The sequence below is a fragment of the Capricornis sumatraensis genome, chromosome 14 (assembly GCF_032405125.1).
Source record: "Capricornis sumatraensis isolate serow.1 chromosome 14, serow.2, whole genome shotgun sequence".
Lineage (NCBI taxonomy): Eukaryota > Metazoa > Chordata > Mammalia > Artiodactyla > Bovidae > Capricornis > Capricornis sumatraensis.
In genome coordinates, this window is record NC_091082.1 from 66,564,612 (window position 1) to 66,685,014 (window position 120,403).

Below are 120,403 nucleotides of genomic sequence, written 5' to 3' on the forward strand. Positions count from 1 at the left end.
GAAACCATGTCTCATTACATTTGTTACCCCCAAAGCCCAGCACTGTGCCAGGCACAACTTCATTGCATAGTAAATACCCACTGAATGAATGAATCAATCAATGAATGGTACATTTCCTGATCCTGTCATTGTAGGAAAGGCCTCACTCTACACTTAGGCTGCTGCTGCTAAGTCACTTCAATTGTGTCCAACTATGTGCGACCCCACAGACGGCAGCCCACAAGGCTCCCCCGTCCCTGGGATTCTCCAGGCAAGAACACTGGAGTGGGTTGCCATACTTAGGCTACATGAAGTCATTTCTTCCTAATATTAATAGCATCAGGTCACTGATTCATTCAACAAATATTTGTTGATCACTTGCTCTGGGCCAGGTGCTATTCTGGCTGCTGAGACTGTAGCAGGGAAACAGAAATGGAGAGACTGTCAGGCCTTGTGGAACTTGCCTTTCATAAGGGGAAAGAGAAGACAAATGAAAAAAGAAGTAAAATGTATTCTGTTTGATGACTATCTGTGCTATGGAGAAAAGTTGAACAGCAAGAAGTGGGAAACTGCTATACAACCTAGGGAGCCCATTATAGTGTCTGTGATGACCTAGAGAAGTGGTACCAGGGTTTGGAGGAAGGCTAAAGAGGGAGGGGACATATATATATATAATTATGACTGATTTGTGCTGTTGTATGGCAGAAACCAACATAACATGGTAAAGCAATTATCCTCCAATTAAACTTTTTAAAAAGAAAAGATGCCAGGGAGCAGGGTATTTCCCTGGTGGTCCAGTGGTTAAGAATATGCCTTCCAATGAAGAAGATGCAGGTTCTATCCGTGGTCAGGAAACTAAGATCTCACATGCCACAGGGCAACTAAGTCCACGCCCCACAGTTAGAAGTGCCGCTGCACTGCAACTAGGGAAAGTATGCGCGCCACAACGAAGACTCAGCATGGCCAAAAAATTATAATAAAATTAAATTTTAAAAAAGGAATGCCAGGGAGCAGGGGCATTCTGTGTAACAACAGTGCTAAGGGAGATCTGCTGGAGAAGGGGGCCAAGGAGGTGGGGGAGCCAACCACGTGCATGTAGGGGAAGAGATCTCTGGTTAGAGGAAAACAAAGGTGCAAAGATATGTTTATATCTCTGGCCACGCCTTAGTGACAGATTTCGTAACCTTCTTATAATGGAGAAGGTTTCCTTAGATACCTGAGCCATCAAAGTCAGCTTAGGGTACCAAGTTTTCCGCAAAGTCAAACCACAATCAGTGACAGCTCTTTGTTAACTGTGTGATCGTGAAGTGAAACTGGACCTCTCAGTGTGATCAGGAAGGAACACTTCTGACAATTCCAGATCTGTTCCCATCTATAGTTCATAAACCTCATTTCCTTCTAGATAGATCTGTTAAATGAGATATTAGATATAAAATGCCTAAAAGACACTTAGTCCTTGGAAGAAAAGCTACGATGAACCTAGACAGCATATTCAAAAGCAGAGATATAACTTTGCCTACAAAGGTCCCTATGTTCAAAGCTATGGTTTTTCCAGTAGTCATGTACATATGTGAGAGTTGGACCATAAAGAAGGCTGAGTGCCAACGAATTGATGCTTTCAAACCGTGGTGCTGGATAAGACTCTTAAGAGTCCTTTGGACAGCAAGGAGATCAAACCAGTCTATCCTTAAAGGAAATCAATCCTAAATATTCACTGGAAGCACTGGTGCTGAAGCTAAAGCTCCAATACTTTGGCCATCTGATGTGAAGAGTCAACTCATTGGAAAAGACCCTGATGCTTGGGAAAGACTGAAGGCAGGAGGAGAAGGGGATGACAGAGGATGAGATTGTTTGATGGCATCACCGACTCAATTGACATGAGTTTGAGCAAGCTCCGGGAGTGGTGAAAGACAGGGAAGCCGGGCGTGCTGCAGTCTGTGGGGTCACAAAGAGTTGGACATGACTGAGCAACTGAACAACAGCAAGTACTATACTGAGCACACTGCAATTGCTTTAAATGGTTATTCCTATTATTCCAGTCTTATTCCCTTACCCTCCCCAAGTCCCAACCTCCCAAAATGCCACAAAGAAGGAAAAATACTGGAGGAGGTTGTTGTTGTGTTGCTACTTGGGAAGCATGGGTGGGGAGAGTGAAGAACAGGATAACTGATGACGGATGGACATTTTCTGCACCAGACTGTGAGTGAACGGCTTGAGAGAGGCAATCTCCAGCTCTGTAACTCTGCACAATGCCCAGCAGCTGACCTGCCACATAGTAGGTACTCAATGAATGCTTGATGAAAGAATAAATGGAGATAAAGTTCAGCCCTATGCGGTGGGCCTCAGGACTGTAATACACCCATAAGAGTCCTACCGGCGTCTTAGCCAGCCTGAGCTGGTGACACCTACGGAGCGAGGCTGCGCTGAGACCTAACACCTCAGGAGCTTAACTCTCTTGCTGTCCACACGAATACTCCCTCAAATGCCACCTGGTGTTCGGGGTGGTGCATGAGTAGCAACCCACAAAGGGAGTCTGGGCGATTTTACTGCATTTAGCTTTGTTGGCATTTAGATAAATCATTACTTTCTGTAGTTTTAAACTTTAGCTCGGCGTTCTCAGAGAAGATATAAATTATTGAACAAAGGAAAGCAACTCTGGCTTCAGATCAGCTGGAAATTAGCATCACCTAGCACTGAGAAAAAAGTCCCTTCATGTGGTCCACATGTCAGCTTAAGGAGCTCATGTTTTGGCAATGATGCTCAAGTTCTAGCTGATATTAATCTCAGATGTGCCTGGAACCCAGAGAGAATAATTGAAGTGATTTGGGCATTCACCCCTACTATAAGAGAAAAGGAAATTAAAGAGAGAAGGAAAAAGAAAAGGAAATGTAAATCTTGGTATAAGAATAGAGGGAATTTACATGAATTCCCCACTTTCTAGTTACCATATATGGTACATATATGAACTCATTTCAACTTTTACATCATGAAATAGGTGCTACTCTCTCTGTTTGGCAGGCAATCAAACTGAGGTTCAGAGCAGTTGAGTAACTCACCCAAAGGCACACAGCAGCTGGAGAAGCAGAGAGCAGAGCCTGGGTCTGCCTCACACTGAACTGCCTCTTCTCAGAAGCAAGCAGAGGACCCCACAGGCAGCCTCGAAGTCCATCCCAAAGGGGTCGTGGGCCATGAGCATCCGTGCCCTGGGGAGAGTTTAAGTGTGGACCACTCCCTTTGAATGTACATACCCCCAAGGGAAGGATGAATCTTCACACATTTCCATGACATCAGAATTATTCCCTCCCTGAAACAAACTGAGCTAAAGTCATGAGGTCCTATATCATTAGAAAATAATCTATGTCATATGTATATATATAGAGAGAGAGAAACGTATCATATTTATATTCCCCTTCAATGCTAGAACTGGGTCTTGCCCCAACAGACTCTTAGTTAATATTTGCTGAATGAATATTCGTGTGCAAAATCTATCACAGGAAATAAAAGATTATAAGTGATCCAACTAAATAAATAGGGTTCCAAAGAAAGAGAAGACTTAAAGCATTGATTTCTTTTTTTCTGATTTCAAAAGTAAATCGGAATTCAGAAAGTGACCAGCGTTATTGACACTGGAATATGAGGAAAGGCGAGGTTTAATTAACCAGACAGCAAAACAAAAGTCTTTGTTTACCTAAGAGTTCCCTCTGCCACTGCCAGCTACCTCTTACCATGAAGAGTTTTCACTGCTCAAGGATGATCCTCAGAGGAAGGGGGGAAAATGCAGTTTAAAAAGGTAAGTAACAGCATTAAAATGACACCATCAGAAAGGCTTCTGAGGATTCTCAGGTCACAGGTCTAACTGGTTGGACAATATTAATAGGAGGGAGAAAAAGAGCAGAAGGCTGTATTGAAAAGACCCTCAGACTATCAAGACAGAAGTGAAATTCTGAACAATAAAAGCCAGGAAAGCTCGGAAGAAAATATGGCTTCAAAGACTCCTAGTGAGGCCCTTTTTGGACTTTTCCATATAGGAGATGCAAGAGACGCAGATTCAAGCCCTGAGTCAAGAAGATCCCCTGGAATAGGAAATGGCAACCCCTTTCAATGCTCTTGGCTTCCCTTGTGGCTCAGACGGTAAAGCGTCTGCTTACAATGTGGGAGACCCAGATTCGATCCCTGGGTCGGGAAGTTCCAATGTTCTTGCCTGGAAAACTCCATGGGTAGAGGAGCCTGACTGGCTACAATCTGTAAGGTCACAAACAGTCAGACACAACTGAGCATGCATGCAGCAAGACCCTTTTTACCTATCTGGAGAGGACACACGCACACGCACACACGCACACACGCATGCATGCATGCATGGATGCACGCACGCACGCGCACACGCACTGATGAGAATATTCCCAGCCAGTCTTTGGTAACCTTCCAACAACCATTGTTGCCAATTACTGTCTCTTTGGTCTCAGAACACCTGCTTGGGGTAACACAAGCCAGAGAGTCCAGCTGAGCATCCCAGGACCATTGAAGTTCACATTAGTCAGGTGACTTCTGAGCCTGAGGGAAGAACCAGCTCAAACATTTCACTTGGGATTATGCCAAAAAGCAGCTGCCTAAATAACAGTCCCATAACCAGCTCCAGTAAGATTGTCCCTCTGGACAAGAAGAGTCGTTTTTGCTGCCAGGATAAGAACTGCCTATTCAGGTAAAGACTGACAGTGTGATAAAAATATAAACCTTCCTCAAAAATTTTAAACCTTCTTAAAACACAGAACCTAGACATACCCTCTAACATACAACTCTGACATTTTATAATTAACTGACACATAGTATAGCTAAAACATACCCAACATTCACTATGCGCCCAGCTCTAAGTATTAACTTGTTTAACCAATGCAAAAAAAAAAAAAAAAAAATCTATGAGGTGAGAAATATCATTACTTCCACTTTATGGATGAGGAAGTTGAGGCCCTGGAAGATTAACTTGTCCACGATCACACAGTTCCAGAGCCCTCCCTCTCACCCACTACACTATACTATGTCTTATACTAGGATTCCAGGAAAATCTTAGATGTTTATGTCACTTGCTATCACTGACACAGAGTAACCCTTAAGTCTTTCCATTAGGGATACATGTGCATTCCTGAGGATTTCTCCAATTCAGCAAGTTCAGTGAAACCTCATTCAACACCTTCTTGGTGAAAATCAGGGCCAGATGTGGGGGTGGGCTCCATCTGGAGGTGGGCCTCAGGCTTCCTCCCCTTGCAGCTCACTGCCAAGGAGGAGGTGCACCAGTGTGGGAGCCAGAAGAGAAGCCCGAGCATCCTAGAGCCCGTGTTGCACAAGAGAAGCCACCGCAAGGAGCACTGCCGGGCCGTGATGCACGGTGGGGTGGTCTGTGCAATCAACAAGTCAGGGCTTCCCTCGTGGCTCAGCGGTAAAGAATCCACCTTTCAACTCAGGAGACACAGGCTTGATTCCTGATCCGAGAAGATTCCACATAGTGAGGAACAGCTAAGCCTTTGTACCACAACTGCAGAACATGTGCTCTAGAGCCCAGGAGCCACATCTACTGAAGCCCAAGCACCCTAGAGCCCACGTTGCACAAGAGAAGCCACCACAATGAGAAGCCGTGCACAACTAGAGAAAAGGCAACTCAGCAACAAAGACCAGCACAGCCATAGATAAAATAGTCATTATTTGAAAAGTCAAAGGCTGTTAACATCCCTGCCCTGCTCTCTGCTCTCCCTTCGAGGCCCTCATTTAATTTCCAGATTGTGTTCCTGTATTTGGTCAGTTAGAGAAGCTAAGCCTTCAGCTTCCTACGCCCCGGGCCATCTCCCAGTGCCTCAGGGGTTAACTTAGGCCAGTTCTGCTCTAGGCTGTACTCCCCTGGACCATCTCCCTGTTAGACTCAGTTGTCCATGCCCTCCTGCTTTCACACAGTGGTCGAGGCTTGGGTATAAGAAAGGGACCAAGGAAGCCAGTTTTTAGTCTCGTCCTTGCGCTCTTCAGAAGACCAAGAAGAAAGTGTGATGCACACGGGGTGAAGCCAGCTCCCTGGTCTATGGGTTCCATGTGGGGGTTTCAAACAACACTGTGTGGTCATCAATAGTCTACTCTTGTCTGGCCGCGTCCTCCGTGCATGTCTACCCCCAAACCAGCAATGGTAAACTGACGGACTGAGGGTTCTGATTTTTAGAATCTCACCCCTGTCTGTTTCCATCTTGGAGACATCTTAGAGATATAAGGACCAATGAACAATGATCCTTCCCTACCCTCAAGGAACTCACAATCTAGTGGGGATACAAACAAACAAAAGAAGTCAGATATCAGGCAGAGGGAGAATGCACCGTCTGTCTACTTGGGAGCACAGAGAAGGGCGTGATGGATTTCAACTGAAGCAATCAGAAGAGGCTCACAGGACTTGAAGGATGAACAGGATTCTGATAGCAAGGGAAGGGTGCTTTTTCCAGGTCAAAGGAATAACACGAGCCAGAGACTATGAAGCTGGAAAGGGCAAGGAGTTTTGAAAAATATCAATCACTGAAGCATTGGGTATAGGAGCTCAGTGAGAGATGAGGCTGAAATCAACCCATAAAAAACCTTAAATGTCATATTAAAGGGCTTGGCCTTTGTCCTTTAACAAGTAAGCAGACATTGTAGGTTTTGATATTTATTTCCTGAAGACTTCTCCTGCCTCTCCCCTGAACTCTAGACTAGCAAATCCAGCTGCATGGCTTGGCACATCTCCACTTGTGATTCTCAGATCCTAACATGTCCAAACCACACTATCTTCTCCCCACATCTCTCTCTTCCTGCAGTTTTCCCCATCTTTCCGCTGCTAAAACCAAAAACCTATGAGTCAACTTTTACTCCTGTATTTCACTCACACCCCACAGCCAATTCACCAGAAAATTCTAACAGCTCAACCTCGAGAATATATCCAGAATTTCAGCACTTCCCACCACCTGATCCAACCACCATGACCTATTGCCTAGATTATTCCAAGAGCCTCCTGTCTCTCACCCAGTCTTATCTCCTCCCAGGAGCCAGAGTGATCCCTGAAAAATGTAAAGATGATGTCAGTCACTGCTCTGCTCAAAACCCAATAGCAGTCTCCCACTCACTTAAAGACCAAAGTTCTTACCTTGACCCCTACATCCTATGAGATCTGCCTCCCCGCTTCAGGGAGCTCGTCTTCCACTCCCTTTCCTTCCATCACCCACAGCATGCAGGCCTCATGGCTGTTATTACACATCAAGCACGCTGTACCTTGAGACCTGACACTCACTGTTCCCTTGGCCTGGATCTTGAGATGGAGAGATTATCCTGGATTATCCAAGTGGGTCCAGTGTAATCAAAAGACCCTAATGGAGAGGAAGAGGGAGATTACTGCTAGAGAAGAGGGGAAGGCCATGTGATGATGGAAGTGGACACTGTCGTGATGTGGCCACAAGTCAAGAAACGTGGGCAGCCACCAGAGCTGAGAGAGGCAAGGAAGAGTCTTCCCCAGATCCTCCAGAAGGAACCAGCCCTGCTGACGCCTTAAGTTTAGTCCCTAAGACTCTTTTCAGACTTGTGAGCTCCAGAGCTGCAAGATAATAAATTCATGTTGGTTTAAGCCATTAAGTTTGTGGCAACTTGTTACAACAGTGGTAGGAGACATACCACTGGGGATTCACCAGTGCCTGTCGCAAGTGGAAAGGGCACTGGACAAGGATATTGGATCTCCAGGAATCCTTTCTCTCTTGAAATTCTAGAATTAAAATATAACTGGAGGGGCTTTAAAAACTCATTGCAACCTCTCCTGCTCCTGGGTCCTTCCATAGCAAGATGTTTAAGACTGAGTCCAGCTCTGTCTACTCAGTTTGGCCTCTTTTGTAGCAAGAGTTTTAGGAAACACTATTTCCAATCTCTTGAGTTGGAGAAGACTCTTGAGAGTCCCTTGGACTGCAAGGAGATCCAACCACTCCATTCTGAAGGAGTTCAACCCTGGGATTTCTTTGGAAGGAATGATGCTAAAGCTGAAACTCCATTGGAAAAGACTCTGATGCTGGGAGGGATTGGGGGCAGGAGAAGAAGGGGACGACAGAGGATGAGATGGCTGGATGGCATCACCGACTCAATGGATGTAAGTTTGAGTAAACTCCAGGAGTTGGTGATGGACAGGGAGGCCTGGCATGTTGCGATTCATGGGGTGGCAGAGTCGGACATGACTGAGTGACTGAACTGAACTGATTTCCAGACCTGACAAATCATCCTATATTTTAAGAGCATTAGCTTTCCAAGTTTTTTCTTTCTTTTCTTTTTCCCTTGTTGGGAGGAAGAGAAAGAGAAGTCTTCATGCCCTGAAGTAGAAATAATTATCTTGAGTACTTCAAGACCGCATACTCACTGTTTACACTATTCTGATCAAAGTCAGTCATGACTTAAGAACAAACTGTAGCCTTCTATTCAGTACTTCTTTAAATAATCTTTCTGCTTCTCTTTGAGGAAAGAAAAAACTTACAACATGGAGACTAGTATTAACCATAATGACAATGTTTCACATTTACATGCTCAAAGAGCTTTAGCATCATTAGGCTGTTAATGCATATGACACGTCATTGCATGAGGTAGGTCAGTACTGTTCTTCCCTCTTAGTGACAGGGACCCAGGTACTGTGAGTTTCTCACTCATACACTTGTCATCCATCAGTCATAGGGCCAGGGCTGGAAACCAGGTCGACAGAATCTCTGATCTCTCCAACATATGTAGAACTGTGAGCAGCCAACAGCTTCCAAAAAAAAAAAAAGACTGTTGACAAAAAAAAAAAGTTTATCAATGAATAACAGGATTCAAATAGAGTATTTCCATTCTTTAGGAGAGATAAGATTGTGAATAATCCACAGAACAGAAGACAATGTAAAAACGAAGGGCTGTTGTGCTGTGTGGCATAGACAGTATGAGCTTCAGGGACTCAGATAAAGGAGACGTGACTGAGCAGATGCATCTGTGCAGAGCCTTTTTTTTTTTCATACCAACTAGAATTCTTGTAGCTCAGAGAGGAGCTCTGTATTTACATGATTGGAGCACATATATGTTCCACCTAAAGACAGGGCAACTACGTCTGGAGCAGAAGAAAATGTATTAGACATCAGTGTGTTGGCTTCTGTGCTCCTATTACAAGGACTGACCTGGATGTAAAAAGTCTCCTATCGCCTAGTGATGGCATCCCTGAATGACTCATGTGGCCCAGCCTGGGCCCCTGCTCTGAAGAGTCAAGACAGAGAGGAGCCGGCAGGGCTTCAGGCAGCTTATCATTTGCTGAAATGAGCTAATTCTTTTAAGCAGCCCAGTGTCTCACTTAAAATCAATAGGGTGGTTTCACTACCATATGACCCAGCAATCCCACTCTTAGGTATATGCCCTGCTGCTGCTGCTAAGTCGCTTCAGTCGTGTCTGACTCTGTGCGGCCCCATAGACGGCAGCCCACCAGGCTCCTCCGTCCATGGCATTTTCCAGGCAAGAGTACTGGAGTGGGGTGCCATTGCCTTCTCCATATATGCCCTGAGGAAACCAAAATTGAAAATGACACATGAATCCCAATGTTTATTATAGCACTATTTACAATAGCTAGAACAAGGAAGCAGCCTAGATGTCCACTAACAGATGACTAGAAATATAAGTTGTGGTACATATACACAATGGAATATTACTCAGCCATAAAAAGGAACACAACTGAGTCAGTTCTAATGAGGTGGATGAAACTAGAGCCTATTATACAGAGTGAAGTCAGAAAGAGTAAGATAAAGACCATATACTAATGCATATATATATGTAATCTACAAAGATGGTACTGATGAATTTATTTACAGGGCAGCAATTGAGAAATAGACATAGAGAACAGACTTATGGACCTGGGAAGAGGGGAGGAGAGGGTGAGATGTATGGAGAGAGTAACATGGAAACTTATATTACCATATGTAAAATAGATAGCCAATGGAAATTTTCTGTATGTCTCAGGGAACTCAAACAGGGGCTCTGTATCTACCTAGAGGGGTAGGATGGGGAGGGAGATGGGAGGGAGGTTTAAAAGAGAGGGGACATGTGTATACCTATGGCTGATTCATGTTGATGTTTGACAGAAAACAACAAAATTCTGTAAAGCAATTATCTTCAATTAAAAAATAATAAATAAAAAACAATAGGGTTGTTTCAGTGAATTTTTTTTTCAAAAGACAGAGATGAGTTAAACCATGGGTCCAGATTTTGGGATTTCACAGACTAATTAAACTTCCCCTCTTCATCCTCCCAAAATGCAGGGGGCTTAGGATCTTTTTGTTTTGCCGAGTAAAGGCTAACGAAACTGGTGAAAAGTTTGCAGTGTCTGGCTCCAGCTGTGTTTGGAAATCTCCAGGTTAGATGCTCCATAAATTCTCTGATGGCTTTTAGTTCAGAGATCTCATTTGCCACTTTACCATTTGTAGGCAAATTCAAGGAAAACCAAGCCTAATTGTTTTGCTCCTTGAAACCATAATGACAGGTAGGCTGCCTGCAGAGGTTAGTCTCTGAGCAAAGACTTTCATCCATCCACCAACCCACTCATTCATTTATTCATTATTTACGGAGTACTTTGGCCACCTCATGCGAAGAGTTGACTCATTGGAAAAGACTTTGATGCTGGGAGGGATTGGTAGCAGGAGGAGAAGGGGATGACCGAGGATGAGATGGCTGGATGGCATCACAGACTCGATGGACGTGAGTCTGAGTGAACTCCGGGAGATGGTGATGAACAGGGAGGCCTGGCATGCTGCGATTCATGGGGTCACAAAGAGTCGGACATGACTGAGCGACTGATCTGAACTGAACTGAACCTACTAAGCAGGGCTTCCCTGGTGGCTCGGTGATAAAGAATCTGCCGGCAACGCAGGAAGCTGCCTGCAATGCCGGAAATGTGGGTTTGATCCCTGGGTGGGGAAGATCCCCTGGAGAAGGAAATGGCTACCCACTCCAGTATTCTTGCCTGGGAAATCCCATGGACAGAGAAACTGGTGGGCTACAGTTCACGGGGTCACAAAAGTCAGACATGCCTTAGAGACTAAACCACCACCACCACCACTTACTAAACGTTAGGGATTATATTAGAAAATGGAGAAGCAAAGAAGAATTTTCAAGCCGTGTTGACACATGAATCACGAAACAATATTCATCACAGCATTATTTACAATAGCCAGTATTTGAAAGCAACCTAAGTATCAATAGAATGGATAAAGCACATAGGATATAGATATAGTTATGCAATGGAATATTACTCATCATAAAAAAGAATGAAGTCTTGCCATTTGCAAGAGCCTGGATGGACCTAGATGGCCTTTTGCTAAAGTAAATTAAATCACATAGAAAAAGATAAATATTGATACCATCTGATTTCACTTGTATGTGGAATCTAAAAAAAAAAAATTTAACAGGATCAGACTTACAGAGCACAAACCGGTGATTGCTACAGTTGAGGGGGTGTGAAGATGAGTAAAACAGGTGAAAGAGATTAAGAGGTATGGACTTCCAGTTATTAAATAAATAAGTCACAGGGATGTAATGTACTGCATGGGGAATATATTCAATAATATTAAAATAACTTTGTATGGTGACAGGTGGTAACTAGACTGATCATGGTGATCATTTTATAATTATGAAAATATTGAATCTCTGCTTTCTACCTAAAACTAATGTAATAAGACCATTACACTTCAATTAAATTTAAAAAATGAAACAAAAAGATAAAGCTGCAAAGTGCAGCAAGAGCTGAACACACCAGAGCCAGGGCCAATGTAGGTACAATCAGAGAAGAGGGGGTTGGAGGCACAGGGAAGCAGAGGTTACATGCACCTGCTTCATCCCCCGAAACTTCCATCTTCCATGGTACACACCCTGCCAGTGATGCTGACAGCAGGCATATCTTCAGATAAGGCAGACAATGATACATCCCACCGTTCTAATTCTGGAACTGCTATGCCACCTCATTAATATGTGAAAATGTGTTAAAAAGCTGCTGATAAACAGCTGCATAGAGGCAGAAATAGTGGCTCCCATCACATTTGCAAGCTTTACTGGCTCTCGAACATGGCACGAGAAATGAAGCTTCGTCTGCATGTATAAACTGGGTAATTTGCTGTAATCCTCCACTTTATTGGTAGACATTTTGCCATATCATGTCTCCCCAACCACAGTTTAAGGGCACTTCTGATTTACACAGCTCTGTAAACTGCCTCTTCCTTAGAAAGAACTGCCATGCCGTTTGGCAGCATTGTCTCAACATTCTGATTTATCAATAAAACGGAAGATTGCCTTGCTTGCATGCACTGCACAGTTTCTAATAACTGCATTTCCATTCAGTCAGAAAGCATATGATTAAGGAATTAGATACAAGTTGTATATAAATCAGTGCAAGCCCTGAGTTGACTGAAATGTTGGAAAGTGCACTTCTCAGGCAAGGGGAGTAAAATTCTCCCCCAACCCGGGAGCAGATCGGGAGTAAGGAAAGAGGATTGTCTGAAATGTGATGGCAGAGATTTTCATCTCTCCTAGGCACTGTTCCCCAAGGCCAAGGGCAAGAGCCCCGCGTTTACCTTACCTTGGGGATGGCCCTGCTCCATATTTCTCTAGCAACACTTCCCGCTGGAGGAAAAGTCCCCAGCGATTCTCATTTCCAATTGCCTCCTTTCTCCCCTCTCCAATTCCTTTCCGGTGACAGATTGATGGCCTCCCCGGGTGCCGCCTGAATGCACCTTTTGACAGGGGACAGCAACACTGAGCTTAATGACCTGATTCCCAGCGTGTCCCTACTTAGACCCAGACCTTGGAGGTAATTCCCAACCCTGACTTCCCCTCATCTACTCCCACGCCACAGAGGAATTACAGCCGGTTGGGGGACCTTCTCTTCTGTATAAATATTAAGCTGTTTTCTGTTTGGACCAGGTGGCAGCTGCTCCTTCCCTTCTGGGTTGGGGATTATGTATTTGTGTAATTTTTATATTGTGTTTGTTTTCTTGGCAGATGGCTTCCTTCTCATTATTGGGGTGGCGTGGAGGGGAGAGGAAGGGTGTAACTCTAGGGGTGTGTTCTGCTTGATGAAAGGCAGATAATAAAAAGGTGGCTTTTTGTAAAACCCACAGAGAGCAAGACTATATAATTTAACTACACACGAACAGCCTCGGATCCTGCAATTATCCAACCAATCTCCATCCAGGCAGCACTTGGAGCAAGGCAACTTAGAAATGGGCTTTCCTTTCTAGAAGCATTTAGATGATTCTCCTGACACACACAGCTCCTTTGGCCTGGCTCCCGTCCCCACCTCCCCCCTTCTGCCCCCCCTTCCCAACTCCATGCTGCATTTGCATGCAAGAATGCAAAAACAAGCTCCCGGGTCAGGATGTTCAGGATGTTGCCACGTCTAGAGAATGTGAGTGTTTCCTGGCAGTGCCAAGAGTAGGGGTGGGGTCTTAGAATTGCAAATGTAGCGTTAAGGTAAAGCCCTTGGTATAAAATTTGACCTAATTAAGACACTAGCAGAGCAAAGCATTCCAATAGCAATTACACAGGTTGTAAAGGGGGTGAAGTGCCTTCTAAAACCAAAAAATGCTTCTGCCAGAAATAAGCACCCCTGAGGGTCAAATGAGGAGCTGTCATTGCAGAATACCACTCGCCTTGACCTCAAGCAGGTACCTCCCTTCCATCAGCTGCCATGAAGGCTGTCTACTGGGAATCTCTGCAAGGAGCCTGGGCTCCCCCTCCCAGCGATTTCTATCATCTCTTCCATGGACAGTTTCCCAAAAGTTGTGATACTTCTGATTTGCACCCCTTGCCTCCCTTACTAAGCTATCATTTATTTATGGGTTTTTTTTTAGTGTTTCCTATGTACTGAGACCTGTCTCAACTCCTAAAGATGCAGTGAGTGTTAGTTGCTCAGTCGTGTCCAACTCTTTAGACCCTACAGACTGTAGCCTGCCAGGCTCCTCTTTTTGCGGGATTCTCCAGGAAAGAATGTGGTGTGGGTAGCCTTTCTCTTCTCCAGGGGATCTTCTTGGAGATGGATCAAATTCTAACAATAGGATGATTCTTCATGGCAACCTCTAGGCCAGAAATAATTTGTAAACATTTTCTTACAGTTTTCAAGTACTCATAATGAGGAAATAATCATTCAGGTCTACTTTGAATACTGAGCCCTTATTAGACATAGGCACTGTGAAAGGTTCTGGAAATATAAAGGTAAGTTGTATCAGCCCTGTCCCTGTGAAGTCACAAGTCTAAGGGAAAAAACAGACATATGCCTAAACACTTAAGATCATGAGTAGTGTTCCTCAGTTACAGATGGAAAACAGGAACAGAGATTCACCCTAGATGAGACAGAAGTGTCAGACTGGGGATAACGTTCAGTCGATCTGCTCAGGTTTGCAGGACAGTCAACCACTTTAAACTAAGTGAACAGAAGGTAAGGGTCTAGGCTCTGGGGCCAGACTGCATAGGCTCAAATCCCAGCTCCCCACCTCAAAATACTGTGTGATCATGGCAAAGTTACCTAAACTCTCTGTGCCTGCATTTTCTCAATTGTGACATGAGGCTGAATAAAGCCACCTGCTTTGAGTTATCTTAATGATTAAATAAGACAACATACACGAAGCACCCAGCACCTAGCTTTCCGAGCTCCGTTAGCTGTGCTGTGCTGACCAAGTTATTTGAACTCCATGTTTAATTTCTTCCAAATACCTGCTTCATTTATGTTAGGAAAATTTAATGAATGTAAACACGTGAACTCAAGTAACAACACCTAGCACAAAATCTTAGTTATTATTATCGACGTTTTTATTACTACAGACACACTCTCGATGTACTAATAAAACAGCTTTATATTTTAAATTATGTTCTCATAGTCAAAGGAAAAGACCATCAGCCTGGAAATCAAAACTTTAATTAAGGGCTTCCCAGGTGGTGCTAGCGGTAAAGCATCCGCCTGCCAACACAGGTGATGCGAGTTCAATCACTGGAGGAGAAAGTGGCAACCCCACTCCAGCACTCTTGCCTGGAAAATCCCATGGACGGAGGAGCCTGATGGGCCACAGTCCATGGGGTCGCAGAGAGTCGAGCATGACCGAGTGACTGAACACTACACACAGGAAAATTGACTAACCTCTCCCATCCACGGTCTTTTCATCAATAGTTACTCCCTCGAGAACCTTCCAGTCACCTCCTTCCCTAGCAGGCAGTATCAGGGCCCTCTGCAGCACATTGCTAACTCCTGGAGCAATCGCTATCTTGAAATACACTTGTTTACTTGGTTTCCCATCCCGTCCGTGAGCTCTTTGAGCTAGTCCTTTTCTTCACCTATCCATTTCATAAGTGTAAGTACGTGTTAGTCACCCAGTCGTGCCCAAGTCTTTGTGACCTGATGGACTGCAGCCCACCGGGCTCTTCTGTCCATGAGATTTTCCAGGCAAGGATACTGGAGTGGGTTGCCATTTCCTTCTCCAGGGGACCTTCACACCCAGGGATCAAACCCAGGTCTCCTGCACTGCAAGCAGATTATTTACCGACTGAGCTACAAGGGAAGCCCATCCATTCCATGAGAGGTCCTAATTTATTTGTTGAATGAGCAAATCCAAGTCTTTAGCTGAGAAGTTTGAGGACACTGAGAGATTCAATTAATTTACTTAAAATCATCAGTTTAGCTAGTGGGAGATATGAGCCTAGAACTGGAAGTCTTCTCTTACTGTGGTATCTTCCCCCAAGACCAAGTCAGCCTCTATAAACTGAGTGATTCATTTGAAGTGAACATTTTCTTTGCAAACCATTTTTTTATTTTAGGGTTTTAACATCAATTACCTTCAAATAGCAAGCCACTCCAGTACATTTAAAAACTAATTTGATTTAGCAAACGTCAATGTATCTACAGCTTGTTGTTCAAGTACCTGGTGCACAAAGCAAGTAAGTGTAGCTAGATCCCGACTTGAGATATTAACTGAGGTACATTATCAGGATGACTAACACCATCTGTGAGGTCGGGGCTGGTATGTTGTTGTCTTCAAGGAGAAGCAGCTGAAAAATTACATAAAGAAGTCACGAGTATAAGGCTCTGATTTGTTCTCAATTCATGAGTATTCATCCAAATATTCAGAGAAGTATTGGAAATAAATTCTTATGGCCCCCAACTCAGATTATGTCTACTCCAGGACAATGAGATCTTGTGATCTCAAATCATGATTGTAGAACACAAGGACAGTGAAAAATAAACCGTGATCATCATCCTCTATCTTACAAAATGGACTTTTAGAACTCAGAGACAAGTTTTTTAAAAGTCCAGATTTCTAAGAATCAGACTGGGGGAACATAACATTGTAGCTAGTTTTCTAGCCCTAAGTCTGGATTTATTGACCTAGGATCTGTCATACCCTATTCTGGTAAATAGGACTCCATGAATAGCTACATACTATCAGCCACTTGGAAGATGCTTAAAGGAGGGGCTGTCTTCCAGATAGGCAGCAACTGTGACAAGGAAATAAAAGTCTAGAAAAAAAAGGTAAAAAGAGACACACACACAATCACACGCACTCCTCACCTTGGACCCTTCCCTGAGAGAGTTCCAATGCAATAGTCAGTCTGTTTCAGCCTCAGGATCCTGGAAAAGGCAGGAAGAGGCAAGCAGGTATTCTGTGATGGCAGTCTGGCACACCTAAACCAGACCATCCTCCTTTCTGATCCCACTGGTCCCTGCCCTTGTCATCACAGTGCACCACGACCCTTGTTCCTTCAGGCTTCATGCTCGCCTCCTGCAGCTTAATGCCGCTTTACACTTGAGCCCAAAAGTTTGAATTTGCTATTCTACCTACTAGCAATAAACTTCACCCTGATCTTAACCAACAATAGATGGTACCATTTGAACAGTTACATATTATATTAGCTCTTAAATTATATAAATAGATGAAACTCCTTATTATTAAAGATATCAAGGTAATTAAGTTCTTTGAATACATTTTTGAGCACAACTGTTCTGACATTAAGCAGTAATTTCTGTGTTCATGTGTCTGTCTCCCTCACTAGACTATGAGTATTTTTAGGGAGAAGATCTTCTTGATGGAAAAGCAGTGCAATGTCTGACACATCATTCAATTAATATTTGGTGAATAAGTGAACAAATAAATGTACATATGTCCAGGGACAATGTAGCTCAAAGCCCAGATTCTGAGGCCAGACTGCTACTGCTGCTGCTAAGTCGCTTCAGTGCGACCCCATAGACGGCAGCCCACCAGGTTCCTCCTTCCCTGAGATTCTCCAGGCAAGAACACTGGAGTGGGTTGCCATTTCCTTCTCCAATGCATGAAAGTGAAAAGTGAAAGTGAAGTCGCTCAGTCGTGTCTGACTCCTAGCGACCCCATGGACTGTAGCCTACCAGGCTCCTCTGTCCATGGGATTTTCCAGGCAAGAGTACTGGAGTGGGTTGCCATTGCCTTCTCTGCTGAGGCCAGACTACCTGGAGTCTAATTCCAGCTCCATCCTTACGAGCCAAGTGACCTTGGACAAATTCCTTAAACTCTATCTTGAGCTTTCAGATTCCCCGTTAATAAAGTGTTGCAGTACTATTATACAGGACATGACTAAGCACATACTTACACACACACAGAGTATATGGCATAGTGTCTGACACAAAGTGTTATCAAATGCAAGTAACTGTGCCCAACCCACAGTGAGGCCAAACAATATCAAAATGTCAGGGTTTGAGGTCCAGGCCCTAGCTACAAGGAGAGGTCCCTGCATGGGCCGGTTATCCACCCAGGAGAGTTCATCTAGCCCCAGTCTTGGTTCTCCCACCAGTGCCCAGGCCTGGCTGAAGAAGGGTGGTGAACTGGCAGCACCCAGACCCTGCCCAGCTGCCATCACTGCAGGAGCCAGATGCCCAGGGCCCAGCTGGCACCTCAGGCTTTTCATCTGAACTGGAGAGAATCCTTTGTTAGAACCAATAGGAATACACATTGTAGCAAATACCACTCAGGTTAATCCCCAGCTCACAACAATGGCCCCTCTTTGAGAACAGCCCCAACCACAGAGATACTCTGAAGTACAATGTCCTTGCAACTTAACCCTGACCTCTGGCCACTTCCTAGGTGACAACTGATCTAAGCTGGACCAACTTTTGAAACTTGGAGAAAAACTGGTTAAACCTGTTACCTTTAAGGCCATGTCCGTACACTCCAGTTGCTGAGGCCTCCATGGACTGTGGGTTTGCGGGAAAGGTTCGCTGCCGCTTCCAGGCCTGTGTCCGGCCATGGTAAGGACTCTGGAGCTCTTCAGGACCCAGCCCTCAGCCTGTCCTCAGGCTCCCCAGCTCATCCACCGGCCCAGAGGCTGGAAGGCCTAGAGGGCCCCGGGGAGAAGGCTTTAATCTGCACTCTCTGCCGCAAGGACCACTGGGAGGCTGACTGTTGGCCACGCTCAAGGTCTCCTGATAACAATTACAGACTAACGGCTGCATGTTCGCGCCACTCCTGTTACATAAGTACTCAATAAACACATATCTATTGTTATTGCAATGCAGAATGTCTGGTCATCATAGCTACCAAAAGATTCCAAACATTTAGCTGATTTAATCCCCAACTCTGGTCAAGAAAACCCCTTTTTGTAAGCCTTCATTTCACAAGCTGAGACATGATTTAATGGGCTTCCAAAACATGGAAGCGTTCCAAGCACAGGTGGTGGTGAGCAGCTGTTTTCCATCTCGCTGAGGACCAGCTGAGAGTCTTAAAGAGCCACATGAGCAATTTGGGTATAAAGTACTAGGAATACCTTCCTAATGTTTGAGAGTGTGAAACTCTACACTGAAACCTCAAGAGAAGCCATGGAATCCTCCTCTCTAGAGATTCTTTAAAAATGGGACACTGAATCGGCTCTAAGTTGGATAAAGACCAGAAAAGCATCTCACATTAAAATAACAAACAGTTTGCATGGGTCAGTCAAGTTTGAGTTACACTGCTATTGACTTAGTTCCCTTGAAGTACCATTACCTAGAGATATATATAAAAGGAAAGAGTATGGCAAGCAGATTCGTCTACTAAGTGAGACTGCAATGAAAACTGTTGAACATGCTCTAAATCCTCATTCAAAATAACTTTAAATCTCATTAAGAAATCATTTCTGAAGGATCTGAATGAATGGTACCTGGTATAAGTACTTCATGAGAGAAGGCAGTGTTGGGGGTCTTGTTTGAGGCAAACTCAGGAAAGTACCTAACATCCTATTATATTTAGGCCACACCATATGCAATTTCCAGCTTAAGATGGCAAAAACAAGAGGGGAAAAGGCACTTCCATTTCACTCTCTTGGCTGAGAAAGTGACAGAAAAACCCCTGTGAGTGGGGAGACCCAAATTACACACCTATTAGTCTTTCCAAGATCAGGAGTATTTTACATATTTCCTCTTGGGAAGAAAATATTCTGATTTTAGTGAAGAGGTGGAGGCAGTCTTGCTATTCTTGGTGGCTCAGAGGAAGAAATCAAAAAGAAAGGTGATTTCTAGGGTAAAAAAAAAAAAAGCTAGCAGAGGCTTTGATCCTGAGCAACCTGAAGCTTGAGTTAGGACCGAAAGAGGAGGCTGTATAGGTGACTGAGGAAGCAAGGCTTGTTTGCAGTTTTATAGCCACATAAGTGGATTAGACAGAAGGCAGGAATGGTGATATGTGATAAAGACACTTAAATGGAATTTAACGGTTTATTCTCTTCCAAATTACTGAACATTAGGTTTAAATGTTTCCATATAAATATTAAATTATATGTATATAGCAGGATTACAAATTTGCACATTACCACTCTGTTTTTTAAGGAAAATGTAGCTTCTTTATTTCCTATAACTATTCTTCCTCCAAGTTCACACCCTATTGAGGAGTGTGGGGCAAAAACAAACTTGCCAATTAACAATATCTCAGTCTCTTCCCTTTTAAAGAGTGTCTTTGGGTAAGTCTTTTTTTAAAAGAGAGAAAGATCTATTTATTTCTTCTCTCCAAAATGAGAAAGAAGGTCTGTGGCTGACACAGCCAGCCCCTCTCCTTGCAGGTGGCTGATTCAGTCCTGACTTGGCATCTGCTGGGGCACAACGGGTCCCTTGTGACCTTTGGTGCACAATCATTGCCTGCAAGAGTCCCATGTGCACCAGGTTGCAGGGACCCAGAGGCTCTGCCTCAGACCATGGTCATCCCCAAGGGCAGGATGCTACAGCTCCCAAGCCAAAGCCAGCTTCTCCTGGGCCTGCAGAGGCCTGCAGCCCCCCAGGAGCTGTAGATGAGGAAACAGGCCACAAGCCCCAGTGTTCTCAGGCTCCCTGTTCCTGGCAGCATATTTCTAGCACAGCCTGTTCTATATCCCCAAGCTTTTACCTATATAGGAGGGAAAAAATATCTTGTTCTTACAGCTGCATTTGCTTTGTTTCACCAAAACTGGTTTTAACCACTAGAGCTCTAAAACAATCATGACCTTTAGCAACCTCACCACCATCACCACCACTAATAAAAGCTGATAAACGACTATGACCTCCAAGAGACCCCAGTTCATCAGACCCTTACTGCACTCAACTAAGGGGTCCTTCCTGACCAATGAACAGCAGGACTTGTTTTAACCAACCACACACCAATGAATGGATGCATTCTGACTTCGCTGGAGTACAAGCTTCCAAACATGAAATAGCATAAGTGCCACGGCCTTTCCACTGCATAAAACCTTCTGATCTTCCCGTCAGAAAATGTGTCCACTACTCCACGCACTACTTCCTTTGCCTGGAAAGTAACCAAGCTCAAGGCCTACTTTGTTGACACTGTAGTCACTGGTTTTCCATGAATAATCCCAACAGGAGGCGGAAGTGAAAAAACACAGGCATCTTTGCCTTCCTCTTAGGTCCTCACTCTCTTCCTCTAAAGTGCTTCTTTTTATGAGACAGGACTTCCCCTATGTCATTGTTCCTGGGGGCACTAAGCCACGTGGCCTAACATTGGTGGCAGCTGGGATGCATGGGGAGAAACCAGCTTAGTCATAAGATCACCTATCAAAAAGTAATTTTAATTTATTCTTTCCATTACACACCTGCATCAAGAAGGAAAAATCTCATACAGATGGCCTACAGGCACATGAAAGGATTCTCAACATCACTAATTATCAAAGAAATGCAAATCAAAACTGCAATGAGGTATCACCTCATAATGGGTGACCACCATTACATGTCACCATACAGGTCACAGCCACCATTAAAAATCCTACAAACAACCAAAACTAGAGAGGGTGTGGAGAAAAGGGAACCCACCTACACTGTTGATGGGAATGTAAGTTGATGCAACCACTACGGAAAACAGTATAGAGGTTCCTCAAAAAACTAAAAATAGAGTTGCCATATGATCCTGCAATCCTGGGCATATATCCAAAGAAAACTATAATTCAAAAAGATTCCTGCACCCCAGTGTTCACTATTTACAATAGCCAAGACATAGAAACAATGTAAATGAATGAATAAGGAAGACGTGGTACATATATACAATGGAACATGCTTCAGCCATAAAAAGGAACAAAATAATGCCACTTGGAATAACATGGATAGACCTAGAGATTATCATACTAAGTGAAGTAAATCAGAAAAAGAAATACGATAGGATATCACTTATATGTGGAATTTAAAATATAACACAAATGAACTTATCTGTGAAAGAGAAACAGACTCACAAACATAGAGAACAGACTCGTCATTGCCAAGGGGGAAGTGGATTCGAAGTTTGGGATTAGCAGATGCAAGCTATTATACAGAGAATGGATAAACAACACAGGGAATTCAATATCCTGTGATAAACTATACAGAAAAGAATATGAAAAAGAATGAGTGTGTGTAAACACACACACATGTATATAACTGAATCACTCTGCTGTATACTAGAAATTAACACAACATTGTAAATCAACTATTCAGTTCAGTTCAGTCACTCAGTCGTGTCCAACTCTTTGCGACCCCATGAATTGCAGCACGCCAGGCCTCCCTGTCCATCACCATCTCCCGGAGTTCACTCAGACTCACGTCCATCGAGTCTGTGATGCCATCCAGCCATCTTATCCTCTGTCGTCCCCTTCTCCTCCTGCCCCCAATCCCTCCCAGCATCAGAGTCTTTTCCAATGAGTCAACTCTTCGCATCAGGTGGCCAAAGTACTGGAGTTTCAGCTTCAGCATCATTCCCTCCAAAGAAATCCCAGGGTTGATCTCCTTCAGAGTGGACTGGTTGGATCTCCTTGCAGTCCAAGGGACTCTCAAGAGTCTTCTCCAACACCACAGTTCAAAAGCATCAATTCTTCGGTGCTCAGCCTTCTTCACAGTCCAACTCTCACATCCATACATGACTACCGGAAAAACCATAGCCTTGACTAGATGGACCTTAGTTGGCAAAGTAATGTCTCTGCTTTTGAATATACTATCTAGGTTGGTCATAAGTTTTCTTCCAAGGAGTAAGCGTCTTTTAATTTCATGGCTCAGTGGCCACAGGACTGGAAAAGGTCGGTTTTCATTACAGTTCCAAAGAAAGGCAATGCCAAAGAATGCTCAAACTACCGCACAATTGCACTTATCTCACATGCTAGTAAAGTAATGCTCAAAATTCTCCAAGCCAGACTTCAGCAATACGTGAACCATGAACTCCCTGATGTTCAAGCTGGTTTTAGAAAAGGCAGAGGAACCAGAGATCAAATTGCCAACATCCACTGGATCACAGAAAAAGCAAGAGAGTTCCAGAAAAACATCTATTGCTGCTTTATTGACTATGCCAAAGACTTTGACTGTATGGATCACAATAAACTGTGGAAAATTCTGAAAGAGATGGGAATACCAGACCACCTAACCTGCCTCTGGAGAAATCTGTATGCAGGTCAGGAAGCAACAGTTAGAACTGGACATGGAACAACAGACTGGTTCCAAATAGGAAAAGAAGTATGTCAAGGCTGTATATTGTCACCCTGCTTATTTAACTTCTATGCAGAGTACATCATGAGAAATGCTGGACTGGAAGAAGCACAAGCTGGAATCAAGATTGCCGGGAGAAATATCAATAACCTCAGATATGCAGATGACACCACTCTTATGGCAGAAAGTGAAGAGGAGCTAAAAAGCCTCTTAATGAAAGTGAAAGAGGAGAGCAAAAAAGTTGGCTTAAAGCTCAACATTCAGAAAATGAAGATCATGGCATCTGGTCCCATCACTTCATGGGAAATAGATGGGGAAACAGTAAGAAACAGTGTCAGACTTTATTTTTGGGGGCTCCAAAATCACTGCAGATGGTGACTGCAGCCATGAAATCAACTATACTTCAATAAAATTTTTAAGTGAATAAAAATCCAGTTTAGTCTGGTAGGAAACAAGATTAACACAATTTTACTTATTAGATTGTACATTAATAATTGTTTAGAAATACACACATTAAATGTGTAGCATGTACTAGGTACTTTTTCAAGAGTACTCAATCCTTGCACTGCCGTATGTGATGCCTCGTGTGCTGAGTCGTGTCCAGCTCTTTGCAACCCCATGGACTGCAGCTTCTCAGGCTCCTCTCCTGGAGCCTGGAGTCCATGGAGATTCTCCAAGCAAGAATACTGGAGTGGGTTGCCATCCCCTCCTCCAGGGTCCTATCTGGTAGTACTATTATAATTACTATTGTAATTATAATAATTGCAATAGTCATTATTATCCTCATTTTATAGAAGAGGGAATTGAAGACAAGAACAATTAGATAACCCTGTCCAAGATTACAAGGTGAACTGTGGGTGAGCCAGGATTCAAGTCTAAACAATTTGGTGCCTCTGAAACTCACACTACTGACACTGTGCCGCCACTGGGTGTCAGCACATCAAACTGAAGGGGCTGCAGTCTTCAGGAAGCCGAGGAACAGCACTCACCAAGGGCCTTCTAGATGCAAAACACTTACACGTACATTTCCTAATTTAATCTGAGAGATGAATAAACTTCTTAGAGGACAGAATGTGCAACATTTAGTTAATGGAGTAACTAATTTTCATGAGAGGCAGGTTTGTTCATTTTTTTTTAATTGTAAAAATAACGGTAGACAAGTTAAGAGGATCAGTCCCTAGATTCTTCATTAATTAAGGGCTTTTTCCAGCTGTCTGCACCTTATCACCCAATGAAACCATTTTTAGAAAGACCTCAGGGAAGAGACTGAGTACGCAGTCTCAGTACGCAATGTGTACTCTCTCTCTGCAAAAATCAGCCATAGACGAGCATCTGCTATAAAATTATTTGCTTTAATCGCTATCAACATCAGAACTGTAGTACATTAAAGTACAAAACCTGTATGTACAATTACACATACAAAGAAATGTTCTTTGTGAGGAGCAATTTTCAACAAATCTGACAAACAGCAAGAGTCATTCCTACTGGGGGTTTGAAAGGAGAAATGGAAATTTCCGAGATGGCCCCCTCCTCCCTCGGGCTCCTCTGACCCTCTGAACAGCAATTTGCAAAGGCCTGAGGGAGGAAGGGAAGTATTAACAATCTCAGACACTCAATTCTCCTCTTATGGAAGGGGTGAATTTTTAGGGAACATTTTCCGTCCTTTATTACACTGATGTTTCATCCATTTGCATCATTAGGTTCAGTAGTTACCATGACAATATGATGCCTACAGCAATCTAACTTGATAGCCAGATGCCAGAATGTGAAAAAATAGGACCAGCTAAGAAAGTGAGAGAAATATAATTAATCTGAACCACATTAAAAAAAAAAATGTGCACAAACCAAAACCAAGAAGGAAACTGCCGAAATGTCACCCAAGAGAGAATGATGACAGGAAACAACGATTGAGTTTCCAAGATTCAAAACTCCTTCGCTAATGAGAGCCATGAATTGGTCTGTAACTAAGGCTGTGGAAGGAGTCAAGTTAATCTAGAATATTGCTCTGAGTGCCTCTTCCCCAGTAACTGCTGCTGCGGAGTCCCGTGCTGTTATCTTCAATTCCCGCAGAGGAATTCTTACGCCCTGATTTTTCCAAGGATCTACAGCCGCGTCCTTAATGCTGCTACCATGGCATTCCACTCCCCTCCAGACTGATGATATACCCAGCTTTTCCACCTGAAGAAGTCATTTCCACCATCACTGTGAAGCTAATCTTAAGAGATTGAACTGAGCTATGTCCTGGGAGACCCTGTCCCCTTGCTTTCTCCATACCCAGTGGAAGCAACTGGCTAGCACAACCCTCTTTGGGGCCCAAATATGGCAGAGGGGCTGGGAAATTAAGAAACAAGAGCAACATAACAGTTGTGCTTCAGGGAGACCAGCCTGGGATGGGTGGTCCTTCTCATCATGACTGGGTTGGATAGCGGCGCTGAGCTAGGCGATTTGCCCGGTTCAGGCTGGTAACCGTGGAGAGCTGGAAAAAGACAAGCACAGCACGAGGTTATAACCCCAAGCATGACTCCGCCGAGGGCTGACTGGCTGTATTGAGCTTATGCATCCTGAAAGTCTAGAATGCTTCAGGAGCATTTGGCTTCCCATGTGGTATTCTCATTATTCTCTTTCACACAACACCTTTACCTCTTAAATAAGGAGAAAGAAACTTGATTTTATAAAGAAGAGAAGTCAATAACACATCCAAGCAAGCAGTCTGCCTCAGATCATGCAGAAGCAGGGAGTTTAGTTTCAGCCAAAGTTTGCATTGATCCCCTCACCCTCAGGACACTGCTCTGGTGCAGCCACACAATTAACACCAACACAAATTGTCTCTCTTGAGGCTTATGAAAGGTCAAGAGCAATATTAATAATAGTGACACTGACTGAGCATTTTCAGGCTGCCTGATTTAATCCTCTCAACTATCCAGTGAGGTAGTTACAACTAACCCCATTTTACAGATGCAGAAACTGAGGCTTACAGAGGTTAGTCATTGCTGAAGAACTCAGGCATAGTAAGTTGTTATCAGTAAGTTATAAACCAGGGTCTCCTTCACTCAGAACCCATGCTCCAAACCCCTCTCCCTCAGGACCTCCTTACCTGGGGAACCTGAGATGGGTTGTAGAGAGGAACACTCCCTTTCACAGGGGGTGGGGGAGGCAGAACACCAGCGTTGAAGTAGAGCTCAGTGGAAACACCCTGTGATGGAAAATAATAGAAAATCCTCTTAGTCACCTCTTCCTGGATTCTAGACTGTAAGGGCCTTCCCTGAGAATCAACTTTGGTCAAGCGACGCAGTCCCTGGTGATGCAGTGGATGGGAACCCACCTGCCAATGCAGGGGACGCAGGTTCCATCCCTGCTTCAGGGAGACTTCACATGCAGCTAAGCCTGGGCGCCACATCGACTGAGCCTACATGCCTAGAGCGTGTGCTCTGCGAGAAGAGAAGCCACTGCAACCAGAGAGAGACCCACTCACTGCAACCAAAGAAAGCCCACGTAGTAGCAAAGACCCAGCAGAGTCAAAATAAACAAATAATAAATAAAGTTTAAAAACTTTTAAAGAAAGATGCACCTGTGATAGAGCTCAGGGAATCCTGAGCAAACAAACAGTTTGCTCAAACAAACAGTTCCAATGGGGACAGCCACCCTAGGGGCCTGGGGGAGCTTTGCAGAGGCTCAGGTGCTGCTGTGTGAGAAGAAAAGGCCACAAAAAATGTACTAATAGCATCATAAAAAGCAACCTCATATTCCTTGAAAAGCCTAAAATACTACAAGAGTGCCATAACCAGGCCCCAAGAAATAAAATTGTTTTCCTAGCAATTGGCATGAAATCCATACTGGACAATTTGTTAAGGCTTTATCACAATCCTTGCAAGGGTTACTGGTGAACTCTAGCTCCTACTGGAAACAGGGAAAGAGGACATTCCCTTTTTTCATTTCTTCTTTTTTTTTTTTTTTTTTTTGGCTGTGCCTTGTGACATGTGGGATCTGGGTTCCTCAACCAGGGATTGAACCTGTGCCCCCTGCACTGGAAGCACAGAGTCTTAACCACTGGACTCCAGGGAAGTCCCAAGGCCACTCTCTAGACATCACGTAAGGAAGCAGTAGTGGGCTAACTCATGTTCCTGCCCCAGACCTCTTGTCGTGAAGTCCTAACCCAGAACCTCAGAATGTATTCAGAGACAGGGTCTTTCAAGAGGTGATTAACTACTGCACAGCTCAGGGAACTGTATTTGGTGCTCCATGGTGACCTAAATGGGAAGGAAATCCAAAAAAAGAGCAGAGATATGTATACTTATGGCTGATTCACACTGCTGTACAGCAGAAACCAGCACACCACTGTAAAGCTATCCAGGCAAGAATAATGGAATGGCTGGCCATTCCCTTCTCCACGGGATCTTCCTGACCCAGGGACCAAACCCTCATTTCCTGCATTACAGGCAGATTCTTTACAATCTGAGCCATGAGAGAAGCCCCATACTCAATAAAATTAATTTTTTTAAAGTGATTAGAGTGGGCCCTAACCCATTATGACCGGTGTTCTTGTAAGAAGGGGAAATTTGGACATAGACACACACCAGGGAAAGACCACATAAAGACGCAGGGAGAACACGGCCATCTACAAGCCTGGGAGAAACCTCCTCTGCAGACACCTCCATCTCAGCTCTCCAGCCTCCAGAGCTGCGAGGAGATACTCTGGTGTTTAAACGGCACAGTCTACGACACCTTGTTCTGGCAGCCCTAGCAAACTACTACAGAGGCTTTCTCCATACTCTCCACGAGTCAGGCCCTCACAGGGCAGCACCTCCAGCCCCCATGAAAGTTCAGTTCACACACAGGTGGGCTGCTCACCTCAGGTCCCGACAAGCCTCCACTCCCCGGGCCCTCAGCTGTCCCCGCACCAGACGCTGACCCTCGGCCTTCATCTCCACCTAGGAAGCAGTGCATCGGGGGTGTTCCAGCTTCCCAGGACAGAGGAGTCCCCACTCCCAGAAGGCTCCCCCATCCCCCCTGGAAACTGCAGAGAGGACCACAGCGGGCCCAGAGGATAGGAAGCTGGCATACCTGTGTCCCTGGAGAAGGCACTGGCACCCAGCAGAGACTGGGGATCTGGGGCAGGTGTCAGTGAGAGGCTTGGGCTGGGCTGAGGTGGAGACGCTGCCCTGGGCATCTCCTGCTTAGTGGAGAAAGGAGGGTGGCGCTGATGGTCCACACGTCCGTGCCACCTGCTTGCATTCCTGCAGCACCCACACGGTGGCCTCCACCCTCAACCAGGGCTGGCCTCCTCTTCAGCACACTCCATTCTCTTCATACCACTGCTCTGCTCAATAAGCCAAGTCACTGCCGGCTCTCGAAAGTTAAAATTCTACATCCTAACTTTTAAGGCCTTTCATCATCTGCCTCTCCCCTCACTGGACCAATCTGTCTCCCACAACCTCCCATCACAAGACCAGTTTCATCCAGACCAGGGTGGAGAGGCTACCTCCAGGCCCTCCTGGAGCTGAGGAAACTTCCTCAGAAGGGGCCACAGGAGAGGGAGCTTCCCTGCCCAGCCCCCTGCAACCTTCCACCCAAGGTTACCTCAGAATCCGAGCTGTCAGACGAGTCTTCGTCTCCAGAGGGGGATGCGTTGTGGGTGGGCTTCGAGCGGAACCAGCTGAACCAGCCAAACCTTGAGCTCTGGAAGAGAGATGGGGAGTTCTGTGGTCTGCAGGGTGGAGATTAACCCCCCCTCACTGTGACGGTGGTGAGACAGGAGAGGAGGGGACCCCACAAGAGCCCAGCTCCCCAGCTCTGCACCACCAACCGGTAAGAAAAACATCCCTCCACCTTTGCGTTCTCCTTCACGTTTCCGAGCTTTTCTCTCTGGACGGTATTTTGGGAAGATTTTGTATCTGCCTCCTCGGAGGACTCCTCCCCATCCTCCTTGACTGATACAGTGGGACTCTCGGAAATACTTCGAGCTCTGGGAATCAGTGGCACCTGGAATTAGAGAAAAGAGAAGTAACAGCTTTATAGCACTTGACAGGTTACAAAGGCACATTCACGTGAATTCCCTCAGCTGACCTGCTCAATAGATCAGCGGGATAGCCTTACAGGATCTAATATGACTGATGGGGAACCACGATTTAGCCCCAAGGAATAACTTGCTGAAGGTCTCAGGACAAGGGTAGAGCCCAGTCTCAATCTTCAGATCATCCTTAATCCTACAGGGTTTTGGCCACTGTGCTACTAGTCCCTAGGAGCATCAGGTTTCCAGCACTATGCCAAGGCCTGGAGCAGGGGTATGGAATGCTTCCACTGGAGATGAAGAGAGCCAGGAAACACCCTTCAGGGAACCTCTAAATGCAAACATCAGGGAAGGTTGACAACCACCGAATCGAACTCATCCCAGACCTTACTTCCTAGCTGACTTGCTCAAGATGAACTGTGAGCAGCTGTACCGGGGGAAGTAAAATACACCCACATCCCTGTGTATTAATTTTGTGTGTGTGGTAGAATATATCGGGTTGCCCAAAAAGTTCGCTCAGGTTTGTCTGTAACACCTTACGGAAAAATCCAAATAACTTTTTGGCCAACCCAATACATTTCCTACAGTTTACCCATTTAACCACTTAAAGTGTACAGTTCAGTGTATTAGAATATTCATGATGTTGCATAACCATCACCGCTTTCCATTTTCAGAAATTTTCATTAACCTCAACAGAAACTCTGTTCCCATTAAAACTAACTCCCCATTTTTCCTTCTTCCCTCTGGCCCCTGAGAACCTCTACGCTTTCTGTCTCTATGAGTTTGCCTATTCTAGATGGCTTGTATAAGTGGAACCATACAGTATTTGTCCTTTTGTGCTGTATTTACAATTTGTACCCTCAGAAAAAGATAATTGGTATAACCTTTAGAAAAAACACTTTTGCAAATACAGAAAAAGTTTCATTTTTTATTCTAATGAGTATAGAACTTACTGTGTACCAAGTAGTATTCTGAGCATTTTATATACAGTGAGTCATCTAATCCTTACAACTATCCTGTTAGGTAGGTACTGTTATTATCATCCCATTTAACATGAGAGAAAACTAACACACAGAAAAGCAACCTGTATAAGATCACACAGCTAGTTAAGGGCAGAGCAAGGATTCAAACCCAAGCTGTCTGACTTTCCTTCTAGGAATTTCTCTCCTAATTGAGTAATTCAAGAAAAACACAAGGATTATATGTTAGAATGTCCATCACTGTGTTTTACATATGAAGGGAAGGGAAGGGAGGAGTAAGGAGAAAGAGTAGAAAAGAAAAGGAAGAGAGAGACACTTGAAGTGCTTAACAAAGTAGTAAAGACGAATTAAAATCTGAGCTCCTTCCAGGGCCTACCAGGCCCTCTATAATCCTGCCTTTCTCTGTCTCTCTAGTCTGGCTTCTTAGCCCTCTCCTCAATTTTTTTTTTTTTTTCACTTTTTTGACCACACTGAACAGCTTGCAGGATCTTAGTTCTCCAATCAGGGACTGACCCCAAGCCCTCAGTAATGAAAGCACAAGCAAAGTCCTAACCACTGGACCATCACGGAGTTCCCTCGTCCCTCTCTAGATACAGCCCATACTCTCCCTCAGTTGTGCCAGGTCATCTTATTATAGGGTCTTTGCTCTTGCTATGCCCCCTGCCTTGAACACTTCTTCCCTGAATACTTACCTGGCTCATGCCCACCCTCCATGCTGAGCTCAGAGACGCACTGCCTCCCACACCATCTAAAGGAACATCCCTCAAGCGTACAGTGGTTTATTTGCAGTCGCCTCTACTGAACAGAAGCCCCATGAAGGTAGGCTTTGTCTAGTTCCCTATGTATCCCCAGCCTTGATAAGAGGACCAGGGACACTGCAGGATCTCCGTATTTGTGAATGAATAAACTCATGAGCAACGATGTTTCCATACAGTGAATTTATCACACCAAAACTAAAAATCATATTTAAGAATGACATGGAAAATATCATTTTATAGTGTTAAAAATAGAAAATAAAGCTTCATCTACCTATGTTTTCAACCATTTAAAAACACATGTATGTGTATAACAGGCTTCCCTGGTGGCTCAGACGGTAAAGCATCTGCCTGCAATGCGGGAGACCCGGGTTTGATTCCTGGGTCGGGAAGATCCCCTGGAGAAGGAAATGGCAATCCACTCTAGCACTCTTGCCTGGAAAATCCCATGGATGGAGGAGCCTGATAGGCTATAGTCCATGGGGTCGCAAAGACATGTATGTGTATATATATACACACTTATGCATGTGGGCTAAGTCGCTTCAGTCATGCCCGAATTTTTGCAACCCTATGGACTGTAGCCTGCCAGGCTCCTCTGTCCATTGAATTTTCCAGGCAAGAATACTGGAGTGGGTTGCCGTGCCCTCCTCCGGGCATCTTCCCAACCCGGGGATCTTCCCAAGCCAGTGATCAAACACTCATTGCTTAAGTCTCCTGCATGGGCAGGCGCGATCTTTAGCACTAGCACCACTGGGAAGCCCATACACACATCTATATATACACCCATATAGACGGCCTCCTTCACTCTTTGAAAGTTTGTATCATACAACTTTGCTTTTACCAAAGACTGACATTAGTACCTATTTTCACTAACAAACAAACAAACAAAAACCCAAAGAGGACTTTCACTTTTACCAAAAAAGTCAGAAAGCGAAAAAAGCATTCAGCATTTGTTTTGTAGGAGCCATTTTAGAGGCAGCTCGTATCCCAATCAGTGAGACTGGCCCCACCAAGCTCCTTTACCGGAAACTACACTCAGCATCTCACGTGGGTTTGAACCGTATCTGTGAGCATCTGTGCTTCATCTTGATTCATTTTGTGCATTGTGAGCAAGATGTGTACTGAGGTAATTGCTTCTTCCCTTCACTTCATTTAGACTTACAAAAGGTTTCATAGGAAGGCTCTGCTTTCAGATAGCATGAGAAATGTGTACATAGAAAAAATATAAGACGAAAATAAACTATTTGGCTATGAGATTCTGAGTGATGGCTGTTTGACACTTTACATGACATTTTCTGTTTTTCAGATTTTGTATAACAATAAAGCACTAATTTAGGGGGAAAAAACATGTTTTAAGGTCTGTAGCTTAGTTACTACTCAAGACAGTTCTATGACATCACTTCCAACCAGGCAAAGCTAGAGAGTATCTTAAATTTGGACCAGCAATGCCTGTTACTAGTGGAGGGACTCATTCACTCAACAGCTGAATAGACGATTAACTAGACATGGTTACCTCCAAGACCTGAAGAGAAGAGACACAGCTGCCATAGGTCCTTCTCAGAAATAGAGCAAGGTAAAAATGTTAAAGATAGAAATATCAAGAGTCTTCTCTGATGGCGCAGAGCACAGCAAGTGTTCAGTGCATCAGTAAGAAGAGGGCATTGGAGGGGGCTGATGTGCAAGACCAGAGGCAAACCCAGTCCTGCCCCCATGGACACAGGTTGGCAGGAGTGAAATGAACAAGAACGAGCCTCCTCTCCACCTCTCGGGATCCAGTGTAGAAAGAAGCAAGGGGCAATGTGGAAGGAAGGGCTGGTGCAGGGCACAGGAAGGTGCCTGCATGTGGCTCAGCAACTGGGGCAGCTGGAGGGAATCTACAGCTCAGAGTGGGTGCTGTCTTCTGGGGACTCTGTCCTCTCACCTGGGGTCTGGAAACAGCCTTCTGCCCACCAGGATGCTGGAGGGTTTCTGGAGACACTGTGTTCTCTCCTATGGCATAAAACACAACAGAAATCAGGATGTGAAGTTGGGTCTTTCCCTTCTCTCCTGAAGAAGGGTAATGGGAACACAGCCAGCTTTCCTAATTGCCAAGTGGCCAGAGCTCTGGGCACATAGCCCCCAGTGGATCAGAATAAATATGAGGTCCATTTGCACAAGCCTCTCAATTCCGGCCACCCCAGAACATGCCACTCACCCAACCTCCACCCCAAACCAAGATCACTCCACGAGAACCCTGAAATGAGAGCCAAGTCAGGCTGGGTCACAGGGATCCTCCCAGGCATCCCCTCCATGAGAGCCTCCCATCTTGGATGGGCCCTTGTCTTGGAAGGCCTAAGATCTGGCCCTTCCGCTTGGCTTCCTGCACTTCCCTGGCATCACTCGGCACTGCTCACCCACACTCGGCACCTGTTGTCCAAGATCTGACGGGACAAGACAGAAGCACGCGCCTCTGCCTGCAGCCCCTGACACAGATGACTTCAGAAAGAGGCCTTGGCCTAAACTGCAGCTGGAGGCACAAGTGGCCCTGTCTTGCCTTCTATGCCTCTCTCCTGGAAACTACGGAATCCAAAAGGAGGGCCAGAGCAGCTGCTGGAGGCTGTGCTGTGTTTGTCCCAGCAGAGAGCGGGGCTGGAATGGGAGAGAGCCGTCTCCCTCGGATGAACGCGAAGTTACCAGCCCAGGTCTGACACCCGGAAGCCCTCAATCACGTGCACACCCACCACCCAGGGCTTCACAAGCTCCCACCCCACATCCCACACTGGCCCCTGCACCGCCCTCCTCTGCTTGCTCCCCTCCACACCTCCCACCCAAGGCTCGCTGCCTTGCTGGCAGCTCTTACCAGGGGCCAGGTGTATCTGCTGGGCTTCCTCCCAAGCTGTTCCTCCGGGAGCCTCTGTCACTGCCACACTGCCAATGGGCCCCAGCAGATGGGTCTCAGGAACCGAGTAGAGAGGCACTGGGACCCCCATCTGCCCAGAACCGCCACCTGTTGGGTAGGAGCCGGGCTGCTGTGGGCTGAGCTGGGCCGGGCCCGACTGCTCCAGAGTTGGCCACAGAGCTGAGTGGTCACCATTGGCTTCTGAGTTGCCTTGAGGTCCAGAAAGACCCTGATAGAAAGTGTTTTCTAAGGACACAGGACAAAGAAGAAGAGGTGAGACCTGTAATGTGGCCTTTGTGTGGACTAACCAGGAACAAGCCTGCTCTTTGGAAAGCAGTGACGAGGACAGGCCAGTTGATGTGGCCACCATCAATGGGACAAGTATAACACAGCAGCGATTGTAACACCTTCCACCGCTTATGACTTAGAGTTTTCAAAACTATCTCCCTCACAGCTTGTATGATCTCTCAGCCTTTTAAACCAGGGGGTTGGGATGGCAGAAATGACCATTTAGTCTAACTCCACACTTTTTAGCTTTTGGATAAACTTTTTTTTATGGATTTACTAATGGACTGGGGTACTTGACATTTAGAAAGTTTCAATGTAAAACCCAAATCAGACTACAGAAATGATGGCTTTGTTTTGAAAGATAAGAGCTTTGGCCCAGGAAGGGGACTTGGTGACATCCTTTCTGGCTCCACTGTGTTGCTGACGAGACAGACCAAGGTGTGGACTGTGGACGTGGACAATGGTTGGCCCAAATTATGGGACCAGTGAGGTAGGCTGACCTACCCGCTTGATAGGGCAGCAGGAGACACGGCTGTTTGCCAGGGGAAGTGACCACTCAGGAGCACCCAGCCTGCTCTCCTACATCCCTCTCCCCTCACCGATTCTGGGGCACAGCAGCAAAGCCGGGATACAGAGACCAAGGCCTGCCCATCCTTGCTATCCCCTTAATCATCCCTAAAGGAGGTACAAAAGGCTGGGAACCAGCCAGAAGCAAAGCTGTGAGACCCCTGTCCTCACCCCACCAGTGAGTGCTATTTGGGGAAACAGCATGGAGTTAACTGGGATAATAATGTCTGCCCAGCGCAACAACTGAAGCATCCTAAGGGAAAAGGAGGGATCTGCTGAAAACACTTTGAAGCCTATTTCACGTATGCGGCAACTGATGCTCAAACAGCATAGGCGCTTCCGATGTACCCCCCACTAACGTGAAATACAGGTGATCCACCACCTCGGGCGCCAAGAAATGCATCCACCCAGGAGCTGGTACTGACACAAGCGAGGCAACTATGTAACGACTCAGCAACAACAAGATTAAAGCCTGAGTGTGAAACAAAACCTCTAGCAATGCGGAAACAGAAGTGCCAGGGAAGGCTGTGGCCGGCGGGGCTGTGTAGAGAGAAGCCTGGACCACAGGTCAGACTGACACAGGCGAGGAAGGCACTCCAGGCAACGAAGCGGGAAAGTTTTTTGTTAGGTTATCTCCTATAATCAGATCCCAAGAGTCGGTTATTTACACACTCAGTTCATTAGTTTAGGTACCTGGAGTTTTTCCGGCTTCTGAAATAACCACTTGAGCAGACTGAGGACCCCCAACATCTCCTGCTTCCTTTCGCTATTAAGATAAAGTAAAATCCTCTTAGGTGACACAAAGGAAAACAAAAATAGGAAACATGATTTGAAATGAAGTCAAGACACTTCGGCAGTGACGAGGTAAGGGAGCCTCAGGTGAATGTGGGGGCTGTGAGGGGTTGGGGGTGGGGGGCCCACGGGTCTTCCTACCTCCCAGCTCTGCTCGGAGACAGCAGGCAGAGGCCAGGGCATCCTCCTCTCCCAGAGGAAGGGGCAAGAAGAGGGAACTAAACCACGGGCCCCAGGGCCCAAAGCACACGGGGGAAGCAAGGGCCACGTGTGTCTAAAAAAAAAAAAAAAAAATCCACCTGCCCCTTTCTCAGAGACAGAGGAAGAAAGGAGATGGAGGAGGCCTTGTTCCAATTACTGTGACAATTACTACCAGCTGCTTTTGCAATTGTCAGAATAAAAAAAAAAAAAAAAGGAAAGGTCCGGAAGTCTTTTAAGCATTTGCTCTACATTACATGAAAGTGGCACCGGGCCACCGTGAGCCACTGTTCCTCACAGAGACGGAAGCTTTGATGGTCATTCAGAGAAGGGTGGCCGGGTGACTCGGGAGAGGGTCCCACTGTCTCACAGGGGAACACAGGAAAATGTCTCCCCCCGGGAGGGGAGCGCGTTAGCGGAAGCTGAGTGCTACCCCCTCCCCCACCAGGCTGTGCTTCCCTGGGGACAGAGGACACCACGGCCCTCCATGGTTTTGGGGACTTGCTGAGGTCAGTGCCTGCCTACGCTGTGTCTAGAGGACCACCCGCCCCCTCACCTGCAGCTCCCTGTGGTGCCCCCGAAGGTGCACCAGCCAGTCCGGCTCCAGGTCCCTGTCTCCTCGGTGGCGGTGGCGTTCTAAAACCAGAGGATCTGACAGCTTCAGTCTCTCTGCCAGCTGTGCCCAGATGGTAAGAGAGAGAAAAGGAGGGAGAGAAGTAGGAGAAATGGCAGTAAGAAAAAAGGAAGCCTTTGCTCACTTGTAAATCAGATTACAAAGAACTGCCAAATAGCAAATTCAGCAGATACCTTCCTCAAATCGCAACATAAACAGTTAAACCATCCTGGTGTTAGATACTAAATAAAATACGAGGAGAAACTGCTACTCTGCTCTACGTCTCTGCAAAGCTGTTCTCAGGAGCAGTGCTTCTCAAACTTCAGAGCTGGTAGGAACCACCCGGGATTTTGTTAAAATGCTAATTCCGATCCCAGAAGTCTGTGGGGCCTGAGATCAGGCATTGCTAACAAGCCCATGTTGCCGGTCGAAGGACTGCTTATGTTGCAAGATTATTCAGTCATTGCTTTTCTGGTGGCTCAGTGGTAAAGAATCTGCCTGCCAATGCAGGAGGCGCAGGTTTGATCCCTGGGTCAGGAAGATCCCCTGGAGGGGAGAATGGCAACCCACTCCAGTATCCTTGCCTGGGAAATCGCATGGACAGAGGAGCCTTGATGGGGTCGCAAACAGTAGGACACAACTCAGTGACTAAAAAACAACAATAACATCCCATCGTAAAGTCCCCAAACTTTGTGACTCCTCCCTTCTGTCTCCTGAGCTGCCTACAACCATCATCCTGTTGGCAGGAATTTGCCATTAAGGGCACTCAGTAGCACAGATTTTACTGGCTACAGAATCCAACACTTGGGCCTCATTTAAAGCAAAGCAAAAAGTGATGGTAGGCTGCCTTTTTACTCTCAGCTAATGGATTTTTCTTCAATTAATTGGAACAACTATTTGCCTGATTGTTTTCTTTCCCAGGAACTGAAAGTTGATGTTTTTGTTTTCTCTTTTTTGAATGTATCTCACATGTGATAAAATATTCCATGCATTTAAAAGCATTTTAATAAGGATCATTTCCCATTTTAATCACTAAAATATATTTTCTAAGCCCAGCTTTTATAATTAGGATGGTTTGCCATAACATGCATTTTTACTGTACCAAAAAAGCAGATGCAAGAATGACTTCCTTGCACAGCACACGCCTGGTTTCCAGTCCCCCTATTTCAAACCGACTCCCGCCCCCCGCCCCTCCCACCCATAGCATCCTTCTTTATGCAGTGTCAGGCCTCTGCTTATCACATTTGGGCATGCATATGTGGTCAAAGACAGCCAGGGGCTCCAATTTTATAGCATGTTCAAAAAAGATGAAATGGGGCTCTGAGCCGCTTTACAATAGCTTTCTCTGAACACTGAAGATAACACACCTGCAGAGAACCCTTTGAGAAGCTCACCTTGATGAGTTCCACTAATAGCACAGGGTGGCTGCTCTCTCCGTGGCTCAGGAGGGCTGTGCCAATGGCTTCGCAGTAATGCAAGGCCTGGGACGTGAGGCCATAATCTGCCAGACGGGAAGCATAAAGGAGCTTATACACCTGCGAAGAGGAGCAGGGCCAGAAAGAGAGAAGTGGAGATAAGACTTCTTGGAAGTCAGTGGACTGCCAACTTCCTCTAACTCTGGGTCCAAATATTAAAGAGGGCCTTGCAACATTTAGGGCATTCTATCTATGTATAGACACAGTTCCAAACCCAGCCTGCAGTTCCATCATTGCAGAGAATGGGGTGGAAGGCACATCAGCGGAGTCTCCCTAGGCACTGGTCACCATGGAAATGCACCAGCCTCTCCACTTCTTATCAGGCAGCCTGTATCTCTGGGAAGCCTGGTGTCTGGCAGAGGACCAGGTGCCAGGGGCACAGGTAAAAGAAGAAAAAAAATGCCTCTGGTGGAAGGGGCTTCAAGCCTAAGAGGGAGAGTACAGGCAGATACAGGTAAGGGTTCAGAGACACATGAGGGACAGAGCCAGATGGAGAACAGAGGGGCTGAGAATCAGACAGACCCAAGTTCAAACCCCAGCTCTATGCTGGTATGGAGCATGAAACTAGTTCACCCACCTCCTCTCCGCACCTTGGTTTCCTCGCTCTAATAGGGGGATGATACTACGATCTCCCCCTTGGTGGTTTCAAAGATTCAATGAGATAATCCATGTAAAGTCCCTAGAGCAAATGGCACCCAAGAGATGTGAGCCAATAGCATGTAACTCCTTGGAGCCTGCCTCACAGAATTAGAGATCACTCAGTTAGAGGAGCATAGCACAGTGCCCGGTGTGCAAAACTCATTCCCTAAAAACAGCGAATCTCACTGCTATCAGCCCAAAGACAGCTGAGAGGTGGGATGAGTACAGAAGAGACAGACTGAAGACCTGCGCAGACACAGAGGAGCCCGCTGGGCAGGGCTGCGCTGGGAAAGGCGGGCCTCCGGTCAGACCCTCACAGAAGATACCGACTGGGTCACGGCCCTATGGACAGTAATCCACTCATCTCCAGGCTTTGCTTTGTGTTTGGTGGTGGTGTGTGTGTGTGTGTGTGAAACCCTTACAGAAGATACTAACTGGGTCACGGCCCTATAGACAGTAATCCATTCATCTCCAAGGCTTTGTTTTGTGTTTGGTGGTGGTCTGCGTGTCTGTGTGTGTGTGTTGCCACCGGATACATTCTCACTACAATCACTGAAGAAGTCTCTGGGGATCAAAGGGGACACCAGGGCGTCCAGTAGAGAGGTTGACAGGTTAGAACCTGGACATGGATGCTGCCCACATACCTGCAGCCCTGAGAGGAAAAAGGAAGGACAGGGGCCAAAGGACAGAGCAGGGAGGAATTCCAGAGTTAAAGATGGAGGCATCTGAGAGAGATGGGAGCGGCAGGTCAGAGGACAGTAGGAATGTGAACAGCCGGGGGCCGCTCCGGGCAGGATGGCCGTGGAGCCAAGGAGAAGACGGAGCCATCTGGAGACAGAATATCGGAAGGAGCTGCAGACAAGAGCAGGGCCCAGGGGCGCCTGCCTGATTCTCCTTTGTCAGAAGGGAGGCAGGAGCCCGCCGCACAGAGGCTGCTGCCATGTTTTGCTTTCCTGTCTTAAAACGCAGACCTTGAGGGGACCTAGAAAGAAATCCTAACCCTTCCCACACTCCAGCTCATGAGGAAAAGCCCAGTGGATGACCGCCTGCCAGAGAGCAAGGCTGAGAATCCAGCCGCCCACAGCCATCAGATGCTGATAGGGCGTCGTGAGCATTCAGTTACCTGGAAAGAAGGGATGAAGGATCGGGGACGGCCCAGCATCTGACAGTACTCGAAGATTTCCGTCCTCTGGATAGCCTCAGTTGTTGCAAATTTCAAAAACTCTTGACTAAAACCAGGGAATAACAATAAAAGAGTTTGAGGTTGGGGCGGATGGGGGATGGATTTCACTCATAGATAGCCAAACACCAGCTGCATCCATTCAAGGCAGAGTTTCTGTCCTGGGCTGATCCCTGGGGCAGCTCCAAGAGAAGAAGGAGAATCTGTGCCCCCAAAGGCTCTGGGGGAAGGCGGGGCCAAGCGGGGGGCGGGGGGGAGTGGGGGCGGTTCCTGCCATCTTTCCTGAGGGTCACTTAAGGCAAGATGCTCTCATGCCCAGCTCAGAGGGGCACTGCATCCCCCCTGTAAGCATGCTGAGCACCAGCCTGAGTGCCCTGAGAGCCCAGAGGGGGTGTCTGGGAGAGGTCACCCCAGCCTGAGCAGAAGAGCAGGAAAGAGGGAGCCGTGTGATGTTCCAGGAGCACTGAAGACAAAGGCCCTGCAGAGAGAGGGTAGCACCACAGAGCCCAAAGTCAAATGACGGTCCCTACATTGCACGCTCATTCCAGTGAGAAAGCAGATTGAGTGAACGTGATCAGGGGGACCCTCAGAGTCCCCACGGGCCCCAAAACAGCTGCCGTGGGGGCTGAAACCATAATCACCAGGGCTTCCCCTGGGGTCAGGGCTGGATCTCCAGAAACATCCTCATGCAGTAGACAGGAGGGGGACACCTTAACCCAGGGGTCTCCAACCTGCAGGATCTAATGCCTGGAGATCTGAGGTGGAGCTGATGCAATAATAACAGAAATAAAGTGCACAATAAATACAATGCACTTAAATCATACCGAAACCATACGAGGATTTTTTCCTCCCACCAATCCAAATCCGTGGAAAAACTGTCTTCCACAAAACCAATCCCTGGTGCCGAAAGGGTTGGGGACACTGCATAACCCATTTCACTTATTTGGCACATCTGGCCAAGACAGGCGTCTTTGACAAATTAACTATGTGCTATCGGAGACCATGACCTTGACAGACAGGTCATGAGACAATGCATTTCTACAAAGAAAAGCCTGACAGTCTGGATTCCAAGTCCAACCTGACTGCACTTTAGCTATACAATCTTAGACCTGTTACTCCACCTCTCCGTGCCTCAGTTTCCCTCCTCTACAAAGCAAAGCTTAAAAATACACTTTCTTCACAGGGTCCATGTGTAATGATTAAAGGAAACGGTGCAAATAAAACACATGGTACAATGTAAGAGCTTAGGAAATCTTAACTATCAACAGAGAGAGAGAAAGAAAGATCCAGAATGTGGAGGGTGGCTAAGGAGCAGCCTGGTCTTTTCATCCATTTATCCACTGTCTAGGGGCTTATCAAGGTCCTTCTCTGTGAGAAGTCTCATGTTATGCCCAGCAGGGAACAAGCGACAGGCCTAACTTTTGAGTAGCTTTTGAGTAGCTTGTGTGTCAAGTCAGTGTGAGCTGTGGGGGCGAAACACAAACTTCTTCCACTTGCAGGCTTTGCCCAAGGCCAGCTCTGAGAATAGGTCCAGAGCTGCCTAACGCAGAGCCTCAAGCCACCGCGCTATTAGCATTTTCTGAGTCAATCTCTGGTCATGGAGCCAGGGCGCCACCGAGTGGCCAGAGGGGCACACTACAACCCACGGGCACCAGCTCGCAGCTCCCGGGAGCAGGGCCTGGGCCTGAGGACCCCTGGCGGTGTGATGGGGCACTCTTCCCGGCGGCTCTCAGCCCAGAGCCTACCTGTGCTGAAAAACCGTCAGCAGCAGCTGAACATTCACAAACGACAATGGAAAAATGAAGCCACGCCACCCAGCTGGGGCTAACCCAATCCCCTGGAAGACGTCCTCCCCTCTCTCTGCCCCCCAGAAGACTGGCATACCTGTGGCTACTGCCCAGCAAGGCCAAGTAGTCTGTCTTCACGGTGTAGTAGCCGAAGGGCACGTGAGCCATAAGGTAGCAGAAGTGAGCAGCCTCCACCAGCCCCTTCCCAGCTGTAGGCGGAGAACAAGCCTGGGTCAGGGAACACGCCCACCAAGGGAGGGACCCACTATCCGGGCGGGAGGGGAGAGGGTTAGAGAGCGGCTCCGAGGTCAGAGCAGACAGCTTCACGGGATAAAACAAGCAGCTCTCCAAGACACGAGCTACAGACTCCACACCTTACTCCCTCTCCCACCCCATTTTTGCCCTCCGACTTTACACTTCTCTTCAGCCAGAAGAAGGCACTATTTCACATTCCCCTCAATGGACTTTTGATGAGGACGTTTCTACGCATTTTAGTCCTTCTGGAAGAGGAGAAATAGGTAAGAAATGCCTACACCTGAGCAGAGAAGCAGACTGTTGGAAGCAGCGGTTTTTAAACTCGGCTTCTTGGGGCATTCATGCCTCCCCCGCCAAAATCAAACAATCGACTTTTCCCAGTGCTCATAAAAATCACATCCATTACCAAATTGTTCCCAGTTTTAAATGTTCTCCCATACCTTTTTCATTACTTCAACACTGAGTTAATTCAAGTAGGCAAAGTAATTAGCTTGGCACCCAAGAAGGTTCAACAAAAGTTAGTTCTTTCTACTCAGGTGCTGAATAACTCGTCATTTGACTGGGCACTGTACCTGTAGCTATTTTAAGTTTAGCAGAGCAGTATTTCACGAAGTGCCACAAAGCAATGATTTTCTAAATATTCTGTCCCTTGACCCAGTCTGAGAACCACTGATCCGCAACATCCAACAGCCCCTAAGTGTTTAAAAGGCCACATTCACAAAGAGATGATAGCAATAAAGACTACACAGTTCCCCAGGGTAGCTCAGGCGAAAATAGAATTTCCTATCTGGTCGGGCTGGGTCACTGGGGGACTAACAACAACAGTAGGGGAGATGCTCCAGGTGTTAACTCCATCTGCTGGGGACTCTGACCCCAGCACAGGTATCAACCACTCAGGGCAGCCTCCTGCAGCGGCGGGACCCCGGAGTCTCAGGGGCCTGGCCTGCACTCGCTCACAGCAGAAATCTGGGAAACAGAAAGGCAAGAAGGACACTCCTCTCCCTGGATTTTCTGTCCCCAAAACACTGAGGCTCCTGGGTCAAAGGAATGCCTGAGGCATAGACTCGGGCCCAACACGGAACCTAAGTCTAAGCACAGGGTGTTTAAAGCCGGCCTGGGGACAGAGGCGAGGAGGGGGCGGAGCTTGTCTCTGCTTACCCAGGGTGTCCCCCATGGTGACAATCGTGCGCTGGTACAGCTCCGGGTCCCCACCCTGGTTTGATAGAATCACTGCCAAGTGTGGCCTCCAGTCTCCCCACTGCTTGTCCCCACAACACTGAAAAGCAGCAGAAACATGGAACATTGGCTGAGTAATACAGCCCCAGCCAGAACATAGGTTAAGGAAGGCTGTTGTCTATTTTCTGATTTGCCAGGAATGCCTATTTGGCTGCCTGCAGTGCGGCCACTCACTGATTCTGAGTTTTCTCTTTTTAAAAAAGCAAAACTCTTAGAAGGATGGGTAGGCAGACACATTACATACACACATACACAGGAATATTGGGAGGTGGCCGTTGGTGGTTGAGTCACTAAGTCATGTCTGACTCTTGCAACCCATGGACTGCAGCCCACCAGGCTCTCCTGTCCCTGGGATTCTCCTGGCAAGAATACTGGAGTGGGTTGCCATTTCCTTCTCCAAGGCATGAAAGTGAAAAGTGAAAGTGAAGTTGCTCAGTCGTGTCCAACTCTTAGTGACCTCATGGACTGCAGCCCACCAGGCTCTCCTGTCCCTGGGATTCTCCAGGCAAGAATACTGGAGTGGGTTGCCATTTCCTTCTCCAATGCATGAAAGTGAAAAGTGAAAGTGAAGTTGCTCAGTCGTGTCCAACTCTTAGCGACCCCATGGACTGCAGCCCACCAGTCTCCTCCGTCCATGAGATTCTCCTGGCAAGAATACTGGAGTGGGGTGTCATTTCCTTCTCCAATATTGGGAGGTAGATAAAAATAAAGTCACACTACTAGTCACTAATTTTCAAATTTCATCCTGGTGCCCCTAATCGCGATAGCTGGGGACAAAAAAAATTTTTTTTAATTGATATTTCCCTGGAAGAAGGAGGATCACAAAACCTTGGTTCATGAGAAGAGTCCATATTAACCTGTAAGAAAACAGAGAAACACTGGGCTCCTTAATATTTTACCAAATGGCTAATGTCTTCTGTTTTTACAGAGTCATCTTCTACACATGACCTTCTTTAATCTTCGCACAACTCTGTGAAATCTAATTCCTACCGCCCCCTGAGGAGTGAGAAAACAGGCCAAGGCGCCCAGGCAGCACTAGTCGCTAGCGAGACGCAGGGGCAGCAGAGCTCCACGAGGGGGCGGTAGAGGGTAGTCAGAGAAGTGGACGCGGGTGGAAGCCCCATGGGACCGGATGGGCCGTCCTTCTCCTGAATGACGGGGAATTTCAGGGCAGAGGAAATAGCAATAAACAAACCAACGTCACAGGCTCTGGATTCAACAGGGGCCCTGCCTCTGGAGCAAGTTTCTTAATGCCTTTGAAGCTTTGTTTCTTCATTTCTTAAATCGAGATCATAATGTCTACCTGACTGGATTACTGTTGATGATAAAACAAGATTGGTAAAGCCCATAGCATAGTGCCTTGCACGTGGTTTGCACTTTAGAAATTACATGTAGGTGTAAATACACACACACATGGAAGCACAGCAGAGGGAAGGAGGTGATTTGCAGACCAGTCTGTCCTCCAATTTGTTACACAGAATGGACAGAGCAGGAGATTGACAGTAATAGCTAAGATCTGGAGGTCAAAACAATTCACAATTATTTGGTATTGTATTTGTAATTATCCCACAGAACAAAAGATGCTTTATCCAGCTCCATTTTAAAGATACTCTTTGTTTATCTGGGCAAAGCAGTGTGAATGAGAGGAATGATGATAATAAATCACAAAAATAATAGCAGTTCTCACTTATTGCACTCTGACCCTGGGCCATAGCCTGTGCTAAGCATTTCTCCTATGAACAATCACATGCATTAAGTACTATTATTATCCCCATTTTAACGTGTGAGCCAGGCTCTTTCTGGCTGGAACTAAGGGAACCAGCAACAGAAAAGCTCTTGCTAAAAGAACAAAAACTTAGAAGCAATTCTTCTGTCTCCTCCCCAGGTGATTTGGGGGTGGAGGGCGGAAATCTCTGTAAAGCAGGTCTATGGAGGTGGGGAGAGAAAGAACACTTATTAACTAACTTCAATGGGCCAAGTATGGTCATTAATACATTCAGATATTCTCTCTCCTTTAATTTTTACAATAACTCTGTTAGGCATCAAATGCCCACAAAGACGAAAAGCTGAGACTCTGAGACTAAGTAACAAGACCCATTCACACAGCTAGACTCTGAGGAGCAGAGACTAGGTTAAGCCTGTGACAGAAGCCCACATCCCTGTTTCCCAATCACCATGCTTCGTCCACTACACCTCTTATTCTAAGTACCAAAGTCTAGCCTTTTACTGGCTGCTATGATGCTAGGAAACTCTCCAACACGGGTGTCAAATACCACATTGCCATATCACTTCTGGCTCCTTGATTTTCTCACCCAGAAGCAGGGATCATTTAGCAAACTCTACCAATGCACTGAGACCCAATGGACCACATGTTGATTACATCACTCCCTGCATTTAGCATTTTTGTGACATGGTAGGATTTCACTGCAGGGCACAGGCATTCGGCAGAACTGTGAGGTGCATCCATGTTCTAATATAGCCAGTTCCTTTGCAAAGGGGCATGAAAGTCAGCATTTCTCTTTTCTTTTCTTTTCTTGAAATTGTCCACAAGCAATAAGAAGGACAAAAAAACAAAAGTGTGAGTGTGTTTTCATTAAAACTAAATGTCAACAAAAACCCAAGCCTCTAAATACAAGAAAAGGCTTCTAAAAGAGATTAAGCAGATGTGGGTTCGGGAGGCAGAGAGAGGAGATCCCACAGCCATCTCCACTGGCTGGGGAGAAGCAAAGATGCTCACAGAAAATACCAGGTTGTGTGGAAATGCCAGCTGGCCTGGAACATGGCCCTGGCATCTCCCCAGCTCAAACCTCCTATAAATAACTGGTCGAAGGAAGGCTTGAAGCCTGTGAAGGAACAAAAACAGAATTTGTACAAATATACCATCAAGATAAAAGGAGGGAAGAAGGTAGAGAGAACACTCATCAAAAAAAAAAAAAATGATACCACAAAACAAAAATGGTCACCAAATATTTCATCATGAATGTAAGTAAAATAATGAAACAATTTCTTTTATGAAGCAAGGGGCTAAAGCTAAGTTATAGGAGCAGAGGAAAGAGATGGTGGAGAACAGGAGGAGGCAAATGTGACCGCAAAGCTCAGGAGAGAAGTGGCAGGAAAATCAAAGAAATAAAGACAAAAATGGAGAGGACTTCCCTGGTGGTCCAGTGGTTACGAATCTGCCTTCCAGTGCAGGGAATGTGGGTTCTATACCTGGTCAGGGAACAAAGACCCCACATGCCATGGGGCAAATAAGCCCGGACACTGCAATTACTGAGCCTACGTGCTCTGGAGCCCACACTCCCACAGCAAAGAACCCAAGCACCACAACTAAGACCAGAAATAGTCGAATAAATAAATTATATATATATATATATATATATATATATATATATATATTTTAATGACAAAATTTTAAAGAGCACAGCAAGCAAGAGATACTGATGAAAACATAGTAAGGGACACACAGGAGGGACACAGCAAAAAAGAAGAAAAGAAAGAATCAATCATATATATATATATACTATTATATTTTGTATATAGAGGGAATTCCTGAAAAGAAAACCAATATAAGAGAACAAAACAAATCCTGATGGATATAATTCAAGAATTTTTTCCTGAACTGTAAGAGATGGATGCACATATTAAAAGAGTGTGCTCTATCCCCCCCCAAAATCGACACAGACAGTCAACAACAAGATATATCTTACTAAAATTATTGGACTTCGAGGATAAGGAAGGAATACCTTGGGACAGAAAGATCAAGTCTCTTATAATGGGAAAACTAACAAGATGGCCTCAGGGTTCTCTTGAACCACATCTCACACTGATGACCTGTAGAATCTAAAGTGTCCCTCTTTGAAGGGTCCCGTGCAGTGGTGGGGAAGAAAGGAAGCCTGGTGTGGTAAGCGGGAGAGCAGCCTCAGCGTCACTTGCTAGTCTTCACTCAGCAGGTAGCTGTGGATTTGTAGAAAGAGCAAGATCTTTGGAATCAGACAGACCTGGACCGATCTTGACTCCTCTGCCCCTAGCTCTGTGATCTTGGGTCATTTTAAACTTTTGCATCTCAGATTTCATGACTGAAAAACCGGGATAATAATTCCCACCTCCACGCACTAAATGAAATAATATACATCACATTACTTAGCACAGGGCCAGGCACATGGGAGGTGATAAAGGGGCAGTTGTTTTATTTGTCATCTCTAAAGCCATCACTTCGTCCCTGAGCAGTCCCCACCCACTAAACCCTTCGGATGCTGGGCTCCTGTTATGAAGGGTACCGTGGCTGCCTGTGGGGTCCTCCCCGACATGAGCTGGAAGAGAGTCTGCAGCGGATCGTTGAGCGCCAGTGTGCTGGTGAAGCTGCAGAGAGAGGGACCGACCATCAGTGGGGGCCCAGTCAAGAGCACCTTTAACCCATTGCCTTGCGGTGGCTTCTGTTGAAACTTGAGTTTCTCTCTGCTTTTCAGTTATGGCTCAGCTCCATCCCACTTTCGGACACCCATCCCACACACCCCAAACAGACCTTACCACCCGGGGAGACCTGCACTTCAGCACTGACACCCTAACTCTTGAGCAAACCATTTTTATAGACCTTCGTCTATCACGGAGATGAGCCACGCATAAGTCAATGAACCCTGAGAGCCCAACGGTAAACCTGAACCTCTTCTTTCCAGACCCCTCCTCCCCAGTCACCCTCGAGACCCACTGTCCCGAGGCAGTCCTCCTCCAGGCCAGGCCTACAGTTCTCAGTGCTGTTTTTTGGGGGCTTCTCGCTAACCTGGGTCTCTTGTGCCTTTGCTCACAAGTACTAAATAGTCATTTTCAGTAACTGAAGAGGCGTAGAGCAGGGACCAGAAATGATCCTGCTGATGACAAACCGTGGGATCTGCTTAACAAGGATATAATAAGCTCTATGGCTGATTTGAGATTTAAGCATACTCAGTAAGAGAGATATTTCACGATTCACTGGGCCCCATCAAACATCAATGGCCCAAGGCAGAAATCTGTAGCAGAGATGTACGCTACAGCTCAGGGTTGCGGGATGCTCGCTTCCAAAACCTAAAGGAAGTTTATCCCTCAGAATGCTGTCTTTAAAAGCATCCTTCCTCCAGAGCTGGGAGTGCTTCTCCTCATAGAAGTCCAGTGCTCCTCACTATTCTGGCCCAGGAACATAATGAAGAACATGGTGGTCACTATTTACTGGGAAGACTGGGGGTCGGAGTAATAGAGACTCAGCAGGGGCCATGGTGAAGAACAGACTCCCAGGCAGTGGGACAGATGTGAGCCCCACAGACCCAGCTTAAAGTGGGGGTGTCCATCTTCTTATCCAACTCTGCCCAGCAGGATTTACGGCCAATTTAAATATAAGATGGCTTCCCTGGTGGCTCAGATGGTAAAGAGTCAACCTGCAGTTCAGGGGACCCAGGTTCAATCCCTGGGTTGGGAAGATCCCCTGGAGAAGGAAATGGCAACCCACTCCAGTATTCTTGCCTGAAAAATCCCATGGATAGAGGAGCCTGGTAGGTTACGGTCCATGGGGTCACAAAGCGTTGGACACGACTGAGCAACTTCACTTCACTTAAATATAAGATAAAGCTTCCCTGGTGGCTCAGCAGTAAAGAATCTGCCTGCCAAGTGCAAGAGACTCAGGTTCAATCCCTGTGTTGGAAGACCCCCTGGAGAAGGAAATGGCAACCCACTCCTGTATTCTTGCCTGAGAATACCATGGACAGAGGAGTCTGGCGGGCTACAGTCCACAGGGTTGCAAAGAGTCAGACATGACTGAGCGACTAAAACAACGAGCTGAGAAGGTAGCTTCAAGGCTTTAACCAACACAAGAAGATAAATTTTGAGTTAACATCCTTCTCACTGTCTGACCCAAGCCTGCTCCTTATGGAAGGTGCCCCCCGACCCCACACCACCCCACCTCACCCCACACCAATTCTGCCACACATCTGTCCCCAACCACCCGCGGATGCTAACTGCAGCCTGAAGGGCTGACCCCAGTACTCACTACACCCACCACCTCCATTTGATCCTGAGTCTCCTCAACTGTTTCATTGCCCCTGTTCTAAAATCCTGGCTAGGTACTCACACCTCCATTCCTATCCCACTCTGGTTTGAGCCTTCTTCCCAGTGCCCCCTGGCACCCAGGTTCTGGTATGCCAGTGCAAACTATGACCGAGGGCATCCCTTCAGTCTTGACATCTCCCATTAGAGGAAGTCTTCCGTATCTAATCTCCAGCCCAATAAACCCCTTTCTACCACAGCTCACATCCTGCTACTCTGTATCCCTCCCTACTTCTCAGCACCCACAGCCCACTGCAGGACTAAGCAGTGAGTTACTACCTCTCAGTCCTAACGCTCTGTCAGTCACCTTTAAGTGATCCACCCCTCACTGATGGAACTCTCTAGAGTCCTAGGAACTTCTCTCTTCCAATGAGAGAAGGCTACTGCAATGCAGAATCCTGTTTAATCTTTGGAAGCTCTGACCCTAAGAAAATGTCACTAAAATGTTTTGTTCAACTCAGCAGCTGAAAAGAATGTATCTGCACCTAGGTAATAAGGATCTGGAGAAGAGAAACACTACGCCTGACTTAGAATTGGAAAGACGCTTGGAGGGTTGGGCTCTTCCGTGCATCTTGTATTTCTCCCTGCCCTCATCCCCACGTTTGGAGGGAAGGTCCCTCCGCTCCATTGGGCTCTTGTTGTGCAAGTCCCCGACTCACCCACTCATGACCCAGCTATGGGTCCTTGGGTCCATCTTGCTGGAGAGGAACAAAGCATGGCCCCACAAATGGTTCTTCATGGCCCACTCCAAGGCTTCCTGAAACACAGACATCACCTTCAGTACCTCTGCTCACCTTCCTCCAACACAACCAGCAACTGTGCTTGGGCGCCGCTGCCCCCTGAGCAGGTAGAGGCCAGGCTTCCAGGAAGACTCGCAGAGCCTCCCATGTGAATCTGAGAAAGAAAGAGTAGGGAACCAGCTTCAGCTGGCAGGTATTTCTCTCTCCAGTGTCCCTTTCTCGAACCTTCATGTTATCAGAACCTATTACATGATTTCATTAGCTCCCCACCAACATGGTTCCCAGTTACCTTTATCTCCTGAGAAAATGTCATGAGCCTAAGCACCAAGGATGAGAGAGGCATTTCACACCAAGGACTGAGTCTCTAAAGATGATTTGTAAGACGGTGTTCACAGGGCACAGTAGAGGAACGGTTCATTAACAACTGTGGCAGAGACACCCAGTTCCTCACCCAAATCCATGCTCTCCTTCCTGGGCCAAGAGCTTGACCGTATTTCCCACCTCCCTGGCACTGAGGTGTGGCTGAGTTCTAGGGTATCAGATGGGAATGGAAGCAATGCGTGCAGCCTCTGGGTCTGGCCCATAGCACTCCCCATGCTCAATCCTCCATGGCCTTTTCCCCATCTGGCTGGAATGCAGATGACACCCAGGAGCCTTAGAGACTCTGTGTTGAAGATGGTAGAGCCTCACACAGCTGAGTCCTTGGGTTGCTTATGGAGGAGGGCTGCCCCATCTTCTCTTCGCCTGCCCAGTACTGTCACATGAAGAGAAAAAGGCTGCTATTATGTTTAAGCCAGTATACATAGCCATTATCCTACCCCACCTAACACTATAACTAACTGCTTACCAAATATTAAGTGCTTATTAGTTAACTAGTCAACTTCATATGTCAAAGTAATCACACCCATTAATTTGGTGACATGGATCAAAAGCTGCAAATTTTAAAACATACACATACATATGTTTATCTCTTCACTTAATTTTTAAAACTATTCAGTAAGAGTTTAATTTATACGTGAGGTTGAGTAGTAAAGAAGCCACCTGCCAATGCAGGAGACCCAGGAGACGCAGGTTTGATCCCTGAGTCAGGAAGATCCCCTGGAGGATGAAATGGCAACCCACTCTAGTATTCTTGCCTGGAAAAATCCCATGGACAGGGGAACCTGGTAGGCTACTATAGTCCATGGGGGTCACAAAAGAGTCAGACACAACTTTGTAACTGACCACGCAATCTCCTTACTGTCCCCCAAATAATTTGATTTTTGGACAGGAGATTACTAATGAGGTATTTCCACCTCCAAATGAAAATGTATTTGATTATCCCAACATCTCCCACATTATCATATTTGAAGAGAGAATAAATTTAAACAATCACAGGAAATTCAGCCTCATAGTCAGTAGAAGTAAAAACGACATTAAGATTGCTCCTTTTGAAACACGTTCTTACTGTATAGCACCAGGAACTATATTCAAAATCCTGTAATAAAATATAATAGCAAACAATATTTAGAAAAAGTGTATCTATAACTGCATCACTCTGCTGTACACCAAAAATTAACACATTATATATCAACTATACTTCCATTTTTAAAAAAAAGAAACCCAGGTGAAATCTTAAAAAAAAAAAAAAGAAATGTTCTTTTTGGGGAAAAGAAGATTGATATTTTTGTACATTAAACTATTTCACAGTAGTATTTTTTAGAAGGATTTACTAAAGACTGGTAAGCTTTCTTATCTCTCCTTGCTATTCTTTGGAAGTCTGTATTCAGTTGGGTGTATCTTCCCTTTTCTCCTTTGCCCTTCGCTTCTCTACTTTTCTAAGCTCTTTGTAAGGCCTCCTCAGACAACCACTGTGATTGGTGGGGAATTACTGCTTTAGTCAAAAATCTGCATCCCCAAAAATATAATTTAAGAATAAGTGATGAATTGAGAAATTATACAGAGGATATCAATCTTGCACAATGCCAGAATTAAGACCCTAGTCAAGTGTTAATATAAGATTTTAAAAATATTGTGGAGTCCAGCTCCTCACAGATCACCCTGAACTCCCACAGGGCTCTATCTGCCCTTGCTACCTTTGGGTCATAGTATGACAGATGATGTGGTGGGTGGTTACAAGCCCGAGATCAGGTACCACCAGGCTTCCTAAATCTAACTCTTGCTTTATTACTAACTTTCCTCATTTATAAATGCATAGAATAAGAATAGAAGCTAAACTAGAGGGTTTCTATGAAGATAAATGAGATCATGCATATAAGCTGATAGGTGAGTATCTGGCACATAGAAAGTATTTTTCAAATATTTCCTTTTATTATTGTTGTTGTTATGGTCATTACTTATTCTTAAGAAAGAGATTATCACTGATTTATCTCTGTATCTCCCTACTGGGTTTGATACCTTAGAAGTGGCTGCTACATAAATGTTTACTGAGTAAGTGAATCACTGGTGAAAGAGCACTCCCTACTATATAGTGAATATATATATTAAATATATAATGACTATATACACACACATATATGCTACAAGTTGATCCCATTTTCACTGAGTATCATGTCTATCTCTCGTTTAAAAGATAACATCACATACAAAGACACACACACAATTAAAGATTTAAAGGTAAAGGTGAAGTCACAAAAGTATTTCAACTTTATTTTCATAAATTAATTTTGAAGCAGGAAAAGCCTTTCTATATATCACCCAAAAAAAGTGATTTCAGACAGAAAATCCTAAAAAAGTAAAGAGCTCCTACAAATCAATATGTGGGTATCAAAACTCCACAGAAAAATTTGGAAAATCCGTGACAAAAATATTCACAGATTAAAGGATATCCAGCGTCATTTATAATAAGAAAAGTGCAAATAACTACATTTTTTTCACCTCTCACACTGGCACATATCAAAAAGAAACACACTGGGTTGGTGAGAGTAGGGGGAAGCAAGCACTCTCATATGTTGGTAAAGTAATCAATACAACCTCTAAAAAGTCAGTTTGTAAATATCTATCAAAATTACAAACCATATACCCTTTGATCCAAAGTTTCCACTTCTACAAACTTTCCTTACGTATATTCTCTCCAAAGGGCAAAATGACAGTGTTATTCATTGCAACATTATTTGTAATTGCAAAAGACTAGAAATGACCTGTGTCAATCTACAGAAGTTCAATTGAATTGATTATAATTCACCTATAGACACCTATGTAGCTGTAAATAATAATGAGGAAGGTATTTGTATATAATAAGAAACAAGAGTCACCAAAATGTGGCCAGAAGACCCAGTTCAGCCCACTGCCTGTTTTGGTACAGCCTACAAGCTACGAAAAGTTTTTACACTTTTAAATGATTGAAAAAAGATCAAAAAAAGAATAATGCTTCATTACACATGAAAGTGATATTTTCAAATTTCTATGTCCATAAATAAAGTTTTATTGAAACACAGCCACACCCATTTATTAACAGATTATCCATGGCTGTTTTCACACAATAACAGTGGAACTAAGAAGAGCAAAGCCTACAAAGCCTAAAATATTTACTATCTGTTCCTTTATGGAAAAAATTTACCAATGCTAATATTGAGTGTTTCCTATAAGATCTTGTTAAATGACAAAAGGAAAGTGAAGACATGATATGTAATATGCTATAAGGGCAAAGAGGGAGGAAATAATTATATATGGAGGAAATACCTCGGTATATTTCAGAGAGGAAAAATCTTGTGGCTGGGAGGGAGCAGGGAACAGCATTATTTCTCCTGTTATATCCCTTTTATCTTTTTATTCTTAAATGATTCAAACTGATTTCAACCATTTATGCAAATATTTAAGTTTGCTGAAATGCAACTCAATCCAGTAGTCTTGCCTGGGAAATCCCATGGATAGAGGAGCCTGGTGGGTTACAGTCCATGGAGGGTAGCAAAGAGTCAGACACAACTGAGTGACTTTCTATTTTTTTTTTTTTTATTAAATTTTAAAATCTTTAATTCTTACATGTGTTCCCAAACATGAAACCCCCTCCCACCTCCCTCCCCATAACATCTCTGTGGGTGATCCCCATGCACCAGCCCCAAGCATGCTGTATCCTGCGTCAGACATAGACTGGCGATTCAATTCTTACATGATAGTATACATGATAGAATGCCATTCTCCCAAATCATCCCGCCCTCTCCCTCTCTCTCTGAGTCCAAAAGTCCGTTATACACAGCTGTGTCTTTTTTCGTGTCTTGCATACAGGGTCGTCATTGCCATCTTTCTAAATTCCATATATATGTGTTAGTATACTGTATTGGTGTTTTTCTTTCTGGCTTACTTCACTCTGTATAATCGGCTCCAGTTTCATCCATCTCATCAGAACTGATTCAAATGAATTCTTTTTAACGGCTGAGTAATACTCCATTGTGTACATGTACCAAAGCTTTCTTATCCATTCATCTGCTGATGGACATCTAGGTTGTTTCCATGTCCTGGCTATTATAAACAGTGCTGCGATGAACATTGGGGTACATGTGTCTCTTTCAATTCTGGTTTCCTCGGTGTGTATACCCAGCAGTGGGATTGCTGGGTCATAAGGTAGTTCTATTTGCAATTTTTTAAGGAATCTCTACACTGTTCTCCATAGTGGCTGTACTAGTTTGCATTCCCACCAACAGTGTAGGAGGGTTCCCTTTTCTCCACACCCTCTCCAGCATTTATTGCTTGCAGATTTTTGGATCGCAGCCATTCTGACTGGTGTGAAGTGGTACCTCATTGTGGTTTTGATTTGCATTTCTCTGATAATGAGTGATGTTGAGCATCTTTTCATGTGTTTGTTAGCCATCCGTATGTCTTCTTTGGAGAAATGTCTATTTAGTTCTTTGGCCCATTTTTTGATTGGGTCGTTTATTTTTCTGGAATTGAGCTGCATAAGTTGCTTGTATATTTTTGAGATTAGTTGTTTGTCAGTTGCTTCATTTGCTATTATTTTCTCCCATTCAGAAGGCTGTCTTTTCACCTTGCGTATATTTTCCTTTGTTGTGCAGAAGCTTTTAATTTTAATTAGATCCCATTTGTTTATTTTTACTTTTATTTCCAGAATTCTGGGAGGTGGATCATAGAGGATCCTGCTGTGATTTATGTCTGAGAGTGTTTTGCCTATATTCTCCTCTAGGAGTTTTATAGTTTCTGGTCTTACATTTAGATCTTTAATCCATTTTGAGTTTATTTTTGTGTGCGGTGTTAGAAAGTGATCTAGTTTCATTCTTTTACAAGTGGTTGACCAGTTTTCCCAGCACCACTTGTTAAAGAGATTGTCTTTACTCCATTGTATATTCTTGCCTCCTTTGTCAAAGATAAGGTGTCCATATGTGTGTGGATTTATCTCTGGGCTTTCTATTTTGTTCCATTGATCTATATGTCTGTCTTTGTGCCAGTACCATACTGTTTTGATGACTGTGGCTTTGTAGTAGAGCCTGAAGTCAGGCAAGTTGATTCCTCCAGTTCCATTCTTCTTTCTCAAGATTGCTTTGGCTATTCGAGGTTTTTTGTATTTCCATACAAATCTTGAAATGATTTGTTCTAGTTCTGTGAAAAATATGGCTGGTAGCTTGATAGGGATTGCGTTGAATTTGTAAATTGCTTTGGGTAGTATACTCATTTTCACTATATTGATTCTTCCGATCCATGAACATGGTATATTTCTCCATCTATTAGTGTCCTCTTTGATTTCTTTCATCAGTGTTTTATAGTTTTCTATATATAGGTCTTTAGTTTCTTTGGGTAGATATATTCCTAAGTATTTTATTCTTTTTGTTGCAATGGTGAATGGAATTGTTTCCTTAATTTCTTTTCCTACTTTCTCATTATTAGTGTATAGGAATGCAAGGGATTTCTGTGTGTTGATTTTATATCCTGCAACTTTACTATATTCATTGATGAGCTCTAGTAATTTTCTGGTGGAGTCTTTAGGGTTTTCCATGTAGAGGATCATGTCATCTGCAAACAGTGAGAGTTTTACTTCTTCTTTTCCAATTTGGATTCCTTTTATTTCTTTTTCTGCTCTGATTGCTGTGGCCAAAACTTCCAGAACTATGTTGAATAGTAGCGGTGAAAGTGGACACCCTTGTCTTGTTCCTGACTTTAGGGGAAATGCTTTCAATTTTTCACCATTAAGGATAATGTTTGCTGTGGGTTTGTCATATATAGCTTTTATTATGTTGAGGTATGTTCCTTCTATTCCTGCTTTCTGGAGAGTTTTTATCATAAATGGATGTTGAATTTTGTCAAAGGCCTTCTCTGCATCTATTGAGATAATCATATGGTTTTTATTTTTCAATTTGTTAATGTGGTGAATTACATTGATTGATTTGCGGATATTGAAGAATCCTTGCATCCCTGGGATAAAGCCCACTTGGTCATGGTGTATGATCTTTTTAATATGTTGTTGGATTCTGATTGCTAGAATTTTGTTGAGGATTTTTGCATCTATGTTCATCAGTGATATTGGCCTGTAGTTTTCTTTTTTTGTGACATCTTTGTCAGGTTTTGGTATTAGGGTGATGGTGGCCTCATAGAATGAGTTTGGAAGTTTACCTTCCTCTGCAATTTTCTGGAAGAGTTTGAGTAGGATAGGTGTTAGCTCTTCTCGAAATTTTTGGTAGAATTCAGCTGTGAAGCCGTCTGGACCTGGGCTTTTGTTTGCTGGAAGATTTCTGATTACAGTTTCAATTTCCGTGCTGGTGATGGGTCTGTTAAGATTTTCTATTTCTTCCTGGTTCATTTTTGGAAAATTGTACTTTTCTAAGAATTTGTCCATTTCTTCCACGTTGTCCATTTTATTGGCATACAACTGCTGGTAGTAGTCTCTTATGATCTTTTGTATTTCTGTGTTGTCTGTTGTGATCTCTCCATTTTCATTTCTAATTTTATTGATTTGATTTTTCTCTCTTTGCTTCTTGATGAGTCTGGCTAGTGGTTTGTCAATTTTATTTATCCTTTCAAAGAACCAGCTTTTGGCCTTGTTGATTTTTGCTATGGTCTCTTTTGTTTCTTTAGCATTTATTTCTGCCCTAATTTTTAAGATTTCTTTCCTTCTACTAACTCTGGGGTTCTCCAATTCTTCCTTTTCTAGTTGCTTTAGTTGTAGAGTTAGGTTATTTATTTGACTTTTTTCTTGTTTCTTGAGGTATGCCTGTATTGCTATGAACTTTCCTCTTAGCACTGCTTTTGTAGTGTCCCACAGGTTTTGGGTTGTTGTGTTTTCATTTTCATTAGTTTCTATGCATATTTTGATTTCTTTTTTGATTTCTTCTGTGATTTGTTGGTTATTCAGAAGTGTGTTGTTCAACCTCCATATGTTGGAATTTTTAGTAGTTTTTCTCCTGTAATTGAGATCTAATCTTAATGCATTATGGTCAGAAAAGATGCTTGGAATGATTTCGATTTTTTTGAATTTATCAAGTTTAGATTTATGGCCCAGGATGTGATCTATCCTGGAGAAGGTTCCATGAGCACTTGAAAAAAAGGTGAAATTCATTGTTTTGGGGTGAAATATCCTATAGATATCAATTAGGTCTAATTGATCTAATGTATCATTTAAAGTTTGCGTTTCTTTGTTAATTTTCTGTTTAGTTGATCTGTCCATAGGTGTGAGTGGGGTATTAAAGTCTCCCACTATTATTGTGTTATTGTTGATTTCCCCTTTCATACTTGTTAGCATTTGTCTTACATATTGCGGTGCTCCTATATTGGGTGCATGTATATTTATAATTGTTATATCTTCTTCTTGGATTGATCCTTTGATCATTATGTAGTGGCCTTCTTTGTCTCTTTTCACAGCCTTTGTTTTAAAGTCTATTTTATCAGATATGAGTATTGCCACTCCTGCTTTCTTTTGGTCTCTATTTGCGTGGTATATCTTATTCCAGCCCTTCACTGTCAGTCTATATGTGTCCCTTGTTTTGAGGTGGGTCTCTTGTAAGCAGCATATAGAGGGGTCTTGTTTTTGTATCCATTCGGCCAGTCTTTGCCTTTTGGTTGGGGCGTTCAACCCATTTACGTTTAAGGTAATTATTGATAAGTATGATCCCATTACCATTTACTTTATTGTTTTGGGTTCGGGTTTATACACCCTTTTCGGTTTCCTGTCTAGAGAATATCCTTTAGAATTTGTTGGAGAGCTGGTTTGGTGGTGCTGAATTCTCTCAGCTTTTGCTTGTCTGTAAAGCTTTTGATTTCTCCTTCGTATTTGAATGAGATCCTTGCTGGGTACAGTAATCTGGGCTGTAGGTTATTGTCTTTCATCACTTTAAGTATGTCTTGCCATTCCCTCCTGGCCTGAAGAGTTTCTATTGAAAGATCAGCTGTTATCCTTATGGGAATCCCCTTGTGTGTTATTTATTGTTTTTCCCTTGCTGCTTTTAATATTTGTTCTTTGTGTTTGACCTTTGTTAATTTAGTTAATATGTGTCTTGGGGTGTTTCGCCTTGGGTTTATCCTATTTGGAACTCTCTGTGTTTCTTGGACTTGGGTGATTATTTCCTTCCCCATTTTAGGGAAGTTTTCAACTATTATCTCCTCAAGGATTTTCTCATGATCTTTCTTTCTGTCTTCTTCTTCTGGGACTCCTATAATTCGAATGTTGGAGCGTTTCATATTGTCCTGGAGGTCTCTGAGATTGTCCTCGTTTCTTTTAATTCATATTTCTTGTTTCCTCTCTGATTCATTTATTCCTACCATTCTATCTTCTATTTCACTAATCCTATCTTCTGCCTCCGTTATTCTACTATTTGTTGCCTCCAGAGTGTTTCTGATCTCATTTATTGCATTATTCATTATATTTTGACTCTTTTTTATTTCTTCTAGGTCCTTGTTAAACCTTTCTTGCATCTTCTCAATCCTTGTCTCTAGGCTATTTATCTGTGATTCCATTTTGATTTCAAGATTTTGGATCATTTTCACTATCAATATTCGGAATTCCTTCTCAGGTAGATTCCCTACTTCTTCCTCTTTTGTTTGGTTTGGTGGGCAACTCTCCTGTTCCTTTACCTGCTGAGTATTCCTCTGTCTCTTCATCTTGGTTATATTGCTGCGTTTGGGGTGGTCTTTTTATATTCTGGTAATTTGTGGAGTTCTCTTTATTATGGAGCTTCCTCATTGTGGGTGGGGTTCTATCAGTGGCTTGTCAAGGTTTCCTGGTTAGGGAGGCTTGTGTTGGAGTTCTGGTGGGTGGAGCTGGGTTTCTTCTCTCTGGAGTGCAGTGGAGTGACCAGTGATGGGTTATGAGACATCAAAGGTTTTGGAATAATTTTGAGCTGCCTGTATATTCAAGCTCAGGGGAGTGTTCCAGTGTTGCTGGAGAATTTGAGTGATATGTCTTGTTTTGGAACTTGTTGGCCCTTGGGTGGAGCTTGGTTTCAGTGTAAGTATGAAGGCATTTGATGAGCTCCTATTGCTTAATGTTCCCTGAATTCAAGAGTTCTCTAATGTTTTCAGGCTTTGTATTTAAGCCTCCTGCTTCTGGTCTTCAGTTTTTACAGTAGCCTCTAGACTTCTCCATCTATACAGCACCGATGATAAAACATCTAGGTTAAAGATGAAAAGTTTCTCCACATTGAGGGACACTCAGAGAGGTTCACTGAGTTACAAGGAGAAGAGAAGATGGAGGGGGTAGTTAGAGGTAACTAGAATGAGATGCGGTGAGATCAAAAGAGGAGAGAGCAAGCTAGGCAGTAGTCACTTCCTTATGTGCGCTCTATAGTCTGGCCCGCTCAGGTATTTACGGAATTATACAGGGAAGAGGAGAGGGAGGAAGTAGACAGAGGTGACCAGGAGGATAAGAGAGAGGAATGAGAAGGAGAGAGACAAATCCTGCCAGTAACCAGTTCCTTAGGTGTTCTCCACTGTCTGGAACACACAGAGATTCACAGAGTTGGATAGAGAAGAGATGGGGGAGAAAAGAGACAGAGGCCACCTGGTGGAGAAAAAGGAGAGTCCATAGGAGAAGAGAGTGGTCAAGTCAGTAATCTCGCTCTCAGGTAAACTTGGGTAGTGAAGTTTGGGTTTTTTAAAGTACAAAATTGACAACAAAAACCCTAAGAGCAAAGATTAAAAATCTGTTTTTGAAGACAATGGTCTGCTTTTCTGGTTGCCTGCTGTCCTCTGCCAGCCTACAGAGGTTGTTTTGTGGAGTTTGCTCAGCGTTGAAATGTTCTTTTGAGGAATTTGTGAGGGAGAAAGTGGTCTTCCCGTCCTATTCCTCCGCCATCTTTATGCTCCTCCCTGAGTGACTTTCACTTCACTTCACTTCAGACTTTTGTAAAATGTGAGCTCAACTTCAAAATTAGGGTGTAAAATAATAGGGACATATACGAGGTGATGTGTATGTTAATAACTCAGTGAGGGGAATCCTTTCACACCATATATCAAATCACATTGTATACTTTATCTTGCCATTTCATTTGTCAAATATACTTCTATTTAAAATTGAATAAATAATATAAAAATGTCAAAGTCTAACTTACATATCAAAAAATACAGAAGACATCACTTCATCAGTGGAATTAACGTATTCAGTATTGACATGTATATTTTAGATATAGTTGATGGAGGTACTCATTTGTAAACAAACTTCCTGGAAACTAATTTAGTGTATATATGAAGAGCCTTTTAAAAGTACATACTCTTTAACCCAGTAGTTCCACTTCTAGGAATCTATCTTAAAAAATAATAAAAAGACCATCCAAAGATTTATATAACAAGACTTTTGAATTGTATAATTATGGTGGTTGTGGTTTAGTGGATAAGTCGTGTCTGGCTCTTGCAGCCCCATGGACTGTAGCCCACCAGGATCCTCTGTCCATGGGATTTTCCAGGCAAGAATACTAGAGTGGGTTGCCATTTCCTTCGGAGGATCTTCCCCCCACCCAGGAGTGAAAACCTGGTCTCCTGCATTTCAGGTGGATTCTCTACCCACTGAGTTACCAGAGAATGGCAAAAGTGTACATGGCCTATATAGTCAACAACAGTGAATTGTGCATAAAATATGATACATTCATATAATGGAATATAATCTAGATTTTAGTGGCACAGTTTAATGCCATGAGAGGGTTTCACCATATAGTCTTAAGGGGAAAAAAGAAAAAAATTGTATATGTAATTTAATTTAACTTTTAATATTGATACATATGCATAGAAAATACTAGAAGTAAATATATCAGAATGTTAACAGGTACTATCTTTTAGTGGTAGGACTTTGGGTTGTTTTTTTTTTTTTTTTCCTTTGTACCTTTCTGAACTTACTGTTATAAAATGAGTAGATGTCACTCATACCATTGGGGGAGGGGTGAGCTATATGGCTGCCCGGACTATTTTAAGCAGGGGTGGGCGCGGCACTTGCCTTCTTCCTTCCATGGTAGAGCAGCTTGGTGAATTTCTCCACGATCTGCGCAGGCGTCTCCACGCTGGGAGGAATCTCCCCGGTGAGCAGGTCCCGGGTCCCCGAGCTCAGCACTGGCCAGTCCTCGTCCGTCAGGTTGATGAGGTTGGCGACAGGCGGCTGCCGCTTGTACTTCTCCAGCTTCTTGCAGTCCTGCATCAGCAGCTCTGCGATGTCAGACCCCACCATGGACTGCAAGGCAAAAAGAATCCCATTCGTCGCCATGCTGGTACCCCGGGCTGCAGAAGCTGGTACGCCCGCTTCAGGAGGAGACCCACAGGTAAACACAAGACAGTCCTTTTTGCATTGTGGTAGTTGAAACTCCACCTTCATTCTCATGCCTATTTTCTGCCTGTCAGGAGCCACAATGACCAGAAATATGCACACTCTCATAGGTGTATTATCTGCTTGGTGAGGTAACCCAAGAACTGAGCAATAACCAGAGGCTAGTGGAGAAGGGCAGGGAAAAGTTAGCGTTTGCACTCTGGCATTGACCTCAGCAGTTTCTTTTCTTGAGGCCATTTGTTGCTTCTTTAATGTTACCTTTTATAATTTTGCCCCAAGACGAATCTTCTCTCTCCCAGGAAAACTTAAATTTCAGTCCAGCCTGCACCTGCCCATCCTCCTGCCGCGGTGATACTGACCCCGTTCTGCCGACAAAGGAGAACCAACAGCTGCCAGAGTAGAGCCGAGTCTCTGCTCCCCGGTGTCTCAGATTTGCGGCTCTGTGCTGCCTTCTGCTGGCAAAACGTCATGATGTCCACCTTGTGCACATCTTCCCTGGGAGAGATTTCAAGGAGCAGAGTGAGGGGCAGACTCCTTCCCCAGGCAGGACCACAAGCCCCTCCTACAGCGTGAGGGCGCTGCCTGGGCTGGAATTGAGACAGTAATAGAAACAGGAGAACCCAGGATGAAGGCACTGGCGCCCCACTCCAGTACTCTTGCCTGGAAATCCCATGGACGGAGGAGCCTGTCAGGCTGCAGTCCATGGGGTCACACAGAGTCGGACATGACTGAAGCGACTTAGCAGCAGCAGTAGCAGCAACCCAGGATGGGGACAGTGAGTCTGTAGTTACAGGACCGTTGTTTCCATATAGAACAGGAAGGGACCTCAGAGATTCTCTCATACACTGTCTCCATTTTACAGAGGAAGAAACTGAGGCCCAGAGACCTGAAATGACTATTTATTTGGGTGGCAGGTTAGAGCACAGACTTTGAGATCAGACAACCCTGGATTTAAATCTAGCCTAAACTTCTCAGTCTACACAAGCTGCTTATCACCTCTGAGCCTCTGCTCTTTTTGATAAAACAGGGGTGATTAAAATGTCTACCTCCAGGGCTTCCCTGGTGGTACAGTGGATGAGAATCTACCTGCAAGGGACACAGGTTCAAGCCCTGGTCTGGTAAGATTCCACATGCTGTGGAGCAACTAACTCATGTGCCATAACTACTGATTCTTGGCGCTGCAACTATTGAGCGTGTGTGCCACGGCTACTGAAGCCTGCATGCCTAGAGCCTGTGCTCCACAACAAGAGAGGCCACCACAGTGAGAAGCCAGGGCACTGCAACGAAGAGTAGCCCCCGCTCGCCACAGCTAGAGAAAGCCCGCATGGAGCAACGAAGACCTGGTGCAGCTAAAATAAATAAACAAAATAAAATGTCTTTAGAAGTCTACCTCCAACTCAATGTCTTATAATAACCTATAATGGAAAAGAATCTGAAAAGGAACAGATTTATATATAACTGAATCACTTTGCTGTAATATAAAACTAACACAGCATTGTAAATCAACTATACTTCTATTAAAACACTGTTTTAAAGTCTACCTCATACAAAAAGGAATTAGCCAATTATGTAGCATATATAAAGCATGCAATAAACAGGAATTATTATTTACTTGAGATTATTTAATGAAGTCAGTCAAATGGGGATCAGTACCCTAGGTGTCCAAACACCCAACTCGGTACTCTAGGCCACATTGCTACTACACCTGTGTGTAAAAATGGAGACAATTAATTTTTACTTAAAGGAACTGTCAAAATACCCTGGGGATTTTCTTGGAGGGGGAAGCTTCAGGATAAGGACACATCTGTATAGTTGTGACGATATTTAAAGGGCTTCAGAATGCATTATCTCACCTCTGACACCAGCCTGAACTCTTTTCTCCAGAACAAAGAACATCCTCAGTATTTATCAGAAACATGACTAGGAATGTAAAAGCAGTTCTAGCTCAATCCTGCAGAGGGCAGACTTGCGCTGACTGGGTTATACATCTCTCCAGAAAAATGTTTTCCATATGAGCAACTTGCCTATGATTTCCCAGGCTGTGCTCCACTTTTCTACCAGTTTAAGTATTATTAAGTACCCAGAACATTAAAACCTCCTACCACATAGCCTTTGTAAAATAGAACTGATTTCAGATTTTTAAACTTTTTCTGTCTTTCAACACTCAAATTGCTTGTCAAAATGGCTCAGGCCACATCTGGCTCCAACTTATAGCACAAAGATTCCATTCCAATGTGGACAGATATTTTCTTTGAAGGAAGCCAAGCCCAAATCCCCAAATGCTGACTTGGGCAGGAAGATTTTATAGGTTTCAAAAGCCCTTATTTGGCAACTTTTATGGTGATTTACCTGATCAGCGGTCCTGAGAAAGTCCTCATCTCTTCTTGTTCCTCAGAATCATTAAGAATAACCTGGAACAAAAACTCAAGTTTGGTCTTCAAGACTATGTGCCCCCAGTGTCCCATTCCTCAGCTGAGTCCATATCAGAACCCAGAGCTGTGGTCCTAGGATGGGGCTCAATGCCTCATGGAGAAAGCAGGAAGATAAAAACGAGCTCTCTAGTTTCTGGATATGAGCCAACAGCATCACAGGTAAAACATCAGTCTAGCATTACTTCTTTCAGAGAAGAGCCCCACGCATGCCTTCACACACACACACACACACACACACACACACACACACACACACACCAATCCACAGGGTACATGGCTCAGACCCCTCCAAGAGCACTCTATTCCTGTAGATGCCAGGGCTCAGGCAAAGGGAAGCAGGGAGTAACGTGCTGACATTCAGGGGACACAGAATCTTGTTTACCTCCATGCTGTGCAGTTCAACAAGGGCTGTCTGTCCATCACTGGGAGAGCTGGGACTCACACACACCAGCTGACCTCCTGGCCCAAAACTCATAGGCATGTGAGGGACATAGAACTTCATGGGTTCCTTGGGACCAGCTGCTGAGATGTCCTCTGACCAACCAAAACAGGTGAACACTGTTAGCATTACTACCACTGCTTTGCTTTATGTAAGAAATATTCCACAGACATATTTCTTTCCAAATTTCACCTGGGACCAAGATAAGATTCTGGGTGCGTTACATAATTAGAAGAAATACATGCTCTAAGTCAGATTTAGGCCTTTAAGAATATGTCAGACTATAATGCCAAATCCAACAACATATTACAAGGATTATACACCATGATCAAGTGGGATTTATCCCAGGGATGCAAGGATTCTTCAGTATATGCAAATCAATCAATGTGATGTACCATATTAACAAATTAAAGAATAAAAACCATACAATCATCTCAATAGATGCAGAAAAAACTTTTGACAAAATTCAACATCGATTTATGATTTTTTAAAAAATTCTCGAGAAAGTCAGCATAGAGGGAACCTACTTCAACATAATAAAGGCCATACATGACAAACCCACAGCAAATATCATTCTCTATGATGAAAAACTGAAATCATTTTCTCTAAGATCAGGAACAAGACTAGGATGCCTGTGCTCATCACTATCATTCAACATAGTTTTAGAAATCGTAGCCATGGCAAAAAGAGAAGAAAAAGAAATAAAAGGAATCCAAATTGGAAAAGAAGTAAAAATATCCTGTTTGCAAATGACATGATACTAAACATAAACAATCCTAAAGAGGCCACCAGAAAACTACTGGTGCTAATCAATGAATTTGGTAAAGTTGCAGTATACAAAATTAATGCACAGAAATGCCTTGCATTCCTGTACAATAACAACTGAAGATCAGAAAGAGAATTTAAGGAAACAATTCTATTTACCATTGCAACAAAAAGAATAAATACCTAGGAATAAACCTTCCTGAAGAGGCGAAAGACCTGTACTCATAAAACTATAAGATACTGATGAAAGATTTCAAAGACAACACAAAGAGATGGAGAGATATACCATGTTCTTGGGCTGGAAGAATCAATACTGTGCAAATGACTGTACTACCCAAAGCAATCTACATATTCAATGCAATCCCTGTCAAACAACCAATGGCATTTTTCACAGAATTAGAACAGAAGATTTTATAATTTGTGTGGAAGCACAAAAGACCCTGAATAGCCAAAACAGTCTTGAGAAAGAAAAGCAGAGCTGGAAGATTCAGGATTCCTAACTTTAGACTATACTACAAAGCTACAGTAATAAGACAGCATGGTACTGGCACAAGAACAGAAATATAGATCAATGGAATGGGATAAAAAGCCCAGCAATAAACCCACATACCTATGGTTACCCAATATTTGATAACGGAGAAAAGATAATCTCTTCAGTAGTGATGCTTGGAAAACTGAACAACCCATATAAAAGAATGAAATTAGAACACTCCCTAACACTATATACGCAAAAATAAACAGAAAATGGGTTAAAGACCTAAATGTAAGGTCGACACTATAAAACTCTTAGATGAAAACAGGCAGAACACTCTGACATAAATCGCAGCAAGATCTTCTTTTGACCCATCTCCTAGAGTAATGAAAATAAAAACAAAAGGAAACAAGTAGGACCTAATTAAACTTAAAAGTTTTTGCACAGCAAAGGAAACCATAAACAAGACAAAATAATAACACTTAGAATGGGAGAAAACATTTGCAAACAAAGCAACACACAAGGGACTAATCTCCAAAATATATAAACAGCTCATGTAGCTCAATATCAAAATAACAAACAATCCAATCAAAAAATGAACAAAAGACCTAAATAGACATTTCACCAAAGAAAACATACAGATGGCCAAGAGGCACATGAAAAAATGCTCAACATCACTAATTACTAGAAAAATGCAAATCAAAACTACAATGAGATATCACCTCACACTGGTCTGAATGGCCATCATCAAAAAATCTACAAACAAAAAGTGCTGGAGAGAGTGTGGAGAAATGGGAACCCTCTTATAATGTTTGTAGGAAAGTGAATTGGTTCAGTCACTATGGAGAACAGTGTAGAGGTTCCTTAAAAAACTAAAAATAGAACTACCATATGACCCAGCAATCCCACTCATGGGCATATACCTAGAGAAAACCATATTTCCAAAAGATACATGCACCTGATGTTTACTGCAGCACTATTTACAATAGCCCAGACATGGAAGCAACCTAAATGTTCATTGACAGATGAATGGATAAGGAAGACATGGCACATATACACAATGGAATATTACTCAGCCATAAAAAGGAACAAAATTGTGCTATTTGCAGAGATGTGGATGGACCTAGAGACTTTCTTGCAGAGTGAAATAAGTCAGAAAGAGAAAAACAAACATCATATATGAAGACATATATGTAGAATCTAGGAAAATGGTACAGATGAACCTATTTGCAAGGCAGAAAGAGAGAGACAGACATAGTATGGACACCAAGGGGGGAAAGGAGCATGGGATAAATCGATAGATTGGGGTTTACATATATACACTATCAGGTATAAAATAGAAAACTAAGAGAAACCATTGTATAGCACAGGAAACTCATCTCAGTGCTCTATGGCGACCTAAATGGGAAGGAAATCCAAAAAACCAGGGCTATATGTATATATATGGCTGATTCACTTTGCTGTACAGTGGAAAATGACAACATTGTAAAGCAACTATACTCCAATAAAAAAAATAATTTTAAAAAGAAAAAAGAAGAATATAATGCAAGAAATTGATGGTTTAGTACAAATGATAATGTACCAGGCCTAGACTCTCATGAGGGTGACAGGTTGGGAATTGGCTCTCATAGCCCCAATACTCAGGACAAATCTCCTACATCCAGACCTTTGTGACCTGCCTTGACTTTCCCAAACTGACTCTGGTCTTTACTTTCTTCCCTTGTTACCTACAGTACCTCTGAGCCCCTCCTCTCCCAACCTGATGACGGCCATGGGCCATGTTCCTTTCCAAGAATCAGCTATGATGCATTCTTCAGCACAAAATAAAAGACAGGGAATGGAGCCAAAGCTGGCCACTCTGCCCAGGGGACCTATGTATACAAATGAGGCAGACAAGGGATCTACTCTTGGAAATACCAGGTAAAGTTGACCTTCCCAGAGCTGTGCCACCCAGCCCTCTTCTCATCAGACTCAGCCAACTCCTTTAATCATGTCAGTACCCACCAGCCTGAACTGGGCTCCAGACTGCTGAAGTCCTGGGGTCATAGAGCTCGGAAGCATCTGCCATGTACTGACTGAGCTCATAGCTGCTGGAGGTGAGACCAGACTCATGCTGCCAGAGAAGGTTGGACTCCTCCATCAGTGATGGCTGGAAGTTAAAAACGACAAGAACACATGGGAAGAATCAGAGACACTTTCAGAGAGACAGTCCTCCGAAGTGTTTCTGCAAAGCAACAAAATTCAAACTTTCAAGTAAATCTAATGAATGTGGACATATTGAAAGGAAAAGAAGGGATCATTCAACTGACAGTTCTCGCTAAAGGATTCATCTAGGCCCCATGGGTAGAGTGCAGGTCTTGGGGTCAGGGGGTTTTAATTCAAATCCCAGCTTTGTTAATACCAGGCTCTGTAACCTTGAACAAGTGACGTAGACGCTCTAAGCTCAGTACCTTCATTTGTAATGTAGATAATCATACCTACCCTATATAGTTCAAGTACTTACCTTTTGCATTCATTCACCAACTGTCTAATGAGCACTTACTATGCTCCAGGTGCAATGCTTTCCCTAAGGATATGGGTACAAAAGGACTTCCCTGGTGGTTCAGGGGCTAAGACTCTGTGCTCCCAATACAGGGGGCCCAGGTTCAATCCCTGGTCAGAGAACTAGATCCCACATGATGCAGCTAAAGATTTGCACACCACAACTAAAAGATTCCACATGCTGCAACTAAAAAAAATCCTGCGTGTTGCAATAAAGATGCATGCCACAACTAAGACCCAGTACAGCCAAATAAATAAATATTTTTTTAAAAGAAATTCACAGAGCTTATATTCTGGGAGGATTGTAAAGCAGATGCAAACAATGGATACAAAAGCTCTTTGTCCACACTGTAAGGTACTGTACTCATATATGACTGCTGTTTTTGTGTTGTTGTTACTGTTAGTCCTAATAGGTGCCCGGCCCTGTTAAGTATTAGGTATACAGAAGAAACTGTTCCCCCAAATTATACAAATCTAATCAGGGATAGAAGATTAATACGAAACTGTCAAAAATTAAGACCTTGTCTCTTGTAACTTTTCCATAAATCTAAAGTTATTCCAAAATTGAAAGTTTAAAAAATTCAAGAGCTCCATTTCATAGCCCAACTGGTACACACAGTAAGATTTCAGAAGAGAGAAATGGAAGAGTCAAGAAAGGTTTTAAATTCTGCTTTTCATACCCAAATTAAAAGATGCTAGCAACTTCCCACTTCCTAAGTAAACCAAATTGCTAGTTCACCGGAGTACCAGTAACACTTCTTTCCTTTCCCACCTTGGAGTGACTTGGGTGATACTTCCTGACAGCTAACTTGGCAAAAAAAAATGCAAAAGGGCTCAATAAGGGCCCCAGGCCCAGAAGATTGAAACAGGAATCAGGGAAAGGAGGGCGTAGGCATGGAGGCTCTGCCAAGAGGGGAGGAATGGTACCCCTTAGATCGCTGTCACTAGGGACCCCCACCCCCAGGGCCCTGCCCTGCCACTGCTGATGATGTCAGCTCTGATGCACTGTCACAGATCACCAGCCCTGAGTCACTTCAGGTTACCTTGTTTTTCTGTGCCCCAGTTAGTGGACTCTCCATGAACAGGTCCCCGGGCCTCTCCTGTCCAGAGTTAGAAGCAGGACTGTCTTTATAAGGATTCCGACTCTTAGATCTGTAGCAAAATGACAGGAGCATATGAGAGGGGATCCAGGGCAGACCAGCAAGGCTGAGCTGCCCTGTACTAGGGGCTGCTCTGCCGCAAAGTGTGGGCAGGTGTCGGGTTGGCACATGTGCCACAGGGAAAAGCCTTGTCCTCCCTTGTGCTGCCACGGTCTATTAAACCAGAAAAACAGGAACTCCCGGGGTTCATAGCACAGTTACTAGAAGTGGCCCCAAACTCTGCAGAGAAGGCTGGATCTCTGTGGCCTGACATCCCAGAATGACTTAAATCAGAGCAGGCAGGTTGGTGAGTTCCAGGCAGGGGAAAGGCCTAAGGGTACCAGACAGGTACATGTACAGAATGGTCCTCCCTGCTCTTCTCGTCCCAGGGGAGAGACCATTCTTAGGGCACAGGACCGGGCAGAGGAGACGCACCCCATCCCCAGGCAGGATGCAATCATGAGAACTTCTGCAAGGCCTCATCTGTTCCAAGGCCAACATAGAATTAAGGCCCTCCTTCAACATGGACCTCAAGTAACCTCACAGGTTTGGGGACTTAGGCAGGTTTGGGGAACTGCCACTCAGAATTAAGAACCTCTCCTTCCAGGGTCCATGCGAACAGCTGGCTCGGGCCAGCCTGAGCTCCATCCTTGTGGCCAGAACAAAAGCAGACGGGCTTCTGAAGATGAAGGACCAGTACCAGATGACATCAATTTTGCCAAACGTAGTCTGAGTTTGGCTGAATCATGTTGAACCAGCCTCTCCTTTCGCACTTACTGGAACTGGGTCTCCCTATTTGCTCCAAATTGACTATTCTGGTTTTCATGTTGATGCTCACTGAGGTACTTTTGATCTCGATGATCTTCCTGCCAGATATACGGACTCCCTTGCCTTGGCACTGCACCCTCAGAGAAAACAAAACAAAGACAGGTCACTTCCTATTCCTAAAAGTTCAGAGATTCTAGCAAGTTGTGAAGCTGGGTTACTGGAGCAAGGCAGGTATAAAGACATACAGTCATCCTTCTGTATGCTTTAGGGGATTGGTTTCAGGGCCTGAGAAAGTTAAAGTCCCTTATATATTAATAAAATGGTGTAATATTTGCATATAATCTATACACATCCTCCACAAACTTTAAATCATCTCTAGATGACTTCTAAAACTAATAATACCATATAAATGCTATGCAAATAGTTGTAAATACAACATAGGTGCTATGTAAATAGTTGCCAACAAGCAACAAATGCAAGTTTTAAGTTTTGGAATTTTCCTTTTTTCAAATATTTTCAATCACCAGTTGGAGACAGACCTGCAGATTCAGAGGGCTGACTGTATTTGCCAAATTGAATAAAGTTGGTAAGTGAAAGCCAACAGTGAAAGTCTGTAAGATGAATCTCAGTCTTCTCTGAACCAATCAGCATGATTGTGTAGGATAGTACAACAGTCAGGATCCTGTGTGTGTGTGTTTGTGTTTTCAGTACTGAAACAGATTTTTCTCTTTACTAGCAGGTCAGAAGTTGCCATTAACACATACCTAAATCCTTACTATTGGTATAGGGTATAAATTCCTTTTTGTGCAAATCTGCCACTCTGTGATGGTCAGACGCATAACAGCCCACCCACACACTTGATGACTTCACTGTTAAGAACTGACTTCACTGTGACTTGATCAGGGAGAGATTATAATCTTGGTTATAATGAGTAGAAAAAAAAAAAAAGGATGAAGTACAAACTCTCCATAACACTCATAATAATAGTTTCAGTCCCATCAACTACACCTACATGTACAAAGAAAAATGACTCTTTTCTATCTCTTCTCAAGACGGCTAGCAGCAGTGTGTTTGCTGTGGCCTCATCTGACCAAGCGGAGAAGGCAATGGCAACCCACTCCAGTGTTCTTGCCTGAAGAATCCCAGGGACGGGGGAGCCTGGTGGGCTGCTATCTACGGGGTCGCACAGAGTCGGAGATGACTGAAGCGACTTAGCAACAGCAACATCTGACCAATAAAGAAGCAGGTGGGGGTGGAGGCCTAGGATGAGGCTCTGAGCATGGCCCTTTTGGCCTCTGCCCTGTCAGACCAGTGGTACCATCCCAAAGGCTTCTTGGAGATTATTCCATACCTCTTTCTTCCTGAAGCTGCTGTGGGTATCCATGGTAGTAATAACTTCCATAAGCATATTCTTCCCTTAGGGCTGGAGAGTAATAGCTCTGATAGAGATCCTCAATGCTCCACCTAAAGAATCAAAAAAAGGCCACTCATTCAAGGATGAGCATAGCAAAGAGAAAAACCAATGGAGAGCAACTTTCCTGGTGGTCCAGTGGCTAAGACTTCGTGATCCTAATGCGGGGAACCTGGGTTTGATCCGGGTCAGTGAACTAGACCCCACATGCTCCAACTAAAGATTCCACATACCACAACGAAGATCAAATATCCTGAGTGCCACAACTAAGACCCGGCACAACCAAATAAATAAATGATTTTTTAAAAAAAGAAAAACAATGAAGGACTTGACAAACAAAACAACTTCAGAGGACAAAACTGTGATACCTATCCAGAATCTGCTCTAAAGCTATGGTTCATCCTACAACCAAAAATCTAGAATTGGAGCAGGAATAGGATCATTGTGTCAGAACAAGGCTGCAATTTTTACAGTAAAACCACAGCCAAGTGTCTCTTCTCCTTCCTCAGGATCCCTTTTACTCCTCAAATATACACATCCAACAACATAAAATATTATCTAAGAAAACCCTGCCCTGATATCACCTTAGGAAACCCCTTCCCAAGATAATTGTGTAAAGCACCCAATACACCACTGTAATTCCCATGCATATTATAGATGGAAATGAGACAGAAAAGTCAAATTGGACCATTTTAAACCTGCTTGCTGTTATTGCCTCTACCCTTAACAGACCCTCCTTCAAGAATTCAACACTATTTTTATCAATTAATAATTCTTTACTATTTCATAGGGGCAGGATTCTTTATAATAGCTGTCATAATTTCAACCTTAAACCTAGATGCAGGAAAATATTATCTCACCTGAAAAAGCTAAAGTAAAACAATAGATGGCTTGCAACATTCCATAAAATATGAAGGCCAGAAGTAGAAACTCCAGATTCTCCCAGCATTACCTCACAGAGACCTTTTCGTTCTGAGCTTGGAGACTCCAGGCTTCTATCTGCTCTCTGATTTTTTTAAGTTCCCAGTCATTCACTCAATGTATATATTTTCTGTGTAGGCATCACACTGTAGGTGCTGATCTAGGCACTAGGACTCTTATGTTGCTGGTGGGTTTGGTGCTAACCCTGGGTTAGAGTTATCAACGAGGGTAAGGAACTTTTGATAGACATCCGCAGGAAAAGCTTTCCATAGTCCACAAATCCTGCTTTTTGTGATCCCAGAGTAAGAGGGTCTCATCTGCCGTCTTGAATTTCACCATTCTTTCTACCCTCTCCTCTGCCCCCAACACCCAATCGCGTTGTTATGGCTTCTTAAGAAGCTCCCCTAAAGACTAACAAAAGGAAATAAACTATATTTTCAGTAACCAAAATCCAGCCTGGGAGAGGAAAGGGTTTAGCTAAGTCAGTGGAGGAGGAGGAGGAAAAGGAAGAAGAGAAATAAAAGGAAAAGGAAGACGGAAAAGAACCATCTGTTCGTAAGCATTTAGGAGAGCTGGGTCAAGTCCAAGCTCTAAACTCATACCTTGAATACAACTGACTGGGATAACCGCCTTCATAATAGTCAACCCCGGGCACAGGTGGATGCCATTCCCCAGATCTGGCTGCATAGTGAGGCTCCTGGTGGTCTGCTCTGCGGTCCTGCTGTGGCTGGGGGCTCCTGCCCATGTCTTGCCTTTGATGGACCCTCTCTCCATTGTGCCAAGAGTGAGGAATAGGCTGATAGTATCTATCTCTCCGAAGCCCTCGGTCTGGATCCTTTGATGGTGCTGGGGGCCTCCCCGATGGCTGAGGCAGCCTCTGGGGAATCCAAGGTTCCATCCTAGATCTTCTGAATTTCTCTAGTGTTTTGAGTCAGCTGTGTAGTTATTTTATCTTCCTGCCAGACCAAAAAATAATAATAATAATAATCATTTTAGGCCTATATCCAAGCATGATGTTTAATTGGGTTTTGTGAAAGAAGCACTCATGGTCCTCAAAAATCTTCTTTAAAAAAAAATAATAATTTATTTATTTTAATTGGAGGCTAATTACTTTACAATATTGTATTGGTTTTGCCATACATCAACATGAATCCGCCACGGGTGTACACGTGTTCTCCATCCTGAACCCCCCTCCCACCTCCCTCCCCATACCATCCCTCTGGGTCTTCCCAGTGCACCAGCCCCAAGCATCCTGTATCCTGCATCAAACCTGGACTGGCGATTCTATCTAAAACAAACCACACAGGCACTGAGACAGAGACACCTGAAAAAAATCGCAAGCAGATACTTGAAATAACTAATAGGCTAGACAATTATATTGAGGTTGTTATGAAAATTTTAAAGTATATTGGGAGCAACAATAGATGTGGGAGGCCTGGGAGAGAGAACAGCAATATATGAAGCTCCAAAACACAGTCAAAGTATTCCAATTAAGACATGCGTGCTCACCTATTCCACCAACAAACAGTCATTCAGGAGGCCCTGTGCTGTCATAGAAATAAAGTGGGCTTTAGACAGAGCTAGACCCAGATCAGATCCTAAGTCTGAACTTCCCTGGTGGTAAAGTGGATAAGAATCTGCCTGCCAGTGCTGGAAACTAAAGAGACATGGATTCAATCCCTGGCTCGAGAAGACCCCCTGGAGAAGGGCATGGCAATCCATGCCAGTATTCTTGCCTGGGAAATCCTATGGACAGAGGAATCTGGCGGGCGACAGCCCAGTGGATCACAAAGAGTTGGACACAACTGAAGTTAACTAGGCACACCAGGAAGATCTCGCATGCCAAGGAGTAGCTAAAGCCTGTGAGCCACAACTACTGAGCCTGCACACCACAACTACTGAGCCTTGTTCTCTAGGGCCCGAGAGCCACAGCTACTGAAGCACACGAGCCTTAGGGCCCACATGTTGGAGCTACTGAAGCGTGTACATCTATAGCCTGTGCTCTGCAACAGGGGAAGCCACCACGATGAGAAGCCCATGGGTGAGAAACACTCCCAAACTAGAAAAAGCCCGCATGCAGCAACAAAGACCCAGCACGACCAAAAATAAATAAATAAATACATCATTTTCTAATAAAAAAAAAATCTTGACTTTGCCACTTATTAGCGAGTTAAATTGTTCCAGCCTTAATTTCCTTACCCATAAAATAAGGACTGTACTCATTAGCTGACAGGGTCACTCTCAGTGTTAGGGATACTTATGTAAAGTGCTGAACACTATGCCTGGTATACAGTAGTGGTTCAATAAATAACAGTGTTATCAGAGATAGAGATTAGCATAGGGTGAGTAGCTGAAAAGATTTCCTAGATAAAAAGAAGCTTAGGGACTTCCCTGGTGGTCCAGTGGTGAAGAATCCTCCTGCCAATGCAGGGGGCACAGGTTTGATCCCTGGTCAAGAAAGAACCCACATGCCTCGGGGCAACTAAGCCTACATCCCACAGCCACTGAAGCCTGCTTGTTCTGGAGCCCACACCTGCAACAAAGATCCCACTGCCACAGCTAAGACCCAGCATGGCCAAATCAACAGATGTTTAAAAAGAAGAAGAAGCAGCTTAAAGTGACTTCAAGAGACATCTTTTCTAAATCCTTAAAGTCTTAGAGAACTATGCTCTATAACTTGCCCATGCCTGCCCCTCCTCCAGGAGAGGTGAGGAGACACAGGGTTTGGGATTGCTTCTGCGACAAACTAGAGAGCTGTGTCTCCTGCCTGGAGATTTTAAAACCTGGAAGTCTCCCCAGGATCAAACTGGTTTTCCCCACTTATTCTTCAAACTGGGATATAGCTCCCAATGACAAGTTACCTTCCAAGCTTCTCTGCTTGTATCACAGAGCACTGGCACCCAGCTGCCTTCAAAGAAAAGCACCCATCACCCCTTACAGCTGCTCAGAAGTCTCCTGTGTCAGGAGGATACATGGCTCCATCAGATCCCATGTTTCTTCTCTCTTGGGAACTATGTTAGGTTGAAAAGTTCTAATCAGATCCACAACTTGCTCCCACTCCTGAAACTCCCAGCTCAATATAATAATAAATATCAGAAGCAAAGGTCAAAGGGTGTATGTGTTGAAATCAAGACGTCACTCTGCTCCAACGCTGCGGAGCCAGGGTCCACAGCTATGAGCAGAGAGCTGTGAGCAGAATGCTCCAGAAGAACAAGGAGCAGAAATGCCTTCTACCTCCAGAACAATCACAGCTCAGGAAAACTTGCATCTTCCTTCCCATGTCAGCTTACTTCCTTGAAAAAGTCAGGTGTAACGAGAGCCTTTTCCAGCAAATCCCAGCAAAGGCCAAATGCCCCAGACACAGTGAAAGGCTACCTGAGTCCTTCCTGAAGGCCTATGGGATTTGAAAGCATTTGGACACAAGGAAGCTCAACAAGAAGAAAGCCTCAGGATTTCCCTGGTGGTCCAGTGGTTAAGACTTCACTTTCCAGTGCAGGGGGTGTGGGTTCAATCCCTGGTCAGGAAGCTAAGATCCCACATGCATTATGGCCAAAAAAAAAAAAAACATGAAACAGGAACTAACACTGAAACAAATTCATAAATAGAAACTTTAAAAATGGTCCACAGCAAAAAAAAAACTATTAAAAAAAAAAAGAAGACGAAAGCCTCTTCCACTTCATCCCCAGATATTTTCACTAGACAGCCCTTCTCTGACTGCAAAGACACATTACCCACTCCCTTCACCAAAGTCAACTCCAGTTGATTTCTGTTGCCAAGATATCAATACCAGCTTGTTAGGGCTCAGGTTACAATTAAGGACCCCAAATGAAAAGCACTTAAGATACTCCAAATAAAGGCATTGCAAGCACAGGGACAAGTCATACTCACACATCCACATAAATGACCTTCCCTGGCCCCACTGAGGTCAATATTGCCTTTCCTAATTTGACAGCACAGCAAGCACAGCCAAGACAAAGCCTACAAGGGCGCCAGAGTCCCCACACACCTGCTCTGACAGCCGCCACCTTCCCTTCGCACGCTCCAGGAGTGTCTTCTCCCCTCCTAGACACTGTCAAAGTCCAGGTGCCACATCTACCAAGACTTACCTGGCTCTCAGATCTACAGCCTGTCAGCTACCTTTGCAACTGCCCAGCCTCCATGGGCTGATTCACGAGGGCAAAGTACAGCCCAGCTCCCTCCTTCATCCAGACCCAGCTTAGCGTGTTTGCCCAGAACCCAGTCAGAGGCTGCTGCTTCTGTTTGCCTGGTAGTGGGCTGAGCCAGGTTCCTGCACATGTGAAAGAATCCAAACCTGCCCAGCAAACAAAGAACAGAGACCTGAAGGAGAGGAAGTGCGGAAAGCCCGGAGGCAGCCTGGCCTGGGGAGAAGAGTGCCACCTATGCGTTGTTAACTCCTGTCTGGGCCACGGGAGGCTCTATTGCTCAACCTCTGTTTCTTCTCTGAAAGAGGAATAACAAGGTGGGTTTTCCCAGATGGCTCAGTGGTAAGGAATCCACCTGCCAATGCAAGAGACTCAGGAGACATGCGTCTGAACCCTGGGTCAGGAAGATCCCCTGAAAGAGAAATAACAACACTTAACTTAGAAGAGTCATCATGAGGACCACATGCTGACTTCAGAGACATTGCAAGTTCAATTCCAGACCACTGAAATACAGTGAGTCATACGAATCTGTTGGTTTCCCAGTGCATGTAAAAGTTATGTTGTACATGATACTGTAGTCTATTGTGTGCAATAGCTGTATGTCTAAAAAAATACAAAAAATGCAGGACTTCCATGGTGCTCCAGTGGTTGGGAATCCACCTGCCAATGCCAGGGACACAGGTTTGATCCCTGGTCTGGAAGATTCTATAGGCCATGGGACAACTAAGCCCATGCCCCATGCTCTGGGGCCCATGCTCTGCAACGAGAGAAGCCACTGCAAGGAGAAGCCTGCTCGCTGCAACTAGAGAAAGCCCACGTGCAGCAAAAGAGACCCAGTGCAGCCAAACATAAATAAAGAACACAAGGTCTGTAACATATATCCCTTAATTTTAAAATCCTTGGGGACTTCTCTGGTGACCCAGTAGTTAAGAATCTGCCTTCCAATGCAGGGGACACGGGTTTGATCCCTGGTTGGGGAACTAAGTTCCCACATGCCGCAGGGCAATTAAACCCACAACTACTGAGCCCTCGAGCCACAACTAGGTGCTGACACAGCCAAACACAAATAAATAAATATAAAATACTCTACTGCTAAAAATTGCCAAAGCAATTATAATAGTAATGTCAAACATCACTGATCACAGATCACCACAACAGATATGATCACAATGGAAAAATCTAAAATACTGCCAGTGTACAAAATGAAAAAGAAAACAAGGGAAATATTGCCAGAATTACCAAAATGTGATGTGGAGACACAAAGTGAGCAAGTGCTTTTGGGAAAGTGGTGCCGTGAGACTTGCTCAACGCAGCTTTGCCCCAAGACTTCAGGCTGTAAAACAACACGATAAAGTGAAGCGATATAAAATGAGGTATGCCTTTAAATGTTGGTAATGATATATAATTATGTATGCTTTATAAATAAGTATTTCTTTTCGTTTCAAAGGAGATAATCTAATTCTACTGGCTGAGGTAGGCAGAGTACACACTGTGTGTGTTATTTGCTCACTCGTGTGCGACTCTTTGTGACTCCATGGACTGTAGCCCACCCAGCCCCTCTGTCCATGGGATTCTCCAGGCAAGAATACTGGAGTGGGTTGCCGTTTCCTTCTCCATGGGATCTTCCCAACCCAGGGATCAAACCCAGGTCTCCTGTATTGCAGGCAAATTCTTTACCATCTGAGCCACCGGAGAAGCCCAGAGTATTCACTGGTGGGTAGTAAATGGCTGGTTTATGTTTTTCTCATTCGAATTTCTCACCATTGGATTCTGACTGTGCATCAGTTGTATTATCCAGATGGAAGGCAAATTTAAATGCTCAATACTGAATTGAAGGCACTGAGAAGTTTCTATTACAACAAGAAAATAATTTCTCTTGTTTGAAAAATAAATTTCTTCAGGTGAACACAAAGAAGCTCATGTCTACCTTTGAATTAATATTTTAAAATTTAGCAAATCATCATGCTGTCTACCTTAAATGTGTACAATGTTATACATCAATTACATCTCAATAGAGCTGGGAGAAAATACAAATCAAATTCAGAATTTGTTCTAAAAAGGCTCAGATGTTTATCCTTTCTTTCAACAAACACTTACTGAGTCCTTATTATGTGTTAGGATTTGACACACATAAATATGAAGGACACAGTCCTTGTCATCAAAAATCTTTGAGCAAATTAACCTGTCATGCAGTTTATTAGTCCAGGGAAGGCCTGGACTAATGGTCCATGGTTGATCTCATGATCAGATGGGCTAAGGTATCTAAGCTATAAGATTATGACACAGAGAACTTCCATGGTGGTCCGATGGTTAAGAAGCCATCTTGCAAGCCAGGGAACAAGGGTTCAATTCCTGGTTAGGGAACTAAGATCCCACAGGTCATGGAGCAACTGAGCCCACACAATCTGGACCTGAGTGCCACAACTAGGGAGTCCGTGCACCACAAGGAAGATCCTACATGCTGAAATTAAGACCTGAAAGAGCCTAATTAATTAACTAGTGTTTTAAGAAAAAGCTTTTGCCACAGCCCTTCAACTGATTCCAAGGTCATGACAGCTGAATGTAGAATTCTCTGACTCTGGGTCGTGGTTTCTAACCCCACTGGTGGGCTCTGAGGCTTGGCTCACTAATAACCTGTCATTTTTAATCCTCCAGGGAAGAAGTACTGGAAAAGGACACACACAATGACCACAGGAATCAGAACATGGTTGATTACAACACAGTCTCAGATGTCAAATTATGTGTCCCAATATCTCACAATAACATTCATGAAAATCTGATATAACTCTTTTGGCTTATAACATGATGTTAGCCCTGCCCCAAGGGCTCCCCTGGTAGCTCAGCTGGTAAAGCATCTGCCTGCAATGCAGGAGACCCCAGTTCAATTCCCAGGTCAAGAAGATCCTCTGCAGAAGGGCCAGGCTACCCACTTCAGTATTCTTGGGCTTCCCTAGTGGCTCAGACTGTAAAGAATCCTCCTGCAATGTGGGAGACCTGGGTTAGATCCCTGGGTTGGGAAGACTCCCTGGAGGAGGGCATGGCAACCCACTCGAGTATCCTTGTCTGGAGAATCCCCAAGGACAGAGGTGGCCTGGAGGGCTACATCCATGGGGTCGCAAAGAGTCAGACATGACTGAGCACCTAAGCACAGCACAGCACACCCCTTCCCTATAACACCGCTGTGTCACTGAAATGTTAGCTTTGGAAGACCTTACAGGTTATTTTAGCAACTTCATTTGGTTGGTGATAAAACCAGATCCAGAGAGATAAAGTGATTTAGTCAACATCACAAAGCTAGCTAGAAGCTCAGTTAAGATGATCTAGATGTACGGGACTTGTCTTGCATTGGGCTTACCAAAGTGTGATTATGAATTATTCAAGAATTATGTGAGCCAACAGTAAAACTGTTGATAATTTGAAGTCCACCACAGTGGGGGTATTTACAGCACAGAAACTGGCAAGTGTTGCAAAACCAGGCTGTTGTTGTTTTCAGATAATCACTTTCCCGGCACAATGGTTACAACTCCTAACTCCTAGTCCAGTGTTCTTTCAACCACAGAATTGTCATTCTATTTCTAGCTTTCATCTCACACGCCTGGGTTAAACATCTAGCCCCATTATTGCAAATGCTCCTTTTGTGACGTCCCAAAGCCTCTCCAGTCATCTCAAGAGTTATTATGAAACTCTTCATATACTCACCAACCAAAATTAATTTTAATTAGCTTTAATTATTTTATGTAGACATATGGCATACCACAGTTATATGGGTCATGAAATGAAACAGATTGTATGGGGTTTCAGCACTCCAAAAGGTTTGGGATTTATCAGTCCCTGCCTTCCCTGGCCCCATAAATCAACAGTTACTAAGTCTTTCAGCCTGGCAGCTCAAGTCTTCCTGGTTTCTAACAAAATTCACTCAGTTTGACAGTACATTAGCAGCTCATCCCCGACAGGAGTTGGGCTAAAATTGGTCTTGTCACCTCAAGTCCTGACTGCAGGGCCCTCACATGAGCCCATAGGCTCTCATATGCTGAAACAGTTATAGTCTTAACATTTTTCCCTTCCCCAAGTGTCCTGTCCTCTTGCCCAATTTCTATTCTGTATGCCAACTGTCCACTGGAACTGGAAAGAAAAGTGAAAGTGAATTCGCTCAGTCATGTCCAACTCTTTGTGACCCCATGAACTGTAGCCTATCAGGCTCCTCTGTCCATGGGATTTTCCAGGCAAGAGTACTGGAGTGGGTTGCCATTTCCTTCTCCAAAGGATATTCCTGACCCAGGGATTGAACCCGGGTCTCCCGCATTGCAGCTAATCTCTTCCCACCATAATAGTGCTGCTAGATGTGAACACCCACCTAGATCCAGGTCAGGTTTGCCCTGAATCCCTGAGCACTAGGATTTAATGACTGGTGAGCCTTACAAAGGCCAGCTCATTAGCTGAGATACTCTCCAGGCTTGACCCCATTTCTTTTCTGAAAGTAAAAATTTAGGAAACGAACTGAGAGGCCTTATGCCAACAGATGATCAGTAATTATTTGTCTGGGTAATGGGTCTATGGATGATTTTATTTTTTTCTTCCAGCTGTTCAAGTTTTCTAACTTTTCTACAATAAACTTGTTTTCAAAGACAAAGTCAACTAACATGGTTTTTAATCAATACTATATCCAAATGTGGTCCTGTCATAGCAGTAATTAATTATTTACCCAATTTGCTAAAACAGAGCAGTGAGTCCCCAAAGCTTCCAAGATTGGTTGGCTGCGTGCAATCTGCTCTTCTGGAAAGATGATTCTGGAAGTCATACATTCACGAAACAAGTCTTTATTGAACGCCCACTCCATGCCCAGCATTGTCACTTGCACTGGGGACACTGAGATTAATAACATAATCCTTTCCCTAAAGAAGTTTTCAGTTCATTGAAGCAGTAGATACTGAAAAGCTGGACACAGAAAGAGGAGCCTGTGAAAGACAATAATGAAGGTGGGCTGAAAGCCAGGAGAGAATGGTGTCCCAGAAGCCAGGGAAAGGGATGGCTTCGGAAATGGGAGAGTCATCGACAATGCCGAATGTAGGAGAGACATTGAAAGAGGCAACAGTGAAAGTATTCTCCCTACACTGGTTTTGCCAATAAGGAGGTTTGATGATCATGACACAAACAATTTCCTTGGAAATACAGTCAATGGTGTGAGGAATTATACACAGAAATCACTTGTGCTGCAAATGGAAAGTAAGTAAAAGGAGACAGGAAGAATTATTCTTTTGAGAAGCCTGGGTATGAAGAAGAGGGGACAATAGCCAGGACTACTATGAAAAGCACTCCAGATTGAAAAACTGGCTTAGTGTGGACAAGATGGAAAAGGTTAAATGCTGATTCATGTGGAGATTGGAGATACAGAAACAAAATTACTGAAGGACTAAATCTCAAAAGAGGCTGATCGTACGGAAGTATAGAAGTAACAGTTAAGCCTAGCTTAAAGAAAGGGCATTTTTTCCTCCAAGAAAGAGATAAAAGCGGTGAAGATAGGCTTGGATGGAGACAAGTCTGTTCAAAAAGGGACTGGATAGTTACTGAGACTTCTCTGCAGAATAGACTGCTAGAGATCAAAGTGAGCTTATGTTGATAAACTTGAAAATATGGTGATGGTTTGGATTGGCCAATGTGGAAAACAGGAGTGGGCTTTAACCTGGAACATGTCCTCAGAGGAAGCAGTAGGCAGGAAAGGCAGCTGTTACTGGACCCTTGGATGGATCTGAAGCTCCATGAGGACATTGAGCATCTGGGGGTTTGTCCATGCTATGACCACTGGGCCTAGCACAGCATCTGGTGTGTGACAAAGCACAATAAAGACTTCATCCATAGATGAATGGACCTCTGAGATGTCTAGCAACAGTCTTGGCTGCAGATTGTATCCAGTAGTTTTCCCAGCCTGAGTATAGAATTAAACTCTGACAGAGAGTTCCTAGGGAAAGTAAAAGGGAATGTTAAGGCAGTGAGTTAAGGGGACTGACTGAAGACTGGTGGAAGGGGCACCACATAGGGCATAAATGAGACAGAAACACAAATTCTCTGCATACCTTGTTTAAGGGAGGTGCCTAGAAATACATAAGAGGCTTCTCCAATAAGACAGCAAAAGAAAAACATTCAATCATGATTCAAAATGTAAAACTTCAGTTAAAGGGGAATGACTGGATAATGCCAACCTCAGACTTTCCAAAAACATCTGATACAATGAAGTGCTTTTTAGTCAGCTAGCATCTCATAGCGCTGGCTCCAGGAAGCAGTCAGGGGCGGGGCGGGGAGGGGAAGGTTTAGCACAGAGCAGCCTGTAGACTCCAGCAAAGCCAGCCCCTGGAGCCTGCCTTGGAGATATGGAGTTCATGGCCTCAGCCAGGGATTGGCAACCAAGGGTTAAACCTCCTTCTTCAGGAGGGTTGGGTGGCAGGTGACAGGCATAGCAGCACATGTCTGTCAGCATTTCCATTATCAGCAAGGACATGTGCCAGGAAAACCTGGTATAAGGGCCAGAGACAATTAACCTGGCACAGGCAGCATGAGCTACCCAGGCCAATCCTGGGACTGCTGCTCTTACCCTAGAAGTGAAGGAGATGGGGCCTCAGTCTCTCCTCTCTTCACCCTTCCCTTTTTATCGATGCCCCCTGCACCTGGATGAGTGGGATGGCAGATGGATACTGCTCTGACTTTTAACCCCACATCAAGCTTCCATCAGGCAAAGATGACTCACGCACCTGCTAAATGAAATAAAAGGCTATAAATGCTGGGAGAGTCCTCCAAGCCCCCAAAGCCAACTGGAAATAGACAGAATAAAGCTGAGTGTGAATTTCAGCTCCACTACCTGCTAGCTCTGTGAACTTGGGCAAGTTATTCTATATCTCCTTTTCTTGCTCTATAAGATGGGAACAATAATAACAGAACCTTTCTCAGAGAGCTATAATTTAAGGGTACATTTTTAGATTAAAAAACTATAAATGTGATGTATACTAAATGCTCAATAAATGTTAACTGTTACCATTTCCCTGAAAATGCTATAAAGTGCTCAGGAAGAATTCAGTACAAGTCATCAGTCAGGAATTAATTGGTTATCCATTACTGCTCTGAAATCCACAGCTCCTCCTCTACATTTAACCCAGTGTCCCCACTGAACCATGAGATCAGGGAAAAATTGAGAGACTATGTCACACAACTACATATGACATAAAACAATGGGTTAAGCTAAGAACTTCAGAATTAGAAACTTCATGACAATGCAGTCCTATGCTTCTCACACTGGACAACTTGTAGCCACCGTCAGGATGCCACAGGATCAGCACTAATTTTATTTTATAAGCAAATTAAAATATTACCTTAATTTTTAACAAACAAAAATATTATAATAAGGAATATAATGGAATAAAACTCAAATCTGTATTACTTTTTACAACAAAACATGAAAAACTTCAAAAAAATTTCATACTTTCACCGAAACAGGTACACACACATCCCACACAGTCACATGTTCACATACACATACCTTGCATCCCCAGGAGTCACTCCCTGCCATTTGATGGAAAGGTTTGAGAGACACATTTGAACAAGAGCAGACATTTGGACACATAATTGATGAGCTGGGAAGAATCTCTGGAAGGAATCCATCCATGCAGGTGATGTCTAAGTGTCTAAGCCAGAGAGACTCAGGCCAAGGCATACAGCTCTTTGATTTCCAGACCTGTAGCACTCCAAGCTTTCCACTGCTGGATAAAAATTCTCTCTTACATAAGACTCTATAGAGTACCTAGGCGGCCAATGACTCTCTGCTTTACCTGGGGCAGGAAGTGTTTGTTCTCCAGTTGGTAAGTCCTCAGACTCCTTATAGAAACACACCTCAATATTTTAGAGTTAAATTATTCTCCCTTTGGGCTTCTTGGTGGTCCAGTGGTTAAAAATCTGCCTTCCAATGCAGGGGACACAGGTTCAATCTCTGGTTGGGGAACTAAGACCCCACATGCCACAGAGCAACTAAGGCCACAATCTGCAACTCCTGAGCCTGTGCAACTAAGAGCTGATGCAGCCAAAGAAATAAATATTTTCAAAAATGAAGATACTCTTCCTTGATGGTAACACACATACATGACTCAAACTCACTTAAACTCCTCAAATAGGAGGAAATGTCATGCCGCTTAGCCTTCTTCTCCTCTCTAGGTTTCACAGCCCCAACCCATTTATGTTTCCTTGTGCAATTTCCTTCCCTCAATCACTTTGGGAAATAGCAAAGGCACAGGAGAAAGGAAATAGGAATTGAAATCTGGATTTAGTTTTAACATCGCCACTTCTCAGCCATGTGCCTTTGGAAAACCATCATTCCAACCTTATCAGTCCCAGTCTCCTCATTTTTAAAATAAAGTCTAAAAAGTACCAAAGAAAGGCAATGTCAAAAGAATGCTCAAACTAACGCACAATTGCACTCATCTCACATGCTAGTAAAATAATGCTCAAAATTCTCCAAGCCAGGCTTCAGCAGTACGTGAACCGTGAACTTCCAGATGTTCAAGCTGGTTTTAGAAAAGGCAGGGGAACCAGAGATCAAATTGCCAACATCCGCTAGATCATCAAAAAAGCAAGAGAGTTCCAGACAAACATCTATTTCTGCTTTATTGACTATGCCAAAGCCTTTGACTTTGTGTGGATCACAATAAACTGTGGAAAATTCTGAAAGAGATGGGAATACCAGACCACCTGACCTGCCTCCTGAGAAACCTATATGGAGGCCAGGAAGCAACAGTTAGAACTGGACATGGAGCAACAGACTGGTTCCAAATAGGGAAAGGAGTACGTCAAAGCTGAATATTGTCACCCTCTTTATTTAACTTATATACAGAGTACATCATGAGAAACACTGGGCTGGATGAAGCACAAGATAAATCAATCAAGCTGGAATTGCCAGGAGAAATATCAATCACCTCGGATATGCAACTGATACCACCCTTATGGCAGAAAGCAAAGAACTAAAGAGCTTCTTGATGAAAGTGAAAGAGGAGAGTGAAAAAGCTAGCTTAAAACTCAACATTCAGAAAACAAAGATCATGGCATCTGGTCCCATCACTTCATGGTAAGTGGATGGGGAAACAGTGGAAACAGTGACAGACTTTATTTTGGGGGGCTCAAAAATCACTGCAGATGGTGACTGCAGCCATGAAATTAAAAGACACTTGCTCCTTGGAAGAAAAGCTATGACCAACCTAGATAGCATAATAAAAAGCAGAGACATTACTTTGCCAAAAAATGTCCATCTCATCAAAGCTATGGTTTTTCCAGTAGTCATGTCTGGATGTGAGAGTTGGACTATAAAGAAAGCTGAGCACCGAAGAATTGATGCTTTTGAACTGTGGTGTCGGAGAAGACTCTTGGGCATCCCTTGGACTGCAAGGAGATCCAACCAGTCCATCCTAAAGGAAATCAGTACAGTTCAGTTCAGTTGCTCAGTCTTGTCCAACTCTTTGTGACTCCATGAACCACAGCACGCCAGGCCTCCCTGTCCATCAGTCCTGAATATTCATTGGAAGGTCTGATTTTGAAGCTGAAACTCCAATACTTTGGCCATCTGATGCAAAGTGACTCATTTGAAAAGACCCTGATGCTGGGGAAGATTGAAGGCGAGAGGAGAAGGGGACAACAGAGGATGAGATGGTTGGATGGCATCACTGACTCAATGGACATGAGTTTGAGTAAACTCTGGGAGTTGGTGATGGATAGGGAGGCCTGGCGTGCAGCAGGAAATGGGGTCACAAAGAGTCAGACACGACTGAGCGACTGGACTGAACTGCACTGAAAAAGTACCTCACAGGGCTGTGATGCAGATAGACTGAAATCATTTATGGCAAAACACCACAGTGCCTGTTAAATAGAGGTTTGCCATAAACCTCTGCCTCTCTGTATTCCAGGTTCCTTCAGTTCAGTTCAGTCGCTCAGTCGTGTCTGACTCTTTGCAACCTCATGAATTGCAGCACGCCAACATTGTTTCCACTGTTTCCCCATCTATTTGCCATGAAGTGATGGGACCGGATGCCATGATCTTCGTTTTCTGAATGTTGAGCTTTAAGCCAACTTTTTCACTCACCTCTTTCACTTTCATCAAGAGGCTTTTCAGTTCCTCTTCACTTTCTACCATAAGGGTGGTGTCATCTGCATATCTGAGGTGATTGATATTTCTCCCAGCAATCTTGATTCCAACTTGTGCTTCCTCCAGCCCAGCGTTTCTCATGATGTACTCTGCATAGAAGTTAAATAAGCAGGGTGACCATATACAGCCTTGACGTACTCCTTTCCCTATTTGGAACCAGTCTGTTGTTCCATGTCCAGTTCTAACTGTTTCTTCCTGACCTCCATATAGGTTTCTCAGGAGGCAGGTCAGGTGGTCTGGTATTCCCATCTCTTTCAGAATTTTCCACAGTTTATTGTGATCCACACAAAGTCAAAGGCTTTGGCATAGTCAATAAAGCAGAAATAGATGTTTTTCTGGAACTCTCTTGCTTTTTTGATGATCTAGCGGATGTTGGCAATTTGATCTCTGATTCCTCTGCCTTTTCTAAAACCAGCTTGAACATCTGGAAGTTCACGGTTCACGTACTGCTGAAGCCTGGCTTGGAGAATTTTGAGCATTACTTTACTAGCATGTGAGATGAGTGCAATTGTGCAGTAGTTTGAGCATTCTTTGGCATTGCCTTTCTTTAGGATTGGAATGAAAACTGACCTTTTCCAGTCCTGTGGCCAGCGCTGACTTTTCCAAATTTGCTGGCATATTGAGTGCAGCACTTTCACAGCATCATCTTCCAGGTTCCTTACCTACTGTAGGCAAAGCTCATGAGTATGATACAATACGATGGTTAAGGGCTCAGGCTTTGCAGTGTGAATTGGATTGGAGTCCCAGAGCCTCCCCTGACTAACTGTAAGACTTCAAGTAGAGTACTTAACCTGAGTGTTCTTATTTGTTAAGTGATTGTATAATAATAGATATTTTCACAAGGTTGTTGTAGGATGAGTAAGACAATGTACTGTTCATGGCATCTAGGAGGTGCTCAATGAATATTTGATGCCAGATGAATGCACGAGCTAGGAAAAGCACTTGGCATGGTGCCTGCACATAGGAAGAGTTCACCAGTGCTTGTTGCCAGTGTCATTGTGTAAAAGATCATAGCAGGAGCATTCCCTTCTGGGCTGTCCAGGGTGTAAGTTCTTAGGTTCTCTTATCATAGTAGTTCGTAGCTTTTATCTTAGCTGGCCTTTATCATTGGCTTCAAATCTAATCTTCAGTTATTGCTTTTAATTTTTCTCCTGATCTCTCTCTCTCATCATCACAATCCACTGCATTCTTAGCTTGTCTTCCCCCAAGACAGGCATCCTTGGTTCTTTATTTATATCACCCAGGGGTATTGGCAGAGTTTGTCTGTTTAGGGGCAATGACAGTGAGTCCAGAAAAGGTAAGAGATTTCACCAAACTCATGCAGTGTCAGTATCAGTCATCAAGTGGCAAAAAATCAATCACAGGACCTCTACTCAAGGCTTTGTTCAGAAAAGCATACTGGTTAGTAAAAACCATGTGAAATATTTAATACCGGGCTTCCCAGGTGGTGTTAGTGGTAACGAATCCACCTGCCAACGCAGGAGATATGAGACACAGGTGTGATCCCTGAGTCAGGAAGGTCTCTGGAGGAGGACATGGCAATCCACTCTAGTATTCTTGCCTGGAGAATCCCATGGACAGAGGAGTCTGGCGGGCTACAGTCTGTGGGGTGGCAAAGAGTCAGACACGACTGAAGCAATTTAGCACACATGCAAGCATATTGAATACAAAATTGCAATTATTTAAATACCCATTCCATTCACTTCAAAGTTACCAGTCACTGTAAATAGGCTCACTGAACTTGACATACATATGGGAATATATATTCATAAAAATAGAAACTCAAAGATTAGCTTCTGTGTTTCCTCCTTGTCTCATTTGTCAGTCAGTAAAGGTGCGTACCATTTTGCTGGTTCTACTCCTCTGCCCGCTGTTGCACATACAGAAATAGCCCGTGTGTGCACAGCATGAGTGCATACACGCATTTTAGCGGCACTCACATTCTTGTTCTCTCGGCCTGGAATAAGTGACTGCAGATAAAGCCGAGATCCCCAGGAGTGCTGTTCTAATGCTGAATTTAGCACACCAGGACAATTTCCATAGGAGATGCTTATGATGCCAAAAAACAAAGCTCAGATTTCAGTTTCTGGAGGACACTGAAGGACACGACAAGCTGATGGAGAAGTTTCTTTTCTAAGAATAAATGTCTGTAGTCATAGAAAGGGAGATGGCCAAAGGTCATTATTTTCTGGGAGCTGTCCATGTATGGATGTTATAGATTCTCTGCATGCTGAGAAAATACTTACTGCCTTGCTCAACATTGCTTCTGCGACATAGCTTCTGTACAAACCTCCTAAGAATACTTCCTTTTTCACTAAGGATGAATACTCTCTATGGTCCATGACATCGTGACACTGCGACACCATGTCCTAGCGCTGGTCCAAATGACATTCATTAGAGGGATGATGTCACTGAATGAACCTGACTAGGGTATACCGCCTCACCCCGGGAGAATTTTTAAAAATTATTTCCTTCATTCAGTTAATAATATTTTAAACACATATGATTCATTATTCACTGTAATAAGAATATTTTCTCCTGTATGAGCTGACTCTCCACGGTTGCTCTAATAAAGCTGCTAAGTCCCAGGACTATGTAGAAGAAACCCAAAAAAATCCCAATTCCTGTTTAACAACCAAGAAATGGGTGAGAAGCTGAGTACTTCATTTACCATGTATTTACTGAGTGCCTACTATGTGCCATGCACTGTCTTAGGTGTTAAGTGCAGGCCACAGGAAGTGACCGAGGTGAGTTTGTTCCTTATCCTCCTGGAGTTGACTACAGACAAGCTAACAGGCAACTCCAGTGATCAGTGCTAGGAGAGGATGGCAGTAAGAGACAGATGAAGCACACCCCAGAGGTGCCAAACCTAGGCAGAGGAGTCTTCCCAGCAAAGAAAGACGTCTCAGTGAAGATCACATGAAGGAAGGCTCACACCCAGGAAGGATGTGAGTCTGTTTATCTGGAAGAAGGGAAGGGATAGCAAGAGAGCAGGTGTTCCAGCAGGAGGATGGATACGATACGGGCTCCGAGGTGAAGGAGGACCTGTGCATTAGCACATCATCAGTAGGTTTTGCGTTCGTGTGGCTGGAGCCTAGAATGCAAAAAAGAGTTGCTAAGACTGAATTTTTGTATCCCTCCAAAATTCGTATGTTGAAACCTAATCCCCAGACTGATGTATTTGTGGAGACTTTGGAGGAGGGGTGATTAGGTCAGGAGAGCAGAGTCCTCATAAATGGAATTAGTGTCCTTATAAACCACCCCCCCCAAAAAAAAAAAAAGACCCCAGAGAGATCCCATGCCCCTTGTGAAGACACAGGTGAGAAGATGTGAGAAGTGAGAAGATGGCTATCTATGAACCAGGAAGCAGGCCCTCCCCATACACTGAACCTGCCAGCACCTTGGCCTTCAGCTTGACAGCCTCCAAAACCATAAGAAATAAACTGCTGTAGTCTGTAAGCTAGCCAGTCTATGGTGTCACATCATAGCAGCTTGAGTGGCTAAAGACAGCAGTGATGAGGGCTGAGACTGAAGAGACTGTCCCAGCTGTCTCCGCCAGCATGCAGAGCAGAGCGTAGCCCCAGCTGTCCCTAGCATCCAGATTGTTTGCACACAATGTGGCAGACATGTGCTACTACTGCCTGCCTGCCTCCTTTCCTCCAGCTTCTGGTAATAAATCATTTGTTTTTCTATGATGAGCTTCCCTGCCCCCTCTCAGTTTATATAGCATGGCTAGGACTGATCCCATCCCTGTTCTAAGAATGGGCACCAAATTCATACATGACAGAGTCCTGCAGCTCCCTGCCTGAAGTGATTCATTTGGCAGTTAGCACATGTCCAGGGACACGTCTACAAAGCATGCTCCCAGAGCTTATGCTTGAACTGCTGAGAAATAAGTTTTCCCACTGGATTGACTGAGATGATAGAATAGCAACCTGGAGCTGCAGGCAGCCATTGGTCCACCATTCATTCAATCTATAATAGTTTCTTGGATAACTAGTATGTGCCTCATGCTGTTGTAGACATTAGGGACACAGGAATAAGGATATAATTCTGCTTTTTAGGTTTTCACTATCAGCTGGAAAGGCAAACAAAATAATCACCTTAGATAAAAGTGATAAAAGTTACATAGCCTCTTATATGATCACAGAAGGGCAACCAACTCAAGCAAATCTTCCTAGGAGGAAAGAAAAAACACATTAAACCTTATTGGATAATTAGGACTTAATCAGGTGAATTGAGGCATGGGGGTGGTTCCAGAAGAGGAATCAGTAAGTTCAAAGGCATGGAGGGGAAGCCCAGCTGGACAGGCTCTGGTGACGCACCATATTCAATTAGAGAGGAAGATAATGGCCTTTCAGGGGAGTATATATACCAATATACTTGTCTCGGACAGTGAATATGAGTCACGAGCTCCTGAGAAAAGTCTGCAGGGACGCAAATGCGTGGTGGGTGGTATTTATTAGTTTACATGTTGCTTCTTTCCTGAAGATTTGTATATGTTTTGATTTACGTGTTATCAGCACACAAGTCATAATGAAAGTCATGGACATGAATGACATTGTCAAGGAACAGCACAGACTTTAAAATAAAAAATAAGATGAAGAATTAAAGGTAAAAGGCAAAGAAAGAGAAGTTCACGAAGACTAAGAGGGCGGAGTTGGAACAGCATCAAGGAAACCAAGGCATCAAGACATAAGAAGAGGTAAAGAGAATAAAAACAGTAAGAGATCAAGTTACACAGGAACTTGAAAGTATCCGCGGGATTCCATAGGGTTCGTGGAATGGTGAGAAAAGGGGTAGAACATTAAAGAGGGTTGTTTATTGGCTGGCTGCTTGGTTGGTATAAAATGGGAGACACTTGAATGTTTTTCCCTATGGTGGAGTGGAAAGCCAGTGTAAAAGAGAAGCTAAAGAGATCGGGGAACAAGGGAAATGAGTGATGGATGTGGTCCCTTAGGAGGCCATAGAGCTCATAGCCCAGGAGAAGGGATTACTTGGGTCAGGAAGTACACTTCTGCCACTGAGAAGGGCTGGAGGCAGCAAGGGACATATAAATGCCCAGGTGGGTGCTAGGCAAGGCTGATGGGGGAAATATGCATACTAATTATGTTAAAGAAATTGATCTTATCCTTCAGATTCTATTAAAACATGTTAATGAGATGCCCACAATTTCCAAAGCTAAAAATGACTGAGCTGATGGTGCTGGGTTTCAGAAAGCTGAGGACGTAACACACAGTCACTTGTGGTAGGTTGTTGTTTTTTTTTTTTTTCCTATTCTATTGGAAGCACAGCCTGACTTATTCTTGATTCAATTTAATTTCTGTCAAGCTGTAGCCTGTGGGTCACACCTATTTTAAGAAATTTCATTTTCCTTAGTGCCAGGCTCTTGTGTCTTTGCTCCTCAAAAATCTACAGCAGTTAGAAAAGTTCCAATCGATCACCATTTGGAAATAGATATTTAAGATGAATCTGTGTGGAATCGCTACCTTTAAGATACCTTTTTCAGAAACAATCTTTCCTCCTACCAATATCATACTATATGTGCACCCATCCAAAAAGGATCCTTCAAGTTTAGGTCACAGAAAATCACATTTTGGGTTTCCCTAGTGGCTCAGTGGTAAAGAAGTCACCTGCCAATGCAGGAAACACGGGTTTGATCCCTGATCCAGGAAGATGTCACGTGCTGCAGAACAACTAAGCCTGTGTGCCCCAGCTGTTGAGTCTCTGCTCTAGAGCCCAGGAGCCACAACCTCTGAGCCGGCACATCCTAGGGCCTCTGCTCCGCAACAAGAGAAGCCACCACTGTGAGAAGCCGATACATCACAACTGGAGAGTAGCCCCCACTTGCTGCAGCTAGAGAAAGCCCATGCAGCAAAGAAGACCCAGTACAGCCAAAAAATAAATAAATAAAATTATTAAAAAAATAAAATCACAATTTGATAAAGCCTAATTGATGACATGTGAAATTTATTTCATAAATAAAGTACTCATTCCCAAATAAGACATGAAGCAAATTCAATGCTGGGTAAAAAGCTGTTCAGCAAGGGAGAAACTCACAGTAGATAAGGAATCAATTACTGACAGTTATCCCTCCCACCCATTCATTTTATAGCACAGAAACTGCAGCCCAGAGTGCCATATGGTTTGCCCAGAATTCAGGTCTCCTGACTCCCCACCCACTGTTCATGCCTCTTCTCATAACATCTGCTTTTCCTGCTGGGCAGCAAACATTATTGGACCAGAGACCTCTTTCATCTTGTTCACTTAGGCACCCCCAGCATAGAGGTAACCATCAGAAATACCTGTTAGTAAGTTAACCACACTTAGGGTGGACCACTGCTGATCCTTTGTGAGGCTTTATAAAGAGCTGAACATCAGAGTAAAAGATCTCAACAGGGAAAAAAAAAAAAATCACCAACACATAAACATATGGTTTAGAAACTCTGAAAATACCAGAAACTCCAGACATGATTTCCAGGGTGGCAGTCTCAGGAACAGCAGCTCAAGGTAAGGATCCGTGCCAGGGCTTCATTTGTCATTGGGTTGGCAGGCCCCACGCCCCTGGTCACCTATATAGCTTGAGAATAGAAGTTTCCACCGCTGCCTCTAAGTTAGCTTTCACCAGTTTGAATCCACCTTAAATATTTAGCAGGCTCTCTCCCTCCCTCAAACACTCTATGTGCGAAGCCTCCTTTGATCTTCCCATAACCAAACCTGCCTAAAATTTTTATCTTTGCTGAAATCACATGTCCTTTTTGCACATTAGCAATGCACTCTATCCCACAGGGGACAGCCCCTGCCAGAGTATGCAGGTCCTTGGAGGAGTTAAGACTTGAAAGGGGCGTTAGCCACAGTTAAAGCTTGTTTTTTTTCAAACAAGACCCTGTGAGTTTCCCCTTCTGCTGAAAACCATGTGCCGGCTTGAAAACTTTCTACTCTGGTTAAGACCAAATGTTTCTCAAATGAATCTTCTAAAGGGTCTCTAGTGGGAACTGAATTCCCTCTTAGCCTTCTTCAGTTTGAGTTTGCTTTGTGTTAACTGGTTAATGGTCAAAGTAAGTACTTACATCTTTTGCCCCTAAATCAGGAGTTGCTGCTGCTGCTTCTGCTATATCCCAACATGACAGCCTGCTGTTCTTCACAACTGGCAGACACTGTAAGCTGTGTTGCCACGTCAGCTGCCCAGAACCTTTCTGCTTCAGCAACAGTTTCCTGACGGAATGATTTGTATGTAGATCCTGAGGCTGGAAACATGATCTGACCACCATATTGAGAAGGTCTGGGTAAAAGAGGTCACTACCTCTTTTATAACAGAATTACAGAAAGAAATCGCAGACCCTTTCATGTATCTAAATGAGAATTCCAAAAGAAACCTAAATATTATGATGACTTTCTAAAAATCATGATAGCAAGTTAATAACTGACCAAAAAAATTCAAGTGAAGAAAGTAAAATTTAGACTTGTAGACAGCATCATAGATTTTAGAAAGTTAAAAAATTATGAGCCTGAGCTGAAAAAAATTAGGAGCTTGGAATGGCAGAAAACTGAAAAAGTAAATGCTTATAAATAGAGAGATTTTTTTTAATGGATTATAAGACATTTAAGATGTGGAATATTCAGGTATCTAATGACAATGAATTAGAGATATAATTTGAAGGGGTTTGAAGGGGTTGATTTGAAGGGGTTTCTATGAAACATCAATGAGCCAAAATAAAAAAGGTATAATGTTATTCTGTTTGGGATTTCTATGACATATAATTGAGTGAAAAGTATAATATTATCCCATATGCTATAATATATGCATATATATTATAATATGTGGTTATATATAACTATGTATCTATATAGATAAAAGTATATAAAAGATATATATACCCAGCAGTTAATAATATTTGCTTTGTTTGAGGGGGAGGCGATACAAGGACAACGACCAGGGATGGATGTGATTTTTTTAAAGGCTTCACAATAAACAGCATTTATTACATCCCATGTATATAAAAGTATCTGTATGTGAATGGCATGTATACTTGAGAAGTGTGCGGAAGTTAACAAAAGTGTTAATTAGATATCTTAGGGTGGTGGGCTTCCAGATGATTTTTATTTTATTCTCTGTAATTTTATATGTATTTCAATCTTTCTCAAAGAAAATTTTTCTTTATATAATCAGAACAAGCAATAAAACTGCTTCTGTTATGTAAAAATTATTGACAAGTGGTAACTTGCCTGAGCTCTTCTGTTTCTGAGGCCCTCTGCTGAATCTTAAATAGATTTGGTTTTTTTCCTTCACGTTCCAAATACACTCAAGAATTCTGAAGATGTTCTTGCGCTTATCTGGAGCAGACAAGCCATGTCAGAGAGAAATGTAAAACACTATTGTAGCCCAGACCTCACATGGCCCTCCTCTCCTTTGAGATGGATAGCAGAGGGGGGTCATATCTTCACACCTTCCCATGATGTGTGGTGCAGTGAGGGGGGCTCTATGGCATGTCCACACACAGAGCTGTGACAGAGCTGTAACCCATACTGCCTCAGATTATTCCTCTACGGATGACTCAGGAATCATTTGGGAAAATGCCACCTGAGGAAAAGGGAGCTGGAATTGTTGGACCCATCAATCCCTGCTTTTAGCAACAAAGCCAGAAATTGAGAAATAAGCTCTTATTGATCAGTGACCAAACAACCAACATATTTTACATAATTAAACTACAGGCAAGGTCACTACGTATTCACTGGCCACATTTTCTGAATTAAAATGAAATGAGATATATGAATGTACTTGGATGTAAAATTACTTATATGGAAACACTGCAGAATTTTTTTTTAATTGGTACAATCATAGAAAATTCAAGATGTCCCATCACCATAAAGACTATGTATTAAGTAGATGTGTGTATGAATCAGAAAGCATATATTGTGTGTATATATATTCACTACTCTGGAATGGGTGAAGCTCTCAATTTTAAACTTAAATGAGAAAAAGACCTGATTTAGATAAAATAGTTTAATTATAGAAATATTTTGAAAATAACTTTAAAAAAATAAATGTTGTTCCTTACTTTCAATTACAAAAATAATCCAAAGTAGAGGCCAAAAAACTTTAACCTAAGATGATCTTGAATTCACCTCATCATTTTAGGTAGAAATAATTAGAGATAAGAGAGGTTAAATAACTTGCCCAAGGTCACACAGTGGAACTTAGGGCTCTGGCTCTCAGAGATCATCTCACAACACTGTGCTGCAAATATTAAGAATAGATCATACATAACCTGATTTGTCATAACTAGAGAAGACACCCATAATTACCATTTTCTTGCTTTATATGCAAAGAACACCTCCTTAGATTTATGCAAAGAATACTTAAATATGACCTGCATTTGCCATCTTGTCTTATGATTAGTTTAAGCTCTGTTATCTTGTTAATATTCACTCACCTAGATAAATGAAGGATACAAACAGAAATCTGTAAAAAGCAGATGTAAATAAATGCCATATGTGTAATGTCAGCTACAAGAGATGAGAGGAAAATAAACCTAAGGCAATTTCAAGGATGAGAAGAAAAGGAATCGATGCAAAGAGATAGGCAAGAATATTCAAAATACAAGGTTTCTTGTTTGAGAACACATCTACTACTGGGCCTTAGTTTACATGGGACTTGTGACCCTGATCCAGAGACAATCTAGCAGTCTTATTTTCCACACACTTCCCTCATTTAAAAAGAGACACATTAGGAAAAAATACAAAAAGTATACCCAAACTAGCATTTTCCTTGGCTCAGATATCTCCAGTAAATGGGAAAGGTATAGACCTGTGTATATGTAACTGAACAACTGAATAAAAGGAGAAAATGCAATGACTGCTATGTTCCCAAATACATGCTTTCTCATAGGCACCTACTTCACAGTTTCACCAGCAGATTCAAGGAATTAACTCAGATGTTGGTGAACCGCAACAGACAGCAGACCACAATATGCACAAATGTTTGCTCTTGAAAGGATTTTAAGCTCCATCCCTTAAATTAAATTACTTCTAACAACAGTCCAGTCTCAGCGTTTACCCACCATAAGGCTAAGTTGCTGTTGTTCAGTCGCTAAGTCATGTCTGAGTCTTTGGAACCCCATGAACTACAGCCCACCAGGCTTCCCTGTCCTTCACTATCTCCTGGAGTTTGCTCAAACTCATGTCCAAGGCTAAGTTATGACAAGGGAAAACATCTTAAACTTCCCAGGAGAGATTAAGCAAAGGGTTTTTGAGCAGAGTTAGTATACAATGTGTGTGGGCTCTAAAGCCATACTACCAAGCTGAGGTCCTGGCTCTGCCACTCGTTAGCCCCATTGTTATCAGGTAAGTCATTGAATAGCTCTGGGTCTCAGTTTTCTTATCTGTAAAACGGGGTTAATAGTAACTCCCTCAGGGGTTGTTGTGAATAGATATTAAATTATTACAGTAAAACCATTTAGATTAATTTTACACAATCCATGCAGCTGCCTAAGGAGTAGTGTCTATTATTGCTCTTCTTTCTTTCTTTCTTTTTCTTTTTTTTTTTTGCCCATTTTAAGCTTTTTTTTTTTCTTTTTATTATTGATTTATAGGAGTTCTACTTCTGGATCTGAGTCCTTTGTTGTGTTAGTTTCTGGTATACAGCTAAGTGATTCAGATATATACAAATATATATAATTCCAAGCTCCTAATTTATCCCTCCTCCCTCTTAACTGTCTTTTAATAAGCAGAAACTTTTAACTGTGATAAAGTCCAATTCATCAATTTTTCTTTCTTTTAAAGTTAGTGCTTTGGGGATCTCATGAAAGAAATCTTTGCCTGCCCCAAAGTTATGAATATATTCTCCAATGTTTTCTTCTAGAAGCTCCACAGTTTCAGTTTTCACAGTTAGGTCCATGATCTACCTTGATTTTTGGGGGGAAGGGGGTGAACTTGGTAATAGCCAGATAGGAGAGACGCACAGAACGAGGTATGTAGGAAGGCACAGGGAGCTCCCATGCCTTTCCCAGCGTGCCACTCTCCCCATATACCCATGTCTCCATGTGTCACTGACGCAGAAGTTCTGCTCCTTTCTTTACAAATGAGGAAACTAAAACTCACAGAGAATGAGCAGTTTGCTCAAAAGTCCCACAGCCAGCAAGGATAACCCAGACTTTGAATCCAGGCCTACAAATGTTTCATCATTGTTTATACTGCCTCCCAAGTCAGCAGTTCAAAAACACACAACACAGAGATGGAGAAAATAAACATGGTTACCAGGCGATGGGGTGGGGGGGCGGGGCGGGGAGGGTAAATTGGGAGGTTGGGATTGACATGTATACACTACTATGTATAAAATAGATAAATAATAAGAACCTATTGTATAGCACAGGGAACTGTATGCAATATTCTGTAATGACCTATATGGGAAAAGAATCTAAAAAAGAGTGATATGGGTATATGTGTAACTGATTCACTTCGCTGTACACCTGAAACTAACACAACATTGTTCACCAAATATACTCCAATAAAAATTTTTCAAAATAAAAAAACAGACAACATAGATCCTTTTGTTGTTATTGTTCGTTCATTCATTCATGTCTTCAGTCACTGAAGAGCTTAGTGTGTGCCAGGCTCTGTCCCCGGTGTTGGGCGTCTAGCCATGACCTAGGCAAACCAGAAGCAAACTGTCTTCATGAAGCCTCCATGCTGATAAGGGAGGCAGACAAGCAAACAAAATCAGTCCATCATGTAATAAAACAGACGGCAGTCAGTGCCCTAAGGAAAATAAGAAAGTGATGGAGACTAGAGAGTGTCAGGGCTGAGATGGGCTCCTTTAGGTAGAAGAGTTAGAGAACACTTCGCTGAGGAGAGGCAGTTCAGTGAGGGGTGCTCCAGGCAAGATCTGGAGAAAGAATGGAAACAGCGTGAACTGTAATTAACACGTCATGAGGCAGGAACAAGACTGACCTGTTGGAGGTGTGAGAAGGCTCCTGCCGTGAGCTGGTCTGGAGAGGGAAGGTATAAAAGAGCTTCTCAAAGAAAAGGGAAATGAATGAACTAAGGAAACGAGGTAGCACTGCCAAATCCACTTGAGTGCTGTGTTCGTAAAATTAAGACCAGTCAGGGGCTGTGTGTTTTCGCTCAGTCACTTTCTGAGAGCTGGTGCTTGGATGCAGACATGAACAGGTGAGTAGAGGGCTATCAGATCCTGGGGTCTGCCGGGTGCGGGCAGCAGAAGAGTGGAGAGGCAGCGGAGTTGAGCTGGGCCACGGACTCACATTGGTGAGGTGGAAGGCAAGGCCAGGGGGCATAACAGACACGAGGAAAGAGGTAGAGATGATGGCCTGCTGGACCTGGCGAGGTCAGAGAATGGTGGGAATTGGGGTCCTAAAGGGGGCGAGCTGGAAGTGGCAGTCACAGTGAAATGCCAGAATCCAACATTTTTAAGTGGGGACAGGTACTAGTGATGACAAACACCAGTGTTACTGAGTGGGTGTCTGAGAGGGGAAAAAGGATTGTTGAAAGTAAGGAAGTTTAAGGATCCAAGAAGCCAGAATAATACTTGGATCACCTCTACTGATGGTCTCAAACCTTCACATACTAGAATGACTGGGAGCTCTTAAAAACTACACAAACCTCCAACCCCCAAAGATTCCAGTTCAATCAACCGGGAGGAGGGGGAGTGGTGCCTGTGCTTTTTTTTTTTAAGCCTCTTGAATAATTTTAGAGTGCAGTCAGCACTGGGGCTGACTGATCTAAGCAGTCCATCCACCAAGAGTGAGGACAGATGAGGGTGGAAGTGAGCCAGCAGGGGTTGAAGCATCACTGGATGAGGGGGTGACGGCATGTTGGTAGAGGACTGCAATGCGGAGGTTTCTGGAGATTCAAGGGCCCGTCTTTCAAATAGGTCTGGGAGTGGCCATGAGGAGCAAAGCAGACACCAATCCCATAATCAGGTCCTGGGACACCTGAGGGGTGTCTCCTCATCCCCAAGAGTGAGCCAGGTATCCAAGCAAAAAGGTGATAGGACATTCAGAGAAGAGGCTGAGGACATAGGAGATGGTTTGGGAGTCAGGAGGATGGGAGTCAAATAAGGAGATATACAATAATGTGTAAGGAAGGGGGCCTGGGAGTCTTGCATTGAAGTAATGACGAGGGAAGGCATGATGGATTAGTACCAACGCCTTTCAGGGAAGATGGGTAATCGATTCTAATTAGAACCTCTCTTTTGCATTTTCTTTAGACTCTCAGGCAGTGGATTCATTTCCTAGGGCTCCCATAACAAATTACTACAAATAACAGAACCTTATTCTCCCATGGGAGCTGGAAGTCGAAAATCAGCAGAACCATGCTCCCTCTGAAGGCCCCACCGGGGGAATCCTTCCTGCCTCGTCCTTGCTTCTGATGACTCCAAGTGATCCTTGGCATCCCTTGGCTTACGGCTGCATTACCCCAATGTTTGACTCCATCTTTACATGACTGTCTTCCTTCTGTGTGAGTCCAAGTCCTTCCTACTTATAAAGACATCAGTCACTGGGGAATTTGCCAGTGGTTCTGTGGTTAGGTTAGGTGCTTTCACTGCCAAGAGCCCAGGTTCAATCCCCAGTTGGAAAACAAGCCACACTTCAGGACCAAAAACAAAGAAAAATTATTTCTAAATAAATAAATTAAAAGATACTAGTCACTGGATCAGAGTCCACTGTAATCAGTATGGGCTTCCCAGGTGGCACTAGTGGTAAAGAACCTGCCTGCCAGTGCAGGATACATAAGAGATGAGGGTTTGATCCCTGGGTCAGGAAGATCCCCTGGAGGAGGGCACAGCAACCCACTCCAATATTCTTGCCTGGAGAATTCCATGGACATAGGAGCCTGGTGGGCCATAGTCCGTGGAGTCACAAAGAGTCAGACAGGACTGAAGCGTCTTAGCACACATGCACTAATCCAGTATGACCTCATCTTGATTATATCTATATCTAGAAAATTATATCTATGACAGACTTTATTTTCTTGGGCTCCAAATCACTGCAGATGGTGACTGCAGCCATGAAATTAAAAGATGCTTGCTCCTTGGAAGAAAAGCTTTGATAAACCTAGACAGCCTATTAGAAAACAGAAACATTACTTTGCCAGCAAAGGTCCATCTAGTCAAAGCTATGGTTTTTCCAGTAGTCATGTACGGATGTGAGAGCTGGACTATAAAGAAAGCTGAGTACCAAAGAATTGATGCTTTTGAACTGTGGTGCTGGAGAAGACACTTGAGAGTCCCCTGGACTGAAAGAGGATCAAACCAGTCAATCCTAAAGAAAATCAGTTCTGAATATTCATCTATATTCACTGATGCTGAAACTGAAGCTCCAATACTTTGGCCACCTTATGCAAAAAACTGACTCATTGGAAAAGACTGATGCTGGGAAAGATTGAAGGTGGGAGGAGAAAGGGAAGACAGAAGATGAGATGGTTGAATGGCATCACTGACTCAATGAACATGAGTTTAAGTAAGCTCCAAGAGTTGGTGATGGACAGGGAAGCCTGGCGTGCTGCAGTTCACGGGGTCACAAAGAGTCAGGCACAATTGAGCGACTGAACTGAACTGATGAAGACTTTATTTCCATTTAAGGTCTAGGGTTTCAGCATGTCTTTTGAGGAGAGGAGAAGGACACAGTTCAACCCATAAGAGGCAATCCATGGAGGTGATATTACAGCTGGAATAGTGTTCTTATCCAAAGAGCACAGGCTCCTGGGGCTTCTATTAAATTCGCTGCTCCCCTATCATTGCCTAAGAGGGTCAGGTTCAGGCCTTCTTTATAAACCTCAGGGTCAGAACAGGGGAATGGGCAGCCTCACCAGGCACACATCCAGCTCGATGGACCCTCCTTAACCCTGCCTAAGTGTGAAAACAAAGGCGATTCGGGGAAAACCCATCCTCCTAGTGGATAAACAATTCAGTTTTGTGTTCATGGCAGGTCAGCAGTATCTTTGAATATACATAGAGCATATATTTGATGAGAAGCTACAAAGTGACAAGATAATGAAAGCCTCAAAGACTTCCAGCTACCTCACTATTAGCAGCAAGCAGTGAAGGAGCGATAAAGATGAGGAAAATAACCTGCATTGTGCTAAGAACCCAAATTTAGTTGAAAAAGTAATGTACTCCATCAGTCAGTGATCAAGGATTAAGTGCCTATTATTGTAACAATGGCACAAGAGGAAAAAAATGCACGGCGCAGCTCTGCAAAGAACCTGTCCATCCACCAACTGGGAGTGTGAAGAAACTACAGCCACGTTTTAAAGTCAATGTTTGTTAACTGTTAACTTGTATGGTGCAGATAGACTCAATAACACAGAAACCCAAAAATAGGAGGGATTAATGATTCAGGATTACTCAAATGGGGCTTTCTGGAGTTTGGTAAGTATTTCTTTGGAGGCTGTTCTATGTACCCCAGTCACCAGGCCAGACCCTAAGCCCCTGATTCTCACTCCATGAGAGATGATCAATGTTTCTCTTTCATAGGCAAGAAAACCAAGGTTCCCAGACATGTCATGACTCACCCAAGGTCAGACAGTTTGTAACTTTCAAGTCAGGAGTTGACCAAATCTTTTATCCTCAAGTCCATGGCTTTTTCTACAAGACACTGAAGAATGAATAGGGTTGGATAGGTACAGGGAAAAAAGGAGAGGATTGTATGTGTTGGAAACAGGATTAATATTTTATTATTACATTTAGCTAATTGGCTCTTTGAGAGCCAGCCCATATCCCCGGATGAGATGCTGCAGTCAGTCCTCCAGCACTGAAAATATCTAGGTCAGTGAGAAGAGGATCACAAGGTCTCCTTGTGCTTATTTTTAACTTAAAAATATAACCTTTAAAGAAAAGAACAGGATAAAAAAATGAATAAAAAATAATAAGAAATGTTACAAGCTCAAGTCAAAAGGGAACTATTCAACAGGTTATTGAATAGTTATTCAATAGGTTATTGACGCTGACTTGCAGGGAGGGGTCCATGTGGGTCACAGTGGTCCCTGGCTCCGTGAGAACTGAGAAGGGTGCCCTGGAATCTACATCAGAAAGTGGACTTGAGACTGGAGCAGAAACTAACAGCAGGAGGCATCCAGGTGTGGGTGTCACTTCCCCATGCCTGCTCTCCCTTCAAAAAGACACGACCCTTGACCTTTCTTCAGAGAAGAAAGGGAGAGAGAAACTCAGTGGACCTGGTTCCCAGATTCTACCACTGGCTTTTGCAGTTTCAGAACAAAAGGAAAAGGAGGGGAATGTTTTAAGCTATCACCTTATGTTACAAAAGTGGCTCCAATTGATATGTGAATGCTGGTCTTATGAGAAAGACATTCTGAATGCTGCTTTGTGTTTTTTGAGACAAATCAGCAAAAATATAACATCCTTTGCACAGCTGTCCCTTCAACTCAAAGAAACCAGGAATGAGGAAGCTCTAAGTGCCACAGACTCTGTTTCCCAGGACCTCAGAATGAGAGATTTCTGCAAAGCATCCCACCGTGTCATGTGTCAAAAGGAGCACCTAAGGACAGTTTCCCTCAGGTCTGTGATACCATGATCACTTTCCACCCCTGGGTCCCATGCAGGGGAAAGAGTATCAGAGGCAGGTTCTGAGTCTAAGGAATTTACTCCCAGGCTGGGTCTCTAACCCCCTAAATGCTGAACATCACTGAAAGATAACACTACCACATACAATACAACAAGTGCATGCTTGCTCAGTCATGTCCAGCTCTTTGCAATCCCTTGGACTGTAGCCCACCAGGCTCCTCTGTCCATGGGATTTTCCAGGCAAGAATACCAGAGTGGGTTGCCATGCCCTCCTCTAGGGGATCTTCCCAACGTAGGGATCGAATCCACAACTCTTGTGCTTCTGGCATTGGCAGGTGGATTCTTTACCCTGAGCCACCTGGCAACAAGGCAACTGTGCAAATCCTTGGCTACCTGAGAGCTGAATTGTGTGCCATGGGAGGTACCAGAGGGCAAGGTCAATATAAGCTGGTTTCACTGAGCAAACAAGACTTCAGCTGAGGTCAGAATGGGCACAGCTTTCACTGAAGGGAATGACAGTCTCTTGGAGTGAAAAGATGTGTTTCTTCGGGCACTGTGTGTGCACCACAGACGCAACAGTGAGCAAAGTGCATCCTGGCCCCTGCTTTCACACAGCTGCAGTCTCCAGCAATTGCTTTCCTTAGAGTCCAGGGTACTGGATAGTGACAAGAGTTGACATTGATTTAGGGACTATGATACTCCAGGCACCATGCTAAGTGCTCCACTAATATAATCTCACTTGCTCCTCACTGCAACTTAGAGATAAGTGGAGTTTCTATTATCACCGTTTTATGAATTGGCGACTAAGGCACACTCAGATAATTCGTGGTGAAGCCAAAACTCAAATCTAGGGCTGCCTGACTCATGGGCCATTCCCTTCCCACTATACCTCATGGGAAATGAGGTCAGGGGATGGTGGATGGTGGAGCACTTGGAAGCCTGGTGAAGCAGTCCAGATTTGCCATGAAGGAGGTAAGTTATTTGTTATCAGTGTATCTTCCTGCTGTTGTCTTACCTGCTCTAAGTCAGATTCCCAAGGGACACACCCAAAATTCAGATGACCCTTCAGACATGCTCTCTCCCTCCAGATGTCCATCAGCTTTCCGGCCATAGTGAACTGCAATGACCATCTTTAAAGGAAATTTGAGTCCTAATTTTTCTCTCTCCATTAAATCCTAAACCTACAGGAAACCATGAGAAACCAGTCCCTGTGGTTTTTCTCATCTGGCCCCTATATTGGCCTTTTGTAGTTTTCCCAAGATTCAGAAGAACCCTCAAAGCTATCCAGAGACTGGCTTTTTAGGTGACATTTTATCACTCAAAACATATAAAGGAGAAGAGATGCTTGCAAATTTCTTCTTAGCGTTTACTTTCACATCTTCCCAGGGAGGAAAGGGGGATGAGAGAAGATATATCTGCATTCTCTCCACCTCCCGAGAGGATGCGGGATTGTTCCCAGCCCTCAGTCCTTTCCTTTGCTCTGAACTGAGAAATACTGCTATCCAAGGAGGCCAACCAGGATCAGGCAAGGCAAGATGAAGGTCAACCCATCCAGTGGACAGAAAACTAGAAACGCTACAATAAAAGCAGAAGTTCTTAACTTCGTATAGATAACATCTGCTTATCAATTATAAACCACTTCCAGGGACCTCCCTAGTGGTCCAGTGGTTAAGAATCCACCTTGCGATGCAGGAGATGCAGGTTTGATCCCGGGTCAAGGAACTAAGATCCCACATGCTGCAGAGCAACTGAGCCCACGCACGCACCACAACTATTGAGCCTGCACACACTAGAACCAAGTTGCCCCAGAACCGTCATGCCACAGCTAGAGAGCCCACATGTCCAAACTAGAGAGTCCGTGGACCACAAAGAAGATTCTGCATACTGTGGCTAAGACCTGAAACAGTCAAACAGATAAATATTTTAAGATAAATAAACAAACACTTCCAAAAAAAGGCCTTCATTTGAATCTCTCACAATAGTTAGGCAGGTTTTAGTGCTGATATTACCTTTTTTCCCCCACTTGAGGAAACTGGGATACGTTATAAAGAAGTAAGTCCCTAAGATCAAGGAGGTAAAACTTGCAGCCATGCCCTCTGAACTTAGTCTGTGCTCTGTCCTTTCTAGCATATTCACTCAGGAACCCTGATTTGGACAAAATGCCAGATAGGGACAGGAAAGCTTAATGGTCAGTCTCCATGTTGTCATCCTCCAAGATTAGAAAGATTTACCCAATGGTTTTAATTTCACTTTATAATCTCCTATGACTCTACCCTCCAATAATATGTCTTTCTCTTATACTAGTTGGTTTGGTCCTGGCCAACCTTTAGAGTATGAAGTTCCATATACTCGCTATTTCTGTGGAAGGAAGTGCTATTTTTACTTCGCCCTAAAATTATTTCTTTAAAATGATAAAGTTGCCCCTAGTTCTTGTGCTCTGGGATTTCATAAGTCCATATTTTTATCCTATGATTTTCATTATTTTATAAACTTCAATTATATGACCCTCTCAGCCTGGGTCTTCCCAGGATGAAAAGCCCTAATTCTTTTATCATCCCTCACAAAGGACTCCCTTGACCCCCTGGATCAGTTTAGGTGTCCTCTGGATCCTGTCTGGCTCTGTATGTCTTTGAGGTATATCAGATCATCGGGCCCTCATCACTTTGTCCATTGTTCTGTACAAAAGAGCACAATGGCTTCAGATAAAATCAAATGTTGAAATATTTGAGAGATACTCTTTAAAAATTAAGCAATTCGTCCAACTGTATAGCATGGGGAACTATATTCAATACCCTGTGATAAATCATAATGGAAAAGAATATGAAAAAGAATGTGTGTGTATGTATATGTGTATGTATATATATATGTATATATATATATATATATATATATATATATATGTGGGCTTCCCTGGTGGCTCAGAGGTTAAAGCATCTGCCTCCAATGCAGGAGACCTAGGTTCGATCCCTGGGTCGGGAAGATCCCCTGGAGAAGGAAATGGCAACCCACTCCAGTATTCTTGCCTGGAGAATCCCATGGACAGAGGAGCCTGGTAGGCTACAGTCCACGGGGTCGCAAAGAGTCGGACACGACTGAGAGACTTCACCTTCACCTTCATGTATATATGTATGTATGTATGTATGTATAACTGAGTCACTTTGCTGTACAGTAGTAATTAACACATAATTCAAAAATACCTCAATAAAAAATTTTTTAAAATCAAGCAATTCTTTTGCTTCAAGTCAGCCCAAGATGTGTGCTAAGTCACTTCAGTCATGTCCGACTCTGTGCAACCCTATGGACTGCAGCCTGCCAGGCTTCTCTATACATGGGATTTTCCAGGCAAGAATACTGGAGTGGGTTGCCATGCCCTCCTCCAGGGGTTCTTCCAGACCCAGGGATCGAACCCAAGTCTCTTACTTCTTCTGCATTGGCAGGCAGGTTCTTTACCACTAGTGCCACCTGGGAAGCCCCAGCCCAGTACAGGCTGAAAAAATATAAATTTTGCTTCAAGGCTGAAATGAATTTGAACACATTGCTATTAGGCAACCTTGTAATCTATTATGGAAATGACAATTTGCAAAGCTCTTTCATATACATTATCTCACTTGACCCTCACGTGAACTACACACCACGCACAGTAAGAAAAAAAACACACAACATTATCCTCACTTTTTTACATGAGAAAAGGAAAAAGATTAGTCTAGCCTCTAGTCAAACAGCTGGAACTGGAGTCCTAGACACAAGCCCTCCATCAAGAGAATGGTGTTTTATCCACTGTGCAATACAGCCTTCCTTATAAACACCTGTGATTTATATTAAAGCACCAAACTACCTCTAAGTCTATGTTAGTGGTCAAAGCATAGTCACAAAATAGTCTATAATTCTATTGAAAGGAAGGGTTTTTAAGGTCAATCTAAACTCTTCTTTTCTCTCTCTTCCCTGGTAGCTTCCTTGGTAGCTCAGTTGGAAAAGAATCAGCCAGCAATGCAGCAGGTCCCAGTTCAATTCCTGGGTCGGGAAGACCTGCTGGAGAAGGGATAGGCTACCCACTCCAGTATTCTCGGGCTTCCCTGGTGGCTCAGCTGGTAAAGAATCCACCTGCAATGCAGGAAAGCTGAGTTCAATCCCTGGGTTGGGTAGATCCCCTGGAGAAGGGAAAGGCTACCCACTCCAGTATTGTGGCCTGGAGAATTCCATGGACTGTATAGTCCATGGAGTTGCAAAGAGTCGGATACAACTGAGCGACTTTCACAAACTCTCTTCCCTTCTTTCTCTACATGCTCTACAGGCACAGTCTCAGCAACACCGCAGGCATCATGGTCACCTCCAGGCAAGTGACTTCCAGATCTCTATCTCTAGGCCACACCTCCCCTCTGAGCACCAGAAAAGTATAAACCCGCATGCCTGACATCTTTTGGTTGCCTGATTATGCAGAAAAGTTTATCTTCTGTCCCAGTCACATTCCCCTCCACTGCCAAAACCCAGTTCTCTTTTTTTTTAATATATTTTTTATTGAAGGATAATTGTTTTACAGAATTTTATTGCTTTCTGTCAAACCTCAACATGAATCAACCATAGGTATATATATATATATCCCCTCTCTTTTGAACATCCCTCCCATCTGTCTCCCCATTCCACCCCTCTGGGATGATCCAGAGCCCCTGTCTGAGTTTCCTGAGCTATACAGCAAATTCTCTCTGGCTATCTATTTTACATATGGTAATGTAAGTTTCCGTGTTACTCTTTCCATACATCTCACCCTCTGCTCCCCTCTCCCCATGTCCATAAGTCTATTCTCTATGTCTGTTTCTTCATTGCTGCTCTATAAATAAATTCTTCAGGACCATTTTTCTAGAATCCGTATATATGCATTAGAATACGGTATTTATTTTTCTCTTTCTGACTCACTTCACTCTGTATAATAGGTTCTAGATTCATCCACCTCATTATAACTGACTCAAATGCATTCCTTTTTTTAGCTGAGTAATATTCTGTTGTGTATATGTACCACAACTTCTTTATCCATTCATCTGTCAGTGGACATCTAGGCTGCTTCCATGTTCTAGCTATTGTAAATAGTGCTGCAATGAACAATGGGGTACATGTGCCTTCTTCAGTTTTGATTTCCTCAGGGTATATGCATAGGAGTGGGATTGCTGGGTCATATATTCAAAAGCAGAGACATTACTTTGCCAACAAAGGTCCGTCTAGTCAAGGCTCTGGTTTTTCCTGTGGTCATGTATGGATATGAGAGTTGGACTGTGAAGAAGGCTGAGTGCCGAAGAATTGATGCTTTTGAACTGTGGTGTTGGAGAAGACTCTTGAGAGTCCCTTGGACTGCAAGGAGATCCAACCAGTCCATTCTGAAGGAGATCAACCCTGGGATTTCTTTGGAAGGAACAATGCTAAAGCTGAAACTCCAGTACTTTGGCCACCTCATGCGAAGAGTTGACTCATTGGAAAAGACTCTAATGCTGGGAGGGATTGGGGGCAGGAGGAGAAGGGGACAACAGAGGATGAGATGGCTGGATGGCATCACCGACTCGATGGACGTGAGTCTGAGTGAACTCTGGGAGTTGGTGATGGACAGGCAGGCCTGGCGTGCTGCGATTCATGGGGTCGCAAAGAGTCGGACACGACTGAGTGACTGAACTGAACTGAACTGATGGTGGTTTTATTCCTAGTTTTTTAAGGGATCTCCAAACCATCTTCCATAGTGGCTGTATCAGTTTACATTCCCACAAACAGTGCAAGAGCATTCCCTCTTCTCTGCACCCTCTCCAGCATTTATTGTTTGTAGACTTTTTGATGATGGCCATTCTGACCGGCATGAGGTGATCTCTCTTTGTAGTTTTGATTTACATTTCTCTAATAATGAGTGATATTGAGCATCTTTTCATGTGTTTGTTAGCCAATCTGTACATCTTCCTAGGAGAAATATCTGTTTAGGTCTTTTCCCCAGTTTTTGATTGTGTTGTTTGTTTTTCTGACTTTGAGTTGTATGAGCTGCTTGTATATTTTGGAAATTAATTCTCTGTCAGTTGTTTCATTTGCTATTATTTTCTCTCATTCTGAGGGTTGTCTTCTCACCTTGCTTGTAGCTTCCCTTGCTGTGAAAAAGCTTTTAGGTTTAATCAGGTCCCACTTGTTTACTTTTGTTTTTATTTCTGTTACTCTAGGAGGTGAGTCATAGAGGATTTTGCTTTATGTCGAGTGTTCTGCCTATGTTTTCCTCTAAGAGTTTTATAATTTCCAGTCTTATATTTAGGTCTTTAATCCATTTTGAGTTTATTTCTGTGTATGGTTAGGAAGTGTTCTAATTTCATTCTTTTATATGTAGTTGTCCAGTTTTCCCAGCACCATTTATCGAAGAGGCTGTCTTTGCCCCATTGTATATTCTTGCCTCCTTTGTCAAAAATAAGGTAACCATAGGTGCATGGGTTTATCTCTGGGCTTTCTATCTTGTTCCGTTGGTCTACATTTCTGTTTTTATGCCAGTACCATACTGTCTTGATGACTACAGCTTTGTAGTATGATCTGAAGTCAGGAAGGTTGATTCCTCCAGCTCCATTCTTTCTCAGGACTGCTCTGGCTATTCTGGGTCTTTTGTGTTTCCATATGAATTGTGAAATTTTTTGTTCTAGTTCTGTGAAAAATGCTACTGGTAATTTGATAGGGATTGCATTGAATTTGTAGGTTACATTTGGTAGTATAGTCATTTTCACAATATTGATTCTTCCTGCCCAGGAACATGGAATATCTCTCCATCTGTTTATGTTGTCTTTGATTTCTTTCATTAGTGTCTTATAATTTTCTGCGTACAGTTCTTTTGTCTCCTTAGGTAATTTTATTCCTTAATATTTAATTCTTTTTGTTACAATGGTAAATGGGATTGATTCCTTAATTTCTCTTTCTGATTTTTCATTGTTAGTATATAGAAGTGCAAGAGATTTCTGTGTATTGATTTTCCTGTAACTCTGCTAAATTCACTGATTAGCTCTAGTAATTTTCTGATACTATCTTTAGGGTTTTCTATGTACAGTATCACATCATCTGCAAACAGTGAGAGCTTTACTTCTTTTCTGATCTGGATTCCTTTTATTTCTTTTTCTTCTCTGATTGCTGTAGCTAGGACTTACAGAACTATGTTGAATAATAGTGGTAAAAGTGGACACCCTTGTCTTGTTCCTAATCTTAGCGGAAATGCTTTCACTTTTTCAGCATTGAGAATAATGTTTGCTGTAGGCTTATCATATATGGCTTTTACTATGTTGAGGTAGGTTCCTTCTATGCCCATTTTTTGAAGAGTTTTAATCATAAATTGGTGCTGAATTTGTCAAAGGCTTTTTCTGCATCTATTGAGATTATCACATAGTTTTTATCTTTCAATTTGTTAATATGGTGTATCACATTGATTAAATTGTGTATATTGAAGAATCTTTGCATCCCTGGAATAAACCCAACTTGATCACAGAGTATGAGCTTTTTGATATGTTGCTGAATTCTGTTTGGTAAAATTTTGTTGAGGATTTTTGTATCTATGTTCATCGGTGATATTGGCCTGTAATTTTCTTTTTGTGTGTTGTCTTTGTCTGCTTTTGGTATCAGGGTGAGGGTGGCCTTGTAGAATGAGTTTGGAAGTGTTCCTTCCTCTGCAAATTTTTGGAAGCGTTTTAGAAGGATAGGCATTAGCTCTTCTCTAAATGTTTGATAGAATTCTCCTGTGAAGCCATCCAATCCTGGGCTGTTGTTCTTTGGGAGGTTTTTGATCACAGCTTCAATTTCAGTACTTGTAATTGGGTTGTTCATAATTTCTATTTCTTCCTGGTTCAGTCTTGGAAGATTGGACTTTTTTAAGAATCCATCTGTTTCTTCCAGGTTATCCATTTTATTGTCATATAGTTATTCATAATAGTCTCTTATAATCCTTTGAATTTCTTCATTGTCTGTTGTAACCTCGCCTTTTTCATTTCTAATTTTGTTGGCTTGATTCTTCTCTCTTTTTTTCTTGATGAGTCTGGCTAAAGGTTTGTCAATTTTGTTTACCTTCTCAAAGAATGAGTTTTTCATTTTATTATTTATTTTTGGGGGCTCCAAATTCACTGCAGATGGTGATTGTAGCCATGAAATTAAAAGATGCTTACTCCTTGGAAGAAAAGTTATGAGCAACCTAGATAGCATATTCAAAAGCAGAGACATTACTTTGCCGACTAAGGTCCGTCTAGTCAAGGCTATGGTTTTTCCTGTGGCCATGTATGGATGTGAGAGTTGGACTGTGAAGAAGGCTGAGTGCCAAAGAATTGATGCTTTTGAACTGTGGTGTTGGAGAAGACTCTTGAGAGTCACTTGGACTGCAAGGAGATCCAACCAGTCCATTCTGAAGATCAACCCTGGGATTTCTTTAGAGGGAATGATGCTAAAACTGAAACTCCAGTACTTTGGCCACCTCATGCGAAGAGTTGACTTATTGGAAAAGACCCTGATGCTGGGAGGGATTGGGGGGCAGGAGAAGAAGGGGACGACAGAGGATGAGATGGCTGGATGGCATCACTGACTCGATGGACGTGAGTCTGAGTGAACGCTGGGAGATGGTGATGGACAGGGAGGCCTGGCGTGCTGCGATTCATGGGGTCGCAAAGAGTCGGACAAGACTGAGCAACTGAACTGAATTGAACCTTTACTATTGTTTCTTTCATTTCTTTTCATTTATTTCTGCTCAGATCTTTAAGATTTCCTTCCTTCTACTAATTTTGGGTGTTTTTTGTTCTTCTTTTTCCAGTTGTTTTAGGTGTAAAGTTAGGTTGTCTATTCAATGCTGTTCTTGTTTCTCGAGGTAGGATTGTATTGCTATAATCTCCCCTTAGAACTGCTTTTGCTGCATCCCATAGGTTTTGAGTTGTCGTGTTTTCATAGTCATTTATTTCTAGAAATTTGTTAATTTCCCTTTTGATTTCTTCAATAACCTGTTGGTTATTTAGAAATGTGTTGTTTAATCTCCATGTGTTTGTGTTTCTTACAGTTTTTTTCTTGTAATTGATAGTCTCATAGTGTTGTGGTCAGAGAAGATGCTTGATATGATTTCAATTTTCTTAAATTTACTGAGGTTTGATTTGTGACTCAAGATGTGGTCTATCCTGGAGAATGCTCCAAGTGCACTTGAGAAGAAGGTGTATTCTTCTGCATTTGGATGGACTGTCCTAAATATATCAATAAGATCCGTCTCCTCTAATGTATCACTCAAGACTTGTGTTTCCTTATTAATTTTCTGTTTTGATGATCTGTCCATTGGTGTGAGTGGGGTGTTAAAGTCTCCTACTATTATTCTGTCCATTTCTCCCATTTCTCGTTTTAAGTCTGTTAGTGTTTGTCTTATGTATTGAGGTGCTCCTATGTTGGGTGCATAGATATTTACAATTGTTATGTCTTCCTCTTGGATTGATCCCTTGATCATTATGTATTGTCCTTCTTTATCTCTTGTAATCTTCTTTAAGGTCTATTTTGTCTGATATGAGCTTTCTTTGCTTCCTATGTGCATGGAATATATTTTTCAATTCTCTCACTTTCATTCTATATGTGTCTTTAGATCTCAAGTGGGTTTCTTGTAGAGAGCATATATATGGGTCTTGTTTTTGTATCCATTCAACAAGTCTGTGTCTTTTGGTTGGAGCATTTAATCCATTTACATTTAAAGTAATCATTGATACATATGTTCCTGTTGCCATTTTCTTAATTGTTTGGGGTTGAATTTGTAGATCTTTTTCTTCTCTTGTATTTCTTGACTATATACGTCCCTTTAACATTTATTGTAAAGCTGGTTTGACACTGCTGAATTCTCTTAACTTTTGCTTGTCTGAAAATCTTTTTATTCTTCCATCAATTTTGAATGAGATCCTTTCTGGGTACAGTAATCTTGGCTGTAAGTTTTTCTCTTTCAGTACTTTAAATATATCCTGCCATTCCCTTCTGGCCTGCAGAGTTTCTGCTGAAAGATCAGCTGTTAAGCATATGGGGTTTCCCTTGTATGTTACTTGTTGCTTCTCCCTTGCTGCTTTTAATATTCTTTCTGCTTAGTCTTTGTTAGTTTGATTACTATGTGTCTTGGCGTGTTTCTCCTTGGGTTTATCCTGTATGGGACTCTTTGTGCCTCTTAGACTTGATTGACTATTTCCTTTTCCATGTTGGGGAAATTTTCAACTATAATCTCTTCATAAATTTTCTCATAGATTTTCTTTTTCTCTTCTTCTTTTGGGACCCCTATCATTCAAATGTTGGTATGTTTGATACTGTCCCAGAGGTCTCTGAGACTATCCTCAGTTCTTTTCATTCTTTTTACTTTATTCTGCTCTTCAGAAGTTATTTCTACCATTTTATCTTCCAGCTCACTAATTCATTCTTCTGCTTCAGATACTCTGCTATTGATTCCTTCTAGAGTATTTTTAATTTTAGTAACTGTGCTGTTTGTCCCTGTAAGTTTATTCTTTAATTCTTCTAGGTCTTTGTTAATGGATTCTTGCATTTTCTCCATTTTGTTGCAAGGTTTTTGATCATCTTTACTATCATTATTCTGAATTCTTTTTCAGGTAGTTTGCCTATTTCCTCTTCATTAATTTGGACTTCTGTGTTTCTAGTTTGTTCCTTATTTGTGTTGTATTTCTCTGCCTTTTCATTATATATATATATATATATATATATATATATATATATATATATATGATTTATTGTGTTTGAGGTATCCTTTTCCTAGGCTTCAAGGTTGAATTCTTTATTCCTTTTGGTTTCTGCCTCCTAAGGTTGGTCCAGTGGTTTGTATAAGCTTGGTATAGGGTGAGACTTGTGCTGAGCTTTTTTATTTGTTTTTCCTGGGCAAGGCTGAGTGAGGTTGTAATCCTGTCTGCTGATGACTAGGTTTGTATTTATGTTTTCTTTGTTATTTAGTTGAGGCATCCTGCACAGGGTGCTACTGGTGGTTGGGTGATGCCAGGTCTTATATTCAAGTGGTTTCCTTTGTGTGAGTTCTCACTATTTGATACTCCCTAGGGTTTAGTTCTTCACAGTCCAACTCTCACATCCATACATGACCACTGGAAAAACCATAGCCTTGACTAGATGGACCTTTGTTGACAAAGTAATGTCTCTGCCTTTTAATATGCTATCTAGGTTTGTCATAACTTTGAAACTCCAATACTTTGGCCACCTCATGCGAAAAGTTGACTCATTGGAAAAGAACCTGATGCTGGGATTGGGGGCAGGAGGAGAAGGGGATGACAGAGCATGAGATGGCTGGATGGTATCACTGACTCGATGGACATGAGTTTGGGTAAACTTCAGGAGTTGGTGAGGGACAGGGGAGGCCTGGCGTGCTGCGATTCATGGGGTCACAAAGAGTCAGACACGACTGAGCGACTGAAGTGAACTAAGGGATAGTTCTCTGGCAGCCTAGGGTCTTGGAGTCAGTGTTCCCACTCCAAAGGCTCAGGGTTTGATCTCTGGTCAGGAATGAAGATTCCATACGTGGTTTGTTATAGCATTAAGTGAGATTAAAACAAATACCCCAAAACTAGTAACCAAAGATGAACCCCAGACAAATGGCAGTTACAAAATCAGGCAAATAATAATTAAAATAATGGAATACATACATATACATATATACCTATGAGCAAAGTCAAAACAGTCCAACAAAAATAAAGTACAACAGATTGACCTGGGGAACAAAGGAAATCAAAAATTATACTTACCAGTTAGGAACAAAACTAAAGCACAAACTGGAAAACAAAATTAAAGCAAGGTGCCAAGCAGGGAATAAAGCAATGAAAACAAAACTAACACATATGTTGAGAGGAAAGGAAAAAAAGAAAAGAAAGAAAGAATAGACATGCAAAGTTAAATAGAAGTAGATGAAGAAGATTTATATACATTAAAGATTAACTGCAAGGGGTAAAGAACAGTCTGAAAGGCAAAAAGGGAATAAATGTAGAAAAAATATAATAGGTTTAAAAAAAATTAAAATTATAAAAAAGAGAAAAGAAAGAAAAAAAAAACAGAAGAAGAAAGAAAAAGGGGGAAGAAAAGGAAAACTCCAGAGAACTGCAAAAGCCCAATGTAGAGGCAGAGGTTTATAACAACAATAAAAATTGTGACTGAATATACATATATGCACCCATAAGCAAAATCAAAACAGTCCAACAAAAATAAAGTACAATAGATTAACTCAGCGAACAAAGGAAACCGAAATTATATCTACCAGAACAAAACTAATTAAAGCACAAACTGGAAAACAAAACTAAAGCAAGGTTCCAAATAGGGAATAAAGTAATGAAAATAAAACTAACAAATATGTTGAGAGGAAAGGAAAGAAAGATAGATATGCAAAGTTAAATAGAGGTAGAAGAAGATTTATACACATTAAAGATTAACTGCAAGGGGCAAATACCGTAGGAAAAGCAAACAAAGGAATAAAGGTAGAAAAGATAATAATAGGTTTAAAAAAGTAAAATTAAAAAAAGAAAAGAAAAAATAAATAAATAAAGGAAAACTCCACAGAACTACAAAAGCCCAGCACAGAGGCAGATGTTTATAACAACAATAAAAAATGTGACCAAGAAAAAAAAAGCTCTAAATCTTAATTAGATTTCATAGTGCCAATAAAATTGATAACTACAATCAGGGGGAGGGGGGAGAAAAAAATCTAAAAAAGAAACAGAGAACAAGTCAAAACGTAATAATAAGAAATGTTTTTCTTGAGTCGCTGCTGTCAGAGTCCTTTCCCTCGCTGGGAGTCACAGTCCACCTTACCTCCCTAGGATGCCCTCCAGTACTGTGCTGATCTCTGGACCTGCTGTGGGAGCAGCTCAGATTCTAATCTGGTCCTACTCCTGTGTGTTCCTGCCTCCAGTGTCCACAGCTATCAGAACTACTGCGTTTTCTTCTGTAGGAGTTCTCAATGATCTTTTTTCTATTCCATAGACACAGAGTCTGCCTAGTTGATCATGTGCATTTAATCTGCAGCTTGTACAGCAGTGGGAAGGTTTGGGGCCTTCTTCCTTAGCCACACTACCCCTGTGGTCTTATTTCCACCTATACGTGTGGGTCCTCCACTGAGGTTTGCTCCTGAGGCTGCCCTGGAGGACTTGGGTTTGCCCCTGTGAGGGCCAGGTGTGCAGGTGGTACAGCTGCTTGAGTGGCAGGGTTCTTGCAGCACCAGGTATTCAGGGGAGTTGGCGACTAGGGCAGCAGGAAATATAGTGCTCGCGAAGGGTATGGCAACCAGTATTGGCCAATACGCTCCAGTGTTCTTGCCTGGAGAACGTCCCCACCACCACCACCGCCACCACCACCTCTCTGACAGAGAAGTCTGGCAGACCACAGTCTACAGGGTCCAAAATGTCCGGACATGACAGAAGAGACCCTGCACACACAGACATGACTCTTTTTGACTGTGGCAGCTCTGCCCCAGTGAGAGCTGTGTGAATATGGAGCAGCTGCTTGGTTTGCGGGGACCCTGGCAGTGCCAAGTATGAAGGGACACAGACTCTGTCCGCCGCATGAGTTATGGCCCTGTCAGAGTCTTTTTTTGAGACTCTTGTAGCTGGCAATCAGAAGGCCTCTTTGGTCAGTCTTTCTCTGTAGCTCCACCTGTTCAGGCACTTAGAGGGCTCCCTTGCCTGGGGTCCTTCTCTGTTGTTCAGCACATCAGGCACATAGAGGGGCACCCCTGGCTGGGGCCCTACTCTGTAGTTCAGTGCATCAGGCCTTTGATGGGCCAGCCTCTCTATTGTTCAGCTGCCGGAAGCTGATGTGTGGGGAGAAAGGCTCTGGTGATAGCTCCACCCCCTACATGTAACTCAGTAGTATCGCCTTGCTTCCATGGCTGCCTGGCTTTCTTCCACAGGCCTTTCCCACCACAGTCTCCTCCTTCTCATCCTCTTGATCCATCTCTCTGCAGTCAACAGCAGCCCTCGACCTGGGATTGCTCCACAGTCCCTAAACTCCAGCTCCCAGCCGCTGCACCTTCCAAGGAACTTGCATACCAGGGTATGCATGGCTGCAGCAAGGACTGTCTGATTCTCATTCCATTTAGGCTGCCACAGATCAGTTGTTTCACTCTCAGCCTTAAATATTTCTCCTCTGACTCAGACAATTGCCCTGATGTGGGGATCGGACACCTGCTTCAGCTCCCCCACCCACCAAGGGCAGGTCCAGTTCTACTAACACTCCCGTTTCCCCTCCTAGTTCTTTCATCCTACCAAGTTTTGCATGGTTCTATGTATTCTTTTCTGCTGGTCAGGTACTGCTGGCTGTTCTCAGCTGGTGTTCTGCATGTACTTCTGTGTCTGAAGGTATATTCCTGATGTATCCTTGGAGAGAGATGTACTCCATGTCCGCCTACTCCTCTGCCATCTCGCTCTCCCCAATTCTCATTTGATGTCCCTCCTCTCAAAAAACCTATCAGGAAACTAGGAGTCATCTCAACATTTCTCTCTTCTTCCTGCACAGCTCTCATCCTTTCCTTTCTCTCCTTCCCCATCATCACCACCGTAGTTCAAGGTTACCATCCTATCTCATTGGGACTTTCACAGACTCCTAATTGATCTCCTCCTCTCCAATCCTTCCTGCCCATTATAGACTATGCCATTCTGGTCATTCCATCCCTTCCCAACCCTTGCTTAGAACCCTGCAATGGAATCCCACTGCCTGTAGTGTAAAGGCAAAACACCCAGCACTGACCCACCAGCACTGCCTAACCTGGTCCCCCCTGAAGCCTCATCCTACAACACTCGCCTTCATTTCTTAGGCTTCAGTACCACTAGCCTTTGTCCAACCCCTTTTACTCACCATGCTTTCTTTTGCCACCAGGCCCCAACATATTCTTGTCTTCCCTGATTTTTCTCATTATTGATTTATTTGACTGCACCAGGTCTTAGTTGCAGCACTCACCAACTTCAACTTGCCAAGTTGATCTTCAGCTTGGCACATGGAATCTTTAGTTGCAGCATGTGAGATCTAGTTCCCTGACCAGAGATTGAACTCAAGCCTCCTGCACTTGGAGCATGGAGTCTTAGCCACAAGATCATCAGGGAAGTCCCTGTCTCATTCTTTTCAATAACTGCTACCAGTCAATCCTAAAGGAAATCCTCCCTGAATATCCATTAGAAGGACTGTTGCTGAAGCTCCGATAGTTTGGCCACCTCATTCGAAGAGCCGACTCACTGGAAAAGACCTTGATAGTGGGAAAGATTGAAGGGGAAAGGAGAATGGAGCAGCAGAGGATGAAATGGTTAAATAGCATCACTGACTCAGTGGACATGAATGTGAGTAAATTCCAGGAGATAGTGAAGGACAGAGGAGCCTAGCATGCTACAGTCCATGAGGTCCCAAAGAGTTGACCATGACTTAGCAATTGAACAAGTGCAAAATGAGGATGGGCATCATATACAACCATTTCCTTCCCTCACATGAGCTGTATAAACAGTAAACATTTTGAAAAATCACTGGTCTTGATCCAATTATACAATCTTGGAAGGCAAATAAGAGAAAGAAATAATAATGTGAATTTTTCTTAGTTTCCTTAGTTTGGGTTTTAAATAAAAGTGATTTTGTGTAAATACTATTATTTTCCTTTACTTGCCAAAGAACAAATCTTTTGTTGTCTTTACCATAGTTCCAGCATCAGTTCTTCAGTGCTCAGCCGTCTTTATGGTCCAAAGAATTCCTAAAGGAATTCTGAATATTCATTGGAAGGACTGATGCTGAGGCTGAAGCTCTAATACTTTGGCCACCTGATGCTAAGAGCAAACTCATAGGAAAAGATCCTGATGCTGTGAAGGATTGAGGGCAGGAGGAGAAGGGGGTGACAGAGGATGAGATGGTTGGATGGCATCACTGACTCGATGGACATGAGTTTGAGCAAGCTCCAGGAGACGGTGAAGGTCAGGGAAACCTAGTGTACTGCAGTCCCTGCGGTCGCAAGGAGTCAGACATGACTTAGCAACTGAACAACAACAACCATAGTTCCAACAGGAAAGATAGCTTTCTATAGCCGTGCAGACTGCAGAGGAAGGAGCAGGGACAAATACACGGGTGATATGCAGGCAGGATTATCCCACAGCTAACAGCACAATATCCCACTTCTGCTGTCGAAAGAAGTGTGTGCAGGTGGATAGACCCACAGTTAGAGAAAAAGAAGAGGGAACTGTGTGGGAGTGATTTCTTCAGCAGCCAGCCTACAATGGGGAGCTGGGAAAAGTCTGTGAATATAGAATAAATGCTGTCACTTGGAGCTGCACTGATTCTTTTTTCAGACTAACTAATGGCTCAGATGGTGGAACAACCAAACGATGACTAGAATGTGAGTCAAATGCTTTCAAATCAAATCATTCCAATGAAGGAGGAACACAGACAAGCAGAGAACAGGTCATTAGGGGTTCTAACCAATACTTGTTAAACCTGAAGAAGCTCACTCTCCTTAATAACTGCCTCTTTCAATCTAAGTTATTTTGACATTAGTGAGCTGGGGACAATCGATCTTTATTACTAGTGACATCCACTGATCAGCTCTGAACAGTGGGAAAGGGAGCTCCCTTGGGGAGGGGGAGAGGTTGTACACTTTTCTCAATCTTGATTTGTCTTCCTTCTCTCCTAGGGTCTATCCAGCATGTCTTTCAATTATCCCAAGGGGTAGCAGAAAACTTCTAAAATTGGTATCTTGATATTTTTGAAAACTAACTTTCATTTAAATACAAAATCAGCTCATGTTAAGAAGTGAGTGTGGGGAGAATGCAGGCAAAGAGAGGCTTGTCATTCAATGGAACCACAGGGCATGCAGCCCCCGGAGACTAAAATGGGCAGCCAGGCATGGAAGAAGTTTGAGCTCTGGCTCTCACGGCAGCTCCACGTGGGCCCACAACAGACGCATGGTGGTCCCTGCTCTCATCCCCCTCCCCCTTCCTTCTGCTAATTTCTTGGTTTTAAATTCTCTCCCTAAATGTTCACTTTATATTTCTTAATGCAATTTTTCCAAAAGCTTTTTGGTGAGGAAACCCTGAGAAGATGGGTGTTTTTGAATGGTCTGGATATTTATCATAAAACAAAGCCTCTTTCCAATTTTCTGCCTCTTGTGCTGAATTTCTTATTTTACATCTTTCAAGCAATTTGTCTATTTCATCTAGCTGTCAATTCACTGCTTGGTTTAATGATCGTACCATACCTGCTTGTAAGCATACTTCAACAGCGTCTTATATGGCTTTCTGGTTTTTGTTTGTTTGTTTTTAACTTCTGATAAATGGCTAGAAAAAGAAAACAGGGACTTCCCTGGTGGTCCAGCAGCTAAGACTCTGAGCTCCCAGTACAGGGGCCCCAGGTTCGACCCCTGGTCAGGGAGCTAGATCTCACATGCTACAACTAAGACCCAGAGCAGCCAAATAAATAAATAAATTTTTTTAAAAAAGAAAAAGAAAACAAAGCTTCTTACCACGTTTATTGGAACTGGAGCTCATCAAGAACAAGTAGAAGTACCTCCATTCTGGTGGTATCAGGTGTGTTTTTGCCCCCATCTTACTCTCCCCCCTTTTGAGTG

The 120,403-nt window shown here is 43.5% G+C and overlaps 1 protein-coding gene and 1 non-coding gene across 3 annotated transcripts; one reads left to right on the top strand and one right to left on the bottom strand.

Annotated features, from left to right (window-relative positions):
- Positions 1-24,394: 24,394 nt before the first annotated feature.
- SEC16B (SEC16 homolog B, endoplasmic reticulum export factor) lies at positions 24,395-72,887 on the bottom strand. 2 transcript variants are annotated; one of them, XM_068986069.1, is made up of 25 exons: positions 72,557-72,887; positions 70,974-71,086; positions 69,632-69,752; positions 68,759-68,867; positions 67,179-67,323; positions 63,881-64,032; positions 63,416-63,477; positions 61,426-61,561; positions 60,743-60,973; positions 49,300-49,397; positions 46,849-46,930; positions 42,494-42,611; positions 41,178-41,289; positions 39,237-39,342; positions 37,394-37,534; positions 35,943-36,062; positions 35,090-35,162; positions 33,503-33,787; positions 32,585-32,652; positions 28,748-28,900; positions 28,499-28,597; positions 27,983-28,091; positions 27,770-27,849; positions 26,016-26,114; positions 24,395-25,397 (listed from the first exon to the last, which is right to left on the bottom strand). In XM_068986069.1, the coding sequence occupies exons 1-25, from the start codon at positions 72,850-72,852 to the stop codon at positions 25,329-25,331; spliced, it is 3,177 nt and encodes a 1,058-aa protein (XP_068842170.1). In that variant the 5' UTR covers positions 72,853-72,887; the 3' UTR covers positions 24,395-25,328. The 2 variants fall into 2 exon arrangements, with proteins under 2 accessions (XP_068842170.1, XP_068842172.1); XM_068986071.1 differs by having other exon boundaries at positions 27,983-28,094.
- Positions 72,888-105,735: 32,848 nt separating this feature from the next.
- Positions 105,736-105,807, top strand: TRNAW-CCA (transfer RNA tryptophan (anticodon CCA)). Its single transcript has one exon. It is a non-coding gene; the product is annotated as a tRNA-Trp (tRNA).
- The last annotated feature ends 14,596 nt before the right edge of the window (positions 105,808-120,403 follow it).

What these genes read in the sequence shown, in the direction of transcription:
- SEC16B (XM_068986071.1), bottom strand. Translation starts at nt 72,852, where the DNA reads ATGGAACCTTGGATTCCCCAGAGGCTGCCTCAGCCATCGGGGAGGCCC. An exon ending in GGACCCCACAGGCAGCCACG is followed by an intron (nt 42,612 to 46,848) that starts GTACCCTTCATA and finishes GCTGCTTTTCAG; the next exon opens with TGTTGTGGGGACAAGCAGTG. An exon ending in CCTTCATCCCTTCTTTCCAG is followed by an intron (nt 37,535 to 39,236) that starts GTAACTGAATGC and finishes TCCTCTTCGCAG; the next exon opens with GTGTATAAGCTCCTTTATGC.